Source organism: Zalophus californianus, chromosome 7, assembly GCF_009762305.2.
Source record: "Zalophus californianus isolate mZalCal1 chromosome 7, mZalCal1.pri.v2, whole genome shotgun sequence".
Lineage (NCBI taxonomy): Eukaryota > Metazoa > Chordata > Mammalia > Carnivora > Otariidae > Zalophus > Zalophus californianus.
In genome coordinates this window covers 53,275,953-53,397,848 of record NC_045601.1, presented here as the reverse complement: position 1 = coordinate 53,397,848, position 121,896 = coordinate 53,275,953, and the positions used below count along the sequence as shown (strand labels likewise).

The window sequence follows — 121,896 nt, the reverse complement described above, 5'->3', positions numbered from 1 at the left end:
GGTGAGAGCCTGGTGAACGCTCTGGTGGGCCCTAAACAAGGCGCTCAAGACGCCTGTTCCCTGCCCTGCGGGCTCCCCGCCCCGAGGGGGCGCTAGGCAGCATCTCAGGGAGGCCGGCCCAGAGCCCGACACCGTCCCCAGCTGCCTCCATGGCGCACCCTGCTGGCAGTAAAGGGGATACCTCGTCCCAACCGCCGAGAGCGGGTTCTGCCTCCAAGTTCCAAACTGGGGAGGCATTTTAAACCAAGCAAACCGAATAGCTGACACGCTCTCAGCCTCTTCCTTAGGCTCTTCCAACCACTGTGTTAGGGGACACACACACACACACACACACACACACACCCTACATCTTTTACCTGAAGTCTTCACAAAGGGATTCATGTACTTATGAAATATTTAAAATGAATTTAGGCAATAGAATTGTCTCTAGATTTTTTTTTTAAGTGTTTAACAGACACAGGTGATTGGAAATGTCTGGACATGAACACACACACTCACACACTCTAATTTGGAATTATGCAAAACTATATCATTATTCACCAAAACCTGAAATACAGCTACCGCAGTGGAATGACAAGTACCGTATCCATACGAGTGTGAGGCTCCCGAAATAAGCTCACATTTGGACGAGAGTGACACACATGGCCTGACTCTTTAAGGTCCATTTAGAGGAAATGGCCTGGCATGTTTTACATTTGCTGAGCTATTTAGCTGCTCGGTTTGACAAGATTTTTGAAAGGGGTGAAAATTAATTATAATTGCAGTATTGCTACAATAATTTGGTTGGCTAATTGCATTTCAGTGCAAAAACAGGCAAGGAGGAATTTCCTCCCTGGGTTATTTTCTGATATGGCAGATTCATTTTAAGAGTAATGAGATTTTTAAAAAGTCAAACCTTAAATATCATGGCTTCAGCAATCTGTCCTGCTTAAAGTTTAATGCAAAATGAGATCGCACCTCCGTGAGAGCAGTTACACGTGAACATGGATCCAGTTTTCTCCTAGACTTGAGATGAAAAAAATCTCTCTCCTCCGAAAACTACTCAAAGTATCTCTTTGACATTGTTTGGGGATGATTTTAATTTGGGAGCACCAATGTTTATGCTTTTGTAGTGAGCGAGGCACTGGTGAGGGTGGGTAGGAAGTTTTGAAAGTCTCTCAACGAGGTATATGTTGATGAAAGAGGCATGACGAGTTTCAGAGGCCTGAGCAAAAAACAGCGGATGGGCTGTCATGGCGTTTTCTGGATCTCACCGTTTTCACACTGGCAGCTCTGAATACATAAACTAGCCGTGGCCTTTTGAGGGGACTTATCTAACTCCAGACCATCCATGAGCACTCATAGTGAACAAACTTTGAGGGGCAGAGTCATTTTGTCACTTTAGAATCTTGGAAGACTCTGTCCCCGGGGCCTGATTCAAGGTAGTATTGTCAGGTGCCGAAAGCAACCGACACTAAGCCCTTCCACAACCTGATGACTCAAGCTCAGTTCGGTGAGCAGGGGTAGGACATGGTCCTCCTTCCCGCCTCTGTCATGCTTTAAGTCCAGCCACCATTTGTGTGTCTGAAAAAGGATTTTGCTAGGATGTGCTTTCTCAAATATTGCTCATCAAAGTGGGTCTAACAGCATGGCATGGAATCTTCCTTATGGTCTTCCTCTAAGTTCTAACTGATTTACAGAAGATCAGTATGCAAATCTAGCCTGGTTGGCCTCAAGGCTGCACAGCTCCTGTCCTGCACAAGGGCACCCGGTTGAGGGGGAGGGGGAGGAAATCCCCCCCCCCCCCCCCCCCCGCTCCATTCATCACCTGAGACCCCCCCCTGCTCGGCTGCATCCCCGGAGAAAGGTGTGCTTTTTCTAATTTGCATTTGGGCCAAGGGAGGCCCTGAGTTTTCTTTGATCCTCACCCTCCCAGAGATTGCAGAGTCTAGTATTCATCTCCTCACTTCTAACACTGTGGATGTTTTTAAGGAAGAGGATTTGCCCGTGGCAAAGGTGAATTCATTTTGAAAATCTGTTTCCTCTTCAGCAAGGGAGGACGGATAAAAGGAAGAGGGAAAGAGAGAAAGAAGGATAAAAAGAAGAATGGAGATGAGGTTGCCCTCTGCCTCGTAAACTGGGGACGCGTCATCCTTGCTTGGACACAGCTGCAAAGGGGTGAAAAATCGATTTTTTCCTATTACTCCACGACGAGGAAGGAAAACCTATTTGTAAATGGAATTAAACCCAGTAACAGCATGTCTGTGTATTTGTTGAGAACTAGAAAAATTTGCCAGCGGTACAACTACACAATCCAGAAATGTAACAAGAAATCAACACTCTCCCATTTCAAAGCTTATCTGAGACATTTTTCTAATTTTTTAAAAGAAACACCCATGGGCTAAATGTCACTAAGACTCTTCAGCGTGCCAACACATCAACACCCCGGTAAGGACTCTGAAAGGGAAGGAACTCCAAAGCTCCATCTGGGAAGAACATACTTCCACATTTTTGCCTTTGCTGCTTGGGCATCTCAGTCAGTCAATAATGACTGGATATGAACTAGAACATTCTAGAAGATAGTTTCTTCCCCAAGTTGCAACCTGTGGTGCTAACTGTGGAAGAAATTCTCCATGTCTGTGTAGGCTAGATCTTGTTCACAGAGACCCTAACCGGCCCACTGAGTACTAAATCAGCAGGCTGCTGCTGGGAGGGTCCTGAAACTTCATTAGCAGTCTGCCCTCTAGTGGGACAACACAGTACTTCAGATAACTAGGAATAGAAAAAGATTTTTTTCTTCTCTTTCAGAGAGCAAAAGAATTCAAGTTTTCCAGATAGTGCAAGGTGAGGAGGCATGTTTCCTCAGAAGACAGCTTCCAGAGCTGAATTAAGCAAGGCTCACAATGACAGGTCCCTGGGGCAGAGAGAGTTAAAGACAGGTGGTGCTATGGTGGAGTCCCTGGAGAGACAAAGGTCTTTATTCTCACCTCCTTGGAACCCTCCAGGGTTCTCCGTGGTCTGTAGCACTGGGTTCCCTGATCTCTCATCACAAAAATAGGACCCATTCTCAGAGCAACCAACCTATCAGAAATGCTAAAATAATAGGCTTTTCCATTATTTTTTTTTTGGCAAATCATTAACACAGAAGAGCCTTTCAAAAGGGCCATGTTGAATTTTTTTTAAAAGGCAGAGATGCACAAGGTTTAAAAAAAGACCCAGTCTTTGTGGCTGTTATTTTTCAGGAGAGAATCCATTTTGTGATGGTGGCTGGATGTTGGTAAGGCAGAAGATGATCTTGAGACCTGTTGTCTGGATTTCGCTTCTATCTTTGTAAAAACCTTCAGAATTTGGCTTGCTTCAGTTTATCAATATGGTAGCAGAGTTTCAGCGCGGGTCCCAGTTTCAGACCCAAGTACTTCATGATCATGTCGCTCTTCAGCAACAAGAGTGCATTGCCATCAATCTCCTGGTGGAACAGGATCAGAAAAAAGAAAATCCAGAAGATGGTCAGATTTATCAAACAGTGGCTATGGTTAACAGGGGGTCAGGGGATGAGGTAAGGGAATATGGATTCACTCAGGCACACATTCTTTTAGTCCCAAGGCAATGTCTTCTTTTAAAAAATAGAGCAAACAAATACTGTGTTCCTCTTCCCATAATCTCCCTGAGGTCATATGACACACTGGATTTTTCATATTCCTGCTCCCGATTGAAGGAACAAAACATAAACCCCAGTTATGTTCCCAATATGCCCCCTGTGATGTTTATCTCCTTATCTGCTTTAGGGCTAAAGGAGCAAAAAGTTTGCAATGGACTTAATGTTTGTGTTCCTCACCCAAATTCAAATGTTGCAATCCTACCCCCCCCATATGACGGTATTTGGAGGTGGGGGTTAGCCCAAACTAGAAGGCAGGTCAGCCTGAGTTCAAGCCCCAGGCAGATGTGACGGTGGGGACTTTGGGAGGTAATGAGGTCATGAAGGTGGAGCCCTCAGGGATAGGATTAGTATCCTTCTACAGCAAGATGGCAGTCTGCAACACGGAAGGAGGCTTCTCACCCTGATCTTGGACTTCAGCCTCCAGAACTGAGGAATACATTGCTCTTGATCATAAGCCAGCCGGTCTATGGCACTTTGTTATAGTAGCCTGAACAGACTAAGACAAAGCGTCATCCATCAGTTGGACCCTGAAACTAGCAATTACCCTTCGATCTCAGGTGCTGGGTATTCTGTCCATCACCTTAATCTCTTGTTCTTTTCTTGGTAAGCCCACCGACCTTGAGCTGATTACCAAATTGCTAATTACACTTGAGGAGGGATTTCAGGTGTTTGGCCCTGTTAATAATACCAGGTGGCATACAACTAAATAATGCACCTGCTTCATCTCGGGGTTTAGCCCAGTGAACTACTAAGGGGATGCTAGCCCCTTGAGGTCGTGGTCTTGGTATTGTTCCCATTTGTCTCTGAAGATGGTAACCCTCCAGAATGCATGTTCAATTCATGAACCTAGTAAGGCTCGGTTTCCTCACTCACCTATACTGTTATTTTCAGGCCACAAGAGACAAAGATAGTTTGAATGCTCAGGTCGGGGGAAGAGGCAGTTACAGGACTCCTACAACTATGTGAGGGCCCCCCCGCCCCTCTCATGCATCTAGGCTGCCAGCCAGAAGCACCCACTTTGTATCACTCACTCTCTGTGTCGTTGGCAAAATGGCAGAGTGGACCAATCTCATCTGTGGACCTGATCTTCTCTCTTACCCCCACCTCCTAGACTTCCACCGTCCCCTACCACTCTGGAAGGCAGCCAGATTCCTCCCACTCAGATCCGTCTCAACGTAACCCTCTGGGGTGCTTATTCTCAAGGCCCTGCTGTCCAGTGACATCAGATATATTGCTAACGAAATGTGAGTGTCGGGTTAGAGGAGGAGTCTCCCCAGATCTGAGAATATGGTTTCTATGCCAGAATCGCCAAATTCAAGTGAGAGACAGGAGGATATCGTGGTAACTGTGGTAGGCCAGAATGACGCTCCCTCGCTTCCCCCCCCAAGACATCTACATCCTGCTCCCTGAAGCTGGGAGTACGTTAGGTTACCTGGCAAAAGGCAATTAAGGTTGCTAATGAGCTGGCTTTAAAATAGGGGGAATATCCTGGATTACCGGGTGGGACAGACAGTGTAATCACCAGGATCCTCAAAAGTGGAAGAAGAAATCAGAAGAGAGAACTGGAGTGGGCAGCCTGGGAAGGACTCACTTGATGCTGCTGGATTTGAGGACAAGGGCCGAGCCATACAGGGCCAAGAAATGAGGGTGGATCCAGATGCTGGAAAAGGCAGGGAAACGAATTCTCCCTAGACTTTCTAGAAAGTAATTGTCATCCCTGCAGACACCTTGCCCTCAACCCACTGAGACCCTGGTCAGACTTGTGACCCACTGAACTGGGAGATGATAAATCTGTGTTGTTCTAAGCTAGGTGTTCGTGGTAACTGGTGATAGTAGCAACGGAGAACTGACATAGTAAGCTGGGCAGATGCAGTATTAATTACTACCTACCTATTTTTTTTCATTTACCACATTTATGTATTTCGGATTCTCCTAGTTTTGTGAATACATGTGAACTGAAGGCTAGCTACAAGCCAGGCACCGTGCTGAACACCTGACGTGCGTTTTCTCATCGAATCCTCCAAGCAGCTTAGGAATCAGTGCTATTACAGTCTGCCTGGCATATTGTAGGTGTGCTACAAATGTTGAATGACCAGCTGGACGGATGGATGGGCAGGAAAGCAGGCACTCCTAATAAAGGTCAAAACGGGGGAAGAGATGGGACAAATACCCCTTCTTAAAAACAAAACTATGTGGTTGTTCTGCTCTGAGCAGCCTGTGGCTCCATCTGGCCTCCCCAGCGCTTAGTTTAGCCCACCCCCTTCTACAGCCCCGGGGCTGCCTGACCCTCAGCCTTCGTGCAGCCCTCCACCCCCCTGCCCCGTCCCGGGCCGGGCCCACCCTGCGCCTACATGCTTTCTGAAGAGCTCCACGTGAGGACCCAGAGCCTGCGGGTCAGCGTCCTTCACAAACCAGACCACATCCTCCACAGTCCAGGTGGACGGGTTCCTGCTCCTCGGCCGCCTGGCGTCCTGCCCGTCGGGGGAAGGGCTCGAGGCTGGATGGGTGGGCACAGAGAAGAGCATGAGACACGGGGACGAGGGCCTCCCTGCTTCCCCCGTGCCACCTGCTCCCACCTGGCCCAAGTGACCTTCTGCGCCAGAGGAAGGCTGGAGTGGCTGCTCGCATCGGGAGCCTGGAGCACGGGGAGGCCACTTCTGGAGGCAGAGCCTCCCATCTGTGCAAAACTCCTCTGTTCTCCCAGGGAGTAACTTGTTAGAAAATGGATCTCCTTCAACAGGCTGAGATTCTGATCCACGCTCGAGTTTTAAAAACCCCTCCTGCTCAGCTCTGTGTCAGTGAGCCCCGGGCCTCCTGTAGCCGGGTCCTTGGTGACCAGAGAAAGCTGGCTCAGATCAGTGTCCCTGTGGGCCCCTGCCGCGCTGGGGGGCCAGAATGAATGCAGCTCCTCCCTGCCTCCCCGGGGACACCGTGACCATAGAGATGTGGCCAAGCTGAGGTGCATTTGGGTCCTTGTTCGGGGTCTCTGCCACCCACGCTTGGAACCCCTGTCTGTGAGGGCCCTGAGCAGAAAGGAGACGTGGTCTTGCTGCTGCAAGCGTGCCCTGAGTGCCTTCACCACCCCCCTGCTCTTCTGAGCACTTGCTCCAATCTACCCCTCAGCCCGGGAACCCCTTGACAGCCAAGGACCTACTCCTGTGCCTGGTGTGTAGCTGGTCCTGGAAAAGCGATGACTGCATGAGTTGCACTGTTGCATCCATGAGTCTCCCACATGGCAGGTTAAAAGGTGCAGGACAAGTGAAGGCAGAGGAAGGTAGTGAATCAGACACCTGCACTATTTAGGGATTGACTTTTTTTGGTATGCCCCAGATTAACTCATCCTCCTTCCCCTGCACCAGCTTCTCCCCCTGCCCCTCAGGTTTCTGAAACCACAGTGATGTCTCTACTTCTACCCCTATCTCTAGCATCCCTTATTCGCTCCCCACATGAATTATTCTAAAGCTCTTAGAAGGAAGCCTCTCACATGGGATCCTCCCTTCCATCCTGGTTCCCCTAGCTGGGAACCTCTTACCCAAACCCCTGCAACGGTTTTCTATGGGCATCCTTGCCCTGGGATCGCTTCCTTCTAGAGCAAAACTGTCTACTGCCTCAACGATTTCCCCAGACCCAGCTCTGTCCGTGCCCCTTGTGAATGTCCCTTGCCTATGCACTGACTCCAGAGTCCACAGTCTAGCTCAAGGTCAAGGACTCTCTTTGGTCTTAATAATATCTTTCCTTCTGAGACAGAGGGGAAGAGCTTTGGTGCCAGAGAGACCTAGGGACAAATCCTGGAGCTGTTCATTGCTAGCAATTTGACCATGACTCAGCTCATTGGCTGTAAAATGGCAACGCTGTCCTCCAGGAAGGGCATGTGTCAGGACTGAAATGGGATCAGACACAGCCCTAGAGCTACCGTGCATCAGGTGCTCCCCAGAGGGAAGGAGGCACCCTGCCTGCCTCCACTGCCCTCCTGCACAGTCCTATCCGGGCACGCCGACCAAGTGTCTCCTCAGCTTCCCTTCTCCGTCTTTAGTCAGTGCTTTCTGCTTTCCTCTAGAAGCACTTACCCTCCCCTTTCCATAGATGTTCCACCGGCCATCAAAGCCCAGGTAGACCCTTCCCAGGCAGCGTGTCTGTGTCCTGCCATCTGGATGTCACCTTCCTCGGCTTTTAACCCCACACCTTTGTTCTAAGATGCTTTCCACAATTGCGTTATACTGCAGGTATGCATGTCTGTAACCTCCAGTTAGGTTTAAGTTTCTTGAGGATGATCATTTTCATTCCCCCCAACCCCACCCCTACCCCATTCATTCCGTAAACATCTACTGAGCGTCTCTTCTGTACCAGATCCGGGGCAAAGTGTTTGGTGAAAAACAGGATCCTCTCATTACAGGGTTTATAATCATTGGCTCCTCCCCAATTCGAAGTAAACGTGTTTGTAAATGTGGGTTCAATATACTTTGTAGAAACAGTATAAATAACTCATACAAAAGCCTTGAGCAGATAATTCTTAATCCTATTTTCAGGGCAGAAGAAAGCAGAGGCTCTGAACAATGAAATGGTTTCCCTACAGAATAATTCTATGTCCAGAAGCCTCGGCTTCCATTTCCCTCCTCCAGTCCCAGGGTGCGGTGGTTCCTGCTGTCTCTTTCTTGCTCCTCTTTTTAATGTGCTTGAGAAGGAAGGGCACAGTTCTCCATTAGTGCTGAGCGAAGTACAGCATCGCATTTCCAAGTCTGCCCTAAAATTACAATGGTTTGCTTGAGAATTGGATTTACTTTGAGATTTCCCCTGCCTCTTCCTTGCTGGACCTGGAAGGGTCCCCTAAGGTGGGTTGGCATGGGGCATTTTGCCGGGAAACTGTTAATGCACCCTGGAGCCATCTGAATGCCGATGCATGCTTATTAGAGATGATTTCACTGCATCTAAAGACATCTGCACTCAACATGGGGACGAGGAATCACGGAAATCACGGAAATCGCATTCGCCTTGGAATCCGCCCCATCGGAGCTTCGGCACTAATCGGGGTGATAATAGATGCTCTGATTACAAAGGCTGGAAGTCTTTCGGTGCCACGAATGATTTTAGAGTGTTCTGAGCAGAGGTCAAATCGAGTTTCCTGTATCTGACAGGAAGGGAGAATACCAGACCAATTCACGGCATCGTCCCGGGGAGCCTAAGCTCCTTGAGCAAGGTCAGGGCACAACTTTGCCAGGGGCCACGGGGGGTGGGGGGAGGTTAAGCAAGAGGGGCAGGCTTGTCTTTATGAGGAGGCTCTCCAGGTGATGGCTGTGGACGGAGGCAGCCCAGTTGGAAAGCGGTCCGCTCCTGGCGCCCGGTGCTTGCTGTGGGCATTTTTCACTTTTCCAGGATGGAACGGCAGCAGCCGGGCCTGGCTTGGGAGCCTCTCTGAGGGGCCTCTCAGTCATACAAGACAGAGAGCAGCAGGAAGCCCGTCACACCTTGGGAGTTGCTCAAGATCCAAAGCACATAAACTCGCTGTAGAAGGAAGAGAAATGGAACTTTCCAGTGGCAGGTTTGTAAAACCTTTGCAGTGATGTGTGCTCACAAAGATAATAAATACGCCAGCCCCCCTCCAGTGGCTGTGAAGGTGTCAGGAAGACAGATGTGTCCGGCCTGACACAGCCAGGCCAGGCGGAGGTCACTGGACAGCAGTAAGACAGGAGGAATGTGAAAAGAATCTTGCTCCTAAAGGACCAGGGCGTGAGGAGTGCTCACCAAACACCTTCCTGGGAAGGCAGCATTCTCCAGCTCAGGGAGCTTTGTGTATGTCATGTACCTTCACTGGAGCTGCCAGAGACAGTGAAGAGTGAAACCCAGTCGTGAACGGAGGTGTAACTAAAGATGGCGGTGGTTGTTTCTAAGGTTGACCTCACAGGCACCAGGAGCAGAATGCCTGTGAATCAGTGCTTAGAGCAACCCCAGGCATTGTCACAGCCCAGGTCCTTGCACTGCTGTCTGTGAGTCTCTGTGTCTCACACATGCCCACAACCACACACATAATCTCCTTTTGCTCGTTCATAATTCAAAGAAAACTTTTTAGCTAACAGTACAGCCATGTGGAAAAATGGAATGAGCAATGAGCTGGGAGTCAAAAGTCCCTACCACCCACCGGCTATGTAAGCATCTTTGTGCTTCTCAGGTGTGAAATGAGGGAGTTGGAGTTGGAGGGAATCTCTAAGGTTCCTTCCATCTCTGCTGCTGTTTTGGTCCCTTTTTGCCACAGGCTGTCGTGCACAACACCAAGGGAGTTACTCTCTCACGTATCAGAGAGCCTCATCAGTGTGTCCACATGCAGAACACACTGACTGAAGAGCCAACAGCCAGGCGTGTAGCCCTGTCCAGGCCCTGATCATTCTCAGTGGGCTTCGGTTTCTTCATCTTGTTTCTCAAGAGTATTGTAAGAATCAAGTGAGTATGTGGCCTTGGGCTGGAGCCTGACGAAAAGCATCTTGAAGGGAAGCCCATGAGTCTCCAAAAGGGACCCCTCCAAAAAGTGTCCTTCCTCAGGCTGCTTGTGAGGCCCTTTGGCCCTCTCATCCTCTCTAGCAGCTGGATCTGGGTTGGGAGGGATGGGGGTGAAGGCAAGGGGACAGTACATGTGTTCTCAGCTCCTCCTAATGACCTGATCCCTGTAAAATGCATCCTTCCTAGAAATGAGGCCATGCAGAGTGTATGAGGTACCCAGGCTAGCTGGGCAACATCAGACAGCTTAAAACAGTGTTGTTTTTGTTTTTCTGTTGTAAGAATTTTTAAGACTCCATGAGGTGAGAAAGACATGCGATAGAAGAGAGCCTGACTAATCCTCAAATTTTAATCAGATTTTTCTTTCTTTTTTTTTTTTCTAAAGATTTATTTATTCGTTTTAGAGAGAGTGTGTGTGTGCAGGGGTGGGGCGGGGGAGAGGCAGAGGGGAAGGAGACTTCCTACTGAGCAGGGAGCCCGAGACACACAGGGCTTGACACGGGGCTCAATCTGCAGACCAGGAGATCAGGACCTGAGCTGAAACCAAGAATCCATGCTTAACCGACCGAGCCACTCAGGTGCCCCTCAGGTTTTTCCTTTATTCCTTCAAGACCAGCTGACGTGCTGTATGAGAAGAGAGGACGCCTGTAGAGACAAGGAGAGACCACAGGCCTGAAATGAGGCCAAATTGGGCTGGATCCTTCTCTACCACCACAGACACTGTGACCTCTGGGCAAGCAACCTGACCTCTGCTGGGAAGCTTCCAGCCACTCCTTCTCTCCACTGCCTCTTCCCAGTCAACTCCTGCTTCCCTGTCTGGCTGGCTCCACTGTCACTTCCCAGGGAAGCCTTTCCCACCTGCCTGGAGTAGGCTCAGTGACCCCTCCCTAGCCCATTCTCTCAGAGTGTCCATACTTTTCCTTTGGAGCAATAGTTTCAGTTGTCATTAAGTTTGTGCAATATCGTTAATGTTTGTCTCTGTGGAATTGCACACTGTCAGAGAACAGGGCCCCCATGTGTCTTGCTCACAGCTCCATCCTTAGACCCGAGAGGATCCCTCAGCATAGTACACTCAATAAGTATCTGCTGGCTGAGCAAACTCTCTCCTAGACTTAGTTGCCTCACCTGTCAAACACCTACCATGTTGTGAGGATTAAATGGGATAATGTGAAGCATTAAACAGTAAGGGATTAACCAAAAGGTAGTTGCTATTCTTCTAATTGTTATTATATGTCATCCCGTAGTGGCCAATAGGTTTGTCTTCCTAAAGTCCATGGCCATCAACTTACTTTCCTCTTCAGAAATGTCTGGCTCCCACAGACTAAAGCCCAATCTGCCTGACATGGACCCCAAATCTTGCAGCGTGATTCCCCTCAGCAGTTCTGAACAAACTCTCTTCTTTCCCCAGAATGAATAAGCCCTTGTCATGCCTTCACCCACTTGAACTCCTTCACATAGAGTGTGGGCCCCATTCTCCTTTTTCTGACTGGGTGGTCTCTCTGTCCGTCACCCAACACCTCACCCAATGAAGCAAACTCTAATCCATGGGAAGCATTTGGGTAGTAAAAACAATGTCATATTTACTTCATTTCTTGATTCTGAAGCTTGGACCAATTGTGGTTGGGAATTCTATAGCATGGCCTATTTAATGCAAAAGTTAGGAAGCTTTTGTCATCTGAAAACTTTATAGCTCTTGGTGCTTATATCTAGGATGAGAGACAGGGAAGAGCTCTCAGATTTGTAGTATCAGGAAAAACCAGGGAAATGTGAATATGTCCCCTCAGAGCCCACTGGCATGGCAGAGGCCATATGTACAAGACACCAAGACAGCAGGAGGCCAGGGTTAGTACTCATGGGAGAGAAAAGGCTGAGAGGTTTGTCACATCATCCATCTCCACCCTCCTGCCTGCAGCCCCATGCAGTTTTCTGGCTTCTGTGTTTTAAACCATTTTGATTAGCACCACAGGGGAAAATCCATTTTTAGGTCCCTTCTAGGGTTTATGACTTGGGTCAAACCCTCCTAAAGAGGTACAGTTTCTTAACACCAACTACTTACACTTGGGATGCAATTCCAGAGCAATAATGGAGCAGTTCCTTGGGCGGAAGGAAAACTTACCAAGCCTCCAGAGGTCCCACAGCAGGTGCCCAGACTGGCAGCCAGGTGACAAATGGGCAAGAGGCCAATGGTTTTCTCTCCTACTTTAATATACTGCCACTCAATTCAGCATGGCTTATTTCTTTGGGTTCCAAATGTGTTTAACTGTGAAAACTCGGTTCAAGCAAAACATACGCAGAACCCCACTCTGCAAATGTGAAGAGGCCCTGGTTAAAGAGGGGGGCGTTGGAATCCTGTCTGTTCCCATCTCCTCTTCCCTAGCCCCTAGAACCTCAAAGGGACCCGCTGAAGCCCACTGAACATAGTTTGAAAATGCCTGGGGTAATTTTGAAAGACGCAGGCTTTGGAGCCAGTTAGAGTAAAATCCTGGCTCCACACTTGAATGACCTTATCTTGATCTTCATTTTCTTTATCTGTACATTGTATAAAATAATACCCACTATAATAATATACACATACCATAATAATAAATTACAAAATATAACTTATAGGAAGTCATAAATAATGTATGGAAATTGTCTGGCTCATAGTAGGTGCTCGATAAATAGCTATTTAGTAAATGCCTCAAACAAGCAGGCCCCTCTTCTGGGACTATGGAGGATTCAGAGATGAGCAAGGGACCTCACAAAGCTGAGGGTCTGGTTCCTACTATGGGACAGGAAGGAGGAAGTACTAGAGATGAGGGAACAAAGTGCTACAGAAGGAAATCGAGGGAACGAACATTTCTAATCGGGAGGTGTGGTTGAGACTGTCGCTCGCCTTGCCAGTATCTTTTTTCCCACTTCTTCCTTTGTAACGGAATCCCCGATTTCCAGCTGGGATCATGGTTGCTTAGAACGAAACCATATTTCCCAGTTTCCCTTGCAGCTGGTGGCCACATGACTACGTTCTGGCTAATGAGAGGTAAGCAGAGTGGAACCCTGTTTCAGAGAGTCAGAGGGGTCGGCACTGCCCCTGTCCCCTTGTTCTCCCCATCCTCTTCCTCCACCTTGATGCTAAAATGAGCACAGCTGGCTGGCTTTCTGGTATCCGTGGTTCCATTTAGCATACTGGTTAAAGGAATCTTTGGAGAATTTGAGAGTGAATGTACCTACAAAGGGTAAATACTTTTATTCTTCTTCAATGTAACACAGTGGCTCAACAATGAACTTCAGCTGCTACATCCTGCAGCAGCTGAACTCTGAGGAAGCTGGGTGGCTGTGTGATTTTTGAATATTCCACAGCCCAAAGGGGTCCTGCTAATTATGAACGACTCTGATTTGCTGGGTATAAAAGTTCTCACTAATATTTCTAAGTCGTTTAAGAGATAGTCAGTATTCAGGATACAGTTAGTGATTTGCTTGGAGTGGAAGGTAGCAGGCACTGGTGGGCTCCAGCTCTCTGATTTTACCCAACATCCTGAGAAGAAGTCCTGAATGAGTGGGGCTCTCCCAGGGAGCAACCAGAGCTCTAAGGAGAGGGCTCTCTCCGAGCTGGTTCCAGGGGAGGGTCCGGGCCTCCCCTCAAAGCAGACTCCTTAAACAGCTAATCAGGGTATCATTCCAGGAAAACAAAGGGCTGGGGGGCGGAGATGAAAATGAAAGACAAGAGGGTTGTTGAAGCTGGGATGGAAGGACATCCCAGGATTCCTCTAAGAAGAGGCAACAGGGACTAGGGGAGGGAAGCTACCTTGAGATCCCTTTGAGGGGGTCCAAGATTCCCCTCATCTAGGGGCACCAGACAGACTGGGATGGAGCAGACAATTCTTCAGCTAGTGCTAGAAGTTCTCTTCATCCAAATCATGCCTTCTTCTTACTGCTTGAATCCTACACGTAAGACCTAGGGCCTGATACTCCACCAACTTGAATGGAAGAGAGAGTAAATATCTCCTTTTGAAAAAGTGTTAACACTCTTAGGATTATGAGTTGAGTCAATTCAATCAGGTGATGTCCTATGATCACTGCCCTGAGAAAATGGGAATTGGGTTGAGGAGAAGAGGTTGAGAGGAAGAGACACGTGAAGGGCAGAGGGACACCAAGATGAGGGGTTTGAGAACCAGGGGCAACATGGGGGCACTGGCATCATGATAGGGGCACAGAGATAATGAATGTTTACTGAACTACTCTATACCAGATGTTACACAAACTCTGGGGATAAGCCTAGGAAACAGCTGGGGCCCCCTCTTTTACTTTAAGATGTTGATTTGTGCCAGATCTTGTTCTCTTCTCTTGTTCTTAAAAGTCAGGTGAAACAATGTCTCTCCTCTTTGGAGAATGGGTTCTGCCCGCTCAAATCTTCTGCCTGGCTGATAGCTCTATGTGACAATGCTGGGAAGTAGTCTGCAGGATGCCTCTACATTTGCCAAGAGCCCCCATGGCTGAGGGATTCTGTGCTCTTCCCCTCAGAACTGCCTTTCCCTGTGTTTCCTGCCCACCTTTCTATCCTCAGCCAGGAGAGGCTTGTGTGGGATGGGGGGAGGTCCTTCAGGGGAGCACGTGGAGGATGTTGGACCACACAAAATAGCTCATCACTGTGGCTTCACAGGGCTACTGGTAGAGAGAGCCACAGCTCAGAACAAAGATGTGGCTTGCCAGAGAAGACAGCCAATCCACTGGGAGGCTCCAGAGGGGCAAGATGAAGACTCCCTGACTCCTGGGCCTGGGGACTCTTCTCTTCAGCAGTTTTCAGGTGCAGAGCTGCTGGGCTGTGATCTGTTGAGAGGTGGGCTCACATGATCTGCGACTGCTAATGTTTATTGAGTTCTTATCATGTCCTTGGTCTTGCATTAAATACACATATGAACTTATTTAATCTTCCCAACAAACCTATGAGGTAGATGCTATTGTTATCATTCCAATTTTACAGGTGAGGAAACTGAGGTACAGAGCAGTTCAGACTTGTAAAAGGTCAATCAAGAAGTGGTGGGTCCAGGATTCCAGCCCAGAGCATCTGGCTCCACAGTCCATGTGATTATCTACTATGCTCCACAGCCTTTGTTCATTAATGCAATACTGAAGCTTGAAAATGATTTAAAAAAATACATAATTCACAATGGATACCAAGCTGTCCCTAGAATGAGAGCAATTTCATGCATTGCATTCTGACAAGGTATCTTTAACGGGTGAGACAGAGGTGGTATTACAACCAGCACTGTGGAAATATTTAACTCTGCTTCTGTCCACATATTTGTATCCTGCATATGTCACCCACTATGCAAGAGAAGATGCTTTACCGACATCTGGTTCTTCTTTTTCCTGGCACAGAGTTGACCTACACCTTCCAGAGTCCCTTACAGTTAAGTGTGGCAAAATGGCCAGCTCTTGCCAATGAAATGTGAGTGGAAGTGAGGTGCATAATTTCTAGGCTCTAGGGAGGAGTGTGTGCCTTCCCTGCTTACTCTTTCCCTTTCTACCCGCTACGTGTTGGGGGCATGGAGGCCACAGGGGATAGCAGGGCCACAAAATGGACAAAGCCTAAGTCCCTGAACTGGGATGCATCTACCAACTGAGAGCACCCACCTTGGACTCTTGAACAAAAAATAAATTTCTATTGCATTTGAGCCACTGTACATTTTGGAGTCTACTTACTCCTACAGCCTAGCCTACTCTAATATACCACTTTCTTTACTGTGGTCAAAGATTGAAGTTAATGGCCTTTAAAAACAACAAAAACCGGGCGCCTGGGTGGCTCAGTTGGTTAAGCGACTGCCTTTGGCTCAGGTCATGATCCTGGAGTCCCGGGATCGAGTCCCACATCGCGCTCCCTGCTCAGCGGGGAGTCTGCTTCTTCCTCTGACCCTCCCCCCTCTCATGTGCTCTCTCTCTCTCACTCTCTCTCTCAAATAAATAAATAAAATCTTTAAAACAACAACAACAACAACAAAAACCCATGAAAGTGCTTCTGATTTCCCAGTGTTTCCATGTTCAGACAGCACAGTTCCCCCCCACCCCACCCCCTTCCCCCTATGTAGTGATGGGGTAGTGATCCCAGAGCAAGGGCCAGGGAGGTTAAAACATGGGGAAGCCAGAGCATGTAGTGATCCCAGAGCAAGGGCCAGGGAGGTTAAAACATGGGGAAGCCAGAGCATGCGTTACATTACCACATCGGTTTCCTTCAAGAGAGGTCCCGTTTCTCTTGGGGCTGGAGCCTGGGGGCCTCAGTCCAGGTGCCAAGGGGCCTCCAGAGGACATGGGGCTGGAGCGGGGACCACTGGCCGTGGTGGCCAGGCCTCCCCCAAGGTGGCCATCTCCAGAGTTCTGCCTCTTGCAGTACAGCGAGGAGGAGGTGGGCAAGGAGCCCCTGTGGCTAAAGGCAGAGGCAGAGGGGTCCACGCTGTAGCGGTTCATGCCTACAGGGTTCACCAGGCACTCCTCAGTGGTGGCTGTTTTTGCTAAGCAAGAAGGCAGGACAGAGAAGAAGAGATCAGAGAGCAAGTCAAGAGGCTACCTGACAGTCTTGGCAAATGTTTCCCCAGCAGCACTGGTGCCACTATCTGTGGGGATGAGCAATGAGAAGAATGGACCCCACATCATAATCCCAAATAGTTCACCTCTCAACAGACTGAGACACTTGCCTCACCAACAAAGCATATTATAGTAGGGACGGGAGATGAGCCCCTGTGTGTTCAGAGGAAAAAGTGATTATTTTAGTTATTGATGACTTGAAAGTAAAATTCAAAGGTCTTTCTCCTTCCATGCAGTCTCTACCAGCTTGCCTGAATCTCCCTGCTCTCTTTTCTCTTTGCCCACCAACACTGCCCTCCTCACCCGGCCCGGGATGCTTTAGAGAGATCAAGCAGGAGTCACAATTTCCCTGAGTTAAAGAAACAATTTGACCTGGGTGGTGACACAGGGGCAATGGTGCTTCCTCCCCAACACTTTCAGTCCCAAAACACATGAGGGTACTGCCCTTCCGCCAAAGCTAACAAACTGGGGATGCAAATGCTGATCTGGTCAACACCAGGGTTCTCCCTATCAACTGCAGATGAGAGATAAAGAGCCAATCAAAAGTGCAGGGGGAGTAAAGGCCCTAAAGAGTCAGCCAACCTCATTGTCAGCTCCCCTTTGCCCAAGTAAATCATGACTTTCTACATTTTTAAAGCTCAACCTCAGCCTGTTGAACTCTGTCTGTGAGCTATACTTATGGCCAAAAGGTGTGGGGTGTTTTGTTATATTTTTAAGGACAAAGTTTAGGGGAATTATGGGGATAGAAAGAGGAAGAAAAATATCTTAGGAATTCCTTCTCTTCAGCCCCTCCCATCCCAGACAAGATTGTATGTGCGTAGTCCCATCAGTAATCATGTCTATACCACATATGGTCAAAACAGATCTTGACATCCACAAAGAAAATGTGCTAGAGTAACAAAAACCAATGGATCCTCCAAGGTTAGCAATGGGGAAACACATTTGAGGCCACAAGATCCAGATGTCTTCTTCACGTATGAATTCTTCCCATAATGTAGATATTGAAAGATTAAGACTTGATTTTTAGGGGAGCTATCAATTCTTCTCATAGATGGGGATAAATATGAAACTTGCCTGGAAATAAAAGCCATTGCATATGGGATGTCACTAAACCAGCGCCTAGAGCAAAATTTATAGCTGTAAATACTTATATTTAAAAAGAAGAAAGATCTCAAATTGATAACCTAATCTTTCATGATAAGATAGTGGGGCAGGGCGGGGAGAACAAACTACACCTGAAGCAAGCAGAAGGAAGGAAATAAAGATTGAAGCAGAAATTAAGTAAAGACTGGAAAAACAATGGGGAAAATCAATGCAACCTAAGCTGGCCTTTTGAAAAAAATCAACAAAATTGACAAACTTTACCTAGATTGGCCAAAGAAAAAAGAAAAGAGTTAAATTACTAGAATCAGAAATAAAAGAGATGACATTACTACCAATTTTATAGAAACAAAATGGATCATTAAAGGATACTATGGACAATCATATGCCAATAAATTAGGTAACTTAGTAACTGACAAATTACCAAAACTGACTCAAAAAAATACATAGACAATCTGGGTAAACCTATAACAAGTAAAGAGAATGAATTAGTAATCAAAAGCTAATCACAAAGAAATCCCAGGCCCAGAAGTTTTCATGAGTAGATTCTACCAAGCATTTAAAGAAAAATTAAAACCACTTCTTTACAAGCAAATTAATACAAGGAAGGGATACTTCCCAACTCATTCTATGAGGCCATTATTACCCTGATACCAAAACCAGACAAAGGCATCTCAAGAACAGAAAACTACAGATTAATATTTCTTATGAATATGGATGCAAATATCCTCAACAAAATGCCAGCAGATCAAATCCAGTAACATATAACATGACTTATACACCATGACCAAGTAGGATTTATCCCAGGAAAGCAAGGTTGGTTTAACAGTCAAAAATCAATAAATGTAATACACCATATAGATAGAATTAAAAAAGAAAAAGATAGTACAATTGTCCCAATAGATTTGACAAAATTCAATGTCCTTTCCTGATAAAAAACATTCAACACACTAGGAATAGAAGGGAACTTCCTCAACTGGAGAAAGTGCATCTACAAAAAACTTACAGCTAACACCATAGTGAATGGTGAAAGACTGGATGCTTTCCCTGCTAAGATCAAGAAAAAGACATGGATGCTTATTCTTATGACTTCTATTCAACATTTTACTGGAAGTTCCAACCAGGGCAATTAGGTAAGAAAAAGAAAGAAAGGGCATCCAGATAGGATGGAAGAAATAAAACTATCTATCGCTTGTATGTAGAAAATCCTAAGGAATCCATTAAAACATTATTGGAACTAATAAATGAGTTTAGCAAGGTTGCAGGATACAAGATCAATATACAAATATCAACTGTGTTTCAGATTAAACAATCTGAAAATGAAGTTAAGAAAACAATTTCATTTATAATAGCATTAAATAGAATAATAAATGGAGGAATGAATTTAGCAAAAGAAGTGTAAAACTGAAAACTCCAAAGCATTGTTGGAAGAAAGTAAAGAAGATCTAAATAAATGGGGAAAAATCCCACGTTCATGAATCAAAAGACTGAATATTAAGATGGCAATACTCCCTAAATTGACCCACAGAGTCAATGTAATTCTTGTCAGTATCTCAGCTGACTTCTTCATAGAAATTGACAAGCTGATTCTAAAACTCATGATTTTCGAGGGACCAAGATGAACCAAAACAATCACGAGAAAAGAACATAGAGCCTTCACACTTCCCAATTCCAAAGCTGACTACAGAGCAACAATAATGAAGACAGTGTGATTGTGGAATAAGAATAGGCAAGCAGAGCAATGGAATAGAATCGAGAGTTCAAAAATAAACTGTGTCTATGTTCAGCTGATTCTCCACAAGGGTGCCAAAAATCATTCCATGGGGAAAGAAAAATCTTTTCAGCAACCAGTGTTGGAACAACTGGATATCCACATGCAAAACGATGTCATTGGACCCTTAATTCATACCATATACAAAAATTCATTCAATATGGGCCAAAGACCTAAATGTAAGAGCAAAAAGTTACAAAACTCTTAGAAGGAAACATAAGAATAAATCTTCATGACCTTGGATTTGGCAAGATATTCTTACATTTAGCACCAAAAGCATGAGCAACACAAGAAAAAATAGGTAAATTGGACTTTATCAAAACGTAAAACTTCTGTGCTTGGAAAGATAACATCAAAAAAGTGAAAAGATTACCCATGGAATGGGAGAAAATACTTGCAAATCATATATCTCATCAGGGACTTGTTTCCAGAGTAACTCAATAAAAGTCAATAAAAAGAAACCAAATTTAAAGATGGGCAAAGAACCTGATGAGACCTTTCTCCAAAGAAGATATACAAATGGCCAATAAACACACAAAAACATGTTCCCCATCATTAGTCATTGGAGAATGCAAATCAAAACCACAAAGAAGTGTAACTTTCCACTCATTTGGATGTTTATAATAAAAAGTCAGATAATAACAAATGTCGCTGATGCTGTAGAGAGACTGGAACCCTCATACACTGCTGGTGCAAATATAAAATGGTACAGCCTCTTCAGAAAACAGTCTGGCTCTTCCTCAACCAGTTCAAACTAGAGTCAGTCACTCTACGACCCAGCAATTCTACTCCTAGGTATCTATCAAAAGAAATGAAAACATATGTCCACACAAAAATTGGTACATGAACATTTACAGAAGCACTATTCACAATAGCCCAAAGGTGGAAATAACCCAAAAAGGCAATCAACTGATGAATGGATCCACAAAATGAGGCATATCCACACAATGGAATATTATTCAGGCATAAAAAGAAATGAATACTGATAACTGCTACAGCGTGAATGAGCCTTGAAATACTCTGCTAAGTCAAAGAAGCCAGTCACAAAAGGCCAGGGATGAAGTGATTCCACTTATATGAAATGTCCGGGACAGGCAACTCTATAGAGACAAGAAGTCGATTAGCGGTTGCTGAGGGCAGGGGGGCAGTGGGGAGAGAGGGTGCTGGCTAAAGGGTACGTGCTTTTTGAGGTATTGAAAGTGTTCTACCATTGTGGTTGCACATTTCTGTGAATATACTAAAAACCACTGTGTTGCACTCTTGTATGATAATCTCAATAAAGTTGTTTAAACAATTCACTGCAGAAGCCTGGTGCTGGGTCTGAACACATTCTCAGGAGTGTTGTTATACAGGCAAGTCCGGCCAACACCACTTTGGCCACCATGACACAAGTAAGCTGAGCAGCCTCAGTGTACGCATGCTCTGTGCTTTCTGCTTCGTGGCCCGGGGATGCTGTAAGTGGTCTTCAGGAACCTGGAACGCCACACCTGCTCCTTGATGACCTCTATTGCATCTCTTCCATCCGGATCAGAAGACAGCAGTATGAAGTTTCTAAAAAGGCCCAGGCTACAGAGCTATGTACGAGGCTGCCTCCTGAACGGAGTGAGGAAGAGGCAGACAAACACTGAGCACCTACTATGGGTTAGCACCATTCCAAGCCAGTTAGCAGTAAGGCTGTCTTCATATCCCCTTTACTGGAATGTTCTCAGTATCGGAGATACTAATCGCTTCTGTGTTCCTAGTGGCAGGTGCCTTGGTGTATGTGAGGAAGCTACTCACAGTGTCTGGCATACAGAAGGCACTCAATAAATAGCTATTGAGTAGACATTTGGGCCACTGTTAGCAGTGAGGCGGCCATTACACAGAATATGCATTACAATACAGATTAGAAAGGATTATCGTGGATACATGATAAACAATGATAAAAAAGATTTAACTAAAACATTTGTTCTGTTTATTAAATATTTTAAATCGAGATTAAATATGTCTACGTGGTTCTGATAGTGGTAAGGTAGAGAATGCAGACAATTCTCCAACCTGTAATATAGCTGGAAAATACAGATGCAGATGAAAGATCATCATCCTATGGCGACGTGCAGAAACGGGGAACAAGGGAACATGGACTTCATTGGTTTAAAAACTGCTGATGACCATGAGTGAGATCAAAGGTAATAAAAGCCAGCTTCTGGGCTGGGATCCAAATGAATTCATCAAAAAGTAAAACCGACTTGAGAGACCATTAGGCAATAGCCCTCTACCCAGCACAGGATGCACCCATTATTCCACAGGCAGCAGGTGAACAACCATGGAGACAGATCCGCAAGCCCCCCACCGCTGCTCTGCTTAGCCTGTAGCTCCCAGGAAGCCTGGGTGTGAGCAGCATGTTCAGGTGCACAAACTAGGGTGCCGTTCAGAATTGATGAGACACATCTGCTCAAACCTGGTTAAAACAGCCTTTTCCTCACCCTTATAAATAGGGGTGCTGACACTTACATCATACCGAAGTGTAAAAATGACTGATATCATGCAGGCCATCATCATTCACCTACAGGACTGAAAAAGAGACTGCAAAGAGCAACTAGCCCAGCATTTCCCCAAGTGTCAGGTGTGTCCCACTGGTGGGACAGCACATGATTTTAGGTGGGACTTTGGTGTATTCATTTCCTAAGGCTACAGAAGATACCATAAACTTAGTGGCCTAAAACAGCAGAAACACATTCTCTCATAGATCTGGAGGCTGGAAGTATGTAATCAAGGTGTCGGCAGGGCCATGTTCTTTCTTCTTCTTCCTTTTTTTTTTTTAGATTTATTTATTATTTATTTTGGAGAGAGAGAGTGGAGGGAGGGGCAAAGGGAGAGAGAAACTCAAGCAGATTCCGTGCTGAGCGTGGAGCCCAACGTGGGGCTTGATTTCACGACGCTGAGATCATGACCTGAGCAGAAACCAAGAGTCAGATGCTTACTGACTGCACCCCCCAGGTGCCCCAGGGCCATGTTCTTTCTTAAGACTCAAGGGTAGTATCCTCCTTGTCTCTACCTAGTTGCTGGTGGTAGCCAACAATCTTTCACTGTAGATACATCCCTCCTATCTGCCTTCATTGTCACATGGCATCTTCCCTGTGCCTCTGTGTCTGTTTCCAAAGGTCTTAGGAAGACATCAGTCATTGGATTAGGGCCCATAATCCAGTATGACCTCATCTTGATTACATCTGTAAAGACCCTATTTTTTTTTCTTTTAGAGAGAGAGAGAGAGTTGGGGTGGGGGTGGGAGCAGAGGGAGAGGGAGAGAGAAAATCTTCAACAGGCTCCATGCCGGGTGCGGAGCCTATCTCACAACCCTGAGATCATGACCTGAGCTGAAATCAAGAGTTGGATGCTTAACCGACTAAGCCACCCACGCTCCCCAAAAGACCCTATTTCTAAAGAACGTTCTATTCACAGGCAGAAAGTTAGGACTTGAAGATGTATCTTTTTGGAAGACACAGCTACAGGGGAACATGATTTTTTATAGTCATGTACTTTAGTGTTACAGCAATAAAATATAATTAGCCCATCAAACTATGATTTCACCGATACGGTATCATTGCTTAAAGTGACTAAGAGCTAAAGTTAAAAGAAATGAATCTGTTCAAAGGAACATCTTGAGTAAACACTTTTACAATTGTTATATGGACATAGCAAAAATTGTGAAAGGTGGTGTATTAACCCTGGAATGCACTGAGTTAGTACCAAGCCCTCTTTTCAGGCTGGGTGGTAAATAAGGAAAAATAAATGAGCCTCTTATTTAAAAGCTTCCTGCAAGAGATTTTACAATCTCCCTCACAATTAGCTCATTGTACTGCAAATCTTACCGCCTAAAAGTTCCTCCTTACATCTACCCCCAATTCCTCTTGCTTTAGTTGAAAAGATGACTGCTGGATACATCACCTTTCTACTATTTAAAACTATGAAGTCATCAACATACAGGGAGAGAAATTGTGGGTATGCAGAACCCTTAGGAACTAAGAATTTCATCGTGTGACACATGGATTATTGTGTCACCACCACTAAAACCACCACTTAAAGTCTGTAAAAAGAAGGACCAGATCCGTACCCGAGGAGGGAATTGCACTTTTCAGCGGTTTTGTGGCTGACTGGTGAGTGAACACCAGATGGGGCCAGCAGTCTTGGGATTGCCAGGCACGAGTGCCCCGTGCAGATCCAGCCCCTGTGTACAGACTCGCGACCGACCACAGGGCAGACAGGTGAAGACGTTCCCCGGTCCTTTTCTCCCGATTTCTTAGAAAATCGCTTCTCATCTGAAATGAGCTTGTCATCCTGGCACCTCTCATTAAACAAGAGGATCCAACCCAGCCTCCATGTAAGGCCATTTAATCTCTGTGGAGAACATCAGCTCAGCAAAGTGGGATGAGGGAGAGGGGTCTCCTGCACTTTCTTCTATAACCTCCCTGCCTGTATACAAGAGACAAAGGATGCTGCTTGGAAAATCATTACATCTTCCCTCCAGGGAAAGGAATAATCTGCTCTTGGACTACCACAGAAGCAGGCTTAAAGAGAAAGGCAAACACACCCATGGCGCCATCCAAGACGTCTGCCGCATTTTTAGGGTTTCATGTCTTGGGAACTTTTCAGGGCTTAATGTCTTGGGAACTTTTCAGGGCTTAATGTCTTGGGAACTTGGGAACTTGGGAGAGCCTGGTGTTCCTTTTTCACCATTGCTGCTCTGTGAACTATGTTTTCTCCCAGCCGCTGTACAGAAAGCCTGCCCATTAGTGAAGCCAAAGAACACTCTGGAAGAGTTCAAACCCACTGGAGCCTCAAGGGACAGCCATTTGCTTCTGAATTTGAACTGTGTCTAAGCCTCCCTGTCTGGGAAACAAACTTGAGGGTCAGGCATGTGTGGGCACCTCCCTCCTCCCTCACCTCTGCAGAGCCTTCCAGATCGCCCGCCCGATAAAGCCCGTTCCCGCTGCAGCTCTGGAGGGTCTGGCAAGAGCACCTGGAATGTAGAGAAGGTCCGAAGAGAAGCAGGAAGAGACAGAGGGACAGGAAGAAGAAAGCCAAGAGCCAGAGAGAGAAAGTCCCAAAGCAGCAAGAGCAGCAGAGCGAGGAAAAGGGGGGCTCACGTGTATAAAAGTGCAGACACTCCTGATGGAGTTTCAGTTCAGGCTGCGGCTGACCCCTTGTCCTTTAGGACCCAAGACCGAACTGCTCATAGTTGGGTGAACCTGGCCTGTTTATTTTATCAAAAAAAGTGAAGCCAGCACTTTACTTGGGTTCTTTAACCAAATGAAGCCCTGAAAAGCAACAATACGACCATCTGCAAAATTAGTCTCAAATAATACCTATTCGTGCAGTAATGAGCCCCAAATTCCAGAGTCTTAGAAACGATTCTTTTTCAGTACGGACCGTTCTTTCCACCAGCCTCTTTCACACACGTGCACACACCCACCCACACCCCCGGCTCCACTCCCACCTTATTTCCCCACACCAGCCATAACTTCTCAACTGAAGGAGCAGCTGCGGCACACAGTGAGCCCTTTCTATAATGGGCGCGGCCACCTCCCCCCAGGCCGGGAGCCACTGCCTTGCTCTGGACCAATTGCCCGCCGGTCTGCCCAGGCCAGCGGGCCACACAGCCCTGCCCAGGCCGGCAAGAAAGGCAAACCACTGGGTCAGTGGCCACAGCGCTGCATGTGTGAACAGCCTGGCTCGGCGGCTTGAGATGGCAGCTGCACAGATCCCAGCCCTGAAACCCAGATTCCGAAAGGAAGTAGCCCCGTGGGCCCCCTACTCTGCCGCTCCAAGAGCGACGGCGAACCAGGTGCCACCCTCTGGGGGTGCAGCCAGTAAGCTCCCGCGGCAGAGAAAGAGCTACAAGCGGGGAAGCAGAGCGCAGAAGGGGGCAGGAGGGAGGAGACCCCGGGAAACAATAGCAGGTCCCCAGGGGGGCTGCCCTTCCCCTCCTGAGGGGCCATTGCTTCCTACCTTGCGTGGCGGCCTCCCGCCTGCACCCCTGCTCCTCTCCGGCACCGGAGTGCCCAGCACGTGCTCAGTGCCACAGCGGGAGGCAGAGACCCTCTAAGGACTTCACAGTGGCAGAAATCAGCAGATTTCCTCTCTGCCCTCCAGGCTGCCTCTCCCTGAGGCTCTAGTGGAGGTTTGCGGACTTTCTTTGCTCAGGCTCAGTCCCGCCCTGCGTCTTGCTCAGATAAGCTCACCATGTTTTCCCTCAGGGCCCTCTGTGGCCTCCAGTCCCAGCCTTCCCGGTTCAAAGGGCACCAGGCCACACCACCTAGGAGGCCTAGCATTTCATTCGCTTCAATTAAATTTTCCATTAACTTGGTCTCTGGCCAGTATAGATTTTTCCCTTTAAGCTTGTCTCCAAGTTCAGATCACTCAGCCCTCAGAATCAACCTTATGACTCCCCTCTGGTCCATTTAAGTACATTTATATATTTTCTCCCCTAATGAGATGCACAGAAACCAGCCATAATTTTTAATGCCTGACACCTGAACTTCGGCAGTCCTCTCAAATGTTTCTGGTTTGCCTAAGACTTTGTTCTAAGTCTATGGGTTGATTTCCTTCTGTGGAAATTTTGCCCAAACGCAATTTTGCCCAAAGTCAGCCGTTTGGGATAATGAATGCCCTTTCGGTCTCAAGAGGAGAGCTGGTTCCAGAACACTTCCCATATGGTCTTGCAGCTTTGCCATGCCTCTACTCCAAGTTCTTATGGCAACTCCTAACAGGTGGGGGAGGGCGAAGGTAGGGGGGCACCTTCTGCAGTCATGCTCTGTTTCCTCAACAGCCCCACCCTTTTTGGTCTTTCTAGAACTTCAGGGAAATTAAAAGTGGTCCTCAATCAGGAAAATGTTGGAGTCACCAGAATAGAGGACACCTTGTAAGTTTTGGTTCTAAATGGACATCCTGACTTTCAGGGTAGCTCATGATACTTTCCAGTATTCCTAATACTAGTAAAGCAAGCTGCCATGTTGGGAGATGCTCTGTGGAGAGGCCCGTATGGCAAGAAACCAACAGCTCATGGGAAACCAACAACCACATGAATAAGCTAGGAAGTGGATCCTTTCCTAGTTGAGCTTTGAGATACAGCCCGGTGTGAGACCCAGAGCCAGGGGACCCAGTTAAGCTGCACTTGAACTCCTGATTCACAGAAACTGAGATAATAAACGTTATTTTAAGCCACTAAGTTTTGTGGTAATTTGTCACACAGCAATAGATAACTGATACAGATGGGAAAAGGGCATTTGCTTCATTTCTCTTGACTCCGCATGTCAGTTTGGAAATTACAGTGATTGATTCAGTCACAGCGAGGATGTATCTACCATAGAATACCTGTTCAGTTCTCTGCCAGAAAGTTTATGGGATTTTTTTCAGCAAACGGTTTACTGCTTATGTATGAGACCCAGACACTACCCAGTAATAGGAGAGAGTTCAGGAAGTTCATCTCAGAGTGTTATATAGTGACTTAATTGGAACATTCATGCATTTAACAATAATTATTGAATACTTGTGCTTCCTCAGTATCTACAGGACTCAAAAGAGAACATAAACATAAGCCTTGCACTGCAAAGAGTTTCAGTAAATCACTGAACATTGAAAAAATCGATTTTAAACTCCACAAAACTCAGGCCTTTTTCATGAGTTTAGATGTTTCCCCTTTAGCTCAATTTTTTTAAGATTTTATTTTTTTAAGTAATCTCAGCACCCCATGTGGGGCTCAGACTTACAACTCTGAGATCAAGAGTTGCATACTTTACTGACTGAGCCAGCCAGGTGCTCTACCTAGCTCGGTGTTTAAAATATGTACAGATATTATAATTTAATGAATGATATAATTGGAAACACAATAAATAAATTTTCCTAAATGAAATAATGACGCCCAGGGGCAGAACTAAGATTAGGAGTCCTACCCTGGCAAACACTCCTCATCTTATGCTCTAGGAACACTAGCTGGGCTTCCCCTGGACCTAGCTGTCTGAAAATACAGGAAGGCCTCTGTATTTGCTGTGGACCTGGTAGACACTCCTCTTTGAACTTTTCCATCAAAACTTCCTCAGAGGATTCTTTTTTTTAGATATATATTTTATTCATTTATTTGACAGAGAGAGACACAGCGAGAGAGGGAACACAAGCAGGGGGAGTGGGAGAGGGAGAAGCAGGCTTCCCGCGGAGCAGGGAGCCCGATGTGGGGCCCGATCCCAGGACCCTGAGATCATGACCTGAGCCGAAGGCAGAGGCTTAAGGACTGAGCCACCCAGGCGCCCTCTCAGAGGATTCTTAACACCTGAGCTTGGTATTGATACTTTGTTCTCCTCCCAAATGACTCTCTTTCAAGCCTAACAGAACAGCGCAGTTTTGTGAACGTGGCCTCTGGCTGTGACAGGGCAAGCATAGCTCTGAGATATTCCAATCATTGACCTGCACTGGGAGACAAGCAGCTACAAGGGAATCTTGGTGTAACGCACCTTCCTTCATTGTTGTGGGGGTTTTTTTGTTTGTTTTGTTTTGTTTTTTGCCTCCATCATTCCCCATATTATTTAAAATATTACGTTGAGGGGTGCCTGGGTGGCTCAGTTGGTTAAGCGTCTGACTCTTGATTTTGGCTCAGGTCATGATTTCAGGGTCATGAGATAGAGCCCCGCATCGGGCTCCAGGCTCAGTGGAGAGCCTGCTTGAGATTCTCTCCCTCTCCCTCTCCCTCTGCCCCGCCCCCCCAAATAAATGAATAGATCTTTAAAATAAGATACCAGGTCAAACTATGCCTAATGTCTGGTGGAGCAGGCCACTCTGTGTGGGTTTTGTAAAAATGAGAGAGCTCTCTTGGTGTCCGGAGTGATGGCCTCGGTCTGTCCTGTGTATGTCACCGGGCAGGAATGTACCCAGAGCCCAGGGACAAGGATGAAACACTCCTTGGGGCCAAGATAGGAAACCCAGAAGGAGAAAAGAGAATTGATATAATTGGAGTACACTTTCTTCCTGGATTTTGCTAAATGGTGGTTGGGGTTTGTTTTGTTCTTTTACATCTTTGTGAGACGAAATGACGCAGGTGTACCACAAGCCATTTGTGAGAATCCATTGAGTACAGTCGGGTTTCTGAGCGGGGCGGGTGGGGGTGGGGTGGCACACAGGATGTACACGCTCCCGAGCAAGTGTGGGTAATAGGATCCTACCAGCAACTGGCTTGGGAGGGAAGCAAAGGGTCAGGGAACAGAAGACCTGGGCTCAGTCTCCTCCCCACTGTGGCCTTCTCTGTGGCTCTGAACAAGTAGCCTTGAACTTGCAGGCTTCAGTGCATCCCAAATGGGAAAGCTCACTAAATGTTTGCTGACTAAATGGATGTTTCTATGTCAAATAACTCGTGGCACTTGATAAACTCTTTTTCCTTTTAGAAATAAACAATCTGGGGTGCCTGGGTGGCTCAGACGTTCAGTGTCTGCCTTCGGCTCAGGTCATGATCCCGGGGTCCTGGGATCGAGCCCCACATCGGACTCTCTGCTAGGTGGGAAGCCTGCTTCTCCCTCTGCCACTCCCCCTGCTTGTGTTCCCTCTCTCGCTGTCTCTCTCTCTGTCAAATAAATAAAATCTTAAAAAAAAAAAGGAAATAAACAATCTTTCGGAAAGATAGATATTCCCTGTACAGTCATTCTCCATAGAGCTATCATATAAATTTGCAGTTCAACAAGGAAGCCAACTTGATCTCTAAAGGCTGCGTACATAGGCTTAACCATAATGGAGCACTTAGCACTTAGCAAAATCCAGGCAGAAACTGTGAATGTCTGGTCCGCCACTAGGTTCCTGGTGCCTGGCTCAAAGACCACCAGCCAAGGACGAAAACATCGAGCTTCAAGAACAAAAGTCCTTCCTCATCTCCCACCCCTACCATCTGTGTATCGAAAAAGCTACTCGAGAAAAAGTAAACAGTTTGTTCCCATCGTGTTAAAACTTCAAAGGGCAGGAAACCAATCACTAAATTAGATCTTGCAGAAGGGTTCAGCTATCACATTTGTGGTTTCCAGAGATCTCCCCTACTCTTGGTGAGCAGACAATTTGTTCTGTTGTGTTGCATAGAATTCAAGCCATAAATATTTGCTACAGATTCGTTACATCTCAGGCTCTGCTCCCCAAATCTATCCAGCAGGGAGATGAGATCTGGACACAGATTCTTGCAATATAATGCAAAATTAGGTGCCACTGAGGATGTGTAAACATGGGTCTGGGAGAACAGATGGATGTCTTGGGATTTGGGGAAGCATAAAAGACGGCAGGGACCCTGCTATGGAAGGTGGCCAGGCCACACTGGGGACTTTGCCTGTCGTCATTCTTGGCTTTCTTTCACCCCTTCTCACCAGAGCAGCAAACCTCCTCTTTGTCACCTGGATTTGCACACCTGCCACCTTGCCTGATCATTCCACCCCTCTGCTCTCCATGGGCATCGGATCATCTTTGGTGGCAACACTTGTACGGGGGCCAGGGGTGTGGGTGGGACGGCGCATTGTCCTAGTGCAAATAGACTTATTTTACTGAAAACCTGAATAAATGATACATTTCCCCAGGTGAGCAGGACTGTGCCAGCCCACGCTTTATTATTCAAAGTGTGGTCGCTGACCAGCAGCAGCACCAATCCACCTGCACACCTGTTAGATACACAGACTCTCAGGCCCCAGGCCAGCCCCACTGAGGCTAGAATCTGCCCTTTAACAAGATGCCAGGTGGTTCCTGAGCACATTTAAGTTTGGAAAACACTGGCGAGTGTTATTTATAATTGAGGGCTTTTCTTTCCAATATTCAAAGGTAAGGTAAAATTTCCCTGTGATCATCCCATGGCTTCTGACAGAAGCGCAAATGTTATCAAATCCACGTTTCTGCCTCCATTCTCCTAAAGCACCGGAGAGTTGTTCTTCCTAAAACACACACCACATGTGGCTGTCAGGTAATAGAACTAAAGGGGAATGACCGAACTTCCCGATTTCAAGCCAAGACCTTTACCTCCCAGATGGGATTCAGGCAGATGAGTATGTAGTCTGGTTTTCCCCAGACACAGGAGAAACATCACGGAAGAAAGTTTCTGTCTGAAAGCTCTGAGGAAGGGATGTGGAAGATGTCCTCTCTCTGTTCCAATGTGACCTGCTCTGTCTTGGTAGCCTCACTTTCACCTCTGGGGGGCCCCTCACTGGGGCTCCTGGACACCTGCTGCCCAGAGCCATCAGCTGCCACTCCAGCTGTGACATCTTGCTCCTACTTCTCTCCTGGGTTACCAGCGTCCCCCCTCATGGCCCTAACAAGTGGACATCTACATTTGTCACCAGTAACGAGGAGGTCACTACCATTCAAGCAGTCCCTTCTACTTCTGTAGCTTTGACTTTTCAAAGTTCCTTACGAATACACCCCACCTGACTCCTAAGGGAGCTAACTTGTAAGAGTTCCACCTGGCTCTTCAGCTGCCAAGTTCTCTACCTGGGACAGTAGTCCTTAAATCCATGCTTCTCAAACTATAATGTGTCTTCAAAACACCTGGGATCTCTTGTTAAAGAGTGTGGGAGGGCCTCTGAGCTTTTGCCTTTCTCAGGTGATGACAATGCTCCTGACCAGAGTTTGAGTGGCAAGATCTTAGGTTTAATTAAATCTACCACCAGAACCACTGAGAACAAATCTGTATGACCTGCTGGATCAGAAAATGATGTCCATTTTCAGAAAATGATGTCCAAATCATCCATTTTTTGGCCACAAACCTTGTTTCTTTGATAGTTCCTTATGTGTCACGGTTTTTCCTTTTCTTATCATCTCATTAACTGTCTTCTGGAAATGCTCTAATGAACATTGACAAACCCTGCAACTGTGGCACCAAGCCTGATAGGTTACAGCTCTAACTGAACAGCACTGGGGCAGAGAACCACCTGGTTCAAATGAGCTCAAGACTGTGCAGTCGTGTTTAGGAACGATGTGGTTCTATGGAGGGATCTGGAGCCTAAAATCAACCAAGGCCTCCATCCCTTCCCTTTTGTATGTGCCCTTCTTGCCACAATAGAGGGCAAGATAAACTAAGTCTTCATTTGAAGTGATAATAATTTGACGTGTGACCCTTTAAGGGAAATTTGACAAGACAATCCTAAAGAGGCGATGTCTTAATCTAAAGGCAAACTCTCTACTGGTGTCATTTTAGGCTCCATGGCAGATTGGTGGAAAAGATATGTGGCAAGGGGGCCACTTAGAGCCTACAGTGACGTAGCTGCTTCTTTTACTTTCCCTGAGGCTCCCAGACACGTGAGAGGCACTGAACTCAGTTCTGCAACACCTGGGGCTTGAGAAACAATGTCCACAAGGTTCGTTGATTTGGAGCAATTCATTTTTTCAAATCAGCCATGGGCTAGGGAAGGGCTCATGAAGACAATTCAAGTCATTGCTTCCAAAGCCAGGCCAGCTAGGAAGGAAAGCACCTTTTGGCTAGAAATAACTGTCCCAGTCAAGGGAAGATGTGAGGCAGTGACACCGCTCCAGGGAAAACTCTGGAACTTCCTCCAGCATGGTGAGCTTGGGAGAGAGTACGGTGGAAACCAAGGCAAGAGTTTCCTCAGTAATCACTTAAGGAAAGCTGAAGGGGGGGGTTCCTGGACAGGATGTTAAAATGAAACCATTTTAGTTTCAGTTTTCGCTGAGGCTGCAAGACAACAGACACCCCAAGGTAGAGTGAAGTATGCAGATCTTGCAAAAAAAAAAAAAAAAAAAGATGGTGGAAAGCCAGTTTTATACCTATGGGTGACCACCTACATCCAGCCTGCAAAAGAAATGTAGAGGTTGAGAAACAGGTTGACTAGAAGATGAATTATGGGGAGAACTGTCTAGTGTATTACCAAGGGCTTCAATGTGGCCATGTAACTAGCTTGATATCTGTCCCTGGAGCTTGAGAGACACAGTGGATTACTGTTTGATTCCCATGGGAAATCTAAAAGTCTGACTACTCTGATGGCAGAACAAAAGAGAGGTGACTGCAAGGTTCAGCTGCATGCCCAGAATTTGTTTGGGCCAAGGATGTGTAGTGTTTGTCAGGGGCCAGATGTGGGCCATCAGAAGAGAAAGCTAAAGTAAGATCTTTGGGGCATCTGGGTAGCTCAGTTGGTTAAGCATCTGACTCTTGATTTCAGCTCAGGTCATGATCTCAGGGTTGTAAGATTGAGCCCCGTGAAATGCCTGCTTGGGATTCTCTCTCTCTCCCTCTCCCTCTACCCCTCTCCTCCTCCCTCCCCACTCTCTAAAAAAAAGTAAGATCATCTTAGATTCTTTCTGTGGGACTGTCTGGTGGCACAAGGGGGCCTCTGCAGAAAGAAGCTAGAGATCTACCTGCAGATTTGGGGCTGTGGAAGGAAGTGACTGGGTAACCAGCCAGAGAAGAATTATATTTGTCCATGTCAGGGAAAGTGCAGGTGAGAGATGGCAGGGTCACCAAAATGCCCATGTGAGAACCCTTAGGATGAAGACTCAGCCTTAAACACCCACCAGAACTTGGGAGTATGATGCCAACTCACAGCAGGATCAGTCAGGTAAAAACTCTCCTACCTCTTGCCTCTCCTTCTCCTCTTACTGTGGTCCTGAAGCATTCGAAATCATTATTAGCCAGATATGGGACGGGGGGCAAAAGCACAAGGTTAGGTGTGAGGTGGAGAGAAGCCAACTGGCCTGAAGCAGGTCTGAACTGGGAATAGGGAGTAGTTACATCTTTGATTGAAATTTAAAGTTTGATTATTACACTGACCCAGATATATTAATTATTGACTAGAGAATGTTTTGTTACCTGAAAGGAACAAGAAAAGTCACAAGATTTGTCCAAAATTTCATCCATGGATAGGAATGAAGTGGTCCCACAGGATATATTTAAAGAAGAATGGGAGACATGAATTATGCGGCTTTATGATTATATCCTATGGGACATTGCTTGTTCAATGTAACGGTGATTCAGTGGATTGCAAAGTGAAATCAGACCATTCTGCTATTCTTGTTGCAAGATTCACTAGAAGATTCATTAGCTTTAGGATATGTTCCTGAGTCAGCTAAGGCTTATAGGAGAGACCAGATTCATACTGTCAGAACCAGAAGTAGCACTGTGCATAAGCAACCCCGACACCTCATTTAGGAAACGGAGGTCCAGAGATAAGAAAATATTTTCCCAAGCTTGCACATATAGAGACATCAAAAACAAACAAACAAAACAAAATAAAAACAAAAGCCACAAATGTATATAGTATCTGCTCACATAGACCATATTTAATTAGGTAGCTTTCATTGTGAAGGCCAAATTTCTTCCTGATTCCCAGGTCTCAGGGAGATTAATGTAAAATTATAAACAGGGTTCTTGACAGTATCTAAAAAAAAAATTTATGCTAAGAATCTAGATTTATCCTTCCCTGCTGTCCTCTTAAGTTTAAAATATAGCCACTCTTATTATAAACATCTTTTTTGTTGAAGGCTCTAAGCCTATCTGTGAGCACATACCTGCAAATGTATTCATTTTTCATTATCTGTAGTGGTCACTCAATACCTCAAAAATTTTCCCAAGCTCATGTATTTGTCTTATCACAACACAAGATGTCGCATGGTGCTTGGAACAGAAGAGTGTTCAGCAAATGTTTGTAGAATGACATAATGACTAGATTCCAGTTTCACTGGCTATGTGTTCTTTATATATCAACAATACTGCTTCCAGAGAAAGAATAAAGGCAACATTTCTGGTCATTCTTGGGGACCTGGAATCCAGAGCCTAGATTCATGTTAACTTTTTATGGATTTCCATAACTCAGGGCTGCTAAGTGGAGGTACCTAGCCCTTCAGCACACAACGTGTGGCCCTATATGCCCTTACTGACCTTCCCACCAGTTTTCCTATGCTGAACTACTCTGCAACAAAAGGCACTCAGCCCTGGGATCACTTTTCATCCTGTGATGAGAGAGAAACACTAACTCTTACTGAAAAACATATTTGATTCATGGCCTGGTCAAATCCCTGAAGCAACACACACTCTGTTTATTGACACGGATGGGTATCTGAGGCCCCCAGGCATAGATGAACATAATCCATTTCTTAGCCCTAGTTTCTTCAGGATTTCTTAGTTCCTTAGTGTCATAGTCTTTCAATGACTTAACAATGATGGATAAGTGCCCAAGAGTCTAAGTTAGAGGAGAGTGAAGAAAGTAATTCATTATATGTGATGTGGCCTCATTGTCTAAATTCCAGTAACATAAGCCTAAAACCATAACATCAGCTCTCAGTAGCTGGAGCAATCTCTTACCACTACAGCCTGGGTGGGGACTGTCTGGGTACCCTCAGTCCTGGCTGTTCCTGACCTCTGCTGGGGTTGGGGGTGGCAGAGAGGCAGCCTGGGAGCCTCCAGCAGGAGAACCCTCGGGAGCTCCCAGGAGGGCAGGAACACCTGGGACCACCTCCGGCACAGGGAAGACAGACGGACAGAGCCTACCTGACTCCATCCTACCTTCCTTCTTGTCCTGGGCTTCCTCAGAGCCACTGGAGCCTCTAGGGAAAGGCTGGTGGCTGAAGAGGTCATCACACAGGAGGCTTCGGCACAGCTTGGCGAGGAAGCGGAGGACATAGCTGACGCTGTTCACCACAGGCAGGCTCCGCAGGTGCTGTTTCCCGTCGAAGGACGCCGAGACTGGAAAGCCACAGAGCCAGCAACTCAGAGTGGGGCACAACAAAGCCACAGGTCTGTGGGAGGAGGTTTTCGTTTGTCCAGCTGTGCTTTGTTTTTAACTAAGCTTTATTCGGATTTCACCTGTTTCTTCGCTCAATGCCCTGTTTGTGTTCCAGGATCTCATCAGGAGCCCACCCTAGGTTTAGTTGCCAGGTCTCCTTAGTCTCCTCTGGCTTGGGACTGGTTCCCGGTCTTTCCTTGTTTCGCATAACCTTGACAGTTTTGAAGAGTACCGGTCAGGTATTTTGTAAAATGTCCCTCAGTTTGGGTTTGTCTGATGTTTTCCTCATGATCTGACTGGGGTTAAGGTTTGGGGGAAAGAAGTGAAGTGCCCCTCTCATCACATCAGATCAGGGGTATGTGATGTCCGTATGACAACACTGGGATGTCAGCCTTCATCACCTGGCCATATAGGGTTTGCTGCATTTCTCCACTGTACTCTCCATATTCCATTCCTTGGAAATAAGTCAAAAGATCATGCCCACACTCAAGGGCGGTGGAGGGATTAAGCTCTACATCCTGAGGAAGGGAGAGTCTCTATATCATTTGGAATTCTTCTATAAGAAAGAATTGTACATTCTCCTTCATCCATCCATTCATTCATTCATTCATTAATATCAGTATAGACACAATATATTTATTTTGTACTGTGGGTTATCTAATACTATGTTATTTATTTTGTTGCTCAAATTGTTCCATCTCTTGTCTTTGTGTCCCTGTGACATGCCTCCATTTTTTTTTAGCAACTTTTTGGTTACTGAAGCTTCACTATGTTTCAGATTCATCTTATATTTTCCCTGCCCTGCCCTAAAATCAGCTATTTCTCCAACAGCCCGGTTCCTTGTTCCTAAAGAGTGATATTTAGAAACCAGGATTTGGGCACTGGATATGCTCATTGCTACTGGGGTGTCAGTAGCTCTGGGTCTTTTCAATGGAGAGAGCTAAGAAATATATGCATGTATACAATCCTATTAAGATTATGTCTCTATTTTTCTGTCTCTATATATACATATATATATATATATATATATATATAGAGAGAGAGAGAGAGAGATGGCTAGAGCTAGGTCAATCAATAGATTGATAGGTAGGTCTAGATCTAGATAGAGATATCCAAATAAACCTGAGTTTGTGCTGAGGTCTCTAGCTCTAATCCAGCATCACAGAATTCAGGGTTCTTTCTACTCTTCTGGGGAGGAGTCTTTAAAAAGAACAATAACCTCTCCATAGTGATTCTAGATGAAATTTGATTTCTACAGCATTACCAGAACTTAGAAGAAACATGTTTCTTCCAGCATGTTCCTTTCTGTAACTGTCCTCACAGCCTCTCTCACCCCATGAAGCTTGCATACCAGCTCCACTGTGAGGAACAAAGGAGCAGACCCTAAGAGGATATTTTGCTCCCAGCTAGGCCTCAGCCACTCATTGTCAACACCTAGAGGGCAGCCCTGTTATTCATGTTTTATCTCCCAAAGGCAGGCACATGGCAGGGGCTGGGGCAGGGGCGATACCAGAGCTAGTTTTGATTTTAGAACTAAAACAAAACAAAACATTTTAATTAGAAATCAAAAGAATCCATTTTTTTGTGTGTATAGCTCTTTATAGTTTGACAAGAGCATTCATATCCATCACCTCATTCAGGCCGCCTAACTATCTGGTGAGGACAGTAGACAAGAGGTTATTACCCCATGTTACAGAGGAGGAAATTGAGAAGAAGGCGTAGAGCAGTTTTTCTGGCTCATGTGGCCTCTAAGTGGCACTTGCCTGTCACGTTAATACTCCGCGTGACTCTGGGAGAGCCGGCAAAGATCTTGCCCACGTGCTCACTAAGGGGTTTATCATAGCCACTCAGACGCTCTGGAAATTCCCTCTTAGTGTGAGCATTGCTGTTGGCCTCCAATATTTTAGAAGACCCAGTGTGATGGAAACTGCACCCATAGCAGTAGAGTCTGGGTCATCGGGTCTGTCCCATAGATCAGTGTGCATACACTCCCAGAGGTGCCTGGAAGGGCCACCTCCTAGAAGCAGACGTGGCATTCGTGACACCATAAGGTCTACTCCTCTGGGATAGTGTGGCTCAGGCAGAGCATGAGGGTTATGGGGTACTGCAATACTGCTCCTTTAGCCTTTGGGGTGGCCCTGGGCACACCCATGGCAGTCTGGTTCCTTTAGCCCACTGTGCCAGCACCAACGTCACCATTTTCTGTGTTGTGCCATGGGAACGTTGAGAAAGCAGTGCCCTAGGATTAGGTTCTAAGTACAGAGTGGGGGAGTCTATTTCTCCTTGAGTCCCTCCCTGAGCTTGGTGCTAGCTTGGTGCTATCACAGCCTCGCTGAGCTTCCATATCACCATCAGTAATGTGAAAGACCACCTTGCCACTTTGCGACCTCAGGGAGGCAGCATGAGGAGTCCCCCTGTGCTACTGCATTCTCCAAGACACTAAGACCAAGGGCTCAGCTCTGGACTCCCTGGGAATCCCTCAGCCAAGGGAAAGTTGGCAGCAGGGCTCTGCCCAGGCTTGTGTTGGTGCCAGGCACTGCAAAACCTGTTCCCAGTGCCAAGGCCCCTGAGGCCACAGAAACGCTGAGCAAGAGAGCAGGGGAAATAGCGTTGGCTCTCCCAGCTTAGGGAGAGGGAGCACAAAAAACTCAGATGGGATTTGCTCAAGAACGTGGGCACACAGTACAGGAAGAGCTTTCTCTTAGCACCATGTCAGTGTCTTGAGCCCTGCTACTCAGCAAGGAAAACGACAAGGCCTTCAACCTCAGAGGGCAGCCCAGGTTTGAGAACCTGGCTCTCAGACAAAAATCGGGCGAAGAATGGCCAGCAAGCTCTCAGAAAGCTGACAACAAGACTCTCCTCTTGGCCTCTCTTGGTGCAGTACTTCTTCCTCCTGTCTCTGCTTCTGCTAAAGTTTCTTAAAAGTCACCCTGGGTCAGACACACGCACCTGGACCTTACCAAGTTCTATTTTAATCAGTTACCAGCGAGTCAGACCCAGCTTCCCGCTTAGAGGGAGCTCTAGAAGGTGGGCAGAACCAATCACAGCTGGGGAAGCTGTGTTGGACAACCTCCCCACCCCCAAGTCCTGGGGATCAAGGGTTAAAAAAAATGCCCAGCGGCATTAGAGGCCCCCCTCCTGTCCCCTCTCTTAGACAGCAGGCAGGGTCATTCATTTGCACCACCCCCATTGCTGGGGAATCTTCCTGCTATTCCCTAGTGATATGGAGGCCATGCCCTTGATACTGGGCCAAAGAAGACACCAGTCTGTCCCCTTGGAATTAAGACACCTTGCAAAGACCTGGTGCTCCAGGGCTTAAGGGCAGGTGGTGACAACAATTGTCTAGAGAGCCTTGGGGAGCGTGGAAAGAACCTCTGGAGGCAAACATTTGAAGGGGGCAGAGCTCCCAACTCTGCCTCTCACCTAGGGTGACACTGCCACTCCCACTGGAAGCTGCTGGGGTGGGGCTGAAACTGGAGGATGGTGACAACGGGAGAAGGGACTGACCCTGAAGCATCTTTTAAAAAAGACAACAACCTAGCCCTTGAGAGGTGCTTGGGACCATAAGCTTCCCCACTGCTCAGGGTGCCATGAAGAAAGAATGAGGCAGAGTACAGGAGAATAGATAGTGACAGGGGATGATATTTTACACAGAGTGGTCAGAATAAGTCTCTTGGATAAGGCGCCATTTGAGTAGAAACCTGAAGAAAGTCAAGGAGCAAGTCACACTTGGATAGCTGCGGTAAGAGCACTCCAGACAGAAGAGCAGGTACAAAGACCCTGAGGCAGGGGCATGGCTGGAGATAGCAGAGGGAACAGCAAGGAGGTCACCATAGCTGCAGCAGAGTGGGGACTCAAGAGGAGTGACCAGGAGATCAAAGAGGTAGCTGGAGCCAGGTCACTTAAGGCCTCTGGGTCCTCGCAAAGACATGGGCTTTCTCTTGCAGTGACATGAGAACCACTGAGGGTGCAGGGCAGAGGAGGGGCATGATCTGACTTCAACTTTTAAAGAACCAGAGTGGTTGCTGTGAGTGGTGAAATGTGGCTGGATTCTGGATATATTTTAAAGTTAGAGCAATAGGATTTACTGATGAGCTGGAAGTAGGGGGGGTTGTGAAAGAGGATTCAGATGTTCAGTCTTCTTGTCCAGGTCCAGAAGCCTTTTCTCCTCAAGCCCAGAGAGAGGCCTCCAGCACACAGGCTCATTTAAGGCCCTGGAGCCCAGCAGATGGAAAACAGACTCTGGCTACAACCACAGTCCCCCCAAGCCTGATTATGGCTTCTTTCCTCTTCAGAGAGACACCCATGCCCTCCTCATACAACCTGCCCCAGGGCCTTACCTGACACCATCTCGCCACCATAGCCCTGTTTGACCAGGGAGAAGACCAGCTTCTGCTGGTGGGCACAGTCGATGCACGCTTGTACGGCTTGCTGCAAGACCGCCGATGGCCTCTCAGGCCCAAAGCGCTCGGGGAGCTGCTGCAGCTTCCTCCTCTCCAGGTACGGCCCTGTGTTGGCTTGCTTGTTGATGTAGAGGCAGACTGTGGAAACAGAGACCCACAAAGCCCTCAGCATCAGTCACATCAGACCAGGGGGCTGTTCCTGTGTGTGGTGGCAGGGGGAGGCTCAGCTGTGCCCCCTTGGCCCTCACCTTGAGAAAGCTGAAAAAAAAACAAAGGTGGGACTGATTCCTTCCAACCTGAGAAGTACAAGAGGCAAAAGAGCCCATCACTCCCAACTTCCAGGGCCCACTCTCAAGAGAACCCTTGGTTGGAAACAGATAGACAGGTGGGTCCCCTCTGATGTAGTCAAATCGGAATTGCAGACAATTATGGAGGTCCGTGTGGACCATGTGTATAAATGTATTTCCATACTGGGCACGTACACATACAAAATCTTCCCTCCTCCTCCAAAGGAGCTGTTAAGCTACACATAATGTTTGCTAATTTTTTTTTTGTTAACTTTCAGTGAGTAAAAAAATTAAGATGATGCTGATTACACCAAAGACTATATACTCAATGAATTTCTAAAGAGAGTGCTATGTATAATCTCAGAGATATTAAGTACTCAGCTGCCCATTTAGGTGAGCCCAACCAACGGTCCTCACACTTTTAAAGTCATATACCCCATCGGTATATATGAGCACATGCCCCAAATGTGTTTATTTATTTGTAGGATATATACGTTCTTGACTGTTTTAATATATTGCATGCATTTTAAAACGTAACCAAGAAATAGGAAATTTTAAGGGATGAAATAAAAATAAGTATTAATGGTAGGCGTCACATTTTCTTCCCTATGGCAACGACTCCTCATCTATCTCCCCACCCCCCGTCCCAGGTTATGAGGATCTTACCTTGGGGGTCACTAGGGCAAAGAAGTGTTCAAAAGGGACTTGAAGAAGAGACCAATAGGCTATGGGAAGGATTAAACAGTAAGAACAAAGGTGAAGAAAGTTAGTTTTTATTGAGCCCCTACTCTATTCCAGGCACTTCCTATATTTCCTCTTGTTTGAATCTCAAGACAGGCCTGGGAGTGGGATATGATGACTTCCTTCACTGATGAAGAAACTAATGAAGAAATGAGTCTTAACGGTTGGATGGCTGCTCTAAATTCTAAAGTGTAATTAGGGGTGCAACAGGGATTTAGACTCAAGTCTTTCTGCGGTCAAAGCCTGTGCTCTTTCCACTCCACCAGGCTGCCTTCTCTTGTACTCATCCCAGATGATTAAGGAAATCTAATCAGTAAGAGACCTTCATGCCAGGCACTGTGCTGGGTAGGCCCTACAGATTCGCGAGGTCCCTGGCTTCACAGAGCTTGGGGCCCCACTGGGAAGGCGGAGCTACTCAGAGCCCTAGAGGAAGCCAGGTGGGACTGTCACTTCAAGTCACACTGGGGAGGTGCTAGGAGGGCCGATCCTGGGGACCCTGGCAGGGAAGTCAGTGAAGGCCTTCTGGAGCAAGGTACGCCTGAACTGAGATGTAAGGGATGAGAAGGGTGACCAGAAAGGAGATCATTCCAGACAGAGGGAAGGCAGTATGTTGAAATGCTATGGGGGAGCTCTAGGGACTGAGAGGAGAGCAATGAACTGCGGGGCTCTGTTGGCCACATAAACAAGTTTGGTTTTTACCTAAGAGCAATGGGAGCGAAAGTGAAAGGATTCGAGCGGGATGGGAGTAGGGGTGGCTTGTGATGAGGGGGACAGTGTGTGTGTGTGAGAGAGAGAGAGAAAGAGAGCAATGCCATCCTACTGCTGGTACTCTTATGATAGAAATGTTTGTTGGTGGACACCCCATAAGAAAGACTGGACTGAATTCTACTCTGACTGGATTGGAGACACCAGGTGGGATTAAGGGAGGTTAGGGTCCTTAGGAGATCTGGAAGCACAAACACAGGGATGGAAGCTCTTCAAGGTAAGCAGGCTCACTCTTGGTGCAAAGTAAACGTGGCTCTGAAAAGAAAACACTGGGCCACCAAACCACCTTTTCTAGTCCCACCCCAAGGCAACCAGCTGAACCAGAGATGCACTGAAAACCAAGTTTCAAGTAATCCTATCTGTGAGACACTTAAGCTAATGTTCTCAGAGAATTTGGTCGTCCTCCCTGCTGTCTAGCTAATAACTAAATCCTTCATTAGCGCTATCTCACTGGCAGCTCTCCAGTTCACAGAGTAACTGCTAGATGGCAGGCTGGCCATCACAGCCTTAGAGGTCATTCAGCTGACCTACCTGTGAGAGCCTGTGGGGCCGCCAAGCTGGGTATGGTGGCTGCATCCTGAGGGATGGAGCTGAGGTCGGGCTCCGGCGTGCTTCGCGGAGGTGAGAGGGCTAAAGGAGTCATAAGAACCCGAGACTTGAGCTGCAAGACAGAGCCCATTTGGTCAAGGAAAATCTGGAAATGCTCTCTACACTTGCCCCCAATTTTTCCTGGATATCAGTTAACCATTTCTCCTCTATCATGTTTCCACACCTTTCTATTGTTCAGCTAAGGGGCTGAACTTCAGATTCAAGCTCACAATCAAGATTCATGTTTGGGGTCAAATTCAGAGATCAGCTCCACACCCCACCCTTACAGTGGAGCCACCCAGGAAATGACTGGTGTCAGGCAGTGAGTGTTGGAATACAAGAGGTATGAACAGTTGAAGCCTATGAGCCTTCTGAGTGCAGAATGCACGGTAGGGGACAGTTCCCAGGCTTCGAATCCCTAGAATCCTATGGACAGGGCTTTCCCAACAGCTACCCAGGGACAAATGCCGAAGCTCTCCTTAATCTCTGCTGAGCTTTCAGCTCACGTGGATCACTGGACCCTGCTAGAAAAGAGAGCAGAAACCGTTCCTCCAAGGGGCTGCCATACTGCTCAGTGTTTATTTCCTACAGCAGAAACTATCACGGGTAGCCCGAGTGTGGACATGAGCGTATTCCCTGGTGGTGAGAAGCAGCTGCCTTGAAGGACTCATTTGAAATCACAGATAAGGAGCTGATATTTGCTGTTATGGAATAAGATGGAGATGACTGGTTGGTTGATTGTGTCAATGCCAATAAGTCACTCTCCATACCAAGGTTTGACAGAAAATTGTCTAATCCTGTTCTCCACCAAAAAAATAATGAATAATTCAGTCACTTCATCTCTTCACCCCTGACCTGTGTCTGTTCTCTACTCCAGACCGATTAAATCATTCTTTGGGAGTGGGACCAAGGCATCAGGAGTTTTAAAAGGTACTCAGATGATTCTAATACGTAGTTAAGGTTGAGGCCACTGCTCCGCTGCTTTTCAAATTTAAGGTGCAATCAGTCACCAGGGGGTCCTATTAAAATATAGATTCTGATTCAGGAAGTCTGGGGTGGGGCCTGAGATTCTGCATTTCTCACAAGCTTCTAGGCAGTGCTGATGCTGCTAGTCCGTGGACCACACTTTGAGTAGCAAGGGTGTGCATTCTGTTGTTAATATACAGGCAGGCCCCACCCCCCTATACTGAATCACCAATATAGAGTTGATATTTAAGGCCATGATAATGAGTGAGCTCATCAGAGAATAACAGAAGGAGTATAGATGGAGAAGAGAAAAATCAAGCACCGAGCCCTGCAAGACTCCAACGTGTAGAGTTGGAGAGATGAGGAGGAACCAGCAAAAGAAACCAGGAAGGACATCCAGTGGGGTAGAAAGAAAACTGGGAGAGTGTGGTCTTGTGGGAGCCAAACAGAGAAAGCATTTCATGAAGGAGAGAGTGGTCAGCCATGTCAAAACCTCTGATCAAGGAAGACTAGAAGTGGCCTTTAGATGTAGCAACTTCTCAGCAAGAGAGGTGGTAGTGCAGAGGGTGGGCTGAGAACCTGATTGGAATTAGTTCAAGAAATAAAGGGAAGGGAAGCACTGGGGTCAGGAGTTAAAGTCAAGTCTTTCAAGGGGAGCCAAAAATTAGCTATGGCAAGGAGGAAAAGTCGGATCAAGTTATTTTTGCCCCACAGTGAGACACCACCTCACACCATTAGGATAGCTATTATCAAAAACAAATAAAAAATAATAAGTGTTGGCGAGGTGTGGAGAAATCGGAACCCTTGTGCACTGTTGGCAGGCACGTAAAAAGGTGCAGTATAGCAGTTCCTAAGAAATTTAAAATAGAATTGCCCAGCAATTCCACTTCTGGGTCTATATCCAAAAGAACTGAAAGCAGAATCCCCAAGAGGTATTTGTACACTCATGCCCATAGCAGCACTATTCACAAGAGTCCACAAGAAAGCAACTACCAATGTCCATTGACAGATGAATGGGTAAACATAGGGTGGTATATATACACAAAGGAATATTACTCAGCCTTAAAGAGGACGGGAATTCTGGCACATGCTACAACACGGAGGAGTCTTGAACATATCTGCTAAGTGAAATAAGCCAGTCACAAAAAGACAAATATTGCATGATTCCACTAATTTAAGGCACCTAGAAGAGTCAAGTTCATCGAAACAGGAAGTAGAACAGTGTTTTCCAGGGAGGGAATGGGGAGTGGGGGACAGAGTTTCTGTTTTGCAAGGTGAAGTTGTGGAGATCAAATGCACAACAATGTGAATATACTTAGTACTGAGCCGTACACTTAGAAATGGGTATGATGGTCCATTTTATGCCATGTGTCTTTTACCACAATTAAAACATTAAAAAAATCTTTTAGTATATATATATATATATATATATATATATATTTTTTTTTTTTTTTTTGAGATGGGAGAGACATGCTTGAATGTTGATGGGAATAATCCAGCTGAGAGGGAAAGAGGGATGATCCAGGGGAGTGCTTGGAGACCTAGCGGCATCAGGACTTTGAGAAGGTGAGGGGGGTGAGATGTAGTGAATGGAGGCGGGTGGGTGGGAGGGCTGGCTCAAGGCCATGGAGAGAAACGGGGACCTTTCATCTATTTTATTGCAAAGCAGAGTATAGTGGTCTGGATTGGGGTGGGGGGGAGGATGGATGTGGAGATGGGAATTTACAAAAGGTCTCTTTTGACGGCTTCTAATTTCTCAGTGATGCCGGAAGCCTGAGTGTGAGGATGTAGGAGGGCGTGTTCATGAACTAGGAGGGGAGACAAGTGGGGAATAGGGCGTGGCTGCTGAGTGTGCAGTGGGATGTGGGGAAATGAATTTAAATTCACTGAAATGAAATTTAAAATGAGATCAGTCAAAAGCGAGCACCCGGGTTGCACAGTGCTGTATGGGTGCAGATTCTGGGACTCTGGCAAGAGACCAAATGTTAGTCAGGAGCTACAGTTAACAGAGATTTCATCTTATTCTGTGTTTAGCATTTGAAAAATTAAAGGGTGCACCATGTAGCTCTGCTCTGCTAAATACTATAAAAATAATCTCAAAGAAACATCAGTGGTGAGAAGGAGCGGACAAGAAACCTGCTCTGACTCAGTCACCATGACTTTGGCATGGTTCCCTCACCCACCAAGTGTGACAAGAGCCAAAGTTACCCTGCCTGTCCTCCCAGGTCGCACTGGCCCCTCTGCCAGTCCTTCGAGGAATGATATGCTGCCCTGCGTGGCTTGCAGTGGAGAAGCTGGTAGTGGCAGTCCCCAAGGACTGTGGGCAGCAGGCTCTAGAAGGACCTTGGCTAAGTCCTCCACTACAGGCTTAAAGCCCTCCAACCAACATACAGATAATGATGTTGATGGGGAAAAAGCAAGATTTGGCAAGTCATCGTTTTTCCCTCTGTGGTCTTTAAGTTAATCACACAAAGATGCTCGCAATCCTTCCCTAGAAGGATGGTGATATAACAGCAGTGATGATGGTGAGGGTAGCGATGGCAGTGAAGACTTAGATTGCTGGACAGTTTCCTGTTCATATAAGCATCGTTAACAACCCTAACATCTAATGCTTGCTCACTATTTTAATATTTATTAGAAAAGGATCTGTTTGTTGAACCCACCTCCAAGGAAGTAATACAATTATAGTTGGCTGTTACCTCTACCCATCATTTCTGCTCAGATAAAGAATTGAAGGAATTAGAATTGCAGCTCACACCTTCGGCATTCATCCAACCCCTAAAACAACTGCTGGGACTTTTGAACAAAGAAGAAATCTCATGCAACTGTGGGTGGTATATGACTTTTAAAAATTCTTCTTGGTAAGAGAATAGATCATCACTAGGCATACCTTCGACCTAGCATGCTGAAATTTTCAGCTCATTGCCTAATATAAAGGAGAAAAGCCTGGCCTAGGAAAGGGAGTCACATATGATTTTAGAGGGCTCCTAAAATAGAAATGAGCCCAGTGGCTAGGAATGTCCTATGGTGCGATGTGGGGCCCCTCTGTCAGGGCCTCTCCTACATGTGGAACTGAGGAGCTCCCAGTATCCCCCAACATACAGGGATGCTATTCTCTGGCAGGACATTTGTCTTTGCCATTGCTGGGTTTTTTGTTTTGTCTTTTTTTTTTTTTAATTTTTTGTTGTTGTTGCATTTTGTTTTTTAAATGGACAAAATAAAACAAAACAAAATTGCTGGGGTTTTTCAAATTGCTTTTTTGTTGTGTTTTGTTTTTTAAATGGACAAAATAAAACAGAGCACTCCTATCTTGGGGCGCCTGGGTGGCTCAGTCGTTAAGCGTCTGCCTTCGGCCCAGGCCATGATCCCAGGGTCCTGGGATCGAGCCCCGCATCGGGCTCCCTGCTCGGCGGGAAGCCTGCTTCTCCCTCTCCCACTCCCCCTGCTTGTGTTCCCTCTCTCACTCTCTCTCTCTCTCTCTCCCTGTCGAATAAATAAAATCTTAAAAAAAAAAAAAAGAATACTCCTATCTTGGTTTCTAATACCATTCTTCAATAAAAGGAACAAGGGCTCCTTGGAGAAATGGCTGATTCAAGGACAAGGGCAGGAAATATACAAGATGAACCTGGGGCATCTTGTCCCAGAAAGTAAGAGAGTACTAAGCACACAAACACACACAATGGTGAGGGTAGGTCATAGAAACACAGGAGTCAACTGAAAGAGCTTCCAATGTCCAAATCTGGAGCAATGTGAGCAACAAATAATGAGTAATAGATTATGATTCAAAGTGTACAATAAATATCCATGACTCCCTACTGACATAAATGAATGATTGACTAAATAAATACATGGAGGAGAACAGACAAAACTCTTATGCATAAATATTCCAAATAGTTTATTGTGGAGCTTAACATCCCCCTCCTTAAGTGTGAGCTCCACATAGTGACTTCCTTCCAAAAGGACGGGATGGAAATGTGGGGAAAGTAACTTTGCAGTGGAGAAACCCATCAAACACGACTTCAGGCAGGTGATCAAGGTCACCATCCACAGTGATAAACCACACTGATAGTATGCACACTTGACATGGCATGACGGGAATGACACCTTACCTCTGGAATCTTCTTCCCCAAAACCCATAACCCTAGTCTAATCATTAGAAAAATATCAGACAAACCCAAGTTATAAACATTTTACCAAACACTTGACCCATACTCCTCAAAACTGCCAATGTCATCAAAAACAAGGGAACGCTGAGAAACTTTCACAGCCCAGAGAAGCCTAAGGAGAGGAGATGACTGAATGTTAATATTCTGGCTGGATCCTGGACGAGAATAGGGAAAAACTAATGAATCTGAATAAAATATGGGCATGATTAAATAATGATGTGTTATTATCAGTTCACTAATTGAGACAGATGTGTCCTAGTAATATAAAATGTTAACGATAGAAGAAAGTAGGTATGGGGTATATGAGAATTCTCTGTTTTACTTTCGCAACTCTCCTGTAAATCTAAACCTATTCTAAAATATAGTTTGTTTTCAAAGTATTAAAAACAGGGTCTGGCAGGAGTGCCTGGGTGGCTCAGTCGTTAAGCGTCTGCCTTCTGCTCAGGTCATGATCCCAGGGTCCTGGGATCGAGCCCCGCCTTGAGCCCCACATCGGGCTCCCTGCTCCGCGGGGGGCCTGCTTCTCCCTCTCCCACTCCCCCTGCTTGTGTCCCCTCTCTCGCTGTGTCTCTCTCTGTCAAATAAATAAATAAAACATTTTAAAAAAAACAACAACAAAAAACAGGATCTGGCAGAATAAACTGGGTAAAATGGAAGGGAAGAAGGGAGACAAAGCTTCCTTCTTGGAAGCATAAGACTAGAGAGAGATTAGGTGCCGGGACGCCATGCTCTGACATATACTGGCACTAATCCTTGGCCTTCAAAGCCAACAGCCTTGCACAGATGCTGGCAAAGTTGGCACCTTCACCTGAAATTCAAAACCTCAATCAAAACGGTGTGGTGACTCCTCATCCAGGGCATGGTCACCAGCAGCTGCCCAAGGGGCTGTGCTTTGCTGGAGTAGAGTATCATGGTGGGTGAAGCAAAAGAGTAGAAGGTCGGCCCCTGCCAGCTGGCATCTCCACCAAAGGGGGCTGGAGAATGTGGAAGCAGCTCATCTTTCTTTTCCACTGACAGATCCAAAATAAGGGCCTGGAGAGTTTCTTGCTCCAGCTGTCTTTCTGGGAAGACCTTCTCTAAGACATTTGCTAGAGAACCACTGGAAAGAGTTGGGGAAGGGGAGGGTCTCTTCGCAAACTGAGATGTGTGGCCAGGGGCCACTAATGGAGAAGGGGTTAGCTAGTGTAAAAACTGAAATATTTTTCTAGAAATATGCCCGTGTGGCAGAAACAAGTACTAACTAAACAATGTTTCATACATTGATAGCAAGAGGTTGATAATCTAAGGACAAAGAATGTGGTTGAGGGAGTACGATGTGTAGAGACTGCCTGCATGCACATCAGCAGAGATGAAGCAACAAAGCTCGGGATGGCAGTGGGCACATACATTGGAACACTAGCATTTGGATCTGGGCTCAAAGTCCAGCACAGACACTCAGCACGAAGAGCTCTTATTACTTAGGATTTTGGAGCCTGCCTTTCCTTACCTGTGTGCGGATAATAATATCCCCTCACAGGGATGTGGCAAGATTTAAATGTAAACATTTAGCATAGGGCTAGTGCAAAGTGAGGACTCAGTAAACGTTCGTATTACTATTGCTGATAGTATTGGGGGAGGGCACGACGAGAAGAAGAGCAGCCATATTTCCTCCCCCCAAGAGATGGACACTGAGAACTGGTATGATTTCAGTCATCAACTACACATTGCTGATGCCTGGCAGGGGAATGGCTGGAACACAGGGCTCAGAGACAGGACTGGGGTTTGAATCCTGGGTCTGCCACCAACTCACATGGGACTCTGAGCAACTCACTCAGAGCTTCTGGGCTTCACCTTCCAAAGCCATGAGATTGGGTAGATTGTTGGCTTCTAAATTCTCTTCTAATCCATAATGTGTACATACCCTGCATTAGACTACTTCTGAAAACATTAAAGCATTTGAGACAAAACCAGTGTCAGTGCCACATTTTGAATGTCGATTAGAAGAAATATGCCAGCCTAAATTTCTTTGGAATTCTATCTCTAGAAATATAGAGAAGTAGATTCTTTGGATCAGTTGAAAACAGCCACAAATGATGGATAAAATGTAAAATTAATGAAAGTAGAGAGGTGCTGACAATTTATAAAGAATTATCAGGCCAGGGACACCCGGGTGGCTCAGTCAGTTAAGCATCTGACTCTTGATTTCAGCTCAGGTCATGATCTCAGGGTTGTGGGATGGAGCCCTGCATCAGGTTCCACGCTCAGTGCGGTGTCTGCTTGTCCTTTTCGCTCTGCTCCTCCCCCCTCTCTCAAATAGATAAATAAAATCTCTCTCTCAAATAAATAAATAAAATCTTTTAAAAATTATCAGGCCGAAATATAAGTGAAATCTAGGCCTTGGGAATTGGTATGGGGGTCAGGGCTCATCCAAAGGGCTATGACCTCAGGGAAGGATGAGCCAGTTGTAAACTTGTGCCACCTGCTCCCCACCCACACCTGACAATAAGGAAAGCTGCCTTAATATTGGGGTAGGGGAGTGTGCAGATCTCTGAACAGATACTGCTACAAGCCATATGGTAATCCAATAAAAAACAGAGTGCTTAACTTTCAATGAGTAGAAAAAAATTAAATACTAAAAAAAAAAAAAAAAGTCCAAAAGAAGGCAGGACAGGTGGGTAAAAGGAGCCTAGAATGAGTGGGACAGATAGAATACACGAAATAAGATATATATTTAAATCTAAATTTATCCGTAATTTCTTTAAACATAAGTGGACCAAATGCCTAGTTAAAAGACAAAGATTATTATATTACTGGACATTAGGGGTTGAAATGTGTCCCCCAAAATGATGTTGAAGCCCTAACCCACAGGACCCGTGAATGTGACCTTATTTGGAAATCGGATCTTTGCTGAAAATCAAGTTAAAATGAGGTCATTAGGATGGGCCCTAATCCAGTATGACTGTGTCATTAAAAGGGAGAAATTTGGACAGAGACAGACGAGTATAGAGGGAAGACAATATGAAGACACCGGAAGGACACCATCGACGAACCAAGGCATAGACCTTGATCTTGGACTTCCAGCCTCCAGAACTGTGAGACAATGAGTTTCTGTTGTCTAAGCCACCCAGTTTTTTGTACTTTGTTACAGCGGCCCTAGGAACCTAATATGCCATATTTTTTTAAAAAATCATGTTCATCCTCCCCTCCATACCTCCCCACCTTTATTTGAGGATAGTTTTGTTCATGTCCCTGCCATAGCTTTCCTTGGGGGCACATTCCTCCTTTAGACTCACACTCTTTCTCCACCCAAAACTCCCTCAGGGTTCTGAGGAGATGCTGTGGGGAGCAAAATTAGGGAAAATTGAATACCTCACTGTGTTTAACCTCAGACTTTAGTCTAAAAACTTGCCTGTTGGAAATGCAAATCAGCTCCAACAAGAAGAAGTTCATAGCCAATGACCTAATTCCATTCCTAGGAGTCAGCCTGTTTCTGGGTCTACCCATACCTTTTTCTCCCTGCACTTGGAGGACAGATTAAACACCTAAGGGATGGAGGGGCCATGATCCTTTGATTAAACACCTAAGAGATGGAGGGGCCACTATCCTTTGGCCTTGAGGCCTGCTTTGGCAACATGTCCCTCAGTTAAAGCTGAGAAGGTAGCTCAGCTTATTTTGAACTAAAACTTCTGTAGGATAATAAAATTACCCCAATACAATAAACTGCCTACATGACAATGAAGACAGAGGGGATGCCTGAAGGCAGGAGGGAAACGGGCCGGCTCTCTCATGCCTTTCAGAGGTGCAAACAGGGTGGGGATAGGGTGAGGAATCTGGAGCTTTCTCCCACCATCTCTGTGCTGGGTTCAGATTCTCCTCTGGAGCCAGAGAACCCCTGAGACTGGTAAAGAGCGGAGGTGAGGGCGGGGAGTGGAGGGGGGGGGCTTTGCTGAGGGCCGGGAAGATTGGTTTAGTTTCCTCCCAGACAGAGGGAAGCTGAGAGAGGAGACGATGAACCCAGTACTCCAGGGTACCAGGAGAGAAGAGAGAAAAGGGAAAACACAAAACACCATCACGGGATAAAGTGAAATTCAGAAAAGTGGATCTCCCCGTGAGAATTATTTAATGGAATACTGTCCACTATGCCCTGTGACCCCCAACAATCTTTAGTAGAGACCACACATTTCAAGGAATTCGTGGTGTGATTGGGTTTCTTACAGAAACTGGTGAGGAGGCCAAGTTCTCTGCATCGCAGGCATGGGGTCCACGCCGTAGATGGGAGAGGAAACAGGGCGCATCCAGGTACAGGACTGTGTGCTTAGGAGTACCCAGAGCAGTGGGAGGTTGGAGCTGGCTTATACTGGGCCATGAGGGATGACTTGCAAGTTATTTGTTAAACCCAGTGATTGCTGAACATTAAAGTATATATACTTACAGAGTCTTAATTTAAAATACGTTAAAAACAAAGGTAATCGATACTCAAAACTCATGACTTTCTAATTATTTTGTTATCGCGCCCCTAGAGACGTACAGAGGCAGGGGTGTGGGGCCACATATCTCTGACCAACACCATGCTTGGGGCTGTCATCTTGGTGCCTTGAAACTGGACATGATGGGAATATTTATACCTTGAAAATTATCGAGTGCTACAAATTAGGGCTGAAGTTACTCTTGTTGACTTACAGACTTAAGAAAGTGAGGAGAAAATGTTAAAAACACAAATTAAACTTCAAAGTGTGCCTTGTCTACGGCTGTTACACCATGAATAACACAAAAAACCGAACTACTTTCGGTTTTCACAAACTATCATCCAGTTCAGTGAAGAAGTTCATCACATTCTCAACAAACGAGCAAAATTCCAACATACAACTTCACTGTTTACTTTTCTTTTACTTCTTAGCATAATTGAAAATATCAGCTAGCATTCATGTTGGAGTTACACTCAGAATGCTGGTGGGGAGGGGGTACATTGGCCAACACAGCACCGCCTCCCACCCACTACTGAGCCTCAACTTTGGCCCTTGCTCCAGCCTGGGGTTGGGGGGTGGAGGGTCACAGGAAACCACAGGAGAGACAGTCCCTACCCGGAGTACTGTACCCCATTCAGCCTAAGGGAATGGCCCCTGCATTGTTTTGCTTGGGTAATGATTTTCCCCATGCAAGGGGCATGCCATGCCCACCATCAGCAAGGGGGTACCTTGAAGATCAGCGCAGGAAGGCTCATTAGATAGCTATTCTTCCCTTACATACAATATCATGCTACATTTGACGTTCATAAATATGACTCCAAGACAATACAAGATCGGGATAATCAAAGAATCGTGGAAGTCAATTCAACAGTTCTAATGAAAACACATTGTAGAAAGAGCTTTAAGCAAGTGTTGGAACAAATAAAACCCTTTCTACTTAAGTTTGAACATTCTCTTAATTGAGATTTTTGTGAATTTGACTTCCTTGTAACACAATGCCAAGAACACATACCTTTTTTGGGGGGAAGGGAGGTGGGGAGAAAAGGTTGGCAATAAAAAAGAGGGAATAAAACATACTGTGGCATTACTTATGTTTATTAGAAAATCACTCTCTTTATAGAGTGAATCTTCTAGTTAACAGAACACTGTTCTTTAGGAAGCCTGGGTGGCTCAGTCCGTTAAGCTTCTGCCTTCGGCTCAGGTCATGATCCAGGGGTCCTGGGACCAAGCCCCGCATCGGGCTCCCTGCTCATCAGGAAGCCTGCTTCTCCCTCTGCCTCTGCTCCCCCTGCTTGTGCTCTCTCCCTCCCTCTCTCTCTCTCTGACAAATAAATAAATAAAATCTTTAAAAAAAAAAAAAGACTCTTCTTTAAGAACTTAGCAGAGGCTGCTGGTTAATCCCCAAAATATCCATGCCCCCTTTCTTTATTAGTGGGATCCCTGAATTTTAGCTGGCCACCTGAGCACCAGCATTGCATTTCTCCATCTCCTTTGGCTCTAAGTGTGGCCAAGGGACTAGGTCCAGGACAGTGAGATCCAAGTGTAAGGGGTGTGTGCAGCTTTGAGGGTCGAGTCCTTGAAGGGAAAGACATGCCTCCACTACCTCTCCCCCCATCCGCTGCCTAGACTAGTGCAGTAGTGGGAACTGGAGGGTCATTTTAGAGCATGAGGTAGAGATTTGGTGTTAAGAGTAACAGAGCAGGGGCACCTGGGTGGCTCAGTCCTGTTATGCATCTGACTCTTGATTTCAGCTCAGGTCATGATCTCAGGGTCCTGGGATGAGCCCCGTGTTATGTCAGGCTGTGCGCTCAGTGGGGAGTCTGCTTCTCTCCCTCTGCCCCTCCCCGGGCTCACACCCTCTCTCTCTTTCTCTCTAAAATAAATAAATCTTTAAAAAAAAAAAAAAAAAGAGTAGCTGAGCAACAACAGAGAAGGAGCCTGAGTCCCCAACACCATGGAGGCATCATATCACCCTCAGCTGCTTCCCGGACTTTAACACGAGGGAAGTTAGCTTCTACGTTCTTTAAGCCGCTGTTGTTTGGCCTTTGTTACAGCAACTGGATTTGTATTCCAAATGACACAATTGCCAACATGTTAGAACATGTTAACCATTTGTTTTTAATATCTTAGGGATGATATTCTTTCTAAACATGTTACATTTTTCTAAGCTTATTAAACAGAGCAGACAGAACATAATTTACTCTTTTTTGGAAAGAGTAAATGGGAAAGCATAATTACTATTCTGAACAATAATGCAAAGAGAGTGCCAAGGTCAGTAAGTGGACTCAGGCTGTGGAACTTGGTTCATTTATACCTAATTCCTGCCATTTATCTCACTCCCCTCACTATCAGGGATCAAATAAGAAAATACACACAAGCTGCTTTGGCCCAGAGCCTCAAACACAGAAGTGCTCAATGAATTTTACATATGACTGTTATTGCTGCTATTATTATTATTACTATTACTATTATGTAGAGGGGACAAACAGCTATTTTTAAAACCCAGCACTTTTTTCTTCCTGCTTCAATCATACTCCCAACCATAAAGACACAGAAGCTGGAAATCCCACTGTTCGGTGACATTATAATCAGCTGCATGTACAGAACAGAAGCTACAGTTTCTCCTTGATATAGACTCTCTCTCTTTATCTCTTTAAAACAACCTTAATGGTCTTTTTAGTCATGAAATATAAGGAAAATCTATCTGTTGACCTTGTGTTGTCTCTGAACTAAACCAATAGCAGATGCTTCAAACTGAGATGTAAATTCAGTTCCATAATGAAGAAGGCTGTTTCCATGTCAGTCAGCATATGGCTCTTCAGAGAAAATATGATGAGAAGAGGTTTTTGCTTCCTTCGACTGGGTGACAAGGGGGCATAAGGCCATCAAATGATGTTCTTACAGCAGTGAGCATGCCCCAGCAATGTGGCTGCAGGCCTGGGCCAAGAGACATGCGCAGATGGCCCCCCCCGGGGGGGGGGGGGCGGCATGACCTATGAACTCTGGGGCGCTGACATCTGACTACCAGTTGAATTCTTCCTTTTCTGCCTGTAATTCACTCATATTATTCTCAAGACCCAGAGAAGGGGTTAAATATTACAGCCTGTGTTAGCTGTGCCTGGGTCTTAAACAGAGAGGCGTGTGCCCATACTTGGACCAGAGAGAGTTTCCACATGTGCTTGACACAGAGGTGATTGGCAGTGCAGTTTGGGAGAGCACCAGGCAAGAAGTGACAAATGGCAACCCGCATAGACCTTGACACAGTCAGCACAACCAGGCATCCTCAGAATCTCCTGGAAAAGAGCCTTCCGAAGATTCAAACACTGATTATTTTGTTATGACAATATTGTTAGCATAAATATATCATAATGATGCTATTGACATAACAATTATTATTTTATAATATTGATCATATTCTATATTATTAATAAAATACCATTTAATTATAACAAAAATTCTTATTATGTTTATTCTGTGTCCAGAATGTGTGTGCGTTCTTCTTTCCCAAAATATCTTCCGCTTCAAATCAGAGGCCATTATATTGCTATAATTGAGCTTGTAAGAAATGTACCTATGATAAAGGTAAATAGACTCTGAAGGAGGGCTTGGAAATGTTTTCTTAGTAGTAAAATACAAGATCTTTAAGGGCAGACCAAGTAATATCTTATTTCGCTTGCTCAGGATTTCTTTTTTAACAACTCTGTCTCCCTAACTGTATCTCAGATAGTTAACATTGCCAAATTTTAGTGGCCATTTGGTAAATGAAATGAAATTGTACAGTTTCCTTGCTGGCTCCCCCACAATTAAAACCTTTTCGTTAATGGTAAAATGGGGCTTCTGGGTCTCAGAAATTGTCAGAATAAAACTGGAGAGACCTAATAGTCGCCAAATGCATTTTGCCAAGTAAAGACATTTTTAAAAATTACCAAATCCTGACAACATGCAACATTTAATAAAACACTTTTTAAAATTCCCAAGTTGTGACAACGTACGACACTTAAATAAAATAAATTTTAACACCAAAACAGTGGGAAGTTTCAGGGGCTCCTGGGTGGCTCAGTCCTTAAGGGCCTGCCTTTGGCTCAGGTCATGATTCCAAGGTCCTGGGATGGAGCCCTGCATTGGGCTTCCTGCTCAGCAGAGAGTCTGCTTCTCCCTCTCCCACTCCCCCCGCTCGTGTTCCTGCTCTCACTGTCTCTCTCTGTCAAATAAATAAAATCTTTAAAAAAAAAATAGTAGGAAGTTTCAGAATAAAGGAGGATCCTTTGGGTGGAATCATTGTAGCTTTATGAAGATTTTCACATGGTTCTTATTTTTCCTGCATCACCACGAGGGAGTCAGCACTTCCAGCAGAAGGCACCTGGTTTGGAGTCATTCCCGAACACCAAACCCACGGCCTGGGGAGCTGTCTGGGAGCTGCTGGTCTGAGATAATTCCCACACATTTCCCCAAATACGTGGAAGGTGGACTCGAGGAAGAGCTGGGACCTGTTGTCCCTGTGAGGTATGGGCACGAGACCTGCCTGCCATGTTGTAGGACCCCGATTGTCAGCTAACCACCCCAAAAGCTTTCTTCCTGCCCCGAGGTGTCTCTATGTGTTAGGAGCCCTGAAAACTGCCCCTTTTAGGACACGGGACAATTGCCAAGTCGGGCTCATTCCATGGACTGAATTTCCATTTTTCCTGGCCCTAGAAATGCTGTGTCTGTCGGTAATTTTCATGCTTGGGCCACAGCTCCCAGGGGAGTAGGAGAAAGGCCAACTAGGAGAGAGGAGTTTTCAGCGTGTTTCCTCAGATCCTGGATTTGCTCCCTGGCTCTATCAACTCTCTGTTGATAGAAGGCTGCCCTGCTCCAGCCTTCAGACCCAACTCCCGCACCTCAGCAATGGCACAGGTAGCCAAGCTGGGAAGACCCGCCCCGTGCCCGCTTCAGAGACACAATCTGAAGCTGACCGAAGCTGATGTGCCCATGAGAAAAAGGAGTCTCTCTTTGTTAGAAAAATAAGCAGTGACAGAAGATTCTACTTCAGGAGATGGCTGAGTAAAAGCTCCTTTTACTAAAGCCCGTGACCCCCAAATAACTTGGAGTCACCTTCCCCCCCACCTACCAGTTTTATTTTCCAGCAGTTGGAGGAACTGCAGAGAACTAAAGGGATAAAGGTTGAATTCATTACCAATTCTTCCGGAAGCTTAGTCTTCCTGCTGACCTGAAATAATTTCCATACATTTTCCTAAATATATGGGAGTTAATTGCCAATTTGCATTTTGGTTTGAGTATTCAGATCTCAAGATGGAAACATAAGCTCTTTATTTCAAGAAAAATAAATGAAGGAAAACTTCTGAAGCTCATTTTCTAATGCCCAAAAGGCTCGTGAAGAACAAACTCAATAGACTTTCTTTTCTAGTAGCCTCTTCAAAAACCTCTGGGAGGAGAAGCTCTCCCTCCTTCGGTTCAGATTGCCTTATGTGATTGCAATTACATCCGAGAATTTCTTTTCCACCCCCCGCCACTCCAAACTGTTAAGTCTTCAAAGGGTCTCGGGATTTTAATTCTGCCTGATAGGCCTCCTTGGAGCCAAACTTGACGTCAGCACTTCTTATAAGCAGGAAACTATGAATTAACACCCCGAATTTTCGTGATGAGTCCCCTTGTTGGGGCTCTGTTTGGGAAAGCGCTCCTATGTCCTTTGCCACGAGCCTGCACACATTATTAATTCAGATGTCTCAGGAACATCATCTGCTTCTACTAAAACCAACGACGAAGGAGTTCTGGAGAGTGGCTTTGAGCGCCGCCCTAAGAGGCCCGGTTAGGGGAAAACGTGGTGTCTGAAACACTAATTTAGATGCGAGGCTTAATAACGTGTGTTTAGCTATGACCCTAAAATCTGCTCGCCTTACAACTTTCCCCATCTGGTGCAATTTGCTTTCTCTGCTTGTAAAAATGCACACGACAGGGGCCGCATGCATTGTGTGCCGGGGGAACAACGAGGCCCTGTCCGTGACGCGCTTGCCTGAGAGAAACCTAGTGCCCGGCCGGTCGGGCCCCAGCTGTCAGCCCTTCCCTCACAGCGGGCAGGGGCCTTCCGCCCGAACACGCGTGGCCCAGCCCAGCATCACCGTGGAGAGAGAAGATGATGGAGCCGTACCTTGTACCCAGGCTTCCGCCCTCTTTTCTTTGGAATCTTCACTGCTGGCAAAGAGCCAGCTGAAGCGGAATAAAGGTTATGAACCGCCATCTTCATAGGTGTTGAGTGAAGCGGGGGTCGGCCTCGCTTTCTCCCCGGGATCCTCTGAGACTGCATGTCTGCTGGTGCCAGTCTTACGGAAGGAAGTGACCAATCGCTCACAGGCAGAAGAGGAGCTAAGAATTAGTCCAGACACAAAGCAAAACAAAAACAGAAGGGTTTGTTTGGTTTGCGAGGCAAACATGTATCCAGTTTGCTGGTTTTGGCCATCCCTAATCCTTTATCGGAGGGGAAGACCAGATACGAGAGAGCCAGGCACCACAGTGCTGTCGCGCTCCTGGTAGAATTTCCAGGAGAACAAATTTCCACAGGGCTATGATGAAGTAGGGGCGATCCTGGCTAGGGGAGGAGAACATCGATTCCCAGCTCCAAACACAAGCAACAAGGCGGCTTCATCAGTGTGTGTCTCAGTTTCCCCAGGTAGTTTAACTGTGAGGTGCTACAATAATAGTATTAAATAAATACAACCCTCCTCTCACATCCACTCCTGTCCCTTTGGTTGGGTTATAAATGGGTCTGACCTTTAGTTTTCCTGTGAAAGAAATTTGACAATACAAATGAATTGTATTAAAGTTATGTCCCTTGGGGCGCCTGGGTGGCTCAGTCGTTAGGTGTCTGCCTTCGGCTCAGGTCATGGTCCCGGGGTCCTGGGATCGAGCCCCGCATCGGGCTCCCTGCTCCGCGGGGAGCCTGCTTCTCCCTCTCCCACTCCCCCTGCTTGTGTTCCCTCTCTCGCTGTGTCTCTCTCTGTCAAATAAATAAAATCTTAAAAAATAAAATGGATAGAGCCCAAATAACAAGCAATAAGGGACTAGTTCATATATCTACAGAATAAAACAGTCAACCAGTTAAAGCCTTTAACAAAACTATTCAATAACAGGAGGTTGAGTGAAAAAGCATCTCATAAATTGCACATAAAAATTATCGCCGCTCTGCAAAAATTTATGTGGTGAAAAAGTGAAAGGAGACATGCTAAAATACCACCGATGGCAAAGATGGTGGGACTGTGGGTAATTGTTCGCTATGGACACATCCTTTCCCCCATGCAGATACCCCACATACGATAATATTCGTAGCATTAAAAATACTAATAACAAGCTCCTTCAGGTAGAGTTGCCTAAATCTTGCAGCAAGAGGTAGTTGATCGACTCCAACCCAGAGAACACAGTGGTATCATGAGCTCAGGGGTCAGATTTCCTTGAATGTTCAGGACTGTGACAGGTGGGACAGAACATTAGACTCTCATGCAGGAGGGATGTTCAATGATAAAATGTATGTCTGAGCCTTAGTGGTAGTCAACAGTGGAAATGAGAAGGTTTTGCTCAAAAGGCTGCAGAAAGAATCGGGAAAGGTGATGGAAGCCGTCTCTACAGTCTCTACCCTTTGGTCTGGGCAACACTGCAGGAACCACATTGCTTTGCTCAGGAAGGAAAATATCAAATAGTGGATATTTGGTATCTGAAAACATGACCGGAGAAATTGGGGCATCTTTTACAAATGTCAGTTCACTTTGTTAATTCTTTGAATTAGTAGCAGTATTCTTTCCATAATCTTAATTGCTCTTGGAAATATCACACCTAGTACATAGAATTTTAAAGCATAAATTTATTGTTATATATTTCAGGTAGCTAGACAAGCTGTTGTGGATGTCAGTTTTCCCTGTTTTTGTATAAGAAAAATACCACATCTCATTGATTCTAAGATGCATGTTTTATCACTCATTAACATCTCTGAAATCACAATGCACCCTAAAGCACCATAAGCACATCAGAATTCCATAAGGAGCATTTTTTCTTTCTTAGGGTACATGAAACAGTGAGGTGTGCTATTATCAAAGGCATCTTACAGTCAGTGAATCATGATCAATGAAGAGAAATCCATCAAGATATGAACAAAGCTACGTTCCTTTTCTAGACTTGGTGTTAGGACTCCACAGTGCCAACAAATACCCCAAACACTCATTTTCAAAAAAGAGGCTTCACAAAACATCGAAAACCCACCAAAATTCATTCAGTAACATTTTTGCTGTGCAGAACTTGATCCGAGTCCCATTCTGAACTCTCATGATCAAGTTCTGGCTTCTGCATTATTGGTTATCTTTACATATATTTGGGGAACAGACTTTTTCTAGTCTAGTACCTGTTTTTCTACCTTTCTACTTTGCTTCTGGTGAGGAGGTCAGCAACGTATCTAACATTAAGATCAAAAGTCAGTCAGAGAAAACCCAGGACCTGACAAGGCATTGAATCTCTTTGTTCCTGCAGGTGAAGGTTTATTCAGCTGCAGTCCTTCCCTGGTGAATTGTGCTTCTCTGCTATTTTAGATTCTCCCTCACAAACATCTTCTTGTTGAATAGGTTTGGGGGAGTAAAGAAAGGGTAACAAATTAATTGGCATATTATCTTAGGAATTTATGTCACTCAAAATTATACTGAACTATCCCCAAATTTCTCAGTACGTTAGAAAAAAAATATTTCCTAGAAAAACAGTCATCTTTTTTTTAAATTTTTTTTTATTTATTTGAGAGAGAGCAAGAGAGTGAGCGAGCACAAGGGGTGGGGAAGAGCAGGAGAAGCAGCCTCCCCGCCGAGCACAGAGCCCAATACGGGGCTAGATCCCAGGACCCCGAGACCGCGACCTGAGCCAAAGTCAGATGCTTAACTGACTGAGCCACTTAGGCACCCCGAAAAATAGTCATCTTTTAAACTGGGCTTTTCTGTTGTTCTACTTCTCTTTCTCTACTGTGAGGGGAAAAACAGGACTTGTGCCACTTTCTATGTCCTCACTTCTGTGGAAGTACATCTATCTTAGGGCATGAAGGACCTTTCCTGAAAACTAAATCTGATTAATGGATTTCATGCTAGTGGAGCAGCAATGAACCATTACTGGAGGCATACAGAGCTCCACAGTATTTGGGGAGACACTTGGAGATAGGTCATCCACTGATCAAGAAGATGCGATTTTCACATCAATACAATTTTAATACACAAGTAAATGCGATGTTAAGTAATAAGACAGAGACTTTTAAAAACTGAAGAGGGTATTTTAATTATGGGGATTCTCTGAAAGTCTCCTTGGAATAATTTTCAAGATTTGGGGGAAAATGCTTACAAAGTGGTTTTAATAACAGACCCAGACACTTTGGAAATGTGTGACAAATTGTGACAAAAACTCAGGGTACCCAAAAATCTCCCTTTCCAAAAGTAAGACATGAACCCCCCAAAAAAAGTAAACACAGCAAAGATTAATACTGAAAATAAGGAAGGGTCCCAATCTTGGAATGCAGTGGAAATAAGACAGATGGGATTTTTTTAGGGAGAATATAACCATGGAAGATAGACAATGACAATTTATCCGATGTTTAATGAAAAGATTAAAACTAATAGTAAAGGAAAATACTCAAAGATATATAAGAGGCTGTCTTCCATAATGAAAAGGTTCTCTGTGTCTTAAGAAAAGTTCTTTAAGAATGTACAACAGCAAGAAATCCTAATGAAAATGATACACCCAAAAGAAAAAAGGAAAAAAATCTCTAAGCACTTCGGCAGAACAAATAGATCATTTATAATGGGAAAAATAAACAAGCTAGCTCTCGATAGCACCATTAGCCAGAAAAATAATGGAGTCAGCAGAGTGACCTTTTTTTCCAGGCGTTTATAGTTGCCACAATTCCTCCCACCACAGGGTCTTTGCATATATAGTTCCCTTTGCCCAGAATGCTCTCTTTCTTCTCCCTTGGTTTACTGCTCTCATTCTTCATCAGTTAGGTCACAGAAGCTTGTCCTGACCTCTCATTTGAATTCCTGAGCCTAGAGTTCCTCAGCTGTGACACGAACCCGCTGCATATACAGCATCCACCATGGAACCTGGACAAGGGAAGCAGGTGGGAACATGAAGACAACACCACCTGCTGTGCCTCTGGTCTAGGAGCCCCTTCCTCCCACCGTGTCCATGACATGGTAGTAGGCTGACTTATTTGCTTGCAGAGATTAAAACTGCAGACCCTTCACAGTTCTTCATGAAATTCAATAAGAAGTAGGACTTACATGAAGAAAATAATATTTTAAAAAATTCTACTTATGCCCTAAAATAAGATTCAAATAAATAAAAAAGATTATTCTGTTATTAGGCAGACGGATACTTCTAAAATATAATTGTCACCTAAATCATTCTATAAATTAAGTACAATCACATTAAAAATCTGAACGGACTTTAGGAAATGAAGGACAAAACAAAGGCCCATTGCTGGGTGACGGGGGGGCGGGGAGGAGAAACTTGTTCTCCCGGTTTCTAAAATGTATTATAAAACTCTAACAATGGCAGCAGTATGGTACAGAGATAAGCCATCAGATCGATGGAAAAGTTAGTCCAGAAATTAAACATATATTAAGTTGCCATTTGTTTGAAATCTAAGATCATGTGTCATATCAGTACAGGAAAGCTCAATAAATGAGTTGTGGAAAACAGACACTTAGAAATAAATAAAATTTCAGCTGTATTTGAGCAAAATTAATTCTAGAGATATCTAAGACTAAAATATACCTTTAAAAAAAAACAAGAAGTACTGAAGACAATCCGGGTCAACATTTATTTATTTATTTATTTATGATTTTATTTATTTTATTTGACAGAGAGAGAGAGAGCACAAGCAGGGGTAGTGGCAGGCAGAGGGAGAAGCAGGCTCCCCAAGGAGCAGGGAGCCCGATGTAGGGCTCGATCCCAGCACCCTGGCATCATGACCTGAGCCAAAGGCAGTTGCCCAACCAACTGAGCCACCCAGGCGCCCTATTTATTTATTTTTAAAGATCTTATTTATTTATTTGAGACAGAGAGTGGGGTGGCAGCGGCAGAAGGAGAAGCAGGCTCCCCGCTGAGCAGGGAGCCCATCTCGGGGTTCGATCCCAGGACCCTGGGATCGTGACCTGAGCTAAAGGTAGATGTTTAACTGAGCCACCCAGGCACCCCTATTTACTTATTTATTAAAAAGATTTTATTTATTTATTTGTTTGTTTGTTTGTTTGTTTGAGAGAGAGTAAGAGGAGGGGCAGAGGGAGAGGGACAAGCGGACTCTGCACTGAGCATGGAGCCTGATCCCACGACCCTGAGCTCATGACCTGAGCCTAAATCAAATTCAAAGGCTTAGCCGACTGCGCCACCCAGGTGCCCCAAAGGTCAACATTTTAATACTCTTGGGTTGTGGACAGACTTTCTTAGTACGTTGAAAAACTCAGGAAGCAGAAATGGAAAGATTAATACACATGACTACATAAAACTCAAATGCTTTCATACAGTGAAAGTAAAATCATGAAGAAGGGTTAAAACAAACGAAAATCTGAAAAAACTGTTACATAAGGGACCAATGAAAGGTAACTACAAAAAACTCCTTCAAGGGGCACCTGGGTGGCGCAGCTGGTTAAGCATCAGACTCTCGGTTTCGGCTCGGGTCATGATCTCAGTCCTGGGATCAGGGCCCAAATTGGGCTCCGAGCTCAGCACAGAGTCTGCTTGTCCCTCTCCCTCTGCTCCTCCCCCACCCACCTCTCTCCCTCTCTCTGTCTCTAAAATAAATAAATAAAATCTTAAAAAAAACTCCTTCAAATTATTAAAATACAAATAAACACTGAAAGAGAAAAAAACGGGCAAAAGACACAGATAATTCAGACAGAGAGAGAAAGGAAACAAGGAAGGAAGAGAGGGAGGGCGAGAGGGAGGTTAAAGGAAGGGTGGGAAGGGGTGCCTGGGTGGCTCAGTCGTTTGGGCGTCTGCCTTCGGCTCAGGTCATGGTCCCAGGGTCCTGGGATCCAGCCCCGCATTGGGCTCCCTGCTCCGCAGGAAGCCTGATTCTCCCTCTCCCACTCCCCCTGCTTGTGTTCCCTCTCTCACTGTCTCTCTCTCTCTCTCTGTCAGTTAAATAAATAAATAAAATCTTAAAAAAAAAAAAGGAAGGGTGGGAAATAAATGGTCAATTATCAAAAGAAAAGATTCTAAACTTTACTGGTGACCTCCCCCAAAAGTACATTGAGACATCATTTATCGCCAATCAGATCGCTAAATGTGAATAACCTAATCAATAGTTCATGTTGGTGAAGGGTAGGGGAGCAAGCATTCCTATTTACTGTTGGTAGGGGTGGAAACTGGCTAACGTTTCTGGAGGACAATTGAAAATCACTTAAAAACTTCCACAAGCACACTTCCTAAGCCAGCTGCGTTACTCCTAAGGCTTTATCCTAAGAAGATGATCTGAGGAGAACACAAAGATATATGACCAAGGGTGTTCATGGCACATTGTTTATAATAGCAAAATACTGAAAGCAATCAAAATGTCTCTCAAACCATTTTAGTTAAGTAAATTATTTCACATTCATAAAATGGGTATTTTATGAATAAAATATTTCACATTCATAAATTGTAAATTTAAATATGTGTGTATGTATACATATGCTCCAAGCATATGTAGTATGATTCTATTCATATCTCTTTATGTATATAGCTATAGATAAGCCTGCATGTATTAGGCACAGAAAGAGGTCTTGGAAAGATAATCATCAAAAGGCTGATGGTAGTTGTCTCTGGGTGGAAAGATATTCAAAGATGTTTTTGCTGTCTTTGTACCATTCTGCACTGTTTGAATTTTTAAAACCATAGGCAGAAAAACACTATTATAAATAGAAAAATAAACAATGAGTGAATAATTCTCATTGTCTGGAAGGGTTTTTGGGGTGGTTTTCTTTTCTTTCTTTTTTTTGGGGGGGTGGAAATTTGTGTTTCTTTAGATGGCCTTTTGTTTTCTTGTTTTCTCATGGTTTTGGCTCCTGAGCTACAGAACTTCACTGGCCACTGCTTTAATGTCGTAAACAAATTGTGACCAAAAAAAAAAAAGGACTTTAGGACCAAAAATAATGGAGAAGTTTATTTCAGAGCTAACAAGAATGCCATAAATAAGGGGCATCTGGCTGGCTCATTCGGTAGAGCATGCAGCTCTTGATCTCCAGGTTGTGAGTTTGAACCCCTCATTGGGTGATGAGATCACTTAGAATGCCATAAACAGATGGTGGACAGGGAGAGACAACCAGCTCTCAAGAGAGAAACAGCTCACTGCCCGTCTCTTCCTTGATACCACCTCCCTCCAGGCCCTTCCACTGAAGGACCAGGTGGAAATTGGGTTGCTGCCCTCCCCCAGTGATTTCCCTCATCTCCAAAGACCCTGAAAGACCTCAACTGCTGTCCAAAGACATCCTTTCCATGGACACATGATCTGATACAACTAAACACGTACATCACTTGAGAACTCTCAAAATCCTGGAGGTGTTATAGGATACCTCTGAATTTCTCTGCTTTCAATTGCAGACTTCAGCGAATACAGACTGCCTTAGCTCATGTCAGATTTGGAAGTCATCTTGGAGCAAAGAGCTTTAGTAAACATAAAAGATTCTCTCCCTAGAACAGCCTCATCCTCAAGTCTATAATTCTTCAAGTTATAAACCTTTCAGCAGTTGTCAAATCCTGGCTTGACATATTAAATCAAGTGATTTGCTGCTGTTTTCCTAAATCTCCCTCTCTTATCAAAACAAGGCTTGGCTGGAAATATTACGACTGAACCAAGAGAAACTAAGATCTGGTCTAGGAACTTCCAGATGACATTCTACCTGCTAGCCTTGCAAATCTAATACATATAAACCTAGGTCCTGGCTAACAGTGCTTCGTCAAGGTAAGGAACAAAGAATTACCAAATCCAAAGCAGACACCAATCGCACGGCACCATTGAGTTCCCTAACTCAATCCTGAGGCATGTATTTGTGCAGTCACTCCTTCATTCACTCCTTCGGGTATTCATTCATCCAACAAATATCTATAATATGTGCAGTGAGTGTCAAAATACTGTGTGAGGCACTTGGATTACAGATGAGAATAAATAAAAGACACCTCCTAAGATACTCACTATGGAGAGCAGGTAAGTAAAGAGGCAATAATAAGATGCGGGATGGATGGTCTAAGAGAGGTTTCATGTGAAATGCTAGAAGAGCACCAAGGAGGACAGAAATCAGTTCTATTAACAAGGTTGTAAGGAGTGGTGGCAGGAGAAGCCCACACGGGTAACACTGAGCTAGGACTTTCCCAGGCAGAATAAGCTAAATGCACAGAGCTGGTAATAGAGCAGGTATGTGGAGAGGGTGGGCCAGCCAGACCGGAAGCAGGATCGATGGCTTTCTGTTGCTTCTAAAAGCTGTGAGAGGAGGCAACTAGAAAGATGTCTAAACTCCTAATGGACTCTAAATTATTTCCTTCCATTAACTGTATGGCATGGGTTCCTATCCTTGGTGTGATGCTCTTTCTGTCATTTCAAAAGTACGACCACAATCCTATCTTCTCTCATTCTGAGGCACCATATTGAATTCACCGTAAGCTGGTGTAGCCAGCAGCCTTGTACACACCCTCATCCCCACGGCTTCGCAGGCAGCCTAGGTGTGTGTGAGGTCATTTCCAGGGAGAAGGATGTGCCTTGGCATCTGTCTAAAATTCTGCCATTCTCCAAGGTGGCCCATCCGCTCCTGCTTCAGAGACCTTTCCTTCTCCACACAGCCACCTCTCACTGCTCTGGTCGCCTTTGCCACCACCGCCTGCACCACCAGTTGCAGCAGGCACCAAGGCGACGACACCTTCTACAGTTTGCCCATGGTTTCCTGCACATAAATGATCTCTGCGCATTCCTGGAGGCTAGGGGGCCGTGTTTCACATGTCGCTCTGCTCTTCACAGCACCTAGTGCAATACCGAGCCCACACAGTGCACCTGACACCTGCGGCAGAATCATTCACCACCGCGTCTAGTCTACCCTCAGACCTCGGCTAACAGTCCACAGCTGGGGTCAGAGGTGTCCTCTCATATTTTTAAATTTTGGATGGAAATAGATCAATATAATAGAACACTTTGATGGTCAGTGAAACCTTCATACCATAAGAGGGAGTACTGTCCCTATAATCTGTTAAATGGAGAAAAGGAACTACTTTTTTTTTTTTTTTAATATGTTACTTATTTGACACAGAGAGAGAGCACGCACAAGCAGGCTCCCCGCTGAGCCCAATGCGGGGCTCGATCCCAGGACCCTGGGATCATGACCTGAGCCAAAGGCAGACACTTAACTGACTGAGCCACTCAGGTGCCCCGAAAAGGAACTTCTTAATACACCTTTTCCTCAATTCTGACAAAAAAATTGGGCCAACAAAAGCCAAAGCCAATGTCCATGTGTACTCACTCCTAGCACTCACATTTTGCTTTCTGATACTATTCTCCTTTTTAAATAAAACCAAAACTACTTAAAGATAGCCAATTCCATATCTTGGGGAGAGAGAAAGGTTAGGATTAGCTTGAAACATCTTTTATTACCAGAACAAGGATGATTTTAAGAATATCAGTGATGGCGCTAAGAGGACAAAGAAGCAAGTTATTCCAATTTATGAATCAATAATAACAATGACAACAGCAATGGTAATATGATGAGCAACTCTTTGTGAAAAGGTATGAGTTCTTTGTGATACTCAGAAACCTAAGGTAAAGTGCACCAAGCTCTAGCTGCAATCATTTTACTGCAATGGAAGGGTAAATAAAATAATATATAATTAATTTTTGTTTATTTTTTAAAACATGGGAGAGTTTATCCATAGGTATTTTATTCCATTAATTACATACTGATATGCCCTTTTCTCTACCTGTTGAAATAGACGAGGGTGAGTACAAAGAAACTGTAAATAAGCCAACTTGTCCTGGAAAAATGGGAACTGACCCAGGAACAAAAGGGACTGGTAAGTCCCAGTTGTCTGACAAAATAACCAGGTAGAAAGCAGGTTCAGCAGAATGTTCAAAGGTGATGAGTCTGTTAAATGTCTTCAGGGTAGCTGTAATGTGCAGACTTGTTCCCTCAAGGCCCAGAAAAGAAGTTTCTAGATGTGTCTAGCACATAGAGGGCGACTTCAGGACATCGGTGTCTCCCAACTCTGCTATTGGGTAAGGTGTGGGGGTGGGGGTTGCGGGGCGGTATGGTGCGGTGAGGAGGGGGCTTCGGGCCTCCTGTAAGCAGCCATCTGTGGTGAGGGCAGACTCTAAAAGTCCATCAAATCCATTCCACCCTTGGCTGAACTTACAAAAGCCCCTCCTCTCCGTCACGCTGAAACCTTCGCTGCACCCAGTAAGGGTGCAGCTGCCAGGGTGACGGAGAGCCAAGATTCGCATATTTAAGGGGCGGGAGGAAAGATGCATCAAGTAAGAGCAGAGACTATGCCCAGGGAAGTGGGGAAAATACCATTCCAATCTGCAGGATTTGGAAAAACTTTGGAACATTTGAAACATGAGAGATAGGCACACCAGAGGTGTGAACAATTCACTGGCAGGGTAGCTGCTCAGCTGGAGCCCGAATCTACCTATTTTCTGGGACCCGCCTGACCCCTCAGCGAGCAGGAGAAGAGAGGGGCTGCTTTTAACTCCAGCACTGCCATCTGGGCCCACGGGCCTGGGGCGGCTCCTCAGAAGGTGAGTGTCGGAGAGCACGGGGAAGAAGGTGCCAGACCCAGGAGAGACTAGTCACCACCTCTTTGTTTCAGGTGCCCATGTCTTTCCTTTAATCAAGACCCCCACACTGACAGCCCCCCCCCTTCAGGTGCTGTCCCTCCAGAAGACAGCACTCTGGAGCTCCGGGGGGGCTGGCCCTGGGCCTGTCTTCCTCAGCTCCATCCCTCACCCTGCCCCTGCAATTCTCTGTGTGACAGGGGCTGACCCCCCTAAGCAGTTTTCCAAGGCTGCTGTGACAGCTGGCTGCTGGCTGGATTGCCCAAAGGGAGGTGCTTGTCTGAGTTTGAAATGTGGTGGTTGGCATGGGTGAAGCCAGAGAACCTAACACCCTCTCACTTTGCTTCGCTGAGTCTCTGCCAGAAACTTCTCCCCTGAGGTAACCTGGTTTGCCTTCTGCAACACCACCCCTTCCCTCTGTCCCTCCAGCCTAGGGGTGGTGGCACCCACGGAGACTGTGGCTAATTGTCCAGTCTGCTGTTTTGGCTCTTTCATCACCGTTTCCCTGCATTAAATATTCAGTGTCTTAAATACGAAAGAGGTTTCTTAGTTAGAGCCCAACAGACATACGTGGAAAAGGATGGCATCTGCCTGCCCTATAATCAGGTCAGCTAATGACCCGACAGAATGGGAACTTTGTAAAAAAGCCTCCTTTGAGAATCGCTTATCTTCTCTGCTCTCTCAAAGGATGGAGTCTGTCCACCTGTGGCCACACCTGGGGCCATGCCCACATGCAGACACATGGGTTGTGAGAAGAACGTGGGGGGAGGCAGGAGAGAGGATGCTCTCTGCCATTGCTGTGGTCAGCAGAATCATGGCTCTATATAATGAGAGCAAATGCTCTTCAAGGTAAAGGTTGACATTTACACAGTCGCATGTAGAGCATGCTATTACATGGTAGCTGGGGAAGACACATAAATATACACACACATAGGCAGGCATATATGCTTCTACATGCATAAAATATCTCTGGAAAAGTTTAAAGATGGTAGCAGTCATCTCTCGGAGATGGGGGTGTGGGAGGGCTGGGGTCTAGGGACTGGAGAGGGAAAGGGACTTTTCTCCACACACTGGTTTCCACCTTTTGTATCTGGTGTGTATTCAAAAACAGAAAAACAAACCAATAAACTCAATCTATAACCTCTTACTCTAGAGAAGAGAGAATGTGGCCCTGTCATCTGCCGACACTGATCAGCGGGGCCTGCTGTACCAGCATGGAGGATGGGGGAGGGCCCGGGGCTCAGACACATGTGTGTGGCCTTTATCATGTGGCCATGGTTATGCGCATTTGCATTGGACACCACAACACCAAATAACCCCGAAGACTTGACTGATCAGATCCGCAACCATTTCAGTGGGTGTTCACAGTACATAAGGCACAGTATTAGGTGCTCGTGGAAATGACTCCAGACTTAGAAGGCTGGCTTCCAGTCCTGGCTCTGCTCCTAATCAGCTGAGCAATGGAGACAAGCCACTCAGCCTCTCTGGGCCTCTGCACAGGTTTAGATCTCTAACCTCCCTGTTGAGCAAAACTGATGGATTCAATCAGTGAAGAGCCAAAAGCCCTTGTTCAATTCAGACAGTTTCTTACTTACATAGACAGCCAAAGCAAGAGGAGTACCAATTCCCCAGTGTCCCTCGTCCCACAAAAGGGGCCAGATGACTGCATTCGGAGAGGTGTGGCACGTGCTGCTGAGGAGCCACCAGTCTGCAGAGAAGCAGTCTTAAAGTCTGCAGCTGTACCCTGAAGGAGAGCCAAGTGAAAGCCCCACAGCTCATAAGCACCCAGGAGGCAATCAGAAATTGTCCTACAACAGCCTCCTGGGCAGATGGGGAGGTGAGTGGCAGGTGATCTGGAAGCGGCTCCTCACAAGCCTCCCATGCTGTCCTGCTCTGGGAGGGATTCTTCCTGGATTCACAGGGATTCTGCCAAGATTTCCATCAGCTGCAGTCAAGCCTTGCCTGTGTGGCCTATGTGGAGATGTGCAGTCTCCAATGCGCCATGGAGGAGCTTGCCCTCTGCATTCCCCTCCTGCTCTGAGAAGCTTACCACTTAGAAGGGGAGAAGAGACAGCTGTACGTGATCTGCCAGGAGGACAGCTCTGAAGCAATGCGTGTCCAGGTTCAGAGAGCCCAAGCTCAGAGAGAAGGGGTCCTATGGGGCTGAAGTTCTCGGCGCCACAGGGTGACGAAGTGAAAGCCGGAGCTTGAGGCCTGCTGGCTCCCCCACCCTCACCAGGTTCTTGCAGCCTGGCACTCCCTGAGGGAACTTGTGCACCCACCTCCCCCTTTGCTACTGACCCTAGAGGACATCCAAGCTGAAGGACTGCCCTGTGTGCAGCCCCTGGAGATTACCCCCGTTACCTACCCCATTCCAGAAGGCTTTCAGGGGCTTGAACATGATCATGAAAGTGGCCTGCTTCCTATCTGAATGAGAGGTAGAAGGAAGGAGAACTCAAGGTAAGTCAGTCACAAAGGTTCTCCTCAGACACCTCTATTTTGGTGCCTCCACTCCCGGTTTTCTCTAAGGCTGGAGTCAGGAAAGTAGTGTTACCTGAGCTCTGCTCAGCTTTTCAAGAGAGCCCTATCTCTAGCCTCTCTTCAAAAAACATCAGCTTCTGCCTGAAATGTGAAGCCTTTCCCCTTAGCTAGGTGGAAAGGAGTCACCTTCAAAGACTTGTGTGCCTCATGGACGTGGCTTCCCAAAGGGTCCCTCCCCACCGCTCTGCCTGGACAGAATGTTTCTGTTCTACATCCTCCTCTGTGACCGTGACTGAACAATGTCTACCATAGCACCTGCAACATGTCATTCCACTTATTTGTATACTTGTCTATGTCTTCCAATATACTCGAGCACCTTGAAGGAGACGCTATGTCCTGATCAATGTAGTCTGCCTGTTTCAGCGTCTGGCACATCTTAGGGACTTAACATATGTTTATCAAATAAATGATGAATGAATGAATGAATGAATGAATGATAAGCAACCCAAACCCTCTTCCCAGATCCTTTCATTCCCCAGCACTGAGGCATATCAGGATCCAGCCCAGGGCACTTGCCTCCACCAGGCTCAGCCCGAGAGCCGCTTTCCAACAAGGCCACTCCAGCAAGACCGTAGAGCACCGCATGCTGCCAAGAGGGGCCTTCATCTACTTCATCTCTATTAATTTTCCCAACAACTCTGTGAGATAAGCATTACTGCCCTTGGTGTACAGATGAGGCTCTGAGGCCCAGAGAGGTTGCGTGAGATGGCCCATTAGTGGGCAGAACTCAGATTCCACCCCAGGGCTCCTTGCACAAATCCCTCCAGCTGCCTCCCAGAGTCAGCCCTGGGTAGCACGTAAGGAGCCAGCAATGGGGCTGGTTAGGGGGACAGGAGGGAAACCTGACCCTTCAAGCCACACCTTCATGTCTTCTAGGACACAGAGAAGAGGCACTGATACTAAGTGAAAGCTAGGTGGTTAAGACAACCCAATCAACTTGCTGAGGCCACGATGACTGGATGGAGACAAGAGCACATTTATTGAATCAGCACCTGCGACATATAGATCGACCCAAGTATTTCTAAGGGCTTGTTAAAGAGTAGTCGCAGGTAGTGTAGGGCAGCACTTGCTGGAAGATGCTCGTCTCTACTAGGAGCTGGGGCCCTCGGCTTTCTCCAAGCTCACGTCCTGCAGTGGAAGGAAAGGCACTTTTTATTGCAGCTACAAGTATTTCTTTCTTTCTTTCTTTCTTTTTTTTTTTTTTGCAAACCACTATTTCCTGTTTTGTTCTCTATTTATACTTTACGCTTAGTTTTGAGAAAGCACTGGTGGTTTGGGGTTTTGGTTGTTTCTAGTTCAGTCTTTATCTACAAAACCAACTCTCTTTTTGAGATGATTTTCTGTAATGTAAACCAACAGTAGACTTAGATTCTTTTCAAATACTTTGCTAAGAAAAATTCCTCAAGCTTTAACAATAAAACAGTAGGATTCAAATAGCACAAATCACAACTCTCCGAGTCAGTGCTTCAGGGAATGGGAATCCATTCACCAGCCTTGGGGATTTGTGAATTGCCCAAGGCTTCTTGAGGCAGTCACCTTTCCAACACAAACATTATCACACAGATTTCCAGGCACGCGGTTGTTCATACTGAAGCATAGAAACGTGCTATAATATCTTCATTGTGATACTCTCTGCAAAACTTTGAAGTGCCTGAGACACAGGGTTAGTGCTATGTAATGAGTGTAGCGACTTGGTGTTTGCCCTTGAAGAACCCACTGTCTAAGAACATTGCACACTTTGGACCCAGGTATGCAAGGTACAGTGGTCAGCAGAGAACAAATATGAAAACAACCCAAGAACTAACACCCTCACCTCTTGTGCAAGTCAAAGAGAGATGCCTTTTCGACATGAAAGGCAAGAGCAAGTGCAGATTATCTTGAAGCTGGTTTTATTCCTCCATACTTGGTAACTGAGAGCCTTGCTTCCCCAATAGGAAGGACCAGGCTCCTGAGGTTGAGGCGTCAGTGAGGGCAGAGGTGGTCAGGGGCCAGCAAGCAGGGATGAGGAGAACCGGCTTTGAGTCACCGTGGGAAAGAAATAGAGCAGCCGTGTGACTCTTGGGCCTGTGTCCTGACCTGGCAAACGGAGACACCAGCACTCTCCAGGATCACACCAACCACCAGGCTGCCGTGAGGATCTGATGAGAAAATGGCCGTGAGAATCCATTGTAATCTGCAAAGCCCCACGTGACATAAATTACCGCTGTTGCCAGACAAATAATTCTTTTCTTTTGTTCCCTCTGTGAAGAACAGATTGTCAATAGGAACTCTGTTTCCCAACCAACTTGCTTGCAGGGACCCCAAAGACCACACACAACAAGAGCCCTCATTTGTATCTACCACGCTGAAGAAGTCCACCCAAATGCATCCAGAGAACACCAGGCTCCTCGTCGCTTCCTGTGGGGAGTCCTAGAGTCCTGTTTCCCACCTAGATTAGAACCTCCCCTCATGGGGGTGCAGCTGGGGATGGCAGCCTGGCATTGGGAGGTTCCATGGCTCTCGAGAAAGCCGGGAGGCTGAGACGCGGCGTGGGTCACCACGTGTCGCCTGCACACGCAGGCCCTGCGCCCTGGCTCGCTCCCCCTCTTCATGTCACAAAGAAAAATCCCAGGGGCTTCAAACATTAGGAGTGCCAGCTCTCACCAGGGCTAGAACAAGCAGTACCAGCAAACTCGCCCCGGATGGTTTTTGTCTCACTTAAAGGAAGGACAACGAACTGCAGCCCTAATTGGCTGCTGACCGCCAAGGATCACAAAGTCTTCAGTTATCCTGGGAAGCATGGTCCCAGCGTCATCCTGTCACGGACACCGCAGGCAGGTCGCTGCTTCTCTGACCAGCGTCCCCTGGTGGCTCCCTCGGGCCTCATGGCACTACAAGACCAGGGCCCAAAAACAACTTCTTGGGCCCTCAAAAGGGAACTGCTGGCCAGAAATGGACTCTTCCCACCTGTTTCATTTGACAAATATTTTCTGGGCACCTACTGTGTGCCAGGCCCTGTGCAGAGCCCACTGGGGACGAGAAGATGAGCCCAGAATGATCCCTTCCGCAGACACTCCCAGGAGGAGGGAAGGGAAGCAGAGCATATAGGTCACCACGTCTCCTTTCTTCCAGTCCTTCCCCATGTGCAGCCCCTCCCCCCATCCATGGGCATGCACATGCCCACATGTCCCCTTCCGGGGGACCCCCACAGCTGAGTCCTCCACGTCCGTGCTGTCAACACACAGCTTCTCGGTCTCAGTTCCCCCACCCCCACCCCTGGGATAGCTCTGAGCCTGGTGACACTCGAGGTTCACCCGAGAAGGTGAAGCCGGCATAGCACACATGCAGTCCAGACAAGGAGGGCTGGGCAATGACCACAAAGACAGAGCCTCTGTCGACCAGGCCTACCAGCCCATGGCAAAACAGCCAGGTTTACCTTTCAGGTCTTCCTGGGGCAACCCCTTCTCCCCTCCAACAGCGAAGCACCCCACCCTTGGACACACAGGCTTCCCAGTCGCTCCAGCCCTCATGGGCGACTTGCCTCGCACCCGCATCCCCTTGCTTCCGGTGCTGTCTCTGGTGGACCCAGTTAGGCCCGGGGCCCTGCTGACAGGACCAACAAGGCGACAAAGAGTAGATGGATAAACAAATGGGCTGATAAAGCACATATACATGCAGACATTATGTTGTTAGATTCTTACTCACTATAAGCCTTTAAGGCGAGTATTATTGGGTACCCCCACAATACAGATGACGAGTCTGTCAGATCTCCATGGATGACAGCTCAGAAGGGCTCCATGTCTTGTCAGAGGCCGCACAGCTAAGGCCAGGCCAGCCTGTCTCTTGTGGCCAGCAAGATGTTAGCTGCTGAGACCCGAGGAGGGTCATCTCCCAAGGCTTTTTTTCCTGGCTGGGAGACGCCTCATTTTAAAAGCTGACCACACCCTGAGACAAGTGGATGACGTTACTAGCGCTGTGTCTGGGCTGGGTAAAAGCTTCTGCGACCTCTTGCCGCCTTGCACACAGCAAGTCCCCGATAAATACGCTTTAATTGATAAAAAGAAAGGGAGGGAGGGTGTATTACAACAATGCTCTTGTGGTCTTCCACTTCTTGGTTGCTAAAGGAAAGGTCAGAAAAGGAAAAACTAACCAATCTTCTGTCCTGCTTCCCTCCAGTGGCTTAATAGCATAATTTTCCAAACCGTCTCCCCTCTCCAAAGGCCTCCTGTGGCCATGTAACGACAGTTAAATCAATTCTTAATTAGCTTTCAAAGTTTACCTTTTGAAAACCTGTATATATGAATATTTATTGAACACTTACTAGGTGCAAGGCATTTGTGCCAGGCCCTGGAGATACAAAGGGGCATCGGGACAAGCTTGCAAACAGAAAAACGCCTGCGGCCGACAGGTGTGCCTAATCTAAGACAAACCTTTCATGCCTAAGTGGAAGAGGCAGGAAGAAGAGTTTCAGCAGAAGTTAAAACACAGAAGGGGCTGACAGTCACAAAAAGCACTAAAGAATGCAGGGAGGTGTCATTGGGTTAATTCTTCTTTTTCGAAGCAAGAAGAACAGGGACAGAATTAACCCACTGCTCAAAATAGACTGGGGAGTTCACAAGTGGCAGTAACTATTTGTTTCTATGTGTTTAGCACCCAAAAGCAAAGGATCTCAAACTGGAAGCCACAAACCCAGGACAGAGAGGAGAGGCAGGGATGTCGACAAGCTGCAGATCACTTCAATGAGCTCAGATCTCTTCAGGCTCAGACAAAACATCCCCTGAGTGCAGGAATTTACACAGAGGGTCTCGGAGCTGCGGTTGGAAATTGGAATCATGGACGGGAGAGAAGCACTAGAGGAACAGAGGGGCATATTTTATCCCAATTTTCGAAACAGATGGGATTCTGGATGTGGAAATTAATGCGCTCTTATGAAAGAAAGTGCTCATCACTAATACTAGAACATTGACTTTCTGAGAGCAAATTCCCCTTACGTTTAAGGCTTACCCTAGCTAGGTGTACTTGTGAGAGGGCGTGGAAATTCGGCTGGAAATCAGAGGAATGCCATCACCATGGTCTGTGTTGGTTACCACAAAGTATTTGACACAATCTCCCAAGATTATTTTATGGATCAAACAGTTCATAGGAGCAGAAGCATCATACTTTGGGGGAAAATCATAAGCAAGGTTCCAAGTTGCATGACTAATGATATAGCACCAATCTGCTGGTCGCCTCTAATGGTACACCACAGGTCTCTAGTTCCCGTTACATTCTCCCTGGTGATGTGGCTGAAGATTTAGAAGACAGGACTAACGAATAAGCAGATGACACGAGTCTAGGAGGGACAGCAAATGCCACAGATTACAGTGTTGAGGTTCAAAATGTTTTCGTTGGATGGACCAAATCAGGCAAATGGAAGTTTAAAAAGATAAATAGCTAACACCTTGTGCACAGATGTACAGGAGAGATTTGACGGGAAAGGTTTCCTGTGTGAAAAAGATCTAGGAATTTTCATTAATAAAGAGGCTTATTTAGACTATGGGGTGGCCCATTTTAGCAAGAAACTCATGGGAATATAGATCGAGTAGTGTCCAGATCGAGGGAAACAACAATCCCGGTATCTGTAGAGCATCGGAGATTTACACTTGTGTCCGGGGCAAGAATTAAAGGAAATACTGCCTCCAAAATGGGGGAGAGTGCGGCAGATGGAGACTATCCTTTTTGGAGCTGTTGAAATAATGGAGGACGTTTGACCTGGAGAAGAGACCGATTATTCCAAGGCAGAAGCAGGATAACGCTATCCTAGGAGGGCAGCCTCCTAGATGGTGCCTGGCGATCCCCCATCCCCTGGGTAGAGCATTCTCATACTGAGCCAAGAATTTAAACTGGGGACACCTGGGTGGCTCAGTCGGTTAAGCGTCTGCCTTCAGCTCAGGTCATGATCCCCGGGTCCTGGGATCAAGTCCCACATCGGGCTCTCTGCTCAGCGGACAGTCTGCTTCTCCCTCTCCCTCTCTTTGCGCGCTCTCTCTCTCTCTCTGTAAAATAAATAAAATCTTTATTTAAAAAAGAATTTAAATTGTTAATTAAAGGGATGATGAGTCAGAGTTCTCATTATGTAAGACCCAGCCTAACTCAAAAGCAGGAAAGCAACAGTTAAAGTGCAGCAAGAACTGAATGAGACACTGTGTTACAGCCCGTGGCTATTTATTGCACAGGTCAGGAAGCCTCTGCCTGCACAACCTGAAACAGGACCAGTAAGTGCTGAATAACTGCAAGACAAAACATTTGGATTTGTCCTCATTGCTTCGAAGACTGTGTCTTGTTCAGGGTGAATCCGATGGAATCCCGATCTTTAAGCTTTCAGCAGTTCTGTCGCTTGTTGATAGGTTGAGTTGCACCTTGCTATCTGGGACAAATTCCAAATCCTAAGAAGCCTAATTAAGTAAATACATTAGAGCCTATTAAAATAAGGAGGTCAGTATAGAAAAAGAAAAATATTTTATCCATCCCAAACATCAATTCCTTTTATTATGGTCTTATTTTTTAGGGTGGTTTTTTTTTTTTAAGATTTTACTTATTTATTTGCCAGAGAGACAGCACAAGCAGGGGTGAGCAGCAGGCAGAGGGAGAAGCAGGTTCCTTGCCGAGCAAGGATCCTGATGTGGGACTCGATCCCAGGAGCCTGGGAACATGACCTGAGCCAAAGGCAGACACTCAACCAACTGAGCCACCCAGGCGTCCCTACTATGGTCTTATTATCAGTCTCTTGTGTTATATTTCACGATAGATTTTAAAGAAGTATCTTTGCTATGAGACCTGAAGGGTCGAGGTAGTCAATCAAGATGAGACAAAAATGTGATCATAGCAGACTGGTTGGCCCAAAGAGGGTGCTCAGTAGATGCTTATTGAATTGGTTTGCTTGGGATTGGATTGAATTGAACAGATTTAAACCGAAGCACTCAGGATGAGGCATTTAATAAACATTCATCTAAGTGAGCTGGATGGCAAAGTAAATCCTGGTAAATCCACAACCCAGAACACAGCTCAGTTCTTTAGAAAGACTAATTCTCTGGTCCCAGGGCAGGCCAGAGGGGCACATTCAGCCTTCTCTCTGTGTGCTAACAGGGACAGATCTTCAGGATTTGTTGTTCCATTAGAAAACAACAATATGAAGTAGCCAAAGAATATGTACACTTATCTCAGTTGTGTGTTATCTGAATGTATACTAGAAAAAAAGCATATATTTTTCAGAGCATATTTTTAATTTATTGATTAAAGTCTACTTGAGTATACACCAAACAGATTGCTGAATACTTAAAACTTTATTCTTTGATAACTTAATGAGTAGTATATTCACTTCCTAGTGCTATCATAATTAATTACCACAAACGTGGTAGATTAGAACAACAGAAATTTATGCTCATATGGTGTAGGAGGCTAGAGGTCTGAAGTCAAGATTTCAAGCAAGGTTGATTCCTTCTTGGGGCCATGAGGGAGAATCTGAGAATTTGTTGCATGCCTTTTTCTAGGTCCTGGTGGTTGCCAGAAATCCTTGGCATTCCCTAGCTAGCAGTCCAACATCTCCCCAAACTCTTCCTCCGTTGTCACACGGCCTTCATCCCTCTCTGTGGTCTCTGTATCTCTACATGGCCTCCTCATAATGACTCTAGTCCTAATCCAGGACGACCTCATCTTAACTAATTACATGTGCAAAAATCCTAATTCCAAATAAAGTCACATTCTGGGGTTCCAGATGGACATGAACTTTGTGAGGATGCTATTCAACCTAATATAAGTAGTATGCAACAACCTTTCATTTTTTTAAAAAATTTACTTATGTATTTGAGAGAAAGAGAGTGAGCGAGAGAGAGAGCACAAGCCAGGGGGCAGAGGGAGAAGGAGAAGCAGGCTCCCTGCTGAGCCGGGAGCCCAACGCAGGGCTCGATCCCAGGACCCTGAGATCATGACCTGAGCTGACGGCAGACGCTTAACCAACTGAGCCACCCAGGCACACCTGCATCAACCTTTCAGTTAGGGGGAATACTGTCTTTTACCTTATCTGCTATGGTGGTGTATTAACTCAAATATGAATTTCTACAGAAGTCTTTTGCTGTCATTTAAAGGCATTTTGCAGGGCACCTCGGTGGCTCAGTTGGTTAAGCATCAGATTCTTGGTTTCAGCTCAGGTCATGATCTCAGGGTCTGTGGATGGAGCCTGTTGTCAGGCTCCCTGCTCAGCAGGGAGTCTGCTTGAGGATTCTCTCCCTCTCCCTTTGCCCCTCTCCCAGCTTGCACGCGTGTGCGCTCTCTCTCAAATAAAAATAAGTAAATCTTCAAAAAGTAATAATAAAATAAAGACATTTTTCTTCCTGTATCCTCTGGGAAGATGAAGAAGGTGTGATAGCCCTTCTTGTAATATTACTCTTTTATTCCCAGGCTAAATTGTGCAAATAAATTTTCCATTTAAATTTATATTTTCCAAATAAAAATATTTGTTTTAATTGAGGTATAACTTATACACAGTGAAATGCACAGGTCTTATGGGTACAGTTAAATGAGCTTTGATAAATGTATACACTAATGTAACTCATATGCCTATCAAATGTAGTTATTTTCGTCACCCTAGAAAATTTCTTTATGCCTCTTTCTAGTCAACCCCACTCCTTCAAAGGCAGCCACTGTTCTGATTCCTTTTTTTTTTTTTAAGATTTTATTTATTTTTCAACAGAGAGAGATAGCGAGAGAGGGAACACAAGCAGGGGGAGTGGTAGAGGGAGAAGCAGGCTTCCTGCTGAGTAGGGAGCCGGATGTGGGACTCGATCCCAGGACCCCGGGATCATGACCTGAGCCGAAGGCAGACGCTTAACGACTGAGCCACCCAGGCGCCCCATTGTTCTGATTTCTATCACCACACATTAGTTTTTCTGTTCTTGAGCTTCATATAATGGAATCATACAATTTGTACTCTTTTCAGCTGGCTTCATTAGTTTATAAACCTATTTTTGCATATACCAGAAGTTTATTTCTTTTTATTGCTGAGTGGTATCCCATTGGATAACTGTACCACAGTCTGTTCATCCATTCACCTGTTGATAGCCATTTGGATTGTTTCCACTTGTAAGCTATTTTGAATAAATCTGCTAGGGACATTCAGGTATTGAGTCCTTTGTGGACATGTTTTCATTTTCTAGAGTAAATCCCTAGGAGTGGAACTGTTGGGTCATAGGTTAGGTTCCTGTCTAACTTTGTAAGGAACTGCCAAACAATTTCCCAGTGGTTGCACCATCTTCACAGCACCAGCAGCACAGAGGGGCCAGATCCTCACCAACATTGGTGCTGTCAGTCTTTCATTTCAGCAGTTCTACCAGGTGGAATTTAATTTGCATTTCCTAGATGAGTAAAGATGTTGAGCAACTTTTTATGTGTATATTGGCCATTCTTGTATCTTCTGTTTAAAGTGCCTGTTCAAGTCCTTTGCCCAAATATTTATTATTTGGTTGTTAACGTTTTTTATTATTGAGCTATAAAAGTTCTTTATTTATTCTGGGTCCAATTCCTTTGTTAAATACATGCACTACAAAACTTCTCCAGTCCATGGCTTGCCTGCTCACTCTCTAAATAGTGTCTTCTAATAAGCAGAAGGTTTTTCAAAAGACTCCACCCAAAAAAACTGAAACACGGATTCAGCAAAGTCACAGGATATAAAATCAATGTACAGAAATCTGTTGCATTTCTATACACCAATAATGAAACAACAGAAAGAGAAATCAAGGAATCAATCCCATTTACAATTGCACCAAAACCCTTAAGATACCTAGGAATAAACTTAACCACAGAGGTTTATTCCTGTACTCTGAAAACTATAGAACACCTATGAAAGAAATTGAAGAAGACACAAAGAAATGGAAAACCATTCCATGCTCATGGATTGGAAGAACAAATATTGTTAAAATGTCTATACTACCCAAAGCAATCTACACATTCAATGTAATCCCGATCAAAATAACACAGCATTTTTCACAGAACTAGAACAAATAATCCTAAAATTTGTAGAACCACACAAGATTTAGTGATTCAACACTTACGTATAACACCCAGTGCTCATCACAAGTGCCCTGCTTAAAGCCCATCACCCATTTACCCCATCCCCCACCCACCTCCGGTCCAGGAACCCTCAGTTTGTTCTCTATAGTTAAGAGTCTTTTAAGGTTTGCCTCCTTCTCAGTTTTTATCTTATTTTATTTTTCCTTCTCTCCCCCTATGTTCAACTGTTTTTTTGTTTTGTTTTGTTTTAAAGATGTTATTTATTTATTTGTCAGAGAGAGAGAGAGAGCACAAGCAGGGGGAGTGGCAGAGGGAGAAGCAGTCTCCCCGCTGAGCAGGGAGCCCAATATGTGGGACTTGATCTGTAGAGATACAGAGATCACAGAGAGGGATGAAGGCCCTCTGGCTGGAGGAAGAGTTTGGGGTGATGTTGGACTGCTAGCCAGGAAGTGCCAAGAAAGCCCTAAATTCAACTCCTGAAACCAATACCACACTATATGTTAACTAACTTGAATTTAAATAAACAAAACTAACCTAAACTAAATTAAACTAAAATCCCACCATGTAAAAATCAGAAAAAAAATAAAATCTATGATTTAATCAAATTAACTATAGTGTTTGGTGTGAGATAAGGTTCAGGATTCATTCTTCCTACACACCAATATTCATCACCCAGCACAATTTGTTGAAAAGACTTTTCTCTCTCCATTGAATTACTTTGGTGCCTTTGTCAAAAGCAATTAACCGTATGAGTTTTAGTTTCTATCTGGACTATTTATTCTATTTCGTTGACATATTTGTCAATCTTTATGTCAATACCAAACTCTTGTGGTTAATATAACTTTATAGTAAGTCTTAAAATCAGGTAATGTGAGTCCTCCAACTTTATTTTCCTTTTTCATGATTACTTCATAATTTACATTTGAATTTCCACGTAAGTGCCAAGAACCTCCTGACAGTCAGTTTGGGGAGAACTGAAATTTGAGTCTTACAATCCATAGACATAGTATATCTCTCTATTTATTTATGACTTTGACTTTTCTCAGAAACATTTTGTACTTTTTGGTGTAGATATCATGCACATGTTTTATTACATTTATTTCTAAGTATATTTTGTTTTTTGATGCTATTGGAATGGTACTTTCACTATTTTCCAATTGTTGCTTTTACATACAAATACATTTGTCCATTGACTTTGTCTTCTGCTACGAAACCATTTCTAAATGACCAGACCTCACGAGGCTTTTTGTACACACCTTTAGATTTTCTATATACACAGTCTGATCTGTGAATTAAAAATTATATTTCTTTCTAATCTTTTTGCCTTTTAATTTTTTTAATTTCTTTTTCTTGCCTTGCTATAGTAGCTTGAACCTCTGGGGTAATGCTGAACATAAATGATGAAAGAGAACATCCTGGCTTGTTCCTGATCTTAGGGAGAAATTTTCCAATATTTTATGTTTAAGGGTGGTATTATCTTTAGGTATTTACGCAATGCCATTGATCAGATTGAGAACGTTTCTTCTATTTTTAGTTTCCTTACAGTTGTTTTGTTTTGTTGCCATGAAGGGACATTAAATTTTGTAAAATGCTTTGTCTCCATCTATTGAGATGATCATATAATTTCTATCTTTTATTGTTATTGTGAGGAATATTGATTTATAATGATCTTTTCTTATAATATCTCTGTCAAGGTTGGAAACAGGTACGATGAATGGCCTCAAAAAACAAGATGGGAAGTTATCTCTCCTCTTCTATTTTCTCAAAGAACTTGTGTGAGACTGGTATTATTTCTTAATTAAATATTTGATAGAATTCACCAGTAAAGACATCTAAGTCGGAAGTTCTAAGGTTGTTAATTATAAATACAATTTATTTAAAAGATAGAGAACTATTTTGGTTTCCTATTTCATCTCGCTTCAGATTTGATAAGTTGTGTTTTTCGAAGAGTTTGTTGAATCTACCAGCATAAATTGTTCATAATACTTCTGTATTATCATTTTAATATTTTTAATATCTGTAGAGATGTCCTCTCTGCATGCCTCTACTGATAATTTGCACTTTTCTCTCTTTTTCTTAATCAATCCTGTTAGAGAGTATCAATTGCATTAATCTTTTTAAAGGACCAACTTTTGGTTTTGTTCATATTTCTCCATTATCTGGTTTTTAGTCTATTGATTTTTTTTATTAACATATAATGTATTATTTGTCTCAGGGGTACAGGTCTGCGATTCATCAGTCTTGCACAATTCACAGCGCTCACTATAGCACATACCCTCCTTAATGTCCATCCACCCCGTCCCTCCCACCCCACTCCCCTCCAGCAACCCTCAGTTTGTTTCCTGAGATTAAGAGTCTCTTATGGTTTGTCTCCCTCTCTGGTTTCATCTTGTTTTATTTTTCCCCTCCCTTCCCCTATGATCCTCTGTTTTGTTTCTCAAATTCCACATATCAGTGAGATCATATGATAATCGTCTTTCTCTGATTGACTTATTTCACTTAGCATAATACCCTCTAGTTCCATCCACGTTGTTGCAAATGGCAAGATTTCAATTTTTTGATGGCTGCATAATATTCCATTGTATATATACACCACATCTTCTTTATCCATTCATCTGTTGATGGACATCTGGACTCTTTCCATAGTTTGGCTATTGTGGACATTGCTGCTATAAACATCGGGGTGCACGTGCCCATTGATTTTTGCTTTTAACTTGATTGCTTCCTTCCTTCTACTCACTATGGGTTTAATTTGCTTTTCTTATTCTAGCTTCTTAAGGTGGAAGTTTGAGTAATGATTTTAGACTTTTCTTCTTTTTCCGATATGAATATTTAAAAACATAAATTCCTGTCTAAGCACTCCTTTAGCCACATCCAACGACTTCGAGTATGTTAAGTTTCTTCTTTTCATTTTCCATCATTTTAAAGTATTTTCTAATTTCCCTTATAATCTCTTCTTTAATCCAAGCATATTTGCTGGCTTGTTTTTAATTTTCACATATTTGACATTTTCCTGATATGTTTCTGTTATTGACTTTTAGAACATTCTGTATGCTTTCAATCCTTTGAAATTTATTGAGACTTGTTTTATGGACCAGCTTTTGTTCTATCTTGGTGAATGTTCCACGTGTATTTGGAAAGAATGAGTATCCCACAGTTGTAGGATATAGTGTTCTAAAAATATTAATTAGGTTAAGTTGGTTGATAGTGCTGTTTAAATCCTCTATATTCTTATAAATTTTTGTCTAGTTGTTTTATCAATTACTGAGAGTGTAGCATTAAAATCTGCAACTCTAATTGTGAATCTAACTCTAAAATTGTGAATTTGTCTATTTGTCCCTTTAGTTCTGATGGCTTTTGCTACATGTATTTTGAAGCTTTGTTATTATGGTGCAAATACATTTAATATTTTAATACTCTTTTGATGATTTGACTCTTTTATCATTATGAATGACCTTCTTTATTTCTGATAAAACTACTTGTCTCTAAGTCTATTTCAATGCTATTAATATAGTCACTCCATCTTTCTCTTGATTAATTTTTGCATGTTTTCTCTTATTGATCTTTTACTTATAACCTATGTTTAATTTTTATATTTAAAATGTGTCTCTTGTAGCCAGCAGAGTAAAGTTTTTTGTTGTTGTTATGCAGTCTGTCAATTACTGCCTTTAAATTGAAGTGTTTGGCCAATTTGTATTTATTTATTTATTTAAGATTTGATTTATTTATTTGACAGAGAGAGAGGACACAAGCAGGGGGAGCAGCAGAGGGAAAGAGAGAATCAGTCTTCCCACTGAGCAGAGAGCCCGACGAGGGGCTCAATCCCAGGACCCTGGGATCATGACCTGAGCCGAAAGCCGATGCTTAACTGACTGAAGCTCCCAGATGCCCTGGTCCCTTTGTATTTAATGTAATTATTGAAAGAGTTGACTCTGAGCCTACCATTTAGCTATTTGCTCACTACTTGTCTTTTATTTCTCTTTTCCTGCCTTCTTTTGTATTAATTGGGTGGGTTTTTTTAAGAATTCCATTTTATTTCTGCTTTTGGCTTCTTGGCTTCTTGCTTTTTTTCTTAGTCGTGTTCAAGTTCACTTATCCATTGTTCTTCAATGGCTACTTTGTTATTAAGCCTATCCAGTGATTTTTTTTCTTATGTCTTGTATTTTATTTTTCAGTTCTAGAATTTCAGTTTCCACTTGTTTTTATTTTAGGTATCTCTCTTCTGAAATATCCATCTCTTTTCTTTAAATTATTTAACATGTTTATAATAGTTAATTTAAAGTACTTCACTGATAATTCCAATGCCTGGGCCATCTGTGGATATGTTCTATTGTCTGCATTTTTTCTCAATCATGAGTAACATTTACCTGTTTCTTTACCTGTGTCTCTTTTTTAAAATTGTACTCCAGGAGCACCTGGGTGCCTCAGTCAGTTAAGCGGCCAATTCTTGATTTCCGCTCAAGTCACGATCTCATGGGTCATGAGATCTAGCCCTGAGTCAGGCTCTGTGCTCAGCAGGAGTCGGCTTGGATACTCTCTCCCTCTGCCCCCACTTGTGCGCACACATGGGCACACGTGCACAGTCTCTCTCTCAAATAAATAAATAAATCTTAAAAAAATAAAGTAAAATAAAACTGTACTCCAGGAATGGTGTATAAAAAAATAGTGGCAAATGGAACACATTTACCCAGAGTTGAATTGACCTGGCGCTGAGCTGCAGCTTTACACAGACCGAGTTCACCTGCGATTTGCCCAACTCCCAGCCAGTGCCCTCTATTCTTTGTTTACCTTCTAATTCAACTCTTACAGGGCCCCCAGAATCCAAAAACCAGGAGAATGTCTGAAGCTACCTGATTTTTTTTCTGCCCACCAGACCCTCCTCCACTGGTGCTGTCTCAGCAAAATTCAGAAAGAAGGAGATGGATTTGTGGTGATTTTGTGTGTTTTTTATGTATGTATTTCTGTGCCACTTATTAATTTATTGCTTCTCAGCAACATATCCATCTTTCTTTGCCCCACTCTGTGATCCTGGGGTAATTCTACAGACTACATTTTGCCCTTGCCAGTTGGCTTGATGTTGGACCCTGTCAACAGAGGGCACTGGAGAGATACTGCAAATCTGGAAGAGAAAGAAGGGATTTTTTTCTTCTTCCAGTGTTTTGTTTTTCTACTTGGTGGCAAATGGATCTGCATGCAGGGGCCCTGGCAGTGTCTCCCAGGGAGGAGGACGGTCCTTGGTTCAGCGGCAAATACTCTCTGATGCATGTCAACACAGTTTCCACCAGAGGTCTGAATCTCAGCCTTTCCTCTGCATCTAAGTTCTTTGATTACTTACTTTTCTGTCAGCTTTAGGGGTAGTTACTGCTTTCTGTAGTTACTACTTTAGAGTTCTCCTTTATCTCTTTCAGTAGGTAACCACCTTTCATACAGTTAACAGTTCTTTATATTAAATCTTCCTTATTCAAATTTCGCCTATGGCTAACGTCTTCTGACTGAACCCAAGGGTCTTTCAGATTCCAATCCCTCCTACCAGTGCACACTGTATATAAAGCCTGACTGCTTTCTCCTTGTCGGTTCTCTGTCTTTTGCAGGTCCAATCCTCCATTCCAGACCCAGGTCACACCTTCAATGGTCCCCAGGCAGCACTATCCTTGAACACACTATTCCCAACTCCTGTAATCCCTTCCCCACCTCCCTTCCTCAAAGTCATCCTTCCAGATGGGCATCTCCATCTGGGAAAACCCCCCACTCCTACAACCTACCTGAATCTGCCCATTCCCCGGGTGTGGAAGCTAGAGTCTTCTGCTATACTTGGGAAGGGCTCATTTCTCTCTAGAATACAGTTCATCAGGTTTTCTTTGCATCCATCACTTTCTGCTACTCCCATTGAAAAGCACTGTTGTTTCCCATGGCCAAAAGTTTTTCACATCCTTCTGCATCCTGACTAGAAGCATAGACCTCTAGGTATGCTTTCACATGCAAAGAAAATTTCTAGAAGGATACACCATTACAGTGCTAAAAACTGAGAAATGTGGAAATGGAGTGAAGACACGAGAGAGAAATTCTTACTTTTTACTATAGTCTTCATGAATTCATTCATTTAGTCAATAAATGTTTATTGAACACCTACTATGTGCCACTATTCAGACACTGAGAATATAGTAGAAACAACAACGTAAAGTCATGGAACTTACATTCTCTCATAGAACTTATGTTCTAGTAGGGAGAGGTAGGCAACAAGTAAACACATATATAATAAGCCAGCTGATGATAAATGCTGTAAGACAAAATCAGGTTCAGGGAGCTAAAGCATGACGGCAGGGATGGTGTTATTCCATACTGATGGTCTGGGAAGACCTCTCTCATAAAGAATATTTGAGCAGAGACCTCGAGGGGCTTGGAGAGTAGCAGCAGAGATGTGCAGGTGAAGGACGTTCCAGGCAGAGAAGAACGCAACCACAGGAGCCCCGTGGTGGGTGTGTACTAGGTGTGTGACAAGACAGTAAGGATATGGGACACAACGTGACTGGGAGGGGGGCGGAGAAATGATAAGGCAGAGAGTGGGGGGCCAGAGCATGTAGTGCCTTGTAGGCCACTTAGGATCACTGGTTCTTTCTCTGAGCCTGGCAGAGAAATGATCTGACTCACATTTTCAGACTCACTCCACTTGCTGTGAGGAGAGCCCAACTTCGTAGGTTCTGTACTAATTTACTAATTTTCATTGTAAACATGAATATGTGTATGTACAACTTGTATACCTTGAAAAAATAATTTTAAATAAATAACCCCAGCAGCCTGCTACAAGATTAAGTCCTGGCAGAATGCTCACAGTTGCCTGTGGCCAGGCCCCATGGGAAGACAAGATGGGGTCTGGGGCTCCACTTCTCAATGTTAATTTCCACCTTTCAGACTCTGAAAGGGGAGTCCAGAGGAGATAGGAGACGGTATGGGCCAGATGCAAATCACGGTTTGTTTAAGCATTCCAAACAGACCTAATATTGGGAATAATATTAATAATAATCATTATTATTATATTATATAATTAAATATAAAAATAGCAAGCATAAATATATAACAATAAATAATTATGTTATTATAATAATTATAATAATGATTATTATTATTGGAATAATATTTGGAATCAAATAATAATATTTTATACTATGCCTATGTATATGTGTGCGTCTGCACACACACCATGCATGTACACATCCATTTAATTTTAAAAATTGGCTAGCTCTATAAACTCCTGCTACCAGAAGGTATTATCCAGTTGTCCCTTTTCTTTTTCTTATCCCTTAAAGGGAAAACGTGTGGCAAAACTGGAGTTCTTGAGGCCGCCGCGAGCTGAGCTGGACACACAGCCCTTTCCTGGGAGGAGACCCTGAGCTGTGAGAGCCAGCACCAGCTCTCAGTGTGGGCTGGGGTAGGGTGGGCGTGGCCCAAGCATGGGCTGGGAATCAAGTTCATCTTTCCCGCCCATCCCATTTCTACATTCCCCACACTCACTGCCCTCACATGCCTTGGTTCCGGCTTGCACGTGCCTTTCCCGTTGCTGGACATGACTGATGGCAAATTCTTCCTAATCTTGAGTTGAACTCTGCCTCCCAGAAACTTCTCTCCTCAGGCCTCACCTCTTACCCTCAGGATGGGAAAGTCCATTCTTCCCTTCCCACGGAAGAATAAGTCTTTATGTTTCTAGAGGAGGATCAAGACAAGACTCACACTTTCGGCCTGCCTTTCTCACTTCACCTCTCTCTGATCCAGACTGAGAACAGGCTCTCACTGATCTACAGACAGAGCTGTCCAGCCTCCTAGGATCCCTTTCCACTGTCGTCTTTGCCTTGGCACATCCTTCTACATGGCTCATGGCCTCATGAGACTCCCTGCCTCGTGCAGCAGAGAGGGCCCCTCCCTGTCTGCCTTCCCATGGCACTCCGTGGGCACTCCCACAGCTCACCCTCCAATGCACAGGAATCCGGTGTGACTGGCCTGGCTCACTTCTCTGTACCCGCAGTCAGACTGAGAGCAGGAACCACCAGGCCTCTCACAGGAGTGAACATATAGCTGACGCTGAATAAATATATGTTGAGTAGAGTGATTAATTAACAAATGAAATCAACTTGGGCACTTTACGTGACTAGAATCCCATATTACTTTTTTGCAAGTCTTATCAAAGATGAAGAAAAAAGAGGGGCGCCTGGGTGGCTCCGTTGGTTAAGCAACTGCTTTGGGCTCAGGTCATGATCCTGGAGTCTCAGGATCGAGTCCCGCATCGGGCTCCTTGCTCAGCGGGGAGTCTGCTTCTCCCTCTGACCCTTCCCCCTCTCATGTGCTCTCTCTCTCTCATTCTCTCTCTCTCAAATAAATAAATAAATAAAATCTTTAAAACAAAAAAAGATGAAGAAAAAAGAAAAGAAGATGTCTAGGCATGTTTTCCCAGCTCAAAGTACTACAGTAGGTATTTTTGGAACAAAAAATAGTCCCTACTCCACTCCCTCCCCATTTCCCCAAGGACAGAGGGCCCTGCCTTTCCTCCTTCCTAGAGGAGAAAGAGAAAAGAATTAATTGAGAGGCACCTGTCACATGCCAAGCCCTGACAAGGTGCCTTTCACCGATCACCTCCCTTATTACTCATAATTCCCTCATGGGGGCAGCCTGCTGTTCCCATTTCACAGATGAGGACCTTGGTGCCACGGAAGCTGCCCGGGTCTGTGACACCACAAACAGAACTGTGGAGATGTGCGTGACCCTAGAGCACTCCTTTTCCACAGCCCAGTATGTCTCTGGGAAGGAAAAACAGAAGGAAGGAGCAGAAATGAACAAAGAGAAATAATGGGCAAGTGAAGGCAGTGAGACCACTGGGATAAAAGAGAAAAGGAACGGTAGCTGGAGGAGGATGTAAGGTCAGAGAGAGGTTTTCTCGTCCCCTTCACCTTCTTCTCCTCCTTCCTCCCCCATCCTCTGCTTCTTCATCCTCTTCCTCCTCCTTCTCCTTCTTTAAATCCGTCTTTAATGTAGAAGAGACCTAAGTGTGTTGCAAGCAAAACAGAACAAGACAGAGAGGTGGCTTGGGTGTTTGAGAGAAAGAGTGGAGTAGATGAAGGTCTTGGAGAAGATGCCTGGGTTGGAGTTGGGACATGGGTAGATGGCTTAACCTGGAAGAGGCGAGAGGGATTTTGCTTTCTCTGATTCATCTGGAAGGACAGGAGGGAGGCCAGCTAACATTTGTCAGTGACAGCTAGAGCCTTAGCAAGGGCTTTGCACCTGTCAGCTCAGTTTGTCCTCGCAATCAGCTCGTGCTGGAAGCCTTAGTGTGTGTCCTACAGGTGAGGAGGCAATGGGTATCGGCACAGAAGAGAAGGCTCAGCGGGTGTGAGGGAGAGCACCAAGAATGGAGAGTGGAGGGCTGTGGGAAATGCCTGGAGTTGCTGGTATGGGTATCACCCTCAAAACCACACGGCCCCCCAAAATAAAATAGTTGCTGTGTGGCCCTTTCCGGAATATGTTTGCTGACCCCTCTAGTACTCTATCAGCTCCCTGAGGACTAGAACTGCCTCTTACTCTTTTTTTTCTATTAAAGGAAAGTGCCTAAAATACAGGAAGGCCAATAGATATTAAGGAAATATGAATAAATAAGAAAACATCAGACAGCACCTTTTTCAACAGCATGCTATTCTCACTCATTGTGAGGCGGATTGGAATGGCAGCCTTTTTAAAACAGTATATCCTGCCATTTTGATACCCTCAGTTTAAAAAAAGAAAAGTGAGGGATGGAGCACTGCAGGGATATTTAATACAGCACCTTCAAACTCTGACACTGGACTGATTTTATGGGCCTGATGTTTCTGTTAGCTGCAAGCTGCCGAACGACACCTGAAAACCCCAATTATGCCCAGACCAGCCAAAGCCACATTTTCAACTTGACTCTGTTCTTCTAAACTATAAATTTTCCAACTTAGCTCAGTGAAGAGTGACATAAAATTTCACATATGTGGTGAGCTATTTTATAGGTCCTCAGATCTAAGAGCGCATGGCAGCTATAATGTTGGCCAGGAGACCTGATGAGAAATCAGCCTGGTTCTGAAATATCATATTCCTAATCACAATAAGAACAATGGCATTGAAATGGACAGACATTATCAGAGAGCCTGAGAGCCCAGGGATTCATATGGAGAAGGCCAAGGTTACTTGATAGATAACCATGTATATTCCCATCAGCCTCAGAAGAATAGAATTTATCACAGGGCCAAGTGACACAACAGAGAGTCCTATGTCTACCACCTTCTCTACTTTTCCCAGGCAGCTTTTAACTTAGAGGGCCCCTTCTCAACTCAAGAAGGAAAAGACAGTCAAATGAGATTTTTGTTCCTAGTAGACAATGAACAGAGGCTCAGTTGACACTCCATGTGCTAAATGACATAATCAGGGGCGCCTGGGTGGCTCAGTCGTTAAGCGTCTGCCTTCGGCTCAGGTCACGATCCCAGGGTCCTGGGATCGAGCCCCACATCGGGCTCCCTGCTCCACGGGAAGCCTGCTTCTCCCTCTCCCACTCCCCCTGCTTGTGTTCCCTCTCTCACTGTGTCTCTCTCTGTCAAATAAATAAGTAAAATCTTTAAAAAATCTTTAAAATCTTTAAAAAATAAAAATAAATAAAATGAATAAATGACATAATCATATTAGCTTCAATTTATTGTGTATTCCCTGTGGGCCAGGCAATATACAAAGTGTTGGACATAACTCATTTGCTCCTAATGGCAACCTGTGATCCAGGTGCTAATGTCTGCATTTTCACGGTGGGAAGGTTGGGGCTCAGAGGGGTGAAAGAGGCAGGGTGACCACTGAGGCAGTGGCAGGGCTGGGAGGCAGAGCCTAGGCTGTCTGGACACCAATGGTGTACCACAGAGCCTCGTGTGCGAGGCAGCTGCTGTCCTCAGAGTTTGCCCTAATTGAGAAGAAAACACAATCATACACACACACACACACACACACACACACACACACACCAGGGAAACCCCAACCTAAGGAAGCAGGAGATTGAAGTGCAGACCTGAATGGCCCTCCAAGAGTAAATACAAGGGCTGGAGGAAGGCTAGGAGGCTCTCTGGAAGAGGTGATCCTTGGAGGACAGGAGAGCCACTTCTGGCCCTGGTGGGTACTCACCTTACTTTGTCTGTCTGCTTGGCCCGAAGCAGGGTCTTGCCCATCAGAGGGGCTCAAGGATTATTTGTCAAGTTGACTAACAAATGTAAGTAACACCACTAATTGGTGTCTACTTCTCCACCAACACAGTGAGACCCAGTAACCACCATCCAGGGCATAACTGGGTGGTTCTGCCCCTTCGGGCTGGCTTCTGGTGGGCCCACGGTTCTACACCTTGCCTTCCTGGCCTTAGTACTGGGCCTCCAACGCCGGCAGTCACTTCCCTGAACCGTCACTGAAGTGGCTGGCTTTCCGTGTAAGTCCCCATCCTAGCCTGGCAGTGGGCCCTTTACCTCCAATTAGTCCCACCATCTCCCACTGAAGCTCCCCACCCTCTGGCGCCAGGACTGAAGGTGAAAGAAATGGAAAGAAGGGCGGCACTGATAGACCCGGCCGTTTCCAAGGCGGCATCACTGACAGAGGGCATTTGCCGTTGGCTTTCTTGGGCTTCCTGGCTCTTTGCCCCTGTGGGGCCAGTAACTGGGCAGAGCTTTGGGCTACATCTCATAAAAATCAGCCAGTCTGTCTGATGGCAAGAAGGGGGCCCCTTCCACTCTGGGTCTCAGATGCGCCTGTGCAGTAAATATGCATCAGCAACAGGGGATGGAAAGGAGGGAAATTTACATGAGGCTTAGGGGAGTGGGAAATTATTCGGTGACATGTTCTTAAGCTTTTTCTGCTTAATACCCATACATTTCAGGGGTCATGTACGCTAGCAGCTTTTGATTTATGATGTTCTTATTCTTGCATTGTATTTAAGCCAAATTGTGAAAAGGTAGCAAGAGTAAAAAGAGCCTTTTAAGAACGCTTTGGGATCCGTCATGGGGTCAAGCCGTTTCTGTCGATCTTTGCCACCACTCTGTTAAAACCAGGGCTGCAGGCACTGACAGCCGAGTAGCTAATTGGTGTTGGATGCCAGCCCATCAGGAGTCCTCCTCTTCTCAGAAACTTTTTCTTGCCATTCCCCAGCCCCTGTCACCAGTAAGACCTTTTAATGGCTGCTGAGGGCAGGGAAGGAAATCACGCTTTGGGTAAACTTTGTGGGGCCAGGTCTCACTCTGCTGCCATAGCACACAGATATTCCCAAGACCTCTAATTAAAATGCCTGCAGTTGACTGATACGCTCCTGTTTCATCACCCAGGGGCTGCAAAGCTCCCTGCTAATGCTGAATACAAATTAACAAAATGCTGCGTCAGCCTTTCTTGTCCCGTTTACAACGTTATTGTCATATTTATTACACAATTCCCTGTAGGACACTGGTGGAATATCTAAAAAGTGAGTTAAGCCCTCTCCATGGCTAGATGGGGAAAATGCGTTGCCTTTTCCCTGTGGCACCCGGCACCTTTGCAATTCGGGCTCACAGCAACTCCCCTCCAAAGACAAGTCGACAGGCAGGCAGTATTCTCACTCTGGAGGGGGACGGTCCCTCAAACTGTAATTATCTTCTGCTCATGGTACTGTGAAATGACTAGGCTGTTCACTGCTTTTATTTCAAAGAACAGTTCTTTATTCATTTACCAAAATGTAACAACCTACGACACTACCATGAATTAACTACAGACTGAGGGGAAATCAAACACAAACTTCACCCATCACGTTGCTCTAAATTACATTAGCCTAATTGCTTGATATGCAGAATTAAGTTTACTTTTGCACGTCTCCCTCAATTCCTCCCCTCCCGCTTTGTGTCTGGCTGGCGCCGGTGTTTGCTCTTGTCTGGGGGAGACGGTGCAAAATTTTACCCTGAGCAACAGGAAGGTTGAAAGAGGGAAAAAAACAAAACAAAACAAAACACCTCTTTAGAATGTCTGACAAGGAAGGAAAGATACGTACTATTACAATTTTATTCTTGGCAACAAGAGGGACATACATCTTGATACCTTCCTTTTTTCCCCTTGCCCACTAGAAAAATAGTCTCAAGTCATGCCACGAGAGAAGGGAAAGAATCTAAATGCTATATAAAAAGGGGGCACAGAGGCAGTCTGTGTGGTGAATCAAGCGCAGGGGAGTGATGTGTAAGCAGTGTCTTGAAAGACACACAGAATTTCATCATGTGGAGAAATGAGGGAAGAGAAGAATTCCAGGCGTCAGGAATAGAAAGTGAAAAAACACAGAAGCTTCGAGAATTTATGGGGAAGGGCAAAGGGCTCATGTGGCCTTTTTCGTTTCTGTTTTTGCATGTGTTTTGTAATATGTCTAATGCATTAATGTCTACGATACATACATCGGGGATGTGCACTCGAGGAATTATTTATGATGGGGAACTTAGTCCAAACATTTGGCTACCATTGACATAAGCAAGGGAATCCATCTGAGATTTCTAAGCAATTGAGTGGCTAGAGTGTGTGGGTGTCTTACAAGGATACCCTTGTGTGATGCATGAGGTGGGGGATGGGAGGGGAGTTGCAAGCAGAGAGATGGAGCTGGAGGCCACGACTATGGTCCAGGTGGAGGGTGCTGGTGAGGACCTGAGCAAGGCCAACAGAGGGTGGAGGGGAAAAAGGAAAAAGTACAGGAAACTCTTTTGGAAAAGTAGCATCAATTAGGACTTCCAGTTGGAAGCCATGGGGTAAGAAAAGTTTAGGCTTCTGAAACTATTATCTTGGAAGGGTAGCAGTGATAGCTTTCGTGAAGACAGAATAAAGGAGAAGATGTGGGGAAGGGGGCAAATGAGAAGTCCAGCTTTGGAAATGTTGAGTGTAGGGTGCCTGTGAAACACATGGGTGGAGGTGGCCATTAAAACAGTTGAAATTCCTGCCTGGAACCCGAGGAGCTAGCCAAGCAAGCCTTTGGGTACGTAACCCCCTCACATAAGGACCCATCTCCTTTTCTGTCCATATATCCTTCATTCCATCTAGAAAACACAAGGAGTGCCTCTCTAGGCTAGGCCCCATGCTCACGTGGTCAGCAGGCAAGGGCAGTTAATGAGCAGAGGCCATTTCTGGGCTGATAAAGCTGAGCCCTGACACTAGCTACTTAGCCACTGGCCTCTGTCCTGGAGGCTCACGCAACAATCGGGATACCATCACTACTATCAGGTGAGGAACCCAAAGCCATGGGCACTCATTCTCACTCCTCTCACTACAGCCCTCCCCACACTGCCTGCCACATCAGGACCCAGAATCCGCTGGAAATCTTTGGGTGGGGGCACTGGCATATGGATAAAGAAAGTTGCCAACCAAGCCCCCAGGAAAACCACTGGTCCCTAGGTAAGGCAGCTCTTTTCATTCGCGCTTTCTCTCAACACCTGGGACATTAGTCAAACTATGACAGGTCAGATGGTCAAATTCACACCATCAAATATGAGTGAGGAGAGTGTTGCAATTTTATGTTATAAGCAAGTATTTTCAAGCTTCCCCTTGTTCAAGCATCACGCATTGCTCATCCTCAAGTCAGGCATTTTAGGAAAACATCTGGGGCCAGTTGGCAATGACTGTGGCCAAAGGATTCAAGAATGCAAGATTTTTGTCCCAATCCAGTTACTGTCATTGATCCTGGAGCAAGACATTTAAGGCACCTCAGTCTCCTTGCAACAAAGCTTAACTACCTCACGCAGATGCAGCACTCTGAACGTCAGTTTGAAGATTCAGGCTACAATAATTATTACTCATTTTCAACAGGTTAAGCTCTCATGAATTAGAGGAAAATCCCAGATTGAAGAGTTCGTGAAAATCTAGTTAAAAGGATGAAAGTAAGATTTATAATTTTTACTCAAATAGAAGAATCTGTATCCTCAAGACTCTCCCTCCCAACCAGTGCACAAAGCATATTAGGATGTCTGCTGACCACTAGGGGCATCTTATGTCCCACCAGGAGAGGTGGGACACACAGCAGGAGCCTAGCAAGCATCGGCCGTGGGGTGCTAGCCTATCTCTATCAACACAACACTCCTTGTTGAATTTCAGAAATTTTATGGACTTTGGGAACTTGCCCTGAGATTCCAGTTGTCATTTAAAAAGGATTTGGAGACATCAGAGCACCTACTCTGCCCTGAGGGGAGAGTTAGAACTTTTGTGAGGTACATCCCTAGGCTATCTGGAGTGGGCATAGCAGAAATGTGACTGACCTAACATTAAAAAAAGTAAGTATTTACCAAATCATAAGAGACCATTATGAGGTACATTTACCATTGGTAATTTACGGGGAAATAGATGAAAACCGTCAGACGAAATCTTAAGATAAATATTGTTATACACTAAATTGCATAATTCATCGGCATCCCACAGCTGGCTGCCATGTTTACTGTCAGTGCCTTGGGCTGCCCACAGTTCTACAGCTGCAGAATTCCTCAAAATTTGTATGTTGAAGGCTCAACCCCCAGTGGGACTGTATTTGGAGATAGGGCCTTTAAAAAGGTAATGAAGGTTAGGGCACCTGGGTGGCACAGAGAGTTAAGTGTCTGACTCTTGATTTCAGCTCAGGTCATGATTTCAGGGTTGTGAGATGGAGCCCCACATCTGGCTCTGTGCTCAGAGCAGAGTCTGCTTGGGTTTCTCTCTCCCTCTCCCTCTGCCCCTTCCCCCCAACCTGTTCTCTCTTTCTCTCTCTTCTCAAATAAATACACCTTAAAAAGGTAATGAGGGTTAAATGAGGTCATAAGGGTGGGGCCCTGATCCCATAGGACTGGTGTCCTTATAAGAAGGAGAGATGCCAGGGGTGCAAACGCACAGAGGAAAGACCATGTAAAGACCCAGTAAGTAGGCAAGCATTTACAAGTCAAGGAGAGAGGCCTCAAGAAAAATCAAAGAGCTAACACCTTGAACTTGTACTTCTAGACTCCAGAATGGTGAGAAAATAAATTTCGGTTGTTTAAGCCACCCAGCATCTGGGGTTTTCTTATGGCAGTCCTACCAACTAACACAGACACTGTGAACACATTTTCTTCTTTAGCATGGGAAACAGATCACCTCTGTTTTCGTCCTATAAGTACATAATCAAGATAAATACAACTTGTTTTTATGAACTTACTTTTCTTTTATTACATTTTGTGCTTCTTGTTGTTCTTCATATTACTTCTGAATCAATCTACCCCTACTTCTCTCTCTAGTCCTACCATGGCTCATCATTATGGTGTGGAAGCTTCCATCCCCCCCTCACACAGCTAAAGACAGGTGAGGGCAGTAACGGGTTGCACTGATTTGTAGCACTTTGTGTAAGCTGAGGGCTATCCAGAATGCTCTAATCAAAAGGCATGCACCTAAAGAAAAACATGTGTCTTCTTCCAACCCACTGAGGTGCCCGTCACTGATTTTCTGTTCTGCAATGACACTTTAAGCCAAAGAAGCCAGAGATGAAACTGTTGACCTCAAGATTTTTATCTTGTTTCTGGGGGGCAGTTTGGACACAAAATCACAGAGAGTGGACAGTGGGTAAGTGAAATTTATGGTGCCACATAGCATCATCTAAGCAAGCATGGCCCAGAGGGGGACGTGAAAATGTCTAGCTGCCTTCATGGCTTGAGACATGGACCAATCATAGCTCCTATGATGTCATATTATATATATCACATCTGAGCTCCTTGTCACCACTGAGCCAGACTTAACATTAAATAGTGAGACAGGGTATCAGTGACCCTGACTTTCAAGGCAGACATTCTCTCACTAGAAGACTGAGCCTGCTGTGACATACGATCCTGCGTGGGAGCCCGCAGGGAGCCTGAACTGCAGCTATAGAACTGCGGGCGGCCCAAGGCACTGATAGTAAACATGGCAGCCAGCTGTGGGATGCTGGGAAATGGCCACTCCTGAGAGGCAGCCAGAAATCTAAAGGATAGCTCAAACTTCCTCAGAATTAGAGTCACCAACAGGGACATTCTCTAAAAGCTGCTCTGCAAACCAAAGGATAACTTCAAGAGATGTTATGGGAGGGACGCAGAGGATCATGTCCCTATGGATGAATGAGCAATACCACCTGGGATTTTAGCTCTAAACCCAGGGACTAGAGACACAGTCAGCCTAGGGCTCAAAGCAGTGCTTACCAAACTTCCGATCCCTCAGGTACAACCTTTGCAAAATTCGCTATGTCTGAACACCTCCTATGATGGCTAATTTTATGTGTCAACTTGAGCAGACCATGGGGTACTCAGGTATTTGGTCAAACATTATTCTGAGTGTATCTGTGAAGGTGCTTTTGGATGAGATTAACATTTGAATCTGTAAATAAGCAAAGCAGTAAGGCGCCTTAATGCGGGTGGGCCTTGTCCAATGAGTTGAAAATCTGAATAGGATAAAAAAAAGCTGAGTACGAGGAAACTCCTCCACCTGACAGCCTTTGAGCTAAAACGTTAGCTTTTTTCCTGCCTTTGGAGTCAAACTGAAACATTAGCTCCTCTGGGGTCTCAGTCAGCCAGCTTTTGGACTGGAACTATACCATTGGTCCTCCTGGGTCTCCAGCTTGTTGACGGCAGACGTTAGGACTTCTCAGCCTCCAAAATCATGTGAGCCAATTCCTTACAATATCTACCTATCTATCTACCCCACTGGTCCTGTTTCTCTGGAGAATCCTGACTAATACACCTCCTATACCACATTTACTTAATACTTACTAAATCTTTAAATGGCTTATTGAAATAAATACTTAAATCCAAGTTTATGTCATATTTACAAATTCAAATCAAGTATTTGTTGTTACAGACGTAAATACATAAATTAACTGTAAAATTAAATATGCACTTATTAAAATAATAGTCCCCCCGAAAACACATACTTCTGATGGTAACTATATAAGGAACAAAACTCCTCTCATTTCGATTCTTAGCAAATGGAGATCAATATATATATTTTTTTTTAAATTTATTTTATGAGCCAAAATCAAGAGTTGGATGCTTAACCGAGCCACCCAGGCACCCCAAGATCAACTATATTTTATAGTGAATCTTAACCTCTTTTTCAAAGTGGAAAATCTTGGGGCAGACGGGTGGCTTAGTTGGTTAAGCATCTGCCTTCGGCTCAGGTCCATGATCCCAGGGTCCTGGGATCAAGCCCTGCATCAGGCTCCCTGTTCAACAGGGAGTCTGCTTGCCCCTCTCCCTCTGCCCTCCCCCCCCCATTCGTGCTCTCTTAAATAAATAAATAAACAAACAAACAAATAAATACAATCTTTAAAAAAATAAAGTGGAAAATCTTTCTCTCTTAGGCATCAAAAATAATCCACAATACACACTACAAGAGAAAGAATGCCATTCACACGTGTTTTGGGTATGAGTTAGTACATTTAAAACTATTCCAAAATGTGTGGTTTATTATGTCTCACCATTTTGTGTGTCAGGAATTCAGGAAAAGCTAGACTGCACAGTTTGTCTCTGATCTGTGTAGCACCAGCTGGGGAGACTGGGACGGAAGGACCCACTTCCAAGGTGTCTTCTTCATCCACACATCTAGTAGTTCCATGCTTCTTGCCTCTTTCTCTTCCCCCCTCCCCCAGCCCCACCCTAACGTCTTTTTGTTCAGGGCCTTCCACAGAACTTTGGCTCCTAGCAGCCTTGGGGCATCTACCTCTTCTGTGGTGGCTCAGGGCTCCAAGAGTGAGCATTCTGAGTCCCAAGTGGAACCAGAACACTCCTGATGTCAGTCCTGGAACATTACTTCGGCCACATCCTATGAACCAAGCGAGTCACTTAGAACAGCCCAGAGTCAAGGAGAGGGGAATTAGACCCCACAGCCTCATGGAAGGAATGTCAAAGAATCTCTGGCCATGTTTATTCTTCTACCCCATTTTTATGTACTCAACAAGGAGGAAGTTCTCAGACATGGGATTTCCACATCACAGGTAAAAGTCTATACCATATATCCAAATTGATACAGGAGCAAAGGCATGGGTTTGGCTTTGAAATCAATTACAGAACTTACTGGATGACCCTGAGGCACTGAAACTCACTGCTTAAATTCACTGAATCTTGAAGTTTTGTCTGTGAAGTAGAATAACGATACTTTCCAAGACTATGGTGTGGATAACTAGTACAGAGCCTACATCATCATGGTCCCTTAGTAACTGTTAATGCTTTTTAAGCAAACCCAGAGAATAGTGAGGATTTTACCAAGGTGTTTTTAAAATACTGTATTTATGATAAAACCTAGGCATAATCTGAAAGAGAATGAAACATGATAAAAAGGTCTTCTCAGGCTCAAAGCTACAGTTTTTAGAGAAAATCCACTATAAGCATCTTCACAGAATGTGAAAGATACCCCCGAGTTTCTGCCATGATATTTGAAATGCCTCTACTCAGCAATCCTATAGGGAACTGGCAAAACAGTACCATCTTTCTTAAACTATAATTAATCAGGCATTTGGGGAGGTAAGAGAAAGTGAAATTCATGGCAGGTTGGCATGCTCTGATCCACAGGTGCTCAGTGGTGGTGGCAACACTCCCTGCAGAGGGGCATTTTGGAAATGTGTTGGATATGGTTTTAGCTGGCACAATGTTGGGGGCGGGGTGAGCATTCTTGTACTTGGAGGGCAGAGACCAGGGATGCTGGACAAATGGAGCTGTCCCACATTATGAAGCACTGTCTCACCATATGGTCACACGAGTGAAAATCTCGTTTTTGTGAACCTAGAGTTAACTGCATTTTACATATAAACATATTTCTACTTAGCCATAATATATACTTTATTTTCCAGGAATGCAAATAATTCATAAATCAAGGAAAGACTGTTCTCTGTTTTGTTCAGGATCTCAAGAGTTGTTTACCATTTGAGAAAATCACATCATTGGCAGCAGGGCCAGCTTGTGTTATCCGAGTGGCCCAGAGCACTATTTTAGGCTTCATTGGAGACCGCGGATGTGAAGCACCTGACCACTTCATTATGGTGTCCAGAGCAGGGCGCCTGCACCGGAAGTAATTATAAATTGCTTTGCCTTTATTCCTCTTTATATTTCAGTTATGACATGACACTGGTTTTTCTTCCATTATGAGTGTGGGTGGGCTGTATTATCTCGGAACTTCACTCTGGGATTGTAAACAGGGCATTAAAAATATTTGCAATAAAAATGAGGGTTGAATCTGACCGGACTGAAAGCCTACTGCTTTAAAAGAAGTTCGCTGTGGATCACAAATGCCTTTCCAAGTGGAAACACCAGGGAATCATTTCCTTTCTGGAACCTGCTGGACCTGGGAGCAGCCCAGCCGGCAAGAGCAGCTGGCTCTGAGGCATGAAAGAGCTCTTTCTCTTCAGCCCTCACAGGTGAAAAGACATGGACGCCCCATTGGCTTTTCAACACTGAAGGAAAGACTCAGCAGACCTCGCATGGCCATGTGACCCTCCACAAGTTATTTAACGTAAGCCTCAATTTCTCTACCTGTGTAATGGAGATAAAAATAGCCCTCATATTGACTTCCTGTGTGGTTTAAGTTAGATAAATAAGATAAAGCTTGTTAAGTGCTTCTCTCGGCATCCCTGAGCATATGATGCTCAATAAATGGGAACATGTATTTATTACCATTTGTACAGCACTTTACAGTTTACAAAGCCCTTTCCCATATACTGTTTCCTTTGAACTTTATATACATTAACCTAACTAACCTTCCCAACAACTTCTGAAGTATTATATCCCATGATCTGCTAAAGTTGGGGTGACACTAAAGAGTGGGCATGTTCTTTCCACAACACCATGGTGTCTCCACCCATGCTGACATTATCATTCATGCAATCACTCATGCAACAAATATTTATTGAGTACTTGCCCCATTCAAAGCACTGGGGCTCAGCAGTGGGGACTGACAGGGAATACCATCCCCAGGGAGGAAGGGAGGCCCAGCGTTGCCACCATACTTGCCCCAGGTCACATTGGTGACCATTCAACTGGCTTTTCCCACTCAGAATCCATGCTGCTCCATTGACATTTATTCTCTACATCTCTGAGGACAAAAGTAACCCCAGCAGGAAGTTACTGAAGGAGGAAGCTAGGGGAAGTTCTGGAGGGAAAAATGCCCTTGCTCACAATTGAAGTTTCCAACGGTGGAAGAGGGGGCGGCCTCTTGAGAATGGAGGATGCGCCATCTGCATCCTTTGCAGACACTAGGGAAGAGTCTGAGGCTTGCCCTGGGAGGAAGGCCTTTACAATCCATTCAGTCTAAGAATCTAAGAATCACTTTAAGACCACTTCTTGGAGTATAGCTTTTTGCTTTTAGCTTGTCCCTTCAAATGTCAGATGTTTTTCCCTCAAGTTCATTAGTTTGGTTACATTTTAACCTTCCAGCTTCCACAGAAGGGTGAACTGGCTTGAACATGGTCTGGAACTTAAGTGATTCCATGGTCCCAATGTAAATTCTTCTTATCCTGTCCTAAATCTGTATTCTCAGGAAGAGAAAGAAAACCCCCTGGAAACTGATAATCTACCAAGTACACAAGCAGAATACAGGAAATCTTGGCCAAAGGAGAACTTGAGTTTGCTTAACTTTGTCCAGAAAGCCATGTAACCCATACTATCCACTGTTAGAAATCTACAAGGACCAGCCAGGTCTTTGGTTCCACGGAATTTTTTTTCTTCAGACATGAAAATGTTAAATATATTCCATAAAAACAGTGACCTAACCTGTGCCCAAAAATATATTTTTAAATGATTATATTTCCAGCTTATTCCACATCACTCTGGTCTCAAGCCAATTAGTAGAAACTCAGCACTTGACCTTAGCAGAGATAGGAGCTGATTTGGAAACATGTGTGAGACAACGTTTTCTGAATGTCCTTTTTTCCTTACTCTGCTAACAGAGAATTTCAGTCCCGGGCGCATGACAAATGACTTCTAACTGAAAGGGAGGGCAATAGAAAGGGAGGACCAGTCCTCTATACTATCACAGATCACTGGCTCCCACACATTGTCACACACATCACACCCAACTTGACTTTATAACTTCAATTCCCTGGAGAGAGTTTATATTCACTTGGTCTCATTAAGGCAACACACAACGGTAAAGGTCTCACTATGGGACCAATTAACCATTTCCATATCTGGCACCAACATAATTGCACCGTACAGTTTGCCCTCGTTATTTATGTCAAGTCCTTAATATTAATTATGTTACAAACACTCAAAACAAATGCTATATTTTCATACTGTGGGTAGTGATTACAGACACTAGAACTAGTTGAGGTTTCTTTCCCCACTGTTTCTATGCTTTGTAATTTGTGCACCCAAACGTAAAGCTTTCTACACCTATTCACTTGAAGCATTTTTACAAATGAGCTCTTAAGAGGGATACAATCAAATATGCTGGAGCATCTCATGGCATCTGAAAGGGATTATATATTATATTATATTCCCAACATAAGGGGAAATGCACAGATGTCCATGTACTGTATTGACCCCCAAATCTCAAGGCAAACTCCCCTAGCACAGGCAACAATGGCAACAACATGAACCAATGGCACACCTTTCTCAAGACTGAAAAATGACTGAAATCTATTCCCAGAGTAGCATTCTTTACCGATCAATAAGTCCAGTGCCTTGCATGACATTTTTGAGTTATTCTCTTTGGGATGAACAGCATATCTTAATAGCTAATTGTTAGATGAAGTCTTGATATCACCATAATTTCCCAATAGTGAGGGTACCAAATCCCAAAGGACTGTGAAGAAAAGCAGTCAGCCTCTTTTTCAAAAGGCCGTAAAGAATGATGGGGCGCCTAGGTGGCGCAGTCGGTTAAGCGTCTGCCTTAGCTCAGGTCATGATCTTAGGTCCTGGGATCGAGCCCTGCATCGGGCTCCCTGCTTGGCAAGGAGTCTGCTTCTCCCTCTCCCTCTGACCTTCTCTGTGGCTCATGCTCTCTCTCTGTCTCAAATAAATAAATACAATCTAAAAAAAAAATGAGAATAATTCCTATTGGTTTATAATAGTTTAGAAATGGCTAGGCCCAAAGGAATTGTTCATTACATGACCTCCAAAACAAAAAGCATGAATGCGCCAAAGTTGGCTTTCACCTTGTGGTTTTCTCTTCAGTTCTTCCTTTCCTTGTTCACAGTTGCCTGTCAAACAGGATTAAAATCCTGCCACCAGCCCCCCTGCCAGCTCGAAGGCTGCATCCAGGGCAGACCCTCAGATTTGGCCTCTGTGATCTTAACATCGGTCTGGTGGCAGGGCGCAGGCTCAGCTCCAGACACCAGGGAAAAACAGACTCCTTGGTGCTTGATGTTTGACACTGGTTTTCTCATCAGAATGATGATGTCCCAGGATGACTTGTGGACAAATGTGAAAGGGAAAAGAGAAAGCCTTTCTTTCCACCCAAAAGGAAATAAACCTAGCAGGTCTATAAGCTGACAGCCGTATATGCTACTGTTGGCCATTACTGAGTCCCATCTGAACGGCATCAGCAGATATAGGAGGGAGAGGGATGGTCAAGTACTCGTTGGAAGGGTCATGGAATAAGTTCTCTCCTTTGGGTTTTATCCCAGTACCTCTTTGTTAGGTGCCATTTTCCGATGGCTGGACTGGGACCCAACGAGGGTAACTCTTTGCTCTGCCAGCCCAGTGTTTGTTCCCAAGTTTAGTACCCATCCTCATGAAAAGCTGCATGTTTCTTTAGGATTAATTTCAAGCCATATGTTTCTGTTTTGAAACTATAACGGCTTTTGCTCTGTAACGATCAGCACAGAGAGAGAAAAAGGGCAAAGGCTTTTGTTACCAAATATTTAGCTCCCAAACGTTGAGTCACTATCACGGGGCTAACCAGAAAACGTCACCACCTTGCAAAGCACAGCATTGACACTATTTTTCCCTGGCACATCAATTTTCTCATAACAGCCAACTCCACTGTTTCTGCATTGTACGCCTTATGGAGAAAGTAAAGGCACCACTCCTCAGCCAAGCCCCTTCCTCAAAGGGCTGGCATAGCCTGCCTGCCAGAGTATGCAGTCATTCTTGAAAATTAGCAACACTGGGACCAGGTTCCCTTTAGCCGATCAGTCAAGGCAGCTGCTGAAAAAGAAATGCACACATGCTTCCCCACAAATGAAAATTTAGGTGGAACATGCCTGAGTTGGTGGGAGAGTCAAGAGAAGTTCACATGGTTCTGTGCCGCCAGATTCTCTCTAAAACACAACTGGTCCAAGAGTAACAACAGCCATCACAGGGACACCTACAGTGTGGATCTCCGGATATATTCCCATTACTCCGGGGCATCACAGAGACTCCGTGGAATGCTTTTCAGCTTAATACAAAGTGAGAACTGCCACAGGGTAATAAATTCCTTTCTGTCCTAAAATAGTAGTCCACAAGGTCATCATTGCAAGATGCCAAGAGGTGTTTTATCTCCTCGGTGGTGGCAAAGTGCCTCTTTTGACTGGAAGGTGCTGACTGATTCTACAATGCACAGCTCCTGCTCGCTGCTCACGTCCATCTCACCCTCCCGAAGGATGTTCTTGACTGTGTTGACGCTGCTAGCTGAACCCAGCAGCAAACTTTATCACCAGCATGCCATCCTAGCCAGGCTCTTGGCTAAGAGAAGCAGAAGCCCACCGATGCTAACATTTGAAGGATCCAGAAGGAGGAGAGAGAGGTCTGACTTCTGGAGGAGTGATTTGCACTCATCGCCACTTGCCTCCTAACCACTGTGGCCAAACAGCATCTGTCATCAGGCTGCCCCTGAGCGTCACCCACCAGTGACTAGCAGCACTGAGGACTGCGTGAGTGAGTGTGGGGGGGGGGGGGTTCAGTGTGGAACCAGCTGCTCTGTAATGCCCAGTGCTCCTGTACCTCTTCAGACATTAATATGTGTGTGTCAGAAGAAGCCAAATCTCAATCGGCCAGGAGTATAGCTAAAATGGCCCTTCTGCCTGCAGCAGCTCTCCTCTGCGTCTCAACCTAAATCTCAGCATCTGACAAACCGCGGGTGAGAGTTTGCAGAAATATTAGGGAAGAACCCTTGCCAGCACTGAAACCGAGATGAATACAACAATGAAAAGCACTTAGAACCTTGTGGGCTTGCAGCCAGAGCCCTCAAACCTAGTATGCGCCTACCAACAAATGCAGAATTGGCCACAGCGATTTATAGCGGAGCGGCTAGCAGAGATTTATAGCAAAGACTAGAGTGTGGCACTCTTGCAGAGGCAGAGGGTTTGGGGGGGGGGTAGAAAAGGACAATGAAGAAAGAGAAAGTGACAGATCCCCATGCAATCCAAACATTCTGAGCCACTCCTTCAACCTCAGAAATTTTACCCTGATTTGGCTGATCCTAATGGTCTCTGAACCACATTGGAAGATGTCACAATAGATGTCTGAATTAAAATCCAGTAGATTTGCCGAAAGAGCGATCGTTTAAAATTGGCAGCATTCCAGAGAACTTACTAGGCTGCATACTGCCCAGGGCTGAGAGAATTGCTAATTCCAGAGAAAGTTAATTATCACTTTATTGATAAAGGGGTAATTTTTTAAAGCTTATGGTGTGGCTTTTGTGACTCATTAATTAAAATTTAGAGTCATTTACTAGACACACTGGTGGGCTTCTGTTACATTATATATGTACAAAACCATTTGATTTTTCTCCCAGGGGCTGTTATTAATCCCCCTCATCTCTCCTCATCTGTCTGCCTGCGGAGGCAACAAAAAAACACTAAAAACGTGTAAATCTCAAACCAGCCTTTGGGGAGCTGGCTGAATTAAGATGTCCAAGGACGCACTTAAAGCTCCCTCCTAGACAGGTCAAGGGCGCCCACCCCCCACGAGGAAGCACGGACGCCCGCACCAAAAGGCACGGCTGTCACAAACTTGGGCTCCAAAAACATTAGACCGAATTTCATGCCCTTGGGTGGTGAGATGGGAAGAGAGTCTTTCCTCCCGTCGTTTCTCTTCTCTCCCTCACCGTCCCCGGGTCGAAGCAGGAGGCTTGGGGGTAGAGGAGTGGCGTCAGCTGAAACGGGAGGGGGCTTGGCATGGGGAGCCCCCAGGCGGGCGCGGCCCAGCGTCGCCTCCCGCTTGGCCTCGGACGCGCGGGCTGCGGCGGGCACGCCCCGGGCTACCTGGCTTCAGCGCGCGGCCGAGGCTGCCGGGGGGCACCGGCGAGGGAGGAAAGACGCCCCGCCGAGCTCCGCCTGGGAGCCGCCGTGAGTGCGCTCCGAGCTTCCGCCCGCCCCACCCCTGCCGGGACCCAAGCGTGTCAGGGTCTGTGTGTGTGTGTGATGCGTCCCCCCGCCGCGCCGAACTATCCACCCGATCTGCAAAACAGCCTGGAACTGAACCCCACCCCCGCCAACGTACGAAGAGGTACCCTTCTCTGAGCGTGCCTTCTTTGGATTTCAGGGAACTTCAGTAATGTTGCCTTCAATGTGTTGGAAGTCTGTGGGCTCCACAATTTGAGATTGAAACATAAATACACCCAACCCATTAGGAGAGGCTGGAGGCCATCTGCTTGTGATTTTCACATCATTGCAAGTTTAAAAAAATTTTTAAATTCGATCTTTGCGCTTTGGGGCATCGCTCGAATTTTTAGAATAAGCCAATACGACTTCCCGTTGAAAAAGTCACGACTTTCATGAATTTTCAGTAGAAAAGTTCTCGCGGCAGGACGACAGCACGTGGGGTTGACTTGCTTCCCAGCAGCTGGTCTGCTAGTCCTACCTGCTGCTGGAGAGCCCTGCGACCCCAGCCCCCAGGGGCCAGGAACCAGAAAGTGAAACTGCTTCTGCTGGTTTCCACTTGCCTTGAAAACACACCACCAAAAGCAAATAAATGACCGAAAGCGATTTACTCTTGTTTCTCTGATTCTTTTCTTTGTATTATCATTCATTTACCTTTTTTTTTTTTTTTTGCAGCAAAATAAAAGCCGTTTTGGCGACACAAAGAAATTTAAACATGTTAAGCACAGAAGAACTGGGGGGTTTTTGTGTGTGGGATTTGCTCTTGTGATTCTACAAAGAAAGCAAACAGATTTGCCAAAATATCACACAGAGACTGTGCACATGCACAGTTTAAAGAGCTGAAGAAAACATATTCACATTTAAAAAAAATATCTGCTTACACACATGTGTTTAAATGGTAAAGATCTGGAGCCACCAAACAAAGTCCCTAAGACTGAAGTTTCTACGTTAACGTTTTATTTGAGTTGAGATGGTCACTACTGTCTTTCTAGGTAATCTTCACTCAGCTGCTACTGCTCAGGAACTGCCCCCTCATTTTTTCAGGCTAGTTCTACCAAACACAAAAAAATGCTCCACACAAATATTGTGCCCCTGGATGGTTTACTTTACCACACTGTAAATTCCTTCATAGTTATTTTTATGCTTTCACTCCAAATATTCTATTTTTTTTTAAGTCTTGGAAAAAAAACCCAAAACAACTCTGTCTCTCACTCTTCAAAAATGGTTCCTCTGGTTGAAAGAAAAACACAAGAGTGTTCGATTCTGAAGCGCCAGGATCACTTTCTCAAGTACCACAGTGTCTGAGACCAACCAAAAGCCACTTTCTCAGAAAGCTACTGATTATCTTGAGTTATCTGATTACCTTCTTGAGACCGTCACAGAATCTAGAGACAACACCATGAGGCAGCTCTCCATTACTACTACGTGGGAGCGGAAAGAACTTGGACTTAGCACATCAGCTATCGGTCAAATGACTTCCACACAGCTGACACCGCCTTCATCCACTGTCCTGTTCTACTCAGCAAGCAACCTGGAGAGGAAGCTTTGTGCCACCGGGTTCTAGTCACACAACACCCTACCTGGGAAGAAGGTGACTGTATTTGAACTTGGGAAAACTGATCCTGACACTCCATAGACACCTGGGTTTTTTTTTTCCCCCAAAACTAACCAGTACCAGCTACTAGCAGTAAATAGTATTCTCATCTATCTTGATAAATTAAGGGAAAAAAAAAACACAAAGACATGTAAAATATTCCACCTGGGATATAAATAATAAAATTCAATTTTAAAAAGTACTCTTGCGAGTTCACAACACATCAATTTTAATAATTAAATTTTAGTAAATATGTTTATCCCAAGACATAGAACACTTTTTGAATTAAAACAAAACAAAAGCAAAGCAAAATCATCATGCAAAAAAGTAAAACAGTTATTTGAGTTCACATTTGGGGAAAAAAACAACTTTCTACATCTTTCAATGCAGAGTTAAAGAGTAGTGAATATGGAGGTGCCCCAAATTTATAAACTATATAATTCTAGGCTACACCTCTTCCTCTCTGAGATCTGGTTAAGAAATCAAACATTTCTGTTCTGAGTAGGAGGAACTGAAGTTTACCTGCTGACCTCAGTGGTTTGAGTGCAGGACACTCGGGCATTGCCACGGAGGTAGGCATGCAAGCCAGACACACTGAAACAGGTCACCTGTCATGCTGACAGTAGAAAGAGAAGGATCCCATGTCAATGGCACACCCTCCGATTGTGCATCTCCCTTACCTACGGCTTGTTCACCAGAGCCCTGATCAGGTTCTTGACCAGGCCGGGAATGTTGACTCAGAAGACAGATGACTTTCGGTACATGCAAACCGAGTATTACAAAAGCTAATCTTCCACCCGTGTGTTAGTAGCTCACAGTGAGACTCCAGCAGCCCCGCTCCCCGGCTGCAAACATCTCATTAGACTAATGCATTCAGCACAGGCAGAAAACTCGATTTACCATAGCTACAGCAATGAATTTCCATTACGATGACAGCTTCAACCACATCATGTCCGGAAAACCAGCCAACCACTGGCTTTTAAAGAACACACACATTTTACATGCAGAAAACGAGGCGCTTGCGTGCGTGTGTGTGTGTGTGTGTGTGTGTGTGTGTGTGTGTGTGTGTTTCGTGTTTCCTTCCTCTTAGCAGCCCAACTCAGAGAAATGTGCGGTGTAGCTTTTTGCCGACATGAGCTGCAAGGTAATGACAATTCTGCTCCTTTGGTAGTTACGTCTTTGTAATAACCTGAATTATGTCACAATTGTCAGAGTGGGTGTTTCCAACATTTCGGTTTTCATTACCCCTCCTCTGTTGCCATAGAAACCAGACGGTAACATCATCTCTTTGTCCCAGTCTGCAGCAGTGTGGGCCAGCGCCGGGCTTAGAAGATACTGGGGCTCTGGGGGAGTAAATATTTGACGTTGAACAAACACAACAACAACAATATTCTAATAACATCGCTGTGCGGGAGAGACTGTGTTTGCCAGAAGAGTGTTGCCTACACAGGTGGACACAGCACAGTCATACGCATTGACTCGATAGCTGCAGGCAGCGCACGTGGTCAGTGGATGAGCCCGGACTTGGGCTCCAGATCTGTGTGTAAGCGCAGAAGCATGCCTCCACTCGTGACGGCGGTCAGGGCCCACGTGGGCTAGAACGGTCCTCACACAGGAGAAAGGCTACTAGTTAGCCTCCGCACCCCATTGTCTTCTTTGTGGCAAATCAATTTATACTGGTAAAGGGACTTGTTCTCCTTTCTTTTTTTTTTTTTTTTTAGTAAAGTGGAGCAAGACTCCCCATCATCCATTTCATTCAGCCCATTCTGGAGTATTTATTATTCCCAAGTCTTTCCTACAAGATGAAACATCCATTCAACCAATATGTGGCCACCCACAGGCTTACTCCTGGGGATGAACAACAAGCGAATTTAGCAAATGTTTAGGACTAACCATGAACTAGGGCCAATTAAGGCTTAGGCCACAACTTGGACAGTTACTGAGAGCAACAAAAAAGAAATTACAATTTGAGGTTTTTCTGAATATATACACAGAGTCACATTAGAAAGAAATAAGAAATCTTTCTCCTCGAATTATGAACACAGGAAAAAATTAAAATTTTTTGAAGTCAAAGCATTGTACTTATTGAACAAGAAATAGGGGCACCTGGGTGGCTCAGTCGTTAAGCGTCTGCCTTCGGCTCAGGTCAGGGTCCCAGGGTCCTGGGATGGAGCCCCGCCTCGGGCTCCTTGTTCGGCGGGAAGCCTGCTTCTCCCTCTGCCCCTTCCCCCACTCGTGTTCTCTCTCTTTCTCTCTCACTTGCTCTAAGTAAATAAAATCTTTTTTTAAGAAAAAGGTAAAATTAACTACTTTAGTTCATTTAATCATCTAATTTTGTTGTTCTGCTTTGTGTGAGAGAAGGCAAGTTTGGTAGTTTTTCACTTTGGTCATTTACTATAAGTTGGTTTCAGTAAAGGAGAAGGAAGGGAAGGAGGAAGGAAAACAGGACCCAATGGACGATCCAATTGCCAGCACCTCTGTCACAGTGGTTGTGTGTCTTGTGCCCAAGGCCTCAAGCACAATCCCACAGGATGATCAGCAAAGCGCCTCAAGTGGTCTGGGACGCTAGATTTAAATAGGATAAATCTTTCTTAAATAATCAAAATAGTTCTCAAATCCTGTGGAAGGAAGGAAGGAACGGGATGGGGCGGTGGGGGGAGGGAGGAAGGAGCTTGGCAGAATCTGCCCCAAAGAAAGGAGCTTCCGGTTTTCCTACCTAGCTCTGGGAGAGTCTGTGATTCTGATCCTTCAAGTCCACACTTCCTCACCTCCTCCCAGAGGTGCCCTTGTGGACTGTCCTTAAGTCGAGTGTGTCTGGGATACAGGCGTTGGCATTACAGGTCAGCTGTGCAGTGAGGCTTAAAATGGAAGTTAACTAAAAGATGGCTTGCTTAAAAAATGATAGAGAGAACTGATAGATGATAGACAGATAATTGATAGATATCTACTGGAATTCCTTTTTTTTTTTTATGCACCAGGACTTTGGCCTTAAGAAATTAAATCCATGTTTGTAAAAATCCTAAATGTTTTTAATTCCAAGCAAAAAATTAAGTTAAACATGTAAGGAAAAGAAATTTGGGATGGCTGCATACAAGCCAAGGGGTATGTTAAGCGGCAAAGGAGTCCTTCCCAGTTAACATACCTCTCAGTCTTGTGCACCCCTGGGCTGCAATCAGGATGCTTAGTTGTGCCACGTTGCTAATTTTCTTTGGCGCTGTGGTTACATTTCTGTCTCTGACCGCAGGCCGCTTGCTCCACTCTTTCCACACAAATGCTATTGGGTTGGCGGTTAGAAAGAGGCAGCCAGAGGGAGCAGGTTAATCGGGGGGCACCCCAAATGCAAACCTACTCAAAGTGGTATCCATTTGAAGAGTAATCCCTGTCAGCTGCTGGTAAAGAGCTATGGTTCCAACACAAGCATCAGGGGACGAGAGCTGTGTCCTGGGCAGGGGTGTCAGTTCTGCTGCAAAACCCAGCCATATTAGCATAATACTTGGGAAATTAATTAAGTAATTATTATTACTAGGGAAATACTATGTAGGAGCCTTTTTCGTAAGTTGCCTCTTTTGTAACAACCCTATGAAGTATTATGAGGGCCATCCCCACTTTATAGATAAGGAAACTGAGACAGGGATGCTAATACATTGCCCAAGGTCACACAGCTCAGAAGTGCTGGATAGAGGATTGACCCAGCCAGTCTGTCCCCAAAGACACATGATTCATCATTTGGCCACATGGCCTCCTTGGCACTACACCTGTTCCAGTTCTGCCATTAAACCAAAGATATTGGTCAAATCACTGTCCTTAAACAGCATGGGGGGACAGGGGTAGAGGACTAGATCATCTTTGTGGTCCCCGATGGTGCTGACATTCTACAGCCCGATGAACTGCTTTATCTGCAGGGCTGGAACAGGCCAATACTTCGGGTTGTAGGAGAACTCAGGTGTAGTTGTGGCTATGGCCATGACAACGACCAAGGGACAAGATGCACCCTCTCTCTCAGTAGAATAAGACCTGGCAAACCAGTGCTTTGGAGCCAGTTTGGGATGGGGGGAGCGGGAGAGAGCATGTAGAAAGAAGAGGGAAGTCATAAAGGCCGAGATTCCATTCCTGAAGTAGCAAAGGCAGACCAGTCTCCCACATTCACGAGGCCACAAGACTTTGCTTCCCATCACTCAACACCGACTTTTCCTTACATGTTCAAGAGTTTCAGAAGTTTCAGGGTTACGGAAGTCACGAGGCTTATGTCACCATTTTGCCAACGTGGAAATCGAGGCAACAAATGATTAACCTGATGAGTCAGACAAGACAGGTAGAACAAAATGTGGATGCCAGACTCCTGGGCTCCTCCAACCTGAGTCTTTTTCAACCCAAAGCCCCACCTTCCACAGGGCCAGATTTCAGTCTAAACCATGCAAGCAGGGATCTTTCGAAAACAAAAACAAAACTATTCTTCTTAGTAAAGGTAAATGGGAAATAACTTCAATGTCCAATAAAAAAGAATTGCTTAATGGGGGACCTGGCTGGCTCAGTCGGTGGAGCATGTGACTCAATCTCAGGGTTGCGAGTTCAAGCCCCCCATTGGGTATAGAGATTGCTTAAAAATGAAATCTTAAAAAAAAACAGAGCTTACTTAAGTAAGTGTATCATGTGTCCACACCATGGATTATACAATGTAACTACCAAAAAGGATGTCATAGAAGAACACTTAATGACATGAAAAAGTGCTCTCAATATAGAATTGCTAAAAAAAATTGTAAGTTACAAAGTAATATGCAGAATAGAATCTTACTTAGAAAAAAATAATAATTTGCAAAATGCTGGAGATATGTTAACAGTCATGTTCTCTTGGTGATAGGATTATGAGTACTTTGTATCTTCTTAATCTTTCTTTTTTATGTTTTCTACAATGGAAGACCTACTTTTTGGTGATAATAAAAAGTTATGTGAATCAATGGATTAGCAACAGAATTTTTCCTATCACCTCTGCAAACATATTTGCTTATAATTCTCATAAATCTTAAGTCTCAAATTTCTTTTTTTAAGCAATGAAATCAAAACAAAACCTCTGCCTGGTGGTTGGTTGTAGGCCACATTCAGTCACGGCCTTAAAGCAGTGTTTCAAGCATGGAGACTGCCCCCACCTCGCTAAGTTGTCCTTGCTGTCCTCCACCCTGGGTCTTACCACCTTCTAACACCTTTAAGCCACACTGGATATTCAGCACAGCTGATACAAAATCAGGGGCAGACGCCCCTGGCTCACCCAAGGGCTCCGTGGGGTCCTCTCCAGGCTGGTAATACTCAGCCTTGTAAAAGTAAAGCCACGTGCTTAAGACGCCAGAGGTCAGGGAAGAGGGGAAGGTGATGGAATTAAGTGAAAATCACTCTGTCCAAGGAAAAAGTGAATCATTCAAGCTCTCCTGGGCCTAAAACATGGTTCCTTTCAGGTGGGGCCTCCTCTCTTTGTGGCTCTGGGCCTGTGGCCCTGGCTGATATTCAGGGATTGACTTAGTGGAAATATTTGTCTCAAGGTCTGCCAGTTTGGGTAGGTGCAAGCCCAGAGACCCTCATCCCAGGGACAGCGACTGTTAACAGGGGTGGTGTGGTGAGGATATGTGTTGACAGCTGGGAAAGCTGAGCAGGACGACAGCAGGGGCTTTTTCTTTGGTCACCAGGCCATAAATTCCAAGATGGCAGGGCACCAGTCTTACACTCCACTATAACTGCAGCATAAGACACGTGCTTTTTCTATAGTCAACAAATAATTATTGTTGACAAATAAAAGAAACTAAGGGTTAAAGACAGTAACCTAATCTTAATCAATGTTAGTATAAGCTTTTAGACACTACTCCTTTTCCCTGATAAAAGTGATTGACTTTGGATGTCTGTCAAAGGAAAAAAAATCCGAATTTGTTAAAAGGATGATTTCTCTTTCCTATCTTCTTCCTCCTTTATACTTTTAAAATGTTATTTTCTTCAGATTCCTTCTTCTCTGAGCCATGTTTGTTTGAAACTTTTTTTTTTGAGATTTATTTATTTTAGAGAGAGCGCATGTGAGGGAAACCACTTGAGCAGGGGGGCAGGGAGAGGGTAAGAGCCTGAAGTGGGGCTTGATCCTATGACCCTAATATCATGACCTGATCATGACTTGAGCCAAAATCAAGAGTCGGACACCCAACTGACTAAGCCACCCAGGCACCCCTGGGCCCAATTTCTACAGAAAGACTTTGTGTGTCGGTGTGTGTGTCTGTGTGTGTGTCTGTGTGTGTGTGTCGGTGTGTGTGTGTGTGTGTCTGTTTGTGTGTGTCTGTGTGTGTGTCTGTGTGTGTGTCTCTGTGTGTGTGCGCGTGTCTGTGTGTGTGCGCGTGTCTGTGTGTGTGTGTGTGTGTGTGCACGCACACATGTAAAGTAGAAAGGACATAGCAGGGGGCACAGCCAAGAGAGACTACTTTTTTTTTTTTAATTTCATTTGGATATTTTCTGTTAGGGTTGCCTGCACTTTTAGTTTCTAGAATAAAGTCATGGATCACCTGAGGCTTTGTCTCCCTTTATTTTATTATTTTTTAAAGATTTTATTTATTTATTTGACAGAGGGAGACAGCGAGAGAGAGAACACAAGCAGGGGGAGTAGGAGAGGGAGAAGCAGTCTCCCTGCCGAGCAGGGAGCAAGATGCAGGGCTGGATCCCAGGACCCTGGGATCATGACCTGAGCCGAAGGCAGACGCTTAACCGACTGAGCCATCCAGACACCCTGTCTCCCTTTATTTGAGGGAAGATCTCCAAGATGGGCCTCTCAGTTACTAAAACTTGCATCTGAATGCAGATGATACACAGTCTGAAATTTTTCACTCTCCTTAATAAAAAAGCAGCTAGTTGGTGAATAAAAAACAACTGGTTGATGAATTCCTCTTAAGGATAACCAACTTTAGTGTGGACCATGTCTTTGATAAGCTCACTTGGGGTAGAAGCTGAACCCAAAAAACTGGGTCTGGGCCAAGAGGAAGGAAGAGGAAGACAGCAAGTAACAGTAAAAACAACTGAAACTGGCTTAAAAATAAAAAGAATACATTGGCAGAGTGTCCAGTGAGCCTTAGGTGAGGCTGATCCAACAACTCAGTAATGCCACCAAAGAAATGGTCTGAATCAACCTATGCCGGGCTTCCCTCATGGTCACAATATGGCTGACAGTTGCCTTCAGGCTGCAATCCTTTCCCACTGACAACCAACATAAGGGAGAGCCTCTCCTGGTCCTTTTCCACAGAGGAGCTAGGAAGTTTTTTTTTCCTAGAGTCTCCTGCCAACATCTTTCTCATCTCATGGGGACAAGTCCCATCCTGGAACCAACCGGTGCCACCAGGATATGCTGATTGGCTTAAGTTCACCTTTGGAAGGAGAAGAGTTCTGCTTTCCCCCAGGCAAATGAGTTATTTAAGAAAGGGCTAGATGCCTGAATAGTTGCAGTACTCTAAGCAAAAAGAAAGAGAAATGGATGCTAAAAGACCTAAATCGGCAAGAAGCTACTGACTAGTAGAAGGCGGGGAGGGGGAGATCTGGAAGAAGAGAAGAGCGCAGGGCGGGGGGAGGGAGGAGATGGTAGGAGGCTGGGCTTTGCGCCTGTGACCCTCACCCTATAGCACTCTCAGACACAGATCTTCAGGAAAGACCACAGGAATCATGAAGTGGTTGATGTGGTTGAATTTCTTGTAGAAACAGTTGAAGAGGCTGAGTTTTGCATCCTGGGTTAATGCAGGTGAAACCAAATAGCTCATGAGAAGCCCAGGGGCCGAGACCAAAGGGATTTAGAAACTATCAAGCCTGGGGGAGGAGGTAGCCATACCAGGAAGACTCTGGACTTTTCCAGGATGTGAAAATCAGGAATTTAAAGGGCAGAAAGACAGCCAGCTAACAAAGGGGCTAGAGCCACGTAAGTGGAATGTGCATTTAGCTATATTGTGTCCTGTAATAAAGGGGAGGGATCTTCTGGAGAGGAAGACTTGACTGGAACCGGTACTCTCCACATGAGTTATTTAAGAGAATACTGTGATTGCCTTAATCTGACTTTGCAGTCTGCCCCTCGGCTGCGAGTGCATGTGTGCGTGTGTGCGTGTGTGCATGTGTGCGTGTGGTGTGGTGTGGGGTAGGAGTTGAGAGCCAGGCCCTGCCTGAAGGGAATTGTGGGAGGGTCGGTTCTGGACTCTTGGACCATGTCAGGGGTACAGGCAAGCCTTGGGAAAATGACCAGGGGGAACTGAAGGAGCTGGTGAGCAAGCATCACACAGCTTGGGGCTCAAGCGACGCTGAGGGGACTCAGGTAGCAGCGGGACAGGGCAGCACCATCCAAAAACGGGCCCTTTACTGACCTTCCAGTGACGGAGACTAGGAATGACCTCTTTGGACTAAGAGCAAAACCCAGAGAGTTTGGGGGACTCTCTGGAGAGAGAGACCTCATTTTCCCAGACTGTAGGAAGGGTACAGCCCATATACGAACACTAAAGGAGATAGAAATAGCAAAAACTAAAATGAAAAGAAAATTTAACAAGAAATGTACAAGTTTTATGTGAAGCTCAGCGGCTCAGAGCAGGGATTCTGGCTCAACCATGTCTTGTGATGGCGGTCAAGTAACTCATATACCAGGGGTGGTAAGAGAAACATGATGTCAGGTCTGGCTTGTCCTTAATTCTTCCAGTGTCCTCTAAGGCTTGGTGCAGGAGTATTTGAAGATGGACAGAGCATCACAAGGCAGTTGGTAGGAATGCTTCATTCCAGAATAATGGTGAGGAGAAATTTCAGAATGAAAGTTATCAATGGACCTAGTGAATTGTCCATCCTAGAGGAATGTCTCCAAGGGAAAAAATAAAAGTAGGAGGCCAGGTAATGTTTGGACAATAATGAAAGTGTTACAGTGCAGGTGGATAATCTGGGGATAAATTTATGAGAGTTACTTGGAAAACCAAGTGAACAAATAAAAAAGAGAGTGAGACTTATTAACTCAGAGAAAGAGAAAACATAACCCTAGTATACTATATAGCTCAATTCTAAATAATATACACATTTTCAAAATAATATTATCACTAAGTATTGATTTCACCAAAAATTGTGCTCTAACTTTATTGGGAGGATGGAGGGAGGAAAAAGTAAGATGAGGTTTTCAACTAAACACACACCTTCCAAAGTAAGAAATCAATCGACTATATCTAAAACAGAAAATAATCAAGAAATGATAATATGTGCATGTTAATTAGAAATTCGGAGGCAAATATCAGAAGCAACAGCTAAAACCATGGCTGTCATTAGAGAGAAGGGACGGGAAACAGGAAGCAAGTATTTTTTATATAAATCTTATAGAACTATTTCCCTTTTTAATCTTTCTCAATAGATGCATACATACATATATGCATGCATACTTTTGATTGTAAAAAGCATTAAATAAAACGTTTTAAGCACGCTCATTAACATAAAAAACAATCATGGATTCTCTACCCCTGAGAATGGAAGAGTTCACAAAATGTATGAGCATGATATTTTTTCACCTAAGGAGAGTTGCCATTTTTTTAAAAAAATTTAATAAAATGTAATCATAAATTAAAATAAAAGTTGTAAACAAAATTTTAAGAAATGTAAACTTAATTTTAGGGCTTTTTTACTTATAATAAAAATGCCATGTTATTACAGATTCTTTATGAAGATACTTAACCATTACTCTCTAGTCGAATATTGGACTTTTTTTCTCAGTGACATCCAATGAACAATGTGGCGCCTAGAACAGTGCCTGCCACAGGGTAAGCACTCAATAAATGTTTGTTAAATGATCATGAATGAATGAGAAATACTAATTTGTTACACACTTGTGAACATCTAATATCCCTTGAACTCTGAACGAGTGGGAGAGAGTTCCTTAATAGCAGAGGCTGTGTCAGATTTATCAGTGGGTCCTGATCTGAGACAAATAACATGAGCCACTATGTGCCGAGCACACACCTTGTCATAAGCAGGGATTTTCTCATCAACATGGCACTTTTTGAGCTATCTAGCATATCAGATGTTCACAGAGTCTTGGCTTCTGAATGTCCTTCTCCTAACTTGTAGGTGAAACGACAGGGAATCTTTACTCATTCATTCGTTCCACAAATATGGAATGAATACTTTCTGAGTGTCAGGAAGTATTCTAGGCTCAGCTTAAGAAACAGACCAAAATGTCTACCCTCGGGGACCTTACTTTCTACTGCAGGGAGACAGACAATAAGCAAGTAAATAAGTAAAGTAGGTACATGTTGAATAGGGATTAGTGCTAAGGAGAAACATTTGAGCAGTTGGAAGAGGGCTAGAGAATGCCAGAGTGATGGTGAGGAGGAAGAGAGTTGTGATTAAAATGAGAGCAGCCGGAAGAGTCTGCTGGAGGTGAAGATGTTTTAAGACCTGAAAGGAGGGAGTGGGGCAGAGCCCAGTGAATTCAACTCCACCACAATTCATAGTGGAAAGAAGGTGAGCGGGGGTATCCGCTCTGGGGGACCCTCATCCACTGCCTGTTGGCAAAGGAGCCTTGGGCAAGTTACCTAATCTCTGTGTGGGCCCCTCAGAGCGGGAATAACGGAAGTTACCATGAAGAAGGGATATGAAGATTTTTGAGACTGACTTATTTGCTCTCTTCTGGACTTTTGTGATGTTATCAGAGAAACTTCACTCCCCACCTATCTACTCAATCCCCAAACACACCATCTGTCTTCCATTCCCCATTATATAGCATCAAACAATAAAGTGAAGGATCATCTATACTGATCAATATCAGTATGTATAGTTTAAATTGTAGAGTTGTAGTCATCACCTTTTTTGTTTTGTGAGATATGATTGACTTATAAGATAGTGTAAGTTTAAAGTGTACAACATGTTAATCTGATACATTTCTGTATTGCAAAATGATTACCACCAGAGCTTAGCTAACACCCCTATCATTTCACATAGTTATTTCTGCTGCTGCTGCTGCTGCTTTTTTTGTTGCTGTTGTTGAGGTGAGAACATTTAAGACCTAGTCTCTTTGCAACTTTGAAGTTACCTTTCTAAAAAGTCACTATTGTTTCCATTTTTATTCTACAGTGGTCTTAAGCTGTAAATCAGCCACCCAACACTTATCCAGAGCTATTGTATGTCAGAGGGTGCCAGGCCCAGGGGAAACAAATACAGCCTTTTGTATCATGGACCTCACAGTCCCAGCAAAACCATTCCTTTACATCTGAGCTCTGAGGCCAGACTGCTTGGAATCAGATCTTGACTCTGTCACTCACTAGGTGAATAACCTTTGCCAGATTACTTAACTTCTGTGGGCTTCAGTTCCCACATTTATAAAATGGGAGTAAAAATAAGTTACTTGTAAGGATGACATAAACTAATATTTAAAGTGCCAACAAGAATACCTGGGATGTCATGAGCTCCCAATAGATGCTAGCTTTTAAAATGACATAGATAATTTATAATTTTTTTAAGAGAGGGGCACAAATGGGGTGGGGGAAGGGCAGAGGGAGAGGGAGAAGCAGACTCCCCACTGAGCAGGGAGCCTGACGCAGGGCTCGCCTTGATCCCAGGACCCAGGATCTTGACCTGAGCCCAAGGCAGATGCTTAATGGACTGAGCCACCCAGGTGCCCTGCTTGTAATATTTTTAAAAACATTTATAATATCTAGTTTTCACAGAGGTCCTAGGTGGGAGAGAGCTAACACTCACAGTCTGATCTGAGTAAATTGATATATTCTTCTTCCTCCACACATCTCTGTTTGCATCCACTAATGTACTAGAGACATGGGATTCTTCTAGGGGGAGGGTGGGTGGGAGGAAGCCTTTCCCTTTATTTCAATTTCATTAATTTAGGCTCTTAATTATTTCCTTCCTTCTGCTTGTTTTGGTTGTAATTGCTTTTCTTTTTCTAGTTTCTTAGAGTAGAAGCTTAATTATTGATTGGAGACATTGCTTCTTTTCTAATATAAACATTTTAGTGCCACGCATTTTCCCCTCAGCATTACTTTAGCTGCAACCCACAAATTAGATATAATAAATTTTCATTTTTATATTGTTCAAAGTATTTTTCAATTTGTCTTGAGGCTTGTTTTTGTTTTGTTTTGTTTTGTTTTGTCCATGGATTCCATAAAAGTGTATTATTTAATTTCTGATTATTTGGGGATTTTCCAGATATCTTACAGTTATTGATTTCTAGTTTAATTCCATTGTGCTCCAAGAATATGCTTTGTGAGAGTTTCTTCCTGCCCTCTACCCCTGAGCCCAGCAGGAGCGCCCTGCACGCTCTCTAGGAGGCCCCACCACTCCTGCCCACAGGCTGCACCTCCAGAAGCCAAGAAGAGATTTCCATTTTTAAATGTTTGTCACAGTTTCCTTTATGGGCCAGGATATGATCTATCTTGGTGACTATCCTGTGTGCAATTGAAAAGAATGTGTATTCTGCTATTGTTGAGTACAGTATTCTGTAAATGTCACTTAGGTCAAGTTGGTTAATGATATTATTCAGATCTATGTCTACTGATTTTGCCTTCTTTTTTTATGAATCATTGAGGTCTCCATCTCTAATTAGATTTGTCTCTTTCTCCTTTCAGTTCTAGCGGTTTTTGCTTTGTGTTTTTTTTAAGCACTGTTGTTAGGTATGCACACATTTAGGATTGTTAGGTCTTTTTGGAGGATTAAACTCTTTATCGTTATACGAAGTCACTATTTATCCTTGAAAATATTCCTTGTTCTGAAGTCTACTTCTTCAAATATTAATATAATATAGCTACTCCAGCTTTCTTTAGTGTTTGCAAGGTATTTATTTTTCATCCTGTTAGCCATAATGAATCTATGTTCCTGTATTTTAAGTGAGACAATATCAAATGGTCTAATATATATGCAATTGGAATACCAGAAGGAGAAGAGAGAAGGAGGCAGAAGAAATATTGGAAGAACTAATGGCTGAGAATTTCCCAAAGTTCATGACAGACACCAAACCACAAATCCAAGAAGCTCAGAAACACGAAGCAGAAAACAAACAAAAAC

The 121,896-nt window shown here is 44.8% G+C and overlaps 1 protein-coding gene across 10 annotated transcripts; it reads right to left on the bottom strand.

The window, feature by feature from the left end:
• Positions 1-1,787: 1,787 nt before the first annotated feature.
• Positions 1,788-109,718, bottom strand: SCML4 (Scm polycomb group protein like 4). Of its 10 annotated transcripts, XM_027603417.2 has the most exons (8): positions 109,545-109,718; positions 57,779-57,993; positions 42,000-42,129; positions 39,613-39,813; positions 35,053-35,232; positions 16,318-16,608; positions 5,989-6,134; positions 1,788-3,445 (listed from the first exon to the last, which is right to left on the bottom strand). In XM_027603417.2, exons 2-8 carry the CDS (start codon positions 57,932-57,934, stop codon positions 3,320-3,322), a joined length of 1,230 nt encoding a protein of 409 aa, XP_027459218.1. In that variant the 5' UTR covers positions 57,935-57,993; positions 109,545-109,718; the 3' UTR covers positions 1,788-3,319. The 10 variants fall into 10 exon arrangements, with proteins under 10 accessions (XP_027459218.1, XP_027459223.1, XP_027459224.1 ...); XM_027603422.2 differs by lacking the exon at positions 16,318-16,608 and having other exon boundaries at positions 35,038-35,232; XM_027603423.2 differs by lacking the exon at positions 16,318-16,608.
• Positions 109,719-121,896: the final 12,178 nt, after the last annotated feature.

Coding starts and splice junctions, on each gene's coding strand:
- SCML4 (XM_027603417.2), bottom strand. CDS start 57,934: ATGCAGTCTCAGAGGATCCCGGGGAGAAAGCGAGGCCGACCCCCGCTT. Junction 39,814..41,999: donor GGCCCCACAGGCTCTCACAG/GTAGGTCAGCTG, acceptor CTGTTTCCACAG/TCTGCCTCTACATCAACAAG. Junction 3,446..5,988: donor TGGAGCTCTTCAGAAAGCAT/GTAGGCGCAGGG, acceptor CTGTTCCACCAG/GAGATTGATGGCAATGCACT.